Source organism: Crotalus tigris, unplaced genomic scaffold, assembly GCF_016545835.1.
Source record: "Crotalus tigris isolate CLP2741 ecotype Arizona unplaced genomic scaffold, ASM1654583v1 scf7180000018371.15429387391:27106975, whole genome shotgun sequence".
In the NCBI taxonomy this organism is placed as follows: domain Eukaryota; kingdom Metazoa; phylum Chordata; class Lepidosauria; order Squamata; family Viperidae; genus Crotalus; species Crotalus tigris.
In genome coordinates, this window is record NW_024096970.1 from 20,795,606 (window position 1) to 20,937,341 (window position 141,736).

General features: G+C 37.2%; 6 protein-coding genes and 1 long non-coding RNA gene across 18 annotated transcripts; 4 read left to right on the forward strand and 3 right to left on the reverse strand.

Moving 5' to 3' along the window:
• The first annotated feature begins 4,743 nt into the window (after window positions 1-4,743).
• Window positions 4,744-26,045, forward strand: TMED10 (transmembrane p24 trafficking protein 10). Its single transcript, XM_039351698.1, has 5 exons — window positions 4,744-6,232; window positions 11,551-11,671; window positions 17,525-17,598; window positions 20,785-20,911; window positions 23,774-26,045. The coding sequence occupies exons 1-5, from the start codon at window positions 5,918-5,920 to the stop codon at window positions 23,893-23,895; spliced, it is 759 nt and encodes a 252-aa protein (XP_039207632.1). The 5' UTR covers window positions 4,744-5,917; the 3' UTR covers window positions 23,896-26,045.
• A 5,940-nt stretch (window positions 26,046-31,985) lies between these two features.
• Window positions 31,986-68,994, forward strand: NEK9 (NIMA related kinase 9). Of its 2 annotated transcripts, none has more exons than XM_039351697.1 (22): window positions 31,986-32,328; window positions 37,631-37,808; window positions 38,458-38,513; window positions 40,690-40,760; window positions 42,155-42,260; window positions 43,761-43,892; window positions 44,277-44,387; window positions 44,941-45,005; window positions 52,500-52,550; window positions 53,842-54,034; window positions 55,361-55,505; window positions 56,012-56,212; window positions 56,413-56,459; window positions 57,871-58,026; window positions 58,344-58,452; window positions 60,582-60,743; window positions 61,452-61,622; window positions 61,790-61,852; window positions 63,606-63,796; window positions 64,558-64,722; window positions 65,626-65,832; window positions 66,950-68,994. In XM_039351697.1, exons 1-22 carry the CDS (start codon window positions 32,143-32,145, stop codon window positions 67,070-67,072), a joined length of 2,889 nt encoding a protein of 962 aa, XP_039207631.1. In that variant the 5' UTR covers window positions 31,986-32,142; the 3' UTR covers window positions 67,073-68,994. The 2 variants fall into 2 exon arrangements, with proteins under 2 accessions (XP_039207631.1, XP_039207630.1); XM_039351696.1 differs by having other exon boundaries at window positions 31,990-32,328; window positions 65,623-65,832.
• Window positions 54,086-61,531, reverse strand: LOC120311769. The gene is made up of 3 exons (XR_005557728.1): window positions 61,402-61,531; window positions 59,407-59,524; window positions 54,086-55,172 (listed from the first exon to the last, which is right to left on the reverse strand). It is a non-coding gene; the product is annotated as an uncharacterized LOC120311769 (long non-coding RNA).
• Window positions 68,995-72,118: 3,124 nt separating the features above from the next.
• On the reverse strand, window positions 72,119-86,815 carry ZC2HC1C (zinc finger C2HC-type containing 1C). Of its 4 annotated transcripts, none has more exons than XM_039351706.1 (3): window positions 86,270-86,815; window positions 74,815-76,107; window positions 72,119-73,633 (listed from the first exon to the last, which is right to left on the reverse strand). In XM_039351706.1, the coding sequence occupies exons 2-3, from the start codon at window positions 76,087-76,089 to the stop codon at window positions 73,325-73,327; spliced, it is 1,584 nt and encodes a 527-aa protein (XP_039207640.1). In that variant the 5' UTR covers window positions 76,090-76,107; window positions 86,270-86,815; the 3' UTR covers window positions 72,119-73,324. The 4 variants fall into 4 exon arrangements, with proteins under 4 accessions (XP_039207640.1, XP_039207639.1, XP_039207638.1 ...); XM_039351705.1 differs by lacking the exon at window positions 86,270-86,815 and adding an exon at window positions 78,921-79,050; XM_039351704.1 differs by lacking the exon at window positions 86,270-86,815 and adding an exon at window positions 78,833-78,963.
• On the forward strand, window positions 78,972-81,456 carry ACYP1 (acylphosphatase 1). 4 transcript variants are annotated; one of them, XM_039351712.1, is made up of 3 exons: window positions 78,972-79,013; window positions 79,574-79,669; window positions 80,967-81,456. In XM_039351712.1, the coding sequence occupies exons 2-3, from the start codon at window positions 79,586-79,588 to the stop codon at window positions 81,180-81,182; spliced, it is 300 nt and encodes a 99-aa protein (XP_039207646.1). In that variant the 5' UTR covers window positions 78,972-79,013; window positions 79,574-79,585; the 3' UTR covers window positions 81,183-81,456. The 4 variants fall into 4 exon arrangements, with proteins under 4 accessions (XP_039207646.1, XP_039207645.1, XP_039207647.1 ...); XM_039351711.1 differs by lacking the exon at window positions 78,972-79,013 and adding an exon at window positions 79,044-79,181; XM_039351713.1 differs by lacking the exon at window positions 78,972-79,013 and adding an exon at window positions 79,189-79,314.
• On the forward strand, window positions 85,574-106,066 carry MLH3 (mutL homolog 3). Of its 4 annotated transcripts, XM_039351699.1 has the most exons (13): window positions 85,577-86,178; window positions 86,906-90,089; window positions 91,601-91,699; window positions 92,423-92,493; window positions 95,903-96,007; window positions 96,241-96,313; window positions 96,980-97,051; window positions 97,770-97,878; window positions 98,224-98,383; window positions 99,104-99,127; window positions 100,023-100,101; window positions 102,521-102,672; window positions 105,157-106,066. In XM_039351699.1, the coding sequence occupies exons 2-13, from the start codon at window positions 86,948-86,950 to the stop codon at window positions 105,259-105,261; spliced, it is 4,191 nt and encodes a 1,396-aa protein (XP_039207633.1). In that variant the 5' UTR covers window positions 85,577-86,178; window positions 86,906-86,947; the 3' UTR covers window positions 105,262-106,066. The 4 variants fall into 4 exon arrangements, 3 of the variants coding, with proteins under 3 accessions (XP_039207636.1, XP_039207633.1, XP_039207634.1); XM_039351702.1 differs by lacking the exons at window positions 102,521-102,672; window positions 105,157-106,066 and adding an exon at window positions 100,827-102,356 and having other exon boundaries at window positions 85,575-86,178; XM_039351700.1 differs by lacking the exon at window positions 91,601-91,699.
• A 65-nt stretch (window positions 106,067-106,131) lies between these two features.
• Window positions 106,132-113,963, reverse strand: EIF2B2 (eukaryotic translation initiation factor 2B subunit beta). Of its 2 annotated transcripts, none has more exons than XM_039351708.1 (8): window positions 113,712-113,963; window positions 111,203-111,323; window positions 110,607-110,755; window positions 109,384-109,547; window positions 108,984-109,079; window positions 108,406-108,543; window positions 107,681-107,747; window positions 106,132-106,388 (listed from the first exon to the last, which is right to left on the reverse strand). In XM_039351708.1, exons 1-8 carry the CDS (start codon window positions 113,728-113,730, stop codon window positions 106,231-106,233), a joined length of 912 nt encoding a protein of 303 aa, XP_039207642.1. In that variant the 5' UTR covers window positions 113,731-113,963; the 3' UTR covers window positions 106,132-106,230. The 2 variants fall into 2 exon arrangements, with proteins under 2 accessions (XP_039207642.1, XP_039207641.1); XM_039351707.1 differs by having other exon boundaries at window positions 113,725-113,962.
• Between the last annotated feature and the right edge of the window lie 27,773 nt (window positions 113,964-141,736).

Here is a 141,736-nt window from a genome sequence, read left to right on the forward strand (position 1 = left end):
GGGAGGAATGAGTGAGGACTTAAGGCAAGTGAATTATGGCTATTGTATTCTGACCTTGAGAGGATGACTATATCTTTTAAGTCAAACTTGCATTCAGAAGTTTACTTTTCATGTTGCAAAACTACAGTGCAATGGATGCACCTACAATATTAATTTTGTTTTCCATTAAATTCTTAAATGTAGACAATCATTTTCAAAACATACTATTCCGGACTGATATAGACGTCCCCCGTCACACACTTTGACTTAGACCATTTTAGCACCACGTCTGTAGATCTGGATTCTTTTAACAATGTTCTCGTTACCTGTGGTTTTCTTAACCAGTTTGGGGGAGGGTGTCATGACACACTGAAACATAATAATAGGAGCTGGATTCAAACAACATGTGAAGTTACAAAATTAATAACTATTGAAGCAAACAAGTTCTGTATCAGCAGAGATAGTGTTTTTTCAGCTTCACAAACATTACAGCCTTGTTTCAGCAGGGATAATCAGCTCCTCTAAAAATACACTGACAGCTGCTTTTGCACATGTCTGAAATTGTGTGAATCCCTAAGTAGGGCACACATGCTCAGTCAAGGTCAGCTTTCCACTCTTCAGTTTTGGTCCCAGAGCTAGAAGGAAACTGGTCAGTAAGAACCTGAGCAAGGCCTTTCCTGCCTTTTCAGAAATGTCTAGATCTGGCTCTGCCATCTTGCTAAAGGAGGTCACAAAGGAGCAGCGTCGTGGGGCTACATAGCAGCCTGAAGACCTTCCTCCTGCCTTTTCATTAACTTTTAATGTTGGATTTTGATTATCTTTGCCTTTTATTAACTTTTATATACAGTTTTGATGTTTTAATATTTTACTTATACACTGTCCAAAGATCTTCCGCAAGGGAAATGGGCAGTTTCTAGATTTAATAAATTTGGAATTTAAATTACAACTGTACACAATGCAGTGTCGCAGACAGATCTGGAGGCCCCTTGGGTGGCACTGTTATGTGAGATGCACTGACTTCCAGTTTGCTTCCTAGTCCAATTCAAGGTATTGGTTACTATGTTTAAAGACCTTTATGGCATAGGTCCAGGGTATCTGAGGAACCGTCTCACTCTGATGGGACTAGCCTGCCCCACTCATTCCAGTGGAAAGGACCTGCTTCAGATCCTGTTGGCCAAAGAATTTCTTCTGGCAGGATCTAGGACAGTGGTGGCGAACCTATGGCATAGGTGCCAGAGGCGGCACTCAGAGCCCTCTCTCTGGGCATACACATTGTTGCCCAGTGCTAGGCTTTCAGCTGGGTTTTATAAAACCTTTTGCTTTAGGCCTCCGCCACCATGTGCAAAAAAAAAAAAAGAAGGTTCAATCAGTCAATTTCAACTTCTCGCGGGGGGAAAAAAGTTCTTGCAAAGTTGGAATTGATTGATTGAACTTTTTAGTCCCACCCAGTCTGTCGTTACCACTGCAGCCAAGCCCACCCAATTGGCCACGCCTACCCAATTGGTCACACCCAGTCAATGGGCCACACCCACCCAGCACTCGATAATGCATAAGTGGGTTTTGGATTGCAGTTTGGGCACTCAATCTTTAAAAGGTTCGTCATTACTGATCTAGGAGAAGAGGTTTTCCCTCCACCATATTCCTCTGTCTGAGATGAAATCTACCCCCACACTCTTGACCTTCTGGAAGAGCCTAAAAATTAGGCTCTGCTGCTTGGTCTGGGGCCCCAAGAGGGGCCTACACAGTGGTAGGATTCAGCCAGTTCGCACCAGTTCAATAGAACCAGTAGCTAATTTTTTATTGTCCAGGCCCAGAATGGACTTCGGAAGCAGCATCCATACAGAAAACCGGTTGTTCACATATTTGAATCCCACCACTGGGCGTACTATATCAGGAGTGGCTGACCAAGCAGAGAAGATCCTCATCCTCAGACCACTCACAGTCTTGGTTTTTAGCTTTTAGCTTTTTTATTCAAATTTTGTAATGTTAATTGTTACTTTTTTGTATTGTAAATCACCCATAATTTCTTATTAGTAAGATGAACACCATAAATATTTAATAATAAATAATAATAAATAATAAAATAAATAAAAAGACCACAGAGACTCTTTAAACTGGCAATTCATCTTGACTTCCACACGTCTTCTTGATTGTAACACAGGGCTACCACTCAAAGATTTGAGACACAATATTGTGCTAAGCCATAATATGGCTAGTTTGATTTTTTTGCACTTTAGCCATGTAACCTGTAAGTTCCAACTGTGTTTTTGTAATGTATGAACCCAGTCTTAGTTGAGAAGCCATCATTTAAATAGACCTTGAGTTAATGTAGTGATGTGTGATCTGATCAACAAATCCACAAAATTATTGAAGAAAAATATTTTACAAAAAAAGCTAATTGATCATAGGGCATCATTACAAGTGATGCTGTAGCACATGTTATTCTAACAGTATGCAGCACAAGTTAATTTTGCAATTTTATTCGTCCTTATTTGTACTCTTATGTCCTCAAGGGCATTTTAGTCAGCCCAGCCTAGCTGGTGAATCGGATCATCCTTACGGAACTTGAGAATGCAGAAGTACTCCATCTGGTCTAAGTCACCCGTATTGTGGTCTGGATGAGGCACTGTGCCTAGAGAAGTCTTCTTTTAGAAAAGATATTAATACTGTTCCATCCCATGTGCCATTCTTTTTGTTGGTCAGTGTGTCTTCCTCTTGTGCCAGGAGGAAAGGGGACTTCCTGGGTTCATTCATTGCTTCCCATTCTTACCTTTTTGCACACTGGTCTCCACAAAATATGAATATACCCTGTTGAGTCAGCTATTATCAAGCCAACTTCCCCCTTCCCTAGAAGCACTGCCTCTCATTCTTGTCTCGTGTTGCCTTAGAAAATCTTCCAGATAAAAGGGATCTTCCAGACAAAATGCCTTAATTTGAACTACTGCAAACAGGGACTATTTGTCCTACATCTTTACTTGACTCATATAGCAGGAAAAGGTATGAACCAAACCATCATTTGTTGAGAAAAGACAAATAAAGGGCCAAAAGTATTTATCATGGAAGATCAACTCTTTTGATAATAAAGTAATATAGAAGAGAGCTGCTCTCAAAGATATCAATTGTGACCATTAACATATAGTAGAAAAGTGGTAATTCTAAAAATAATCAAACTATATGTGAGGTAAAAACTGAGGTAGAACAAAACTGTTTCAAGCAGCAATTACCTCAATAAGGATAAGAAAAAGCATCCAACACATTTATACTGCATAACATTAATTTTCATCTCTTTTCTGTGTGGTGCTATTTAATATCTCAGATGTATACAGTATTGTATCTCTGTAAGCCTGGATATATATTTGATGCCTTTTGGGATATTTTAGATATATTAACAGCATTTGAATTTGTCTCAAGCTTAAAGAGTCATCTTTCTTTTTCTTTTAGGAAATCCTTTTCAAATTGCTGTGTTATTTTAGCAGCACATTATTTTTATCTTTTTTGCTGCTCAATATATTGCATGTGAATTTTTACATTGTATTGTATTTGTTTTAAATAAAGACATTTTTATGATTTGTGAGATTGATCTATCTTTGGGGGAAGGGGAGTGATTTCCTTAGGCACATGCTTCACTTTACAGACCTAGGAAATGGTGCTGTAGAATTGATTTATATTATTTCCTCTAGTTGCCAGAAAAACCACTGTCTGTGAGGGCTATGCTTGTCTCATATGCTAGAGTTCAGTGGGTGTAGGGAGGGCAGCAACAAAGGCATCCTCCAAAAAAAAAGGTAATAACAGTAATAACTAACAAGCTGCATTACCAAAATTAGAAAGCTGGTATAAAACTTAAGAGGATTTCTGAGAAATATAAGCCCACCCTATCACTAGGATGAGATATACTGTGCTGTACAAAAAAACTACACGTATATACATAGGGTATAGTTGCACAATATGCTTCATTTTGTTAAAAGTAACATATGGTTTCATGGTAATACTTTATGTTGCTTGGTATTCCAGCCACCATTAAGATGACTGGCCTGGTGACATTTCATTTTTAAATTTATATGATTTGGCATAAATGTCTAGTATACTGATCAGATCAATGCAGCCATTGCCCATGAAATGTGGAAATATGGAGGTACCACCTGCTTCTATGGTATTTCTCTTAGTCCTCCTGCACTTTGGGGGAGGCTGTTAAATAATAAAGATGTAGTCATAGGTCAACCCACCCAAGATGGCAAGATGGTTTAGAAGTGAGAGGACAAACTGTGACTCAAATTTTGACTATAGCCACAATTAAGATGAGGTTTAAGCTTGCATAACATATTGAGCCTAACAAAATTACTATATGCTTTTGCATATTGTGCAAGCCAAGTTATAGGCAATGCTGTCATACAGCTTGGTTTAGATAAGCTTCTGTAGTTTAGATTGAGTTATCAAATTTGGTGGACCCAGCCAACTGTAGTTTGCTTAACTACAGTTGGCTGTAAGTGCTGATTAGCTAAGTAGCACTTAGCACCAAAAATAAATCTCCCACTTTAATAGTCTTGTATTTTGAATCAGTTCCCAGTTTCTGATAAATATTCTGAATGTAACAAGAAGTTGTACATAAACATATGCCACATACATACATTCTCCGAGACGCAGTCTTTATATTAGTCTTTATATTTAGTGTAGTATGAGAATTCAGTTGTTACATACACATACATTCAAATTTTACTTTGAATTATTTATATTTCAATGTCTTTTTATATGAAATATTTTAATTTCCTCCCCTAAAAGGCAAAGCAGTTAACACAAATTAGAAACAAAACATAATAAATCACAGATTGGGCAAGGCCTGTAGAGTCTTGACACCCGTGGACTAGACAGTCATTTGTCTCGTATAGGATCTCCTGCTTGAGCAGGGGGTTGGACTAGAACACCTCCAAGGTCCCTTCCAGTTCTATTCTATTCTTCTTAAATATACCATGATCAATTTATATTTTGAAAATGTTAGTCCAAAAGGATCAGTACATTTTTTACTTATAATGCTTGTGAATTTCTATTTTTTTCCTTCAGACAAAATGATACAATATGGACATTACAAGGGTAAACTCAGAAATCAGGAGCATTCCTTACAGTTCACCAAAACGATATTAATCAAGAGCACTGTCTTTTGCCATCGTGCTCTGATGTTTTTTAAAATTCGGTTATTTTTTTCAAAGTAGTAGAAACTTGACTACTGTGGCAGTAGGCAGCTACTGCTAAGACAACATAGAGCATTTAGATCATGAATTGGGTTTTATTTAAATGCTAATAAAAAGCTGACAATTCCATCCATTCTAGCTAAGCTCTGACTGTCCCTAAAGTGCTTTTTAAAAAAGCAATTGACGTTTCGCTTCTTAGCCAAGAAACTTCTTCAGGTCTGACTGAATAATGGAGGATGGCAGGATTTATATTCCTTGCAGTCATCTGGTCATTAAAACTTCTCCACCACTGAGTCAGAACTGAAGAAGCTTCTTGGACAAGAAGCGAAACGTCTTCAAGGAGAAACAAAGTCCTGTTTATCTTTTGAAATAGCACCTTTACACTATTCAGATGACCCTGAGGGCACAGATAAACCCCCAAGTAGCTTCAACGAGAAAAGAATGCTAACGACCATATAAGATTACTGCAAGGAATATAAATCCTTCCATCCTCTACCATTCAATCAGAATTGAAAAAGCTTCTTGAATGAGAAGCGAAAACAAAAAGTCCAGTTGCCTTTTGAAAAAGTACTTTTGGGACAACCATAACTGAGAACCCCCATTGACACTAAGCTCCGACAAGACTTGGATACTCCGCGGACAACCCGGCATTGAATTACGCTCTCTACTTCTATTCCCACCAATCCGCTGAACTTTCTGGCCCTTCTAGCACAATTGATCTCGGTGGCTGCCCCCGAGGCTCCTCACTTCCCATCATGCAACGAGCGACGCGGTCACGTGCTGGAGGTGGAGGCAGAAAGTCCGGCCTGGTGTCACTTGGATCTACCGCCATGCTGTTGCTTTCGCTGCTCCCTGGCCGCCTTCAGCACAAGCCGGCTTTCCTGACGTCTCTGCTTGCGCTCCTTTTGCTCGTCCTGCTGCCAGGCCCCGCTCAGCCCATCTCCTTCCAATTGCCGGGCAAAGCCCGCAAATGCCTTCGGGAGGAGATTCACCGCGACAAGCTGGTCACCGGCGAGTACGAGGTGGCCCCCCCGCTGGGCTCGTCTAGCGGCCCGTCCGCAAACCTCAAGGTGCAGGGCCGGCGAGAGCGCAAGCGGGGCAGTTGGGCGGGAGCAAGTGGGGGCTGATGGGGCAGGTAGTCCTCTGTCAGAAACAGTGTCCCTCAAGTGATAGTTCCCTTCCCCGCGCGCTACCTGGTACCTCCTCCCGGACAGGCTGTGGGATTCCTAGGGCCAGCCTGTTACCGACCACACGCTTGTATTCCCGTTTCCTTCCGCATCTGGGGACACGTCAGCGTTCTCTGCGTCTCCTCAGAAGGCTGAATACGGAAGGAGGAAAAAGTCCAGTTTTGTGTACTCGCTGGGAGGAATACTGTCAATAGCAATTGCACTTAGACTTATATACCGCTTCACAATGCTTTACAGCCCTCTCTAAGCGGTTTGCAGAGTCAGCCTATTGCCCCCAACAATCTGAGTCCTCATTTTACCTACCTCGGAAAGATGGAAGACTGAGTCGGTGAGACTGGAACTGCATAGGCCCTCGCAACAATGCCTTCGCCTCTCACTAGTCCGGGATGTAAAGGCTGTTTATTTGTTTTAGTTCCCTCCTTGTCTCTTATTTTCACATACTTAGAACTTATTCATTCCTGACTTTATAGCTGAGCTTTTCTCTGTGTGTCCACCGTCCCATTGCTTTGGAGTTCTAACCATGCTGTAATTGTCCAAAACATAGTACTGTAAGGATTTATTCCCTGGGTTTTCAGAATAATATGACAGTAGGAAGTGTGACCCAAATAGCAAAAGACTGAGGGTGGGGTTTTTTTCTGCTTCACAGAGAAAGAGGAGAGGCTATTAGGTGCAGAAGTTTTGTAGTCTTAAATTAACTGCAGTGATGATGCTAGGAAGCGAAAACTAAACCCATGCCCTGAAAATACAAAAGCATTATGAAATTCCAATATTGTATATTAAGGCTTGTTTCATAGAATGTGGTATTCTTACCAAATGTGGTAGGATTGTTTGGAGTAATCCCTACATTATCCCACATTGCAGGAAAAAAAATATGTAGTACTATGTAAATTGGAACAAATTCAGTTGAATCTGTTATTTTTATTATGAATACATTATTCTTTCTCCAAGCAAAATTCTTCCCTCATGGAGACTTTCTGGGATCTTTAATAATATGACTACTAAATGTGAAGGGAAATATGTACACTGTTATATTTTGAACCATCCTTATAAATTCTGCTGAACTAAGTGGAAATGTATAAATGAAGCCAAAATTGTTTATGGCTTGGAAGCTTGTACATGTAGTCCTTGACTTATAATCATGCATTTAATCTCTGTACAAAGTTAAAATGGCAGTGGAAAAAGTGATTTATGACCATTTTTCAAACTTATGACCATAATCACATAAACAGATTTTGGATGCTTGGCAACTGACTTGTATTTATGACAGTTGCAATGTCCCAGAGTCATATGATCACCTTTTGTGACTATCTGACAAGCCAGGTTATTAGGGAAGACAGATTCACTCAACAACTGTGTTACTAATTTAACAACTGTGGTGATTCACTTAACAACTATGGCAAGAAAGGTCATAAAATCAGGCAAAACTCACTTAACTATCTTGCTTAGCAATGGAAACTCTGGGTTCAATTGTTGAATCTGGCTTCCCCATTGACTTTGCTTGTCAGAAGTTCGCAAAAGATAATCACATGACCCCAGGACACTGCAACCGTCATAAATATGAACCAGTTGCCAAGTGGCTGAATTTTGATCACATGATTAGAAGGATGTTACAATGGTTGTAAGAGTGAAAAATGCTCAAAAGTCACTTTTTTCAGTGTTGTAACTTTGAATGGTCACTAAATGAATGGTTGTAAATAAAGGATTACCTGTTCTTATACTTTTTCTCATAATAATTGAGTAAGAGTCAAGGTGAAAATGCTGTTTTTGAATAAAAGAGAACTAAGCTAGCTGATGTGGTTCCCATCTTCAAGAAAGGTGGAAAAAAAAAAAACGGACCCAGGAAACTACAGACTAATCAGTTTAACATCAATACCTGGGAAGATCCTAGAAAAGATAATCAAAAAACAGATCTGCAAACAACTAGAAGCAAATAAAGTTATTACTAGTAGCCAGCATGGGTTTGTTAAAAACAGATCATGCCAAATCAATCTTATTTCATTCTTTGATAAAGTGACTAAACTAGTAGACCAGCGAAATGCTGTGGACGTAGTATACTTAGACTTCAGTAAGGCATCTGAGAAAGTAGACCACAACCTATTACTTGATAAGATAGAAAAATGTGGGTTAGACAGCATCACCACCAGATAGATCTGTAGCTGGCTGATAAACCATACACAACAAGTAGTCCTCAATGGCACCACATCCACATGGAGAGAAGTAAGCAATGGGGTACTACAAGGTTCCATCTTAGGCCCAGTACTCTGCAATATTTTCATCAATGACTTAGATGAGGGAATTGAAGGGGGATCGTCAAATTTGCAGATGACACCAAACTGGCAGGAGTAGCCAACACCCCAGAAGACAAATCAAGATCCAAAAAGATCTTGACAAATTTGAACAAAATGAGTTTCAATGTGCAGAAAAGCAAAGTTTTACATTTAGGCAGGAAAAATCAAAGGTACAAGTACAGACCTGGCTTAAAAACAGTAACTGTGAGAGGGACCTTGGAGTCCTAGTGGATGATCACTTGACTATGAGTCAGCAGTGTGCAGCAGCAGACAAAAAAGCTAATACAATCCTGGGTTGTATAAACAGAGGCATAGAATCAAGATCACGTGAAGTATTAGTACCGCTTTATGAAACCCTAATAAGACCACATCTGAAATAGTGCAGCCAATTCTGGTCACCATATCACAAAAAAGATGTTGAGAGTTTGGAGAAAATTCAGAGAAGAGCAACTAAGATGATTAAAGGCCTGAAGACTAAAACCTATGAAGAATGGCTGCAGGATTTGGTTTGGTTAGTCTAAAGGAAATAAATAGGGGAGACATGATAGTAGTATTCCAGTATTTGAGGGGCTGCCATAAAGAATAAGGGATCACGTTATTCACCAAAACACCAGTGGGCAGGACAAGGAACAATGGTTGGAGACTGATCAAAGAGAGAAGCAACCTGGAATTAAGGAGAAACTTCCTGACAGTGAGGACAATTAACCAATGGAACAGCTTGCCTCCAGAAATCGTGGGTGCTCCATCACTGGTGATTTTTAAGGAGAAGCTGGGCAGTCACTTTTCTGAGATGGTTATAGGTCCTCCTGCTTGAGCACGAGGTTGGACTAGAAGACCTCCAAGGTCCCTTCCAGCTCTGTTCTGTTCTATCCCTTATTCAGGCTGGTAATCTTGGTTAATTTTGAACAAGACTGGAATTTGAGGGCTTGGAAGTTTAAAAAAAACATTAGAAAAGACAGTTGCAAATGATTTATATATTGTTGCCAAGAAAATTGAATAGACTTATCGCTAGGTAACCACTAAGAGTCAAGTTTGACTTTAAGGAATCTTCCCTATTTTTCTTCCCTATACAAAATAAAGTTAATTCTGTCAGATTTTTTTGCAGTTCAGACAGCCAGCTGTTTTTATAATTTAGTATTTACTGTACTAATCTGAGGTAGTTTTGTGTCTCATAAAGAAGATACATTATATTTAATTTTCAGAAGCATATATTTTCTTTTTACATAGTTTATTGATTCAGTTTTGACAAGTATTGGCACTATTTAATTTTTGATGATGTACAAAGTATAAAGAGTCTTAAAAATAAAATATATTAAAACATTTTAACTACATATATTTAAGAAAAATAAGGCAATGAACATTTTTGGTAGTTCTAAAAGATCTATGTGTAGCACCTTTCTTTTGTCTAATATTAGAGATCCTATGGTTATAAATTCTCAGAAAGTGTAACTTTCTAATATATTTATCCAATTTTTTTTACCTTGGTTTGAAGTCAAAGTCCTGCTTTAGCGATTTGCTTTTTTCCAGAAAAGTGTAATAGACCATTGAGATTCTGTGCATCAGCAATTTGTTTTTACTATCCCAATTTTGGTGGTTCACCAGATAGTTTCAGAGCATATAAGGTGTTTATTCATCCAGAATAGTTTTTTTAAAGCTTTAGCACAGCTGATTGCATAAAGTTTGTCATTGCTGTCTTTCATTTACTAGTGATCACATAATAATTTTCAGATTGCACAATGAACAGTTTTATATAGAAGAACATAGGTAAAGAGCAGGAAACTTTTTAATTACTGTGATTGCTTTTCATTGTTAAGTTTACATATTTACCAAGCCATCTCAACACAAACATAATACTTTTGATTCTGGAGGAGTGTAACAGAGAGGTTCTTTAGCCCAGGGTGTCAAACTTGCAACATCACGTGATGCGTTGGGACGTATTGCGACTTTTTTTTCAATTGCTGGCAATGGGGTGGGTGCGGTTTCCACACGATGCATCTGGCCTGCGGGTCAGCAGTTTGACACCCCTGCTTTAGCCTCTTTGTCCCAACTGCATATAGCAACTTATTGTTCAGGTTGACACTGTGTTTGTGTATGGAGAGGTGTGATCGCTGCAAAAGCATTTATGGAACATCTTTCATTCTTTGTTGTACCCCCATAGTTGTGGAGGTTAACTTTTAAGCAGTTTGCCCGGAGTTTTATAAGCAATATGCCTAATGGTACATAAGTAGCTGTCATCTGTTGCCAGCTTAATAGAATTGTAGATGCAGCCACACGTTGGGAAGATCTAGTTCAGAACACCATGTGTGATTTAATTTTGTATGAAAAGAACCATATTTGAATATTCTTATAAATTTTTACTGCATAAAATGAGAGTTTAAATATATTTTAACATATTCTAAGAATATAATTTAATGTTTGATGTATTGCTGTTTTGGTAGTGGGGAAAAGCACTATATAGTTTGTTCAAGTTAATTGTGTAAACAGTGTTTCTCAACCTTGACAATTTTAAGGCATGTGGACTTCAACTCCCAGAATTCCACAGCCAGCATTGCTGGCTGTGGAATTCTATGAGTTGAAGTCCACATGTCTTAAAATTGTCAAAGTTGAGAAACACTGAGCTAAAAGTAGCTGTAATTTGCCTTTACCAAAATTGCTGTTAATCTACTTTTAATTAAATGAATGATGTCTCCCATTATATTGTGCCCTCTTTTCAGACAACTGCTTTTTGATTAGTGAATACTGTTATACTAATATAAACTATTTAAGATAGTAGAGGATAATAAAACATGTTTTTTTGACAATCACAATTAAACTAAATTTAAATTTTCAGCTATGTAGATGGCCAAAAGGAAAATAATAACCCACCCAATATTTAGCTATTTCCTGCTTGCTTCTTTACTTTTTTTCTTACAGATTACTGACACAGCTGGACATATCCTTTATGTCAAGGAAGATGCTACTAAGGGCAAGTTTGCTTTCACCACCGAGGACTATGATGTGTTTGAGGCTTGCTTTGAAAGCAAACTCCCTGTGGGTAAGTGTGAAAAACTATTAGATGCTTTTGAGAAGTTCCTTTTTACTTTCTTTGCAGAATTCACTTAAAGAGATACCGGTACTTTTGGGTATGAAGAAGGGATATCTGCTTTGCCAAATATTTTTGATCTTTTGAAATGAAATGCATAAAATTACTTAACCACAACCTTTTAAAATTACTGATGAAGATAAATTATTTTTTTTCTAAAAATAATTGCAATTGACCAATAATGCAATTATAATATACTGAATAGAAAAGCAATTTAACATGTGAAATACAAGAACACTGTTATCAAAGAAGTATGTGACAGATAAAATCTCACTCAGCTGCTAGGACTAGTTTGTAGATTGTGCTTAACTATAATAGTTTTTCACTTACTATATTGTGAAATGCCTTTACTGTTTGCAACCCATAGTTTATGTTGGTGTTTTATGTGAACCAAGTAATTAACTTCAATAAAAAAAATAGCTTAATGCCCATTCAAAATTCACAAAATATGGGCACAAGCAATATTTTTTAATATTTCCAGCCAGAAAATGTAGGAGAACAAGGAGAGGGTATTGATTTTAATTGCTTTTATTGTTTTATTTGATAAATTACAGTATATTGAATATTTAGCTTTAATTTTGTATACTGCCCACATAAATGTGAAATGGGGTAGCTACATAAATTCAATGAAATATTTGCCATATTTTCTAACTTCTTCCTGAATTTTTTTTTGTTCTCTAGACTTGCTTCACATGTTTTTTTTTTTTCACATAAGAGGTGTTCTGCCTGCTCTTTATTTTTTCTGTTCTTGCTTTATATGGATGATAGATTAGATTTGGTGATACTAGAGCACTTTATAATCCTTGGTGATGGAATTTGATCTGCTTATTAGATATCTGCTAATATCCTTGGATTAGGCAGGTAGACTTGTTTCTGATATGAACATGATACATAGTGGCAAAGGTTGAGGATCTCTTGCATTAGTGTTTTGTCTCATATGAGGAAAAAGGAAGTGTAAAAGGCACTGGTTGTATACCCAGATCTGGTGGACAATTGCCCAACAAGCCTTAGAGCTAAAGATATCTTGAGAAGCGATGCATTTATCCATCTTTCTGTCAAATTACAGGATCAGAGTTCAGCAGAAGTATTGCATTGTCATTTTCATACTGCTTCTGATCAGGGATAAATAGCCCTTGAGGCTTGAGGAAGCTTTTGTACTCACTGCTATAGATGAATTTTCTAAGTATTGTGTTTCCTATACTGCATTCTGAACTCATAAATGTTATGTACTCAGTCCTGAGGGAAACAGATTTTATCAGAATTTTTGCCAGCCTATTTCTACCTTTTGAAGGAAGTTGCTGAATTGCTTGCACTTTACAAAAAAATATTTAGAGCTTCTTACTTGATACTATTTGGGTATTATAGGTTATTATGACTGTCAATAGTTTTTTTACATGTTGCTCATAAAATAGATGGATATTCTTTAGCAGTTTAGGCAGCAGTATATTTATCTCTGCCTGGGGAAACCAAAACTTAAGATAACAGTTATTTGAGCTGTTGAGCCAGGTGGAGTTTGAGCAATTGGGATTTCTCAAGCCTGTAGCCACAAAAATGGGGAAGAGGAAGTGAAAGACACTTTTTTTTGTACAAACATCCCATAGAGGGAAGAGGTGGCCCGCAAGGCGTATAAGGATCCCACAGCATGTGCTGAATTGCTAACACAATATTTTTTTCTTGCGTCATTTACTGTGCTGTTCAGGCTGCAAAGTTGCTCCTATTTTTGCAGATTTTCCTCATATTTCTACTATATGGTGAAGTTTGAGAGTAATGATGTACTAGTTATATCTATCAGATCAATTTTGAGTAATTAATATTATTTGCATTTCTGTGTCCTTCACACAAGGATGCCTTTAAAAATAACCCTTACATGGACATTCAGTCATTATTTGGTCAGATCTGAGCTTGTTGTTGTTCTTCACTCTTTAATCTTGTTTTTCCCTTTCAAATTTTCTGAAGGATTTCAGAGAGATATTTTCCTCTGGATCTAGAGCTGGTGAACAGTTTGAAGGCATACTGTCTTTCTCTGGCTTCCAGGGTATTGGAGTTGCAGCTCCTGATAGGTGAAGAGAAAGCCACTGATAAAAAGATGGCAGGGGAAAGGAAATTGCACACTCTAGGATTGTGGTATTCAGTATGCTTTAGGAAGGGGCACCCAACATTCACCTCCATCCAATCTTTCTCTATAGAAAAGCCATGTGGAGAAAAGCAAGGCATTCCAATGGCAGTTAGGGTTCTTGTACATCTAGTACCAATTGAAAAGAAAGTGGATAAGAGTGGCACTGAATGTAATTCAGTTGTATACTGTATCTGGAAGTGTTATATGTGCTTTTTGAAAGCAACATCTATACTTTGGTTAAATGTATTTGCTGAGACTTGAAAATGCTCTTAATCCTTCTGTGATTTACAGGGGAATAAGTGGCAATTAATTCTACCCATGGTCTACCAGTAAATGATGCACTGATCCCATTTTGATTTTTATAGGACTCATCAATTCCATATGGATTAAGAAAAGATTTGTGGCAAAAATATTTTGCAAACAATTTTTCACATGGATCCTGCCTCCTGGTGGTTTTTTTTTTTTTTTTTGTAATGACAAAAAAACTTGTCAAAACAACTTACTGGATATTCTGGAAAGAATCATTTGTTTATTTTGTAATTTTATCTATCAAACATACTGTGCTTTGTTATTTGTACTTTTATTTTGAATGCTATTTTTTATGCTAAATAAACAAAGTAACAGAACCATAAAATGATTTGGAAAGGATATTTTCTCACCAACTTTTCTCAACTATGAGAAAAGTTTCTCATCAACTATGTGAATTTCTGTTTTTGGAAGTCCAACAGAATATATTTTTATTCTATTTTAAGTATTTTTAGATTTATCCATAACTTGTTGAAAGTACTATATGTATTCATTATCCTGACAGTTCCTACCACTTTAATTATTTGTCCTAACAGCTTCCAGATTCTGCTCTTGGGCATTTCTACTGTTGTAATCTAAGAACCAAAATGTTGCTAAACTTTTTGTAGTTTATGTAATGCAATTCTTTGTATATAAGTTCAAAATGAAACCTTGCTGATTTCAGTCATGTTTATTCGCTACATATTTGAATGAAATTTTAAGAATTATTTCTTAAATTGCTCCATATTGATTATGTGGTTGTAATCAGAAATCATTTTCATAGAAACAGGTAACAATTGTGAGATAAAAATTGGGGACTGCTTTTTTATCCTCAGCTATCTGAAAGATACATTTCAGTATATTAGAAATTATTATTGGTAGCAGCATCATTTCCATCAACTGAAGCTCATTTCCTTCTCTTATCCACACAAAATATTTCTTACTGTATTGTGCTGCCATCTATTTGTGAAACAGAGTAAAAACATACCAATATTTTGGCATACAGTCTGTGAAACAGCTACATCATATGAAACTCTTAAGAATTTATTATAAGCAAAAGAGGCAGGACAGAGAGGTAAAATTTCCTTGTTTCCTTCACTAAATCCATAGCAGCTAATTTTGTGGCTCCCCAGATATATATGCAGCTGCTTCTGCTTATAGCTCTGCTTGTTTGCTTCTCACTATATAATACATCAGGTTTCATGGCAAGAGAGCCTTAAGCTACCACCAGCTTCCAGATGTTCCAGAAATTGCTACTGTTGTATTATGATACATTGCCAGTGCTGGTGCCTTCTCCTTGGAGAACATATATGCATGTGTTAGCCAGGATTAATTTGGAGAAGTGAAAACACAGCAGGACGCTAACCTCCTTCCCCCTAAACTTGAAATTTATTTTTTTGTGCAAGGTAAAGAGTTCAGAATAGAAAATCCTTTATTTGTAAGCATGACAATCAAACCCACATATTCATGCTGTTTTTCCATTTAAAATTTGTTTTAAATCTGTTCCCTAAGATGCTAAACTGAAGAGCTGGGTGATTGAATTATGATGGTTGGATCCCCTGTGATTGGTTCCTTCTTATGTCCCATTTTCAAGATCATTTTCAATAGTAATATGTCTGACTTAACATAGCCTTAGTTATTCTGCCATATAACTTTCATTGCAAGCTTCATTTCTTACATTTCCCACTTAAAAACTAAGCTCATGTTCTTAGAAATAATGGATATTAAAAACAGGTCAGAATAAGAGGGAAAAATAGAAATATCTTTCCTTCCCCCAAAATGAAATAAGCAAAAGCAAAAAAAAAAATCCTCTTCAAAGTAACTGATGTTATTTAACCTGATGTATACAGCTTTATCCTTTTCATGATTTTCTGGAAATAGAACATTTCTTTTTTTTTTTTTCAGAAGGTCTTTCCTTTAGATACACATGTACATGAATGAAAGTGAGCCGATTTAAATTATAAGATTTAAGTAAACATGTCATAATTTACATTCAAGGTATTGTCAGATTTCAACTGAAGGTAGATTTTCCATTTTTCCCCTTTCCTGATCTACCTTCCTTTTTCCAGAAATCAGTACATGAATTATCATAACCAATTGAACATTTGTATATGGAATTAAATGTTTTTGTGTACAACCCCCCCCCCCGTTTTTCTTAAGAGAGATGTCCGTTCTTTGCAGTATCAGAAAGGTAATCATAGCATCACTTTAAGATAGGGAAATGATGAATAGAATATAAGGCATCATTTTTGCAGATAAATCAGTAATATAGTCATCAAATTAGAATCATAATGGACCCCGCCCATCATGCTTTAACTCATGACAGTCATAAAATCATCCTTTTGACTTTTCTGTTAAGGCAATCTGTGGTCGTAAAATCTGCAAACCAGTGGTTTACTATGGATATTGTTTTGCTGAAAGCTAGAAGTAAATTATAGTTTTCAGCAAAATTGTCATAAAATGCAGTCACATGACTGTGGAATACTTGCAAGCAGCTTTAAATAGGCCTAGTTGCCAAGCACCCAAATATTGTTATGTGACTGCAGGTACACCTAACTGTTGGAACCTCAAATTTGGGGTCATAGATTTACCTCAAGTAGATCTGTCGGAACTTCGAAGAGTCACTAAGCGACCGGTTGTAAGTTGAGGACTACCTGCACTCGGAGTCTTTTAGAGATTGAACAGTTTCCTGCACTGTGTACAACAAAGCAGAAAGCTTTGTCTATAAAAGGTTAAAGTCTTAGGGTATGATTTTTATTGGTTGGAGTTGAGATGAAGATACATACTTTTTTTTAATGCCTATGAGTGTATACTTGCATGTAATTTATTAGCAGCATTCACTGAGGATTAATGACAAAGCTCTTTGCCAGCCCACTTACTTAAGGTTTATTTATGATGGTAATGGTAAAATGTGAATTGGAAAAAAGAAGACAGAGCAAGCTAGTGTTTTTAGCAATTTCCCAGATGGTTGAGAAGTTGGCTAGGTGGTCTGCTTTTCAAAGTAATTTCATCTGTTCCATTTAATATATCATTTGGCTTTCTACTGTTTCCATTTGGATAGAATTGGCCTGTTAGTTCCAGCTAGCTAATCTGGCGTTATTAAATGGTACTTATATATTTTCTTACTGTTTGTGGGTGGACTGAAGGCCAGGAAATTGGAGTGTCTGCATTCTGCATTCTCCACATGCATAGTTGCAACAGCTTATTACTTTAGGGAGTTCTTTGTTTAGGAGAACCCTGTAGACTTTTCTATGGTTATAATAATAATTTGGCTGCATCTTTAACTCTGTAGAGGCTTATAAAGAGTGAGTATAAATCCTTCTATAATAGGAAAGGGAGCAGAGCTGGGAATTTCCTGGCAGTTAAAATACTGCATACAATGAATCCTTTCATTGCATTTCCAGGAACAGGGCGGATGCCAGACCAGCTTGTGACCTTGAATATGAAGCACGGAGTGGAAGCAAAAAACTATGAAGAGGTATATCTCTGCTTTTTCTGCCTTTGTCTCTGCTTTCTTGCTAGTATTCATGTGATGCTGTTGATGACCTTGGACTCAAAATGTGATGATATTTTTGTATTTTGATGTTGTGCTCACTATCTAACTTCACTGGCTATTGCTTGTACCTAGCGAAGTTTTTAAAATTTGCTGAGGTCATCGAAATTGGTGAAGTTGGATCAAACTGTACTTGATTAGAGATCATTTGTTCATTTCTTTAAAAAGTTTTATAATAATACATTATTAATGTAAACTACATCAATCTTACTTTAAAATAAGTTCCTGAATTATTTCACAACAGATTTCATTTAAGACTATTATTCCAAAGACATTTAAGAGGAACTACCCTATTGAATTCAGTACCTTGTTTCTCCAAAAGTAAGCCCTACACTAACAATAAGCCCTTGCTTGATTTTTGGTGGTGGGCCTAATATAAGCCATATCCCCAAAATAAGCCCTAGTTTTGGGGCAAGGCACGCACGTAAAAATCAAGCTGGGGTGGGGATGTGGAGCTGCCCCACCTGCCCCGCACCCACTTATCTTGCAGCCAGGCCTCTCCTTGCAGGCCCACTTCTTCTTCTGAGGCCTCTTCTGCAGCCAGGCCTGCATTTCTCAGTCACAGGGCTTTCCAAAAGGCCTGTGCAGCCAAGAACTGAGCTATGGATTCAGTCTACAAGATCTCGGTACTCTGCTGCTTAGGCCTTCTGGAAAGGCCTGACTGCAAAATGCAGGTCCGAATGCAGCTGAAGAACTTCAGCCCCCGAAGTAGTAGATCGGCTGGGTGGGGCTGTTGGTGCCGGAGGTGCGGTAAGGCCTACCCCAAAAATAAGACCTGGTGCCTCTTTTGGAGGCAAAAAAATAAAATACAAAATAAGACCCGGTCTTATTTTTGGGGAAACATGGATTTACTTTGAAGTAAATGTGCACAATGTTCTATAATTTAGGCTCAAATTCTGCAGTTTATGATCATAAATGTTTCTCCACAAGGCTTTTAGAAAGAGGAAAATTTTGATAAACCATAAAGCATACCTTCAGCTGGCTTGATAAAGTGTGGTTCCTATGAATGTTATGAATGGAGATTCCTAGGTTTATTTAGTAATTACACATTTTCTTGATCATAGTCTATAAAACAAAACATCTTACTTTTTTCTTCATTTTAAAGTAGATGAAGGCTACCATCACACCTAGGGGTTGTTTTGCAACTGTCATAACTGTCTAGAACAGGGGTTTCAAACTGCCGGCCCCCAGGCCAGATGCGTCATCCGGAAGACGCGTCCACCCCATTGCCGGCAATGGCAAAACTATCCCAATACATTGCGCGACGTCATGTGACATCGTGAGTTTTGACATGTCTTGTCTAGAATCATGTAATATATCTTCCAGGCCTTTTGCTTTAGGTGAAATTCTATAAAAAAGCTGCTATAATATTTGCAAACACCTAAGTTTGATTGCCCTCTTGTGGCCTTCCAATAAACTGTTGATAGTAGTTTAAATCTATTATGTATTCCGTGCTCATCTATATTACAATACTTGGTAGCCAAGTAATTCGAAGAAAACTTTCAGTAGAAGGTATATTTAGGATTACAGTCAACATCCTCTTGCAATTAAACATAAAATTCTTAAAGCCACTTCTTCCATGTAGCATTTCTGGTCACGTGAGATTTCATTTCCATTTGAGAGACAAATGTATCTTAAAATTATTTAATATTATTAACAATTCTTTAGATGTTTGGTAAAATCAATTAGAATTCACTAAACTGTCATCAAGACAGAAAATTAAAGGTTTGATTTATAAGTGAAGGAACTTTGTTTCTTCTGTTTAAGAAAATTATGAGAATCAGCAGCTGGATCATTTTTTAAAACTATTGATAAAAAAGAAAAGTACAGATGTTTGACTTTCTCATTAAGTGCTATTTATATACGACATTGAGGGAAATGAATATAAAATTATTCCCCTTTCAAGGTTGGAGTCCATCTTTAATCCTCATCTATAATACAGTATCCCTGATGTTGCAGATTGCGGTTGTCATGGCCAGATCACCATATGTGAAGTATTATTAGGTGCAGTGATCTTGAATTTGTTCTGCTAGCCACACAGAATGCCCCTAAAATTAAAGTGTCTACATCTATTGAAATATTACATTTCTAATTAAATAGGAAACAATAATTAGCTACATTGGATAGTAAATATGTTTTGTAGTTTCAGCATTAGGCAGGTGGTTTGCTGTACCTTGTCCAATTGTCTGTTATCCTGTAGTGTTCGATCAGAGTTGTATGCTATATTATATAGGAAAAAGAAAGTGGTTTTGGCTTCAGGAAAAAATTGGTTGCTTAGCAATATAATTACTTCCAGATATTAGAGCTAGTACATGTACCAATTTTATGCCTATGAACATTTGTGCCTGGTGATGAAGGATAGAAAATAGAATTTTAGGGATGTTGAAATTCTGCCCTTTTTATTCTGGATATATTTTTTATAATCTCATCATAACCAAGCAATAATTGGACTGTTTATTGTGGCAAAAGATGGAGTATTGGCTGTGAGCTTCCTGACATTAAAAGAATCTCAAGTGGCGAGATGTGTAGACACATGTCTGATCAGAGTAGACAGTGCTAATCCAGATATATCTATTGTCTGTTTTCAATTAAGGCAGTTTTGTCTAAAGTTTTTTTTTTAAAAAAAAAACCCTGCATTTTGAGATCAGAAATGTTGGAGACATACTTTTCCTTGAAAGTAATCCCTACCCCAAAAATAAGCCCTAGTTTTGGGGTAAGGCACGTGCCTAAAAATCAAGCTAGGGTGTGGAGGGGTTGGAGCTGCCCCACGCACCTCGTACTCGTTTACTGTTGCAGCCAGGCCTTCCATGAATTGACATCTGCTTCTCCTCGCCAGCCCATGTCTTCTGCAGTGTCCTCCAGCCTGCATTTCGCTATCGGAGGCCTTGGAAATGCAGGCCGGAGCTCCATTCTCAGCTGCAGAATGAAGCTGCTTCTTTGGCCACAGAAAAAGTGGGCTGGCTGGCTAGGGCTGTTGGTGCCACAGCGGCAAGATGAATGGAAAAGAGCCCCAGAAAATAAGACCTGGTGCCTCTTTATAGAGGTCCACATTTAAATGGGAATGGGTTGATACCTTCTGGATCACTGACATATAATGTCCTCTTTTATCAGATTGCTAAAGTGGAAAAGCTAAAGCCATTGGAGCTGGAGCTGCGACGACTGGAAGATCTTTCGGAATCTGTTGTTAATGACTTTGCATACATGAAAAAGCGAGAAGAAGAGATGCGGGATACAAATGGTATGTACTTATGGGCCTCTACGTAGCACTGATAATGTCTCTCTGCCTAGAGAATACAAATAAAAAGTTTTTTATATAAAACAGCGGTTCTCAACCTTTGTGTGACGGTGACCCCCGCCACACGGATGCGCCGCGCATGTGCGGCGGCGCCCCCATGCACGGTTCCGCCCCCATGCGCGGCGCGCATGCGCAGCGGCGGCCCCATGTGTGGCACACATGCGCAGCGGCGCCCCCTGAGGGGGGAAAATGGCGGATCGCATTTGGCGACCCCCGTAAAATGGTCGTTCGACCCCAAATGGGGTCGCGACCCATAGGTTGAGAACCGCTGATATAAAACATGATAATTAAATATTCCACTACTCTATTGTTTTAATTATTTAATAAGAATATAACTTCCCATACAGTTGCATTTCAAAGTTTATAATAAAAGTTTGGAAATACAAGATAAAAACAATAAATCAATATCAAATCAAAAACATACCAAAAATATGAAGTGAAAATAAAATATAAACACCTGACAGTCATTTAGGGAAGAACTAAGCAAAGATGTCTCCAAAAGCTGTAGTAGTAGGTACCTGATGAATTTCAGCATATGTATCGGCATAGAGAAAGCTCACCCACTAGTCACTAGTACAAACATGATAAAGCATTAAGTTCATCAAAGAAAGGAAAATTATGCTCTAAAATAAAAAAAATTACCAAATGTGATCCAATTATACCTTCCACTCTAAAGCTCCAAGCTACTCTTTTTACATCTTGAGGCTGAAATAATTTGCAGTACAAGTAGTCCTTGACTTATGACCACAATTGAGCCTCGAATTTATGTTTCTAAGCGAGGCAGTTGTTAAGTGAGTTTTGCCTCATTTTGCAGCTTTTGTCCCATAGCTGTTAAGTTAGTAACACGGTTGTTTAGTGAATTTGGCTTCCCCATTTACTTTGCTTGTCAGAAGGTTGCAAAAGGTGATCGATCACATGACTGCAGGATACTGCAACTGTCATAAATATGAACCAGTTGCCAAGCGACTGAATTTTGATCACATGACCATGCAGATGCTGCAATGATCGTGTGAAAACGATAAGTCACTTTTTTAAAAAGTGCTGTGGTAAGTTTGAATGGTCACTAAACAAATTGTTGTAAGTTGAGGATTACCTGTATTTACTGCGTTAGCCCGGTGACAGTTTGACATAGATTCACAGAGACCAGAAAAATATAATCTGACAGTCTTCACATAAATGAAGTGCATGTGGCTCATATTCTGAAATTCTCCTGCACTATACCTGTGACTATCTCTGCCAGCTAAGTTGGAAAGCAGACTGGAATTCCACCAACAAAATCTTTAGTCTGTTTCTTTCAAACTAAATAAACGTTGTCAGTAGCATCCCCCAGTTTGGAGAAATGTTCTGATAAGTTATTCTAACAGACCCTAGTGATTCCTCATATTCTCTAGCTTGGGTTATTTATTAAGGAAGTTGGCAGAGTTGAGTCAAATATACCACATAGGTCTTGATAATATGTGTGAGATAATAAGTTCATTCTTAGAATGAACTTACATTTTGTGTACCAACCTGCTTTTTAACAATATTACCAGGTGATTAATAAATGAGAATGATAGCCATCCTGCTTTTAAAATTTTTCTCTTCTCAATCCCTCTCCAACTGATTACTCGAACTCTGTTCTGCATGTTTGGTTATCATATACTCTAATTTTGCTATGCCAATATGATATGTTTCTTTTTGCCACTTTCAATGTCAGTGTCAAAAGAAACAGGTTTCCATGTCACTCACTGTCAGGGATATGCACATCAAGTTCTAAGAACAAATTCTGTATTTGGAATGTGATCAGAAGTAACTTATGTGCATGCTTTATAGGATGTTTTATAACTGATTCTAGAACAATATTCTAAAACTTAAACTTTCCCTTCCTAAAGAGGGGTGTGATTCAGTAGAAGCGAATGATATAAGCAAGACATAATTTCGAGTACTGTTTATTGACAATGCATATCTCTTCAAATGCAGTTGTTATGAAAGCTAAGAATATGAATATAGAATACAGAATAACAGCTGGAAAGATCTTCTAGTCCAACTTCCTGCTGAAGCAGGAGACTCTATATAATTCTGGACAAATGACTCTCCAATCTCTTTTTAAACACCTTCCACTGATTAATTGTTCTCACTGACAAGAAATTTCTCCTTAATTGAATCTCTCTCCCTTAAGCTTCCATCCATTGCTTGTCTTGCCCTCCTCTGACAGGCCCTCAAATATATTGGAAGACTGATATGTCATCTCTAGTCCATCTCTTCATTAGACTAGACATTCTCAGTTCTTGCAACCGTTATTGTACAATTTAGCCTTCATTCCTCTAATCATCTTTGTTGCTCTTCTCTGCACTCTTTTTTTAAAATCTCAACATCTTTTTTGTGTCATGGGGACCAAAACTGGATGCAGTATTCCAAGTGTAGGCTTACCAATCCAGTATAAAGTGGTACTAACACTTCACATGATCTTGATGTTACCCTTCTGTTGATTCAGCCTAGTTCTCGGACTTTATGGCTTTTTTGGCAGTTGCAGCATACATAAAGTAACTGACCACTAGGACTCCTAAATCCCTCTCAGTTACTGCTGTTGCATCAAATGCCACCTATTCTATACCTGTGCATTTGTTTTTTATAATTTGAATTGTATTTGTTGAATGAAAACAGAACATCTTTTAATTATATCTTATCCACTGAGCCCAAACAGCTATAATAGATTTTTACTGATAATTTTTATATCAGCACTTCAAGTGAAGACATAGTAGACGGTTTGTGAGATTCAGATTTTCTTGGCATTTTTTTTTCTAACAATGGACTTTTTTGTTTCAGAATCTACCAACATTCGAGTACTGTACTTCAGCATTTTCTCAATGTTCTGCCTCATTGGACTGGCAACTTGGCAAGTCTTTTATCTGCGGCATTTCTTCAAAGCTAAGAAATTGATTGAGTAGCAAGAAGGGGTAGTTTTCCCTTGTTTTGACACCCCAGAAACAACACAGAGACCTAGCAATGACTATTGAGAGCCATCTTGGAGTTGACCTGCAAAAATGAACTTTTTCTACAATTACCCACCAAAGGGATGGAGGGAGGAAATACTGGCACAAAAACTGAGGAGGAAATTAAGGACTATTGAATAGATTTGGAAGAAGCAGTAGTTTGATTTTAAGAATTTTTGGACACAAATAAATAAAATTGTCTCAAACCAATTTTTCTTTCTTTACATGAACAATTATATATCACAAAGTTGCTCGTATCTTCTACTTCAATACACAGAATGTGATGTATTTGAACCATGGAGTTGGGTGAAGCAATGGCTCAGAAATACTTGGAGCAGAACTTCACAGAAACAGAGATTGCAAATGATTAGGAGCCACATTTCAGGAAGGGAGGAGAAATGACCAGTGACAGCTTTCTATGAAAATATTTGATGTTCATGTAGTTATGTTATTTCCAATTGCTTAACACAAACAATGTTATTGTTTAAATTACAGAAGGACTTGAGATGTAACTTCTTCAGGTTTCTTATCCTATACTCTGATATAATTTCTGCTAAATGTCAATGGAGATTCTTGCTCATCCAGATCATTATTGTCCCAAAGGTGTTGTTCAAAAGGCAAATGGATTTTCTTTTTTACCAACAAAGTACAATTACCTTTTGAACAATACCTTTGGGACAATTTCTGCTAAAGTGACACAGCTCTTGAAAAAGCACTTTGAGTACTGTAAGAGTTTATTTAATCAAAAGAAGCTTTCCCCTTACTTATACTTGAAATGCATGCTTTTATTTTCTTTTTCTTAACTTTTTCTTTACTTCCTCCATTCAACAATAAAAATACTACTTAATTTGTATCAGACCTGCATTGGACAGATTTAAATCTGCTTATAGTCTTTCATCCATGTATAGAATGTATAGAACAATCAATTTGCGTGATAAAACATAATCTGTACTTCTTTTTCACAGGGTTTACATTTTTCCAACACTTTACAAGATTTACATCAGTGGCAAAAATATATTTTGACATAATAGTTCTAAATCCTATTTGTTGATTCTATATGGACAGCACTGTTCGGTCCCATATTCATTTAAAAAAATGGGTGGGTGGATAAATGTGCTTCTAAGCTACTATGCAGTTTCTGATTCCTATGCTGAAAACATCAATTCATTGAAAGCAGCTTATTTGGCTGAATAGTCACAATTTTTTTCCTAGTCTAATTACTAAATCCCAGCTCCACTGTTTTAGAAAATATAATTACTAAATTTACAAATAAACTTCTCCATAATAATTCTGTCAAATAGTTTGCCTCCATTAACAGAAGGATGCCTGTTGTGTACCCAGTTTGCCACTCTTGCCTCAAAATCCTAATTTCTTGACTACAAAGCAAAAGTAACTTATTTTTTTAAGTATTCAAAGTATAGTGTACAAAGTATAAAGAAGTACTCTCAAGAAAACTATATTAAATGTAGGATATCACATAGTTATGAAAAGGTCTTAGTATTTGTCATAATTTTCTTCTTGGATTTCTTTCTCAGTGTTGTGAGTTTTGCTTACAAACTTTCATGGATTATTTTAGACACTTCTCTGGCAATCCCTCTCTAAATATTTGGAAGAAATTAAACCTGAGATGTGATGAAAAATATGCTTTAGAACAGGGGTTCCCAACTAGGGTTGCTGGTTTGAAAACTTGGATTTTCAAAATTATAGTGTATTGCATAATTTGTTGCCGTTATTTCGAACATTTTTTAGGGGGTGCGAGGATATATCAGAAGCGTTCTAAGGGTACAGAAAAGATTGGGAGCCGCTGGTTTAGAAGATGAAAGGCTTATCTCACATGGACTTGATTTAGTTTTTAGTAGGAAATTTAACATTTAAAGAAAAACTGGGAAGTGGTATCTTACTCATTCTTTTATCACTTTTAGCAAATCAGGAATTAGCATCTTTTAGTAAGTGACATGATATACACAATAGTTTTGCCTTCATATCATTAGTGTCTTTTCTCCTAACTGCTATGGTATACGTGCAAGTGAATAAAGTACGTTTAATTTTATCTGAAATCTGGTTGGGGATTTTTGACTTTCTCAATAAAATATTTTTTTGGGAAATTATTCTTTAAAGTAGTGTGTCTGTAAATCGATCAAACTTTTACATTTCATTTAACTGACTTCCTAAAGTCTGAATTGAATAGATTTGTTTTTACTTTTTTTTACATTTAGTACATTTTGGATCTCATCTATACTAGCCTCATGAACAGAGAATATAGTTTACCAGTAAATTGAATCTATATAAACTACAACAAAATCAAAACATTGTACAAACTGTAAACAAAGTCCTAGATACATATAATTGTTTAATTAAGTAGCCTTTCAAGTCTAAAAGGGTTTGACAGCTACTTTTGAGAGTATTACAAGATATTTGTTGGAAATTGTATACGTGTGCTGAAACCTTAAAGGTGACGTAAGTGGTGACAGTATTTCTACTTCCATCTATGAAACTAGATTCAGTTAAAAATACCGTAAGGTTGCAATGTAAGAAGCTTCAGTGTGTAAGCTATTGCAATTATACCGTGTTTGATTTTGTTTGAATCAATACTTGTTCCAAGTGAGTATTTCTTCTGCGTAAAGATGGGAAGTAATCAAGGCAGAATTTATGTATACATACACCATTGTATGTTTAATATGGTTTATATTTGTTTCACCAAAATGTGTTCTATCGGTTTCCCAGTTTCCCTATTTATAATTCTTAGTACAGGTAATCCTCAACATATGACCAAAATTGAGCCCAAAATTTCTGTTGCTAAGCCAAATAGTTGTTGAGTGAAAGTTGCCCTATTTTATAACCTTTCTTGCCACAGTTAAGTGAATCACTGCAGTTGTTAAGTTAATAACACAGCTGTTAATTAAATCTGACTTCCCCCTTGACTTTATCAGAAGATCACAAAAGGTGATCACAGGACACTATAGCTTTCATAAATACATGCCAGTTGCCAAGCGTCCCAATTCTGATTATGTGACTATGAGGGCGTTGCAATGCTTGTAAGTGTTGTAACTTTTCAGTGCCATTGTATCTTCGAACAGTCACTAAACAAACTATTGTAAGTTGAAGACTACCTGTAGTACAAAGAAATTTGTATATTATTTTAAACAAATTATGTATACTTTCGTGCAGGAACAGTTGAGAAACAGTTTCATTTGAAGGAATTCTTAAGTCTGAGATATAGTTCAAATTTCAACATTCATAGCATTTAAGTTTCGTACACAAGGAAAAGGGAAGCAGCAAATAATAAAGGAGTACTTAATCCAGTCCTTTCAGAGATTTGTATAATACAGTATTTTTCAACCTTGTCAACTTTGAAACTTCAATTCCCAGGATTCTCCAGCCAGCAAAGTGTTCCTATTTTACCAAGGTTGAGAAACACTGGTATAGTGTTTAGGGAAATTTTAATCCGATGGCAGACCAATGCAGCCATTAAAGCCTTATCTTCTTGTATGTTCTGATTTCTCCACTAATCAGCTGTTATGTTAACCAGCAGCTAGGATGCTTTAAATGTATCTGTTATATTTTAAACAGTATAAAGTAAACTGTTTTAGTGAAATGTAATTTCACTTTTAAATACATGTCAGATATTTAAGAAAATAGATTCTCAATATACTCAATCCCACTGAATATGTAAGCATATAAAAACTATAAAACTAATTACCTAATAGTAACAATTTAAGTTAGGAATATATTTCAAATTCTGTAGAGTAAGAATTCTTATTTTTTTTTATTCCATAAGAGTATGAATTCTTTTTTTTTTTTTTTAGCTAGTAGTTTGGCTCTCTTTGAAATGATTGTTTTGTTAGCCACAGAAACATGAGATGGCATCTATTCACAGCTGTTTAAGAAAAGATGACTAAAATCAATCCCTTTGAAATATGTAAAGAAGCCTTCATTATCCCAATGCCTTCCAGAGGAAATGGGATTGCTTTTGGCCATACTGGATGGGAGTTGCAATCCCAGAATGTCTGAAAAAAATGCCAGGTCAGGAAAGATTGCTTTAGAAGAAAGAGTAAGTGGCTCCATTTATCTCTGATTTTTATTCAAGCATAAGGAAAACAATGAGGACCTAAAACTGGTCCTTGGCATTTGGCCATCCCAGCATTCCTACAGTCATGTGATCACACTCTGGGTGCCCAGCTTTTGAAGCAAGTTGCAGCCGTGTTGCAATTTATGACATCCCTGCTGGCTTTCCCGAAGCAAAGTCAATGGAGAAATGGACAGGAAGTTGAAAGTTGCAGCTGTGAGATCCTTCTTTAATTACCTTGCTTCACAATAGCCATATGACATCACACTTTACTACTGTGTCACTTAGTGACAGCAATTCCAGTGCAATTGGCATTTGAAGTCAAGAGCTACTTGTCTGCCAAGACATACTGAGATAAGGTATGTTGTCTGATTCAGAAAATACTACAAATGAATGTAAAACTGAAACCAGAAACTCTTTTGGGTTTCCTGAATGACCAAATAGAAAGAAAACAACAGCAGAGATACTTTTGTATGTACCGAAAGATACATACTGTACATTCCCACAACTGAAGAGTGGATTTTGAAATTAATGGAATTGGCAGAGATGACAAAACTGACTACTTTGTTGAAAGATAAAAGCCTATTTAGTTTTGCTTCTGTTTGGAAACTACTTTTGGAGTTTTTGAAACATAAAAAGGAAGTTTTGATTTTAGGATTTCATTATTAGATTTGTGTGATTATAGAAACATTGTGTATTTTTATTAATAAATGTGCATGCTGTATTTTTATGCTTATGCTTAATTTCAGAGTATTTTTGTTGTATAATTTTAATGTTTTGACTGTTTAATATGTATATTTTTTGTTTTTGCATTTTTGTTTTAATTAAATTACCTATGGCACTGTTCATGAGTAAGAGGTTACTATTTCTACCTGTACTAAAGAAAGTCAGAAGTCAATCACCCTTTTCTTTTTTTGTCACTTTGAATTTTCCCTTTTTTATTATCATTCTCATTTTCCCCTTTTTATTTTGTATTTTTTAAAATTTAATAAAGTTGATTAAAAAAGATAGTTAAGACTTATCTTAATTAAAAATAATATTTTGTAGTTTGACAGATAATTTTGCATTCAGAGTAAATTGTGTAACTAAAAGGTCAGTAGAAAATTCACTAGCAATTTTTGGGTCTAAAAAATATAAGTACCTTAATTTTAAATTAGCTTTATGGTAAATTTATGGTAAATGTAAATGTTCAATATTAATGTTTTGTATGTGTATTAGTTAAGTACTGAATGTATATGTATCAAAATACATTTATTCTTTTGAAAAAAAAAACCCACTTCAAGAAAATGGAACTGCGTGTTACAGGAGTCAAGAAATACATCACAGACTAGCACTTGATATAGCAACCATAAAAGACTTTGAAAAGATATTTACAATGCATCCAGAAAGTATTCAGACTCCCTTCATTTTTGTCAATTTTGTTAGCTTCAGCCTGATTCTACAGTTGTTGAAATTCATTTTTTTCTCATTAATCTACACTCAGTATCCCATAATGACAAAGTGAAAATAGAATTTTAAATGTCCTTAAATTTATTAAGAAAAAAAATGAAATATCACATTGGCATAAATATGCAGACCCTTTGCAACAATACGTGAAATTTAGCTCTAGTGCCTCCCATTTCTCTTGATAGTTGCAGACATGTTTCTACACTTTGATAGGAGTCCACCAGTGATAAATTGATTGGACATGATTTGGAAAGGCACACAACTCTCCATAGAACGCCTCAGAACTGAAAATGCATACTGTAGCAGAGCAAAAGCCATGAGGTGAAAAGAACTGCCCACAGAGCTCAGAGACAAGATTATTGCAAGGCACAGATCTGGAGAAGGCTACAATAAAATTTCTGCTGCACTGAAGGTTCCTAAAAGCACAGTAGCCTCCATAATTCTCAAATGGAAGAAATTTGGCACAACCAGGACTCTTCCAAGAGCTGGTCACCTGTCAAATTGAGTAATCAGAGAAGGGCCTTAGTAAGAAAGGTGACCAAGAACCCGATGGTCACTCTAAGATTCAGAGATCTCGTTTGGAGATGGGACAGAGTTCCAGAAAGACAACCATCACTGCAGCCCTCCACCGATCTTGGATTTATAGCAGAATGGCTAGACAGAAGTCTCAATGCAAAACAGATGCAAGTCCACTTGGAATTTGCACAAAAGCATGAGAACGACCCTTAGACTGAGAAAAATAAAATTCTCTGGTCTGATGAAACCAAGATCAAACTGTTTCACCTCAGTTCTAAACGTTATGTTTGGAGGAAACCAGGCACCACTCATCACCTGCCCAATATCATCCCAATAGTGCAGCATGGTGGTGGCAGCATCATGCTGTGGGGGTGATTTTCAGCAGCAGGGACTGGGAGACTACTCAAGGTTGAGAGAAAGCTGAATAGCGCAATGAAAACCTGTTCCACAGCACTCAGGACCTCAGACTGGGCTGAAGGTTCACTTTCCAACTTTCCAATTCTGTTTTCACTTTGTCATTATGGAGTACTGACTGAGTGTAGATTAATGAGAGAAAAATGAATATCAACAACTGTAGAATCAACATAACAAGATTGACAAAAGTGAAGGTCTGAATACTTTTTGAATGCACTGTAAATGCAGTGATATATATCTACAAGGGTTAGAATCATGCAAGCCATGGTGCTGCCTGTGAGATTATGGAAGTGAAAGTTGGATTTTGAAGAAACAGGAAGACTTTTTTTCTTCCATTCAATCATGTGTGATTCTTGGAGACTGCCTGGAAAAGTTCCTGCAGTTTTCCTTGCGAGGATTTTCAGATTGGATTTACCATTGCTTCCTTCCTTGAGCTGAGAAGTGACCAAGGTCATCTAGCTGCCTTCATATCCAAGACAGGACTATTACTCATGGTCTCCCGGTATCTAGCCTGATGCCTTGACCATTACACCAAACTCAAACTTCAATGTTGGAGAAACCTGAAGACAGGTAGAGAATATCAATCAAATCAATCCAGAGTTCTCATTGAGGCACAAATAAACAGGATCAACTTACATTATGTGAAGACCCATTTCTCTGGAAAAGGCTCTAATGCTGGGAAAAGTGGAAGGAAAGAGAGGGAGAGTATGACTAACAGTAAGGTAGATGGATTAGATAGGTTAGGACAAATCATCATGGAGAAAAACTTATCTCTGTGATGCTAAGGGTCAATAATAACCTGATGGTACATAACCTTGGGGTAAATAGCATTTCTCATTATAAACAGTTACTAGGGTTAACTTTAGGACACTCCATTTTCTTTGTATTCGTATTGTTATTGCCTTATTGAAATGCCAATATAGCTCTGATCATTTTCGCTAAAAAAAAAATCACTGAATTCTAAAATGGACCTCCTAGTTAATTACCGGTCTTTTTGTCCCACTCTATTTCCTCCTCCTAAGAATGGGCACTTCTGTCTTGCAGTTTGAAGGTGTTAAAACACGAGAGCTGCAAATTTCGGAGCAGAGCACTCCCAGCCTCTTCGTAGTCTCCCTCCGGTCCAATCCACCCTTTTCGGGTTCTACTTCTTGCTTTACTTGCAGTTCGCTGGCTTTTCTCACCTCCCACTGTTACTAGTCGGCCTTCTTAGCGTATGTTTCGGGACCTCTTCTTGCCGTCTAACGAGCTCCATAGCTCTCCTCATTCTAGTCAACGGTGCGTACGCGGGCGGAGATCTCCTATAGTCTCTGACTATATCGGAGAAAGTTCTCCCAAGGTGTCCCTCGCCTCTCCACCCAGCTCACTTCGCGCTTTTCCGGCTGCCCTATTTCTCCTTCGCGCTGGGACTCTCGGCGAAGAGACCTTCCGTCCCCGAGGGCGCGCGGCAAAGCAGAAATGGTTCCGGGTCAGCGAAAGCCGTAGCCAACCTGCCGCGCTTGGGGGCTGCGGAGCTTCGGAGAAACCGGCGAAAGGGGCAGTCCGGAGAACTGGTGACTTTCCCAGATTGAGGCCGGGAAAGGGGTGCGCGCTTGCGCAGAGCCGGAGCTCTGATATATTGGTGGTGGCGGAGGCGGCAATAATAGCAGGAAGCCGCTCACCATCATCGCGTGAGGGGCCGCAATCCTTGGTCTCGGACGGGCCGCCTGCGCTCCCCCGAGCGCTCCCTTCTTAGATCCTCGGGAAGCGGTAGCTGGGCAGTCATGTCTTTGAACCAATATGAGAGGCATTACAACTCCATCAACTCCGACTTCGGAAGCGAGTCGTCCAGTAGGAGCAGCTCCCGTTCCGGTCCGAGCCTGGGCGAGCAGGAGGAATTGCACTATGCCCCTATACGGATTTTGGGTCGGGGGGCGTTCGGCGAGGCCACTCTATATCGCCGGACTGAGGTACGTCGCTGCCATGGTACTCTTTTTCTTCCATGCATAAGTCGAGGCCCCGAATCCTGTTGGTTCTTTATTTCTTTTCGTGTTGAATCCTGACTCTATAATTCGCTGGATTCCTACTGTTTTCTTTTAATTGCCCATGGTACCCTTCATGTCTGTTATCAAGAACTTAGATTTACATGAAGGAAGCTGAACCAAATGTGCCAAATTTTCCTCTAATCCCTCGCTTGTTTTTATCTTACATTTTGGAAGCTTAAATTGGAGTGGGGGAAGGGGCTGAAAATTTTGCAGTAAACTATTATGCTCGAAGTTTTTATATGTACATACAGGAAGATCATTTCTTTTGCAGCTCCAGTTCCTTCAGTTTTCAAAAGTGATAACAAAATTCTCAGAGAGTTTCATGTATTACAAAATGCTTGAAGAATTTCACCAAACGGGTGGAATGGCTATTATAATAACAAGTGCAATCCATTATTAGCAAGTTCCAAAGGGATGCACGGTGAGACAAATCTATACTAACACACATACAAGTAGGATTTCAGCTGGTGACAACTGAATGGGATTTCACTAGAAAATCAATCCTTGATTGCTGCAAAAGGCACACATTCCATGCTGCATTACAAAAGAGAAAAAAAAGTGTCAATTTTATAGTGTTTGCTATTCAGACCTACAGCTTGACCACATTTGGAATCCTGTATATTATAAAGCTAAAGGGCAACAGAATAATTAAGAGTCTGAAGCCATTCCCTTTTGAGATACAAATGCTTGATATTCTTTAACTTAGAAAATATAAAAATGATAGTGGTAGATAAAACAGTGCAAAGTTGGAGTATAAAGAAACTTTTCCATTTCAAAATCAATAATTCACTGATTCTATAATTCATTAAGTGCTGGGATATCCACGACAGATAAAAGGAAGCACTTTTTAAAGTTAATTATATTAAGCTATGGGCATAGCACAGTGGTGGCGAACTTATGGCACAGGTGCCAGAGGTGGCACTCAGAGCCCTCTCTCTGGGCACACACGTCATCACCCCAGTCCTAGGCTTTCAGCTGGGTTTTATAAAACCTTTCGCTTTAGGCCTCTGCCGCCATGTGCAAAAAAAAAAAAAAAAAAGGTTCAATCAGTCAATTTAAACTTCTTGCGGGGGGAAAAAAAGTTCTTGCAAAGTTAGAATTGATTGATTGAACTTTTTAGTCCCACCCCGTCTGTTACCACTTCAGCCATGCCCACCCAATGGGCCACACCCACCCGGCATTCGATGATGCATAAGTGGGTTTTGGGTTGCAGTTTGGGCACTCAGTCTTTAAAAGGTTTGCCATCACTGGCATAGCACATAGCTAAAAGACATAGTTTATAGCCAAACTGTTTAGTGATTATGTGCCCTCAAGTCAGTATTGACTCTTAGACATCACATAGATTTTCTTCATGACAATCTGTCTCTAACTTGGTCCTTTAGGTCTTCACCCATTGCCAGCAGTTTTGAACCCATTGCTACCATAATTGACATTGTTTCTAGTCTTCATCTTCTCTTTCCTTCCACCTGTCCTAGGATTAGGGCCTTCTCCAAAGAGCTTCACATCATATGTCTGAAGTAGGATAATTTGAGCCTGGTCATTTGCTCTAGTGAGAATTTGTGTTGATTTCAGTAAATGATCAATTTGTTTGTTTTCTTGGCTATCCGAGATATTCTTAAAAGTCTACTTCAAAGTTCAAAAATGTCAATGCTCTTGCTGTCCTGATTCTTCGAAGTCCAACTTTCATTTCCATGGAATGTCACAGGAAATAACGTAATTTGAAGTGATGATCACTAATTAGACAAATTCATATAAGATAAAACTGTTAGATAATGATGGCTCTATGTTGAAGGCAATAGTTCTCTTAATGCAATTGCTGGGAATGACTTGGAGATTATATCACAATGTGTATTGATTCTCCTTTGGCATTTAGTTTGCCATTGTGGAAGGAGCATATGAGGTTATATTGTCCTTTGGTCTGATCTAGTATAACTCTACTGGCTACTCCACAATATGTATCCCATTGCCATCTACTGCAAACATTTCTGTCTGCTTTTCTTTTATTGGTTTGGTAGATTTTCATCCAGCTTTTCCTGTTTTGTATAGAGTATGTAGTATTTTTCACAGATACCTTATTGTTGCTATAGTCTCTAATTCTTCTTCTATATTCCATAGTCTTCTTTTTTTAACCCTTCTCAATTTTGTAAACAATTTATTATGAAGCTAAACATAATTAAGACCTAAAGTAAGAGCTGCTGGGCCTCAGTACCCCCTTTCTGTTCTAAATCAGTTTCCTTCCACATATTAGGCAGGGATTAATATTAGAGGTCTAATTTGTGAATATATAAAGATCATGTCTATACGTGGTGTCTTTTTGTGTCACACAGCAAAAACAGCAGCTTCTAAAATAAAGCCCTGACTAGCCTTGGCCCAGATTCAATTTTATCATTTCTAATACTGTATTTAAATAAAATAGTTTAGATATTTATTATATATCTTATACAGGCAGTCCAACTGAACCCAAAAATGGCTAAGCAAAGCAGTTGTTCAGTGAATTGTGCCTCCTTTTATGACTTTTTTGCCACAGTTGTTAAACGAATCACTGTACTTGTTAAGTAAATTATGTGGTTGTTAAGTGAATCTGGCTTCTCCCATTGACTTTCCTTATTGGAAGCCAGCTGGGAAGGTTAGAAATGGTGATCACATGACCCTAGGACAGTGCAACTGTCATAAATACATGCCAGTTATCAAGTGCCTGAATTTTGATCATGTAACCATGGCGATACTGCAACAGTCGTAAGTGTGAAAAATGATTATAAGGAACTTTTTCCGTGCCATTGTAACTTCAAACAGTCACTAAAAGAATGCTTGTAAATTGAGGACTACCATTGTATTGTATTGTATTGCATTGCATTGATTACATTAAACATTATATATTATTATATTAATATATCACAAACATAAATATACACATATACACATTTATATAGATGCGTCACACATTGATAAACTACTCCCAAAGCAGGATTTAAATGATGAAATAACTACAATTTTAAAAATTATCTAAAACTTTTAAGACTATAAGGGGGGGGGGGAAGAAGAATATATTTGATGATTTTAATGTTTTCATGCTGTAAGCTACCCAAAGACTCTTTAAAACAAGATGGTTAGCAAATAAATTGAATAAATCAGCAGTAGAGTCCTTCATATTTAGGGGTTCTATAATCTCTCAGGATTTGAAATGAACACCCAACATTAGAACCATCATTAAAAAGACACAACAAAGAATGTTCTTCTTGCATCAACTCAGGAAGTTCAGACTGCCCCAAGAGCTGTTGATACAGTTTTACAGAGGAATTATTGAGTCCGTCATTTTTACTTCTATAACTGTCTGATTTGGTACAGCAACCAAACAGGACAGATACAGACTCCAACAGATAGTTAGGACTGCAGAAATTCTGTTCTGTTCCGTTCCGTTCCATTCCATTCTATTCCATTCCAATAAATTAGTTTAAAATTCTGTCAGATAGTAAAACACAAAATTCAGTAGCACAAAGATTTTAGTGAAAAAATATTTCTTCAGATGACTTAGAAAGTGAAAAAGGATGGAATTATACATTTGCAGAACTTTTTTTAAAAAAATGTTCTCTCTTTGCATAATGAATCCTTGTGCCACCACTATTTATAAATATATATATATGGCCACCCAACTTGAATAATATGATTCTGGGTGGCATTATATTTATTCTTATATTCTGGGTTCCCACAGTTTGCCCCAGAACTTCATATATAACTTTTTTTTAGTTGATCATACAGTATATGCTGTTTGAGAATGCATAAATAAAGCATAGATTCTTTCAGGAAATATGTGTCCTCATATAAAAGATACATCACATGACACTTCATAACTTTGCAGATCATGTAGCAGAGATATCAACTATTGATTGCAACAGAAGAAACAAAACTCTGTGAAATATTTTGACAATTCATGTATGTTTATTATGTCAGTTATGATGTTAAAAACTGGACTGGGTTTAGGATGCTTTTGCATATAAAGGCTTCCAAAATTTTAGCTAGGGTAACTTTTTTTGAAATTCATGTGACTGAATTGATTATTTCAATTATAAAGGGCAAAAAGTAAAATCTTGTTCAGTGAAATTAGAATTATGAAAATGATTTTTTTCAGTTGAAAATAACTGCTGCATGAGAAATTTAGATAATGGAGAATTAAATTTTGCTCTTATGCTGTATTGCCTGGTTAAATTATTTCCCAAACTGCTATTTAGCATAAGAAAGAAATACCATTAGCATAATCTTGTTTCTAACTTTGCTTTTAGAAAACCAAAGAAGTGGGATTTGAAAATAAAATATTGTAGATGTAGAAAGTTGCTTCCTTTCCAATAGTTTCCTTTCCATGACAAAAAACACTATAGAAGAGAAAAAACTGTAGTGCTACATTATATTTTAGCAAAGTCCAGGGCTAAACTACAAAGCAACCATAACATTAAGGAAGGCATTTTAAATAAGATTATTAAATAATCTGCATGATAAAGGCAGATAAATTCTGATCTGAGTAAAGAGAGTGAACTCTGATAAATTTGGGCTATGTGGATTTGCCTACCAAGATACTCTCTTTGGTGTTCTGAGAAAAAGGGTGTATAGGGTAGAATCAGTTAATTAAATATGTGTGAAGGTGAAAATATTTTTACAGTCTGTGATTTCAACTCAAGACAGTTCCAGGCAGGTCTTTGATTTCTATCTTTCATAACACAGTTGCAGTCTATTCATTATTTAACATCATTAACAACTATATTTTCTATGAGTGGATGATTTTGGAATGCCACACCTAAAATAATGCTATTTTTAACAGTTCATTAAAGAAAAGTTGAAAATCCTGACATAGCTTCAGTGGCTACCAGAATTAATAACTTGACTGAATAAAATGACTTAGACTCTTATCACAAGAATTTGATGTTGATACCAAATAGCAATACTTACCAAACAGGTTTTTCTTACTGTATAAAGCGAGGTTGGAGTAATAGATAACTCTTACTCCCTCATCGTCTTGTTATGTACTATAGAATGATTACAGTATATGCCTCCTGAAAAGCTGACAAAAATCAATTATTACTGAAAAGGAAAAAAGGTTCTTGGCATCAGAAATCAGGAATGGCCATTTGAATCCCATACTTAATTTTTGGATGACGGAAGAAATAAATGCTATTTTTAAGATGTTTGCAACTTATCTGGAGTATACATTTAACTAAGCAGGTTTTTTAAATTGCAGGACGATTCACTTGTAGTATGGAAGGAAGTGGATCTTACCAGATTGTCAGAAAAAGAGCGGCGTGATGCTTTGAATGAGATCGTTATTCTTGCTCTGTTGCAACATGATAATATCATTGCTTATTACAATCATTTCATGGATAATAACACTTTGCTGATTGAACTGGAGTACTGTAATGGTGAGAACAATGTTTTGTAAAAAGCAAATTCGTCTTCCATCTTGAGTTCTGCAAGGAGAGATGGAACAGAGAATCTGCTTTGTTTATAAATTCTAGCTATGGGTAGATTGACAAGTGCAAACCAGATTTACTTTGCAGGACTGCCATTTATATTTCAGAGATATATACTCTGTAGTTGCTGAATAAGAGACACTGAGGATCAGAACTACTTGAAGGAAAGATGGGATACTAAATATACAGCCAATTTGAGGAGATTTGCAAAATAAACAGAGTAAAGAAAATTAAAAGTACAATGACAAATAGTTTTTTTTTTTATTTTAAGCCATACATGGTGCTCCCTTCTGCCATGTTAAATATTTTTGATTATATTTTCCTTCCTTGCAAAACTTTCTAATTAATTTTGCAAATTATTAACATCAAAGGAATCATTATTGATTTAAACTTAAATTTCATTATTTTCCCAAGTTTATTGAAACTTCATTTGCAACATCTTTTGAGGTTTGAATTAAAGCAGCAAAGTATAGAGCAGAAATGAGAATCCCCTTTTCCATAGAAAAAATTAGGAAAACATTAACATCCTCTGAAGGATTTTTAATACACAGTGAATGTGTGAAATTTGTAACTCAGTATTTTTCTTTTTTACTTACAGGTGGAAACCTCTATGATAAGATCCTACGACAAAAAGACACATTGTTTGAAGAAGAGGTAATGAAAACGTTGGGAAACAAGGGCAGCCTGCTTCTCTTTTATTCACTTGATTGGCCTTGAATTTGCTTTTAAAATGGTCTTCCTCGACCAGATTACCTCCAGGCATAGATCTCATAATTTCCAGCCAGTATAGGAATTATGGAAACTATAGTCCAACACTTTAAGAAGGGTTCAGGAAACTGTATAGAGGCAGGGAGCAAATAATCTCTACAATAAAAGAAGTTAAAATAACCAAACATTATCAAAATTTATGAGTTTTGTGAATACTGAAATCTTGTGTCTGCTTGTATAGAAATGCTGAATTCATAGGAGTTTTGGGGGAAAGTCTATATTGAGGTCTTGTGAGATTTGATAATCTTAAGGAATTAAAAGAATAATAATTTAGGGACTATGCCATAGGTCAGTAACCTGAGGCTCTTTGAGCCTTCCCTTGTGGCTCCCAGCCTCCTCTGCCATTTGCAGAGAGAGACAGAAAGAGGCACTTCCGCTTCCCTGCTTCTGTGTGGTGTGTGTGTGTGTGTGTGTGTGTGTGTGTGTGTGTGTAAAAGAGAGTGGACTCACGATGTTCTCCGACAAGCTGAAAAGCTTTTAGCGCGGGGCTCCTCCCTTTGCTGTGTCTCTGCAGGAAGCAGGAAGGGCAGGAGAGAGCTAGCTAGCCAAGCTATGCTAGCTCAGGAATTCTGGGACTTGAAGTCCCTGAGTCATAAAAGAGCCAAGGTTGCCTACCCCTAAGCTTGTTGGAGAACAGCTTGAAGCCAGCTTGCCAGGTGAGCAGAAGATCGGAGAGAGGGGGGGAGAGAAAGAAAGAGAGAGAGAGAGAGAGAGAGAGAAAAGGAGGGAGAGAGAGAGAAAAGAAAGAGAAAGAGAAAGAAAGAATGGGGGAAGAGGATTGGCAGACCAAGGGCAGAAAGAAAGATGGAGGGAGAGAGGGAGGGAGGGAGGGAGAAAGAGAGAGAGACTCTTTTGACATCTAAAATTAAGATAACACTGCATATATCCTTTTTTACCTTTATGATATATAAAGGATATATGCAGTGTTATCTTCATTTTAGATATTAAAAGGGTTTTGCGGCTCCCAGTGTTTTGTTTTCAGTGGGAAATGGGCCCAAGTGGCTCTTTGAGTGTTTTGGGTTGCCTACCCCTGGACTATGCAAATGTCATCAAGAGGCTTGTGAGTATATCATGCATGCATTGTTGTGTCATCCTCCAGCAACTGCCCTAGAGTAAGCAAGTTATGTACGAAATCTGATTATATGAGGGCATCTTGCCTATGCCATTGCCTTGGACTAAGACCTGTATACATAACAAGGATATTTGTATTATGTGCATTTTAAATATTTGTGTGATACCAGTATCATAGATCCCACACTTGATATGGCTTCCTATATGAGTCTGCTTGATTACTGCAACATGACTATAGCCTAACAGCTCTAATAAAGAATTTGCCTGGTACTACAACTCTCAGAATACTTTTCTTCTACATTTCATATTTAAAAGAATGGAACAAATTTTTTTGCATTCCCAAAACTAATTACTAAGCAGAAAAATTTCATGCATTTGTTTTTATATATTCAATTGTTAGGCTATTGTTATATCAGTTTACAGTGTGATCACATATATGTTCACTGTGTCCAGTGAGGCATACTTTCTTTTTCAAAATATGTTTTGAATTGCAACTTTAGCACTTTAAAGCCATCTTATTTTTAAAAAGCCATTTTATTAAAATAAGATGTTCTTGGTCTTCATAATAAAGATGCAAACTATATTCAATGGTTGTCCAATATTTTACATATCTGTAAAAGAGAAACAATGAAAGAATACAGATGTTCTGTATAAAAATGTGTTTAAGGTATAGAGTTGTGGTGTGATAGCTGAAACATCGAATTAAGGAGTTAAAGACCACTTTGATTTTTTTTTACAACAGCTTGAAACCTCAGCTCACACTCTTAGTTATTTTTGTTATTAAGCTATAAATTCCTTTATCATCTATTCTCCATTTTGAAACTGTATAAACTAATAATTCCAGAAAGGTAACTTTGTAGAAAAGTGCTCAGTATTATTCTTAAATGATAGTCCACTTTCTAAAGAAAGGTTCAGTCAGAATATTTCCTGTGTTTGTCTCCTAAGAAACAATCTAATTTTTTTCTATGTGAATATTTGGTTTTTTTTGCAGATGGTAATGTGGTACCTCTTTCAAATTGCATCAGCAGTAAGCTGTATCCACAGAGAAGGAATTCTTCACAGGTATTTTAACTTAGGTCCAAAAGAAGACAAAAATTCTGACTGTTGACTGACAAATTTCTCCTAAAGGAAAGGCAGATGAACATTACTATATAGTTAAATGAAAGTTCCTCAAATTGCATACAACCAAATATATAATACATGAAAGGCCATATTCTGCACCACAAAGCATCTGATATGCTTTTTCATAATATTAACTGAATGACAACCTATAGTTTCTATATGACATAAAAGGTAATGGATACAATGGAGGTTCAAGTAGACTTAGATTTCTGTTCTGCGGTGAAGCCCATTGAATGAGTTTGAGCCAATCATCTTTGCTTTAATATCATCACAAGGCTGTTGTGAAGTTAAAATGGATTGGGAAGAAACCATATGTATTACCTTGAGCTTGTAGAAAAAGCATCATATAAATGAAATTCATAAATATGATAACTGTGAAGTATCCCAGAAGCAAAATATTTAGATTGGTATATTTGTTGTTGTTAATTGCGAAGTCGTGTCCGACCCATTGCGACCCCATGGACAACATTCCTCCAGGTCTTCCTGTCCTCTACCATCTTCTGGAGTCCATTTAAGTTCATGCCTACTGCTTCAGTGACTCCATCCAGCCACCTCATTCTCTGTCGTCCCCTTCTTCTATTGCTCTCAATCTTTCCCAGCATTAGTATAATTGGTATGGTATGGTATGGTATGGTATGGTATGGTATGGTATGGTATGGTATGGTATACTACACTACACTACACTACACTACACTACACTACACTACACTATACTATACTATACTAACATTTCCTGTAATTGTTGCTTGACATTTTATAATTTTGCTTCATATTAACTTTTTAACCACTGGACCAGAATAACATTAAATATTCAGCAATGATAAATTGTCCCATTCTATCTTTATCTTAAAGGCCTTCTGCAGAAGGACTTTGTTCTGAGATTAAGCATTTGCTGTACTACATCTTTTGATCATCTGATTTCTTCATTGGCCCCTGTGTCTTTTTATACACCTTTTAATGCCTTTAACTGCCTCGCATTTTTCATCATTAAGATGCTTTATTATCTAATTCTATCTAGGTCCCATTGAGTTCTATGGAAATCACTTTAAGAAAGAATATAGGACTACGTCCTTATTGCATTTCAACTTAAAATTATTCTAATATCTACTTTAAACATACATTTAACTGAGAATACTAGATTAGCCTGTTTTAAAACTAAAAAATAATATTGGCTTATATCACATTAATTTAAGAGCCCTGTAATAAAAATTTTAAACTGTACACATGAAGAAGGTATTAATGCCTTCAGAATATTAACAAAGGAAATATGTTAATTTTTTAAACATTCTGTGTCTGCTTATATAAAGAGTTATATCTAAATGTTTCTTTCCTAGAGATATAAAGACCTTGAATATCTTCCTCACCAAAGCAAATCTCATAAAACTGGGGGACTATGGTCTAGCAAAAAAACTGAACTCTGAATATTCCATGGCTGAAACTGTAAGTGGCTGCAGGACGAATTTGATAATGATGAGGATGATTCAGCTGCTTGGGACTTTATGCACTTCAAATAATTTGATCAACTGTTTATTTCTTTTATCTCTTCTGAATTATTTCTAACAACAAAATCTAAATTTGCAATTAATATATTTGAATTCCTTGAATTCACACCTAGATGCTTTTTAGTAGATATATATGGCTGCTCTCCTCCCTATAGGCCTTTAGGAAGGCACTTAAGGCCTGGCTCTTTTCCTAGGCATTTAGGTAAGGATCAGCAGAGTCCTCATTGAATGAGTTATATATCTGGGAGTTCTAGTCACTATATTATTATATTAGTTGTTTTTAATGCTTTGTGCTATTTCCTCTCTGTTTTGTGTTTGTTGTTGATAACTTTTGTATGCTGTTTAGAGTTACAGTAGTGGCCAAATTGTGGAAACCTTTTGGGAAAAGTGTATTTTTGAGGTTTGATGGCTAATAATACCACTTTTGGGGGGGAGTAGTACCATAAAATTATATATCAATGGAAAGATAATGTAATCAAGAATGTAATGCAACAAAGTTTGTTCAATTATCTGTACTGTATTCTGTGAAAAGTTATAGCTAAATAACCAGAAAAAGGAAGCACAACTTGCTTAGGTTGATATCAGGTAGCTTTCCTTTATCTGATTGTAGCCAATGAGCATGAGTGTTTAGAGAGCCAATCAGATGTCATCTTGTTTTGGCAATGAGCCAATCTGATCACAGTAGGATTCAGTTATTGATGTCATGTATTGAAGCTGAGAGGAGGACATTTGTCAGTGTGTTATGTGATTGCTATCAAGTTGGTTGGGTTTTTTTGTGTTCTTTCATTTAGTGAGCTTGTAAAATGTAATAAAATTGAAGTAATGATGCAAAGAGTTAACTGGTTGCCCAGAAAGTGATGTAAAATAGTATTATTAAGTGAACAAGGCTACAGTTATAAAGAAATTAGAAGAAAAATTGCTGGAAACGTAACCAAAGGTGGCATTTCTACTGTATACTTTTCCCAAAAGGTTTCCACAATTTTGGCCGCTACTGTACATTGTTTGAGTTGGGTGGCCATATAAATGCTCTAAATAAATACATATTCCCATGACTTGATTTGAAAGAAATAAACTGATCAAATGATACATCTAATGATAGAATAGTTATGTTGGCATTGGCAAATCTTTTTCTCTTTGTCTTGTTCGTTTAGTATAATTGTAGAATTGTTTGATAACTTTTTGTTTTGACTATTTCCTTCAGTCAGTTTGCTCTCTTTTTAATTCAGTCTTTATATTAAGAAAAAGAAGGTACTCTAGTTATAAATAGGATATATATGTGATAAGTTTCAATGATTACTTTTCTACAAATATGTTAAAGCAAAGTCTGAGCATTTGGGTGAAGGAAGAGATTAAAAGGACAGCAAATTAAGACTTAATGCATTTTGTCTGCGTGATATGGAGTAACTGACCTAATATCTCTAATATTTTTGTTTTGTAGTTGGTAGGAACTCCATACTACATGTCTCCAGAGCTCTGCCAGGGAGTAAAATATAATTTCAAGTCTGACATATGGGCAGTTGGCTGTGTTGCTTTTGAGCTCCTTACATTGAAGAGAACTTTTGATGCAACGGTAAGTCACTATGAAACAACTATGCTCGTAATTAATATTGCATCACCTTTTATATTATATTGTCCTATGGTGAGGGATTAAGACTCCAATTTTAGATACTATATGACAGTGAAACTTCTAGGTAAACTGTGGAATTCTCATTTGGAGATCCCTTTGCCTTTCTACTGTACTTCTGAAGTTCCTTGCTGTCTTGGAATGCAGGTAAAATTGGAAGCCATTCGGGGGCTGAGAGAATTAAAAATACAGTTTCATAGACCATCATCTCAGGAAGTTTCTCCTATTCCACTTAGATTGAGCATGGCTGGCTGGGGAATTCTGGGAAAGTTGCCAAATTGCCAAATTTGAGAAACACTGATTTAGATCATTTCATTTTTTCTTTCTTAGAATCCCTTGAATCTCTGTGTGAAGATTGTGCAAGGAAACCGGGCAATGGAAGTTGATTCCAGTATGTATTCTATGGATCTCATCCAAATGGTGCATTCCTGCCTTCATCAGGTTGGTGAACTACCTCCATTCTGTGATGGGTTCTTTGGTTTGAGAGGGAGGGAGAAAGAGCCTTTGAATTTTTTTTACCAGCTGTCAGTTACTAAAAACTACTTATGAAGCCCACTTGCTTTCTCTAGAGAAGAAAATTAAAGGAACTAATAATAGAGGCTTTACAGATCTATTTTCAATGTTGAATATTTTTTCATTTTTTTAGATTGGATGGTTTACTACTGTTTCCCATTCCCCTCTCTTTTCTTACTACATTTAAAAATCATACACTACAAAGACAGAAACTGAATAATGTTTATCTTCCTTTTTTTCTTGCCCCACATTCGTTGTTTTTTTAACTATGAAAAAAGCAAAATTATATAATCTTTTCCAGAATTAAAAACAAAATGTACCTTCTAACCCCAAAGTCATATCTGATCATACTGGTTTTTAGCAATCTCTCCCCTTATGTTGTAAATCGAGGACTACCTGTAACTTATTCATTGCTCTAGAATTAAAAAATAGAAAAATGATCCCTCTCCTTAGGGAGTGATCTGTCGCTCACCTCTTTTAGGATCCAGAGAAGAGGCCTACTGCTGATGAGATACTTGAGAGTCCATTTATCAAGAAGTGCAGGAGGTAAATGCTCGTGCATATATTAGACATAAACAGGTTGTATGTATGTGTAAGTGCATGTTAAAAGATATCCTACAACAGTGGTGGCAAACCTATGGCACGGGTGCCAGAGGCAGCACTCGGAGCCCTCTCTGTGGGCGCACATGCTGTTCCCCAGCCTCGCATCCCCCCATGACCCCTTCCTCTCCAGCAGCCCCCCTGAAGGAGAGTCGCCCTGAGTGTGGCCCACGCGGAGCAGCGCAGCCAAGGACATGGCAGCCAGGCAGCATAGACAGAACTTTGCCCTCACACCCCATGTGCACAGTTGATGCTGCAGGGTGCGGGCAGAGGACATGACTGCCATAGTGCTGCTGGGCTACCTAGGCGATCTGCGGTGGGCCCTGGAGGCGGTGAGTGGCCTTGCGGGCATGCGAGGTGGGGAATGGGGGGGCAGGGTGGGGGCGGGGCCAGTTTTTGGGCACTCGGTCTCTAAAAGGTTCGCCATCACTGTCCTACAATGTAGTGTTGTCTGATCATACTGGTGTTTCATGTACGCATAGACTACCTGTTGAGCTAGACTGCTTTTTTAAAGATTAAATGACACTTCTGAGTTGTTTGCGGCACAGAGTTAAAAATAAGAATATCAAAAGCATAGATTATTTAACTTGGAAACTGAGCTATACAAATTTTCTTTTCTTTCAGTTTTACCTGGCTTATCCCAGGCTTCTATTTTAATGTATAAAATATATTGGATTATATTTAGAGAAATAAATACATGCTAAAAAAAAGTAGTAGAACAACATCCTTTGATTAATTTTGCTTATAAAATTATTTATAATAGTAAAAATCAGGACGAGTAATGCTTTCCTAATACATTTCATTAAAAGGAATAAGCCTTTATTTAAGCTTATGCAAATCCAGCAGCCCCCCTATGCCTTTTAACAGAAAGCCTATGCCTTTTAACAGCCTATGCCTTTTAACAGAATTTACTACTTGGAAAGCGTGCTATCAGATTCCTTCTGATTTTTGCCAACATAGATTAACACTGCTGTCCTCTTACAACAGGGGTGTCAAACTGCCGGCCCGCAGGCTGGTTGCATCATATGGAGCTGCACACACCCCAGCTCCAGCAATGCAAAAAAAGTTGCGATATGTCACAACATGTCACGTGACGTGGCGAGTTTGACACCCGTGTCTTACAATGTTGATAATAATCAGTTCAGTATTCATGATTGTGGTTTTCTAATGTACACTCAAGTTCTGGAGTAGTCAGATATTGTTAAAATGTTGAAATAAGCTTAGTTATTGGTTTCATTTATCATGTAGCAAATGCAGTTTGGACTTTCACAACAAACTAAGAAAGGATATTCTCATATATTCATTTGTTATTGTTGTTAGTTGCGAAGTCGTGTCTGACCCATCGCGACCCCATGGACTACATTCCCCCAGGTCTTCCTGTCCATTCATAGGAGATACTATAATATTAATGGAGGATAGGAATTCTATTGGATAGTGTAAATATCTATGCTTTGTGTAGAGGAGGCTTAACTTGCTAGAGAGATTAGATCATTAGAGTAGGCAAAGGTACGCCTTTGCAATCCACTGCTGTCAAAAAGGATCCATTAGTTGGCGTGCTTGTTCAGTGAAGGCATTTGCTGTATCTGCAGTGGAGCTATGCAGATGGCTGATGAAGTGCATACCAATAGCAGGTGATCTAGATCTTGAAATAAAGGCTAGCACAGTGGCTTTGGAGCTCTTAAATCCAAATTTCCCCCAGTCCCTATAAGTCCTTCCCCTCCCTCGCTCCAATTAGCAGAATCCTTGCCTATGCTACTTGACATGATGTAGAATTTTTTTTTTTCAAAAAGAGTAACACTCTTTCATTGTTTAGAATAGGGGAACAGAATAGGGAAACATTTCTTAAACTTTCTGTCCATGGACCAACATTGCTTGAGATTAATTTATTTATTAGTTAAAGATGGTCAATAACATGTAATTCAGTGGAACCTTTTAGATTACTGCATCATCTATTTTATTTCATTGGGGAAAAAAATCAAAGCAAATAAATACACGAAGTATAAAATATTAACAAGTTTGTCAAGAAAAAAATTCTATTTTATGTGAAATGCTATATAGTAATAGTAATAGTAGTAAAGTTGGAAGGGACCTTGGAGGTCATCTAGTCCAACCCCCTGCTCAGGCAGGAAACCCTACACCATTTCGGACAAATGGCTGTCCAGTCTCTTCTTAAAAACTTCCAATGTTGGAGCATTTACTGCTTCTGGAGGCAGGCTGTTCCACTGATTAATTGTTCTCACTGTCAGGAAGTTTCTCCTTAGTTCTAGGTTGCTTCTCTCCTTGATTAGTTTCCACCCGTTGCTTCTTGTCCTGCCTTCAGGTGCTTTGGAAAATAGCTTGATTCCCTCTTCTTTATGGCTGCCCCTGAGATATTGGAATACTGCTATCATGTCCCCCCTTGTCCTTCTCTTCATTAAACTAGACATACCCAATTCTAGCAACCGTTCCTTATATGTTTTAGCCTCCAGTCCCTAATCATCTTTGTTGCTCTTCTCTGTACTCTTTCTAGAGTCTCAACATCTTTTTTACATCATGGTGACCAAAACTGGATGCAGTATTCCAAGTGTGGCCTTACCAAGGCATTGAAGAGTGGTATTAATACTTCACGTGATCTTGATTCTATCCCTCTGTTAATGCAGCCTAGCACTATGTTGGCCTTTTTGGCAGCTGCAGCACACTGCTGGCTCATATTTAGGTGATTGTCTACTAGGACTCCGAGGTCCCTCTCACAGTTACTACTATTGAGCATGGTGCCACCTATGCTGTACTTGTGCATTTGGTTTTTCTTGCCTAAATGTAGAACCTTGCTTTTTTCACCATTGAATTTCATTTTGTTAGTTAGTGCCCAGTGTTCAAGTCTGTCCAGATCCTTCTGTATCTTAAGCCTGTCTTCTGGAGTGTTGGCTATTCCTGCCAGCTTGGTGTCGTCTGCAAATTTGATGAGTTCCCCATCTATCCCTTCATCCAAATCGTTGATGAAGATGTTGAAGAGTACTGGGCCCAGAACAGAGCCCTGGGGCACCCCACTACACACTTCCCTCCATATAGATGCAGTTCCATTGAGGACCACTCGCTGAGTACGGCCGGTCAGCCAGCTACGGATCCATCTGGTGGTGGTTCTGTCTACCCCACATTTTTCTATCTTGTCAAGTAGTAGGTTGTGATCTACTTTATCAAATGCCTTACTGAAGTCCAAGTAAATTATGTCCACAGCATTCCTCTGATCCACTAATTTTGTCACTTGGTCAAAGAATGCAATAAGATTTGTCTGGCATGATCTATTTTTGACAAACCCATGTTGGCTTTTAGTAATGACTTTGTTTGCCTCTAGGTGTTCGTTGATTCGTTGTTTGATTATCTTTTCCAGGATCTTCCCAGGTATTGAGGTCAGGCTGATAGGTCTGTAATTTCCTGGATCCATTTTTTTTCCTTTTTTGAGGATGGGAACTACATCAGCTCTTTTCCAGTCCTCTGGTAGTTCCCCTGTGTTCCAGGATCTTTGAAAAATATAGTTCAGTGGCTCCGATATCACATCTGCCAGTTCCTTGAGAACTCTGGGGTGTAATCCATCTGGTCCTGGCGATTTGAACTCATCTAGGCTGGACAGGTGCTCACTTACCATTTTCTTGCCTATCTTAACTTGTGTTTCTATTTTGTTTTTTATGGCACTATTTTTGATAGGTTGGTCTGTTTTTTCCCTTTGTGTAAAGACAGATGCAAAAACGAGTTAAATAGTTCTGCTTTCTCCCTGTTGCTTGTCACCTTCTTGCCACTTCCACCCACTAATGGACCAATCATTTCCTTCACTTTTTTCTTGTTTTTTACATGTTGAAAGAAGCTTTTTTTGTTATTTTTGACTTTGGTCGCAAGCCTTAGTTCATTTTGAGCTTGGCTTTCTTCACTTCATCTTTGCAGGCTCGGGCTATTTGCTGATATTCTGACTTAGTTATGTTCCCCTCGTTTCCACTTTCTATACTTGTCCTTTTTATCTTTCAATTTGTCAGAGAGTTCTTTATGCAGCCATGCTGGTTTCTTTTGAGAGCTGTTGTTTTTCCTCTTTGTTGGTATTGTGCTAGACTGTGCTTTTATTATCTCATTTTTCAAAATTTCCCAAGCTTCTTGAGTTGTTTTCCCCTTGAGGATTCTCATCCATGGAATCCTTCCCAACCCTCTCTAAGTTTATTGAAATTAGCTCTCTTGAAGTCCAAGACTCTAGTTTGACTGTTCTATTGCTTGTGCTTCTATAATGTTGAATTCTAATATTGCATGATCACTTCCTCCCAGGGTTCCTATGGCTTCAACACCTTCTATCATTTCATCTCTGTTAGTGAGAATTAGATCCAAAATGGCTAATCCCCTAGTTCCCTTCTCTACTTTTTGGGAGACAAAGTTGTCTGCTAGGTTTGCCAGGAACCTGTTTGATCTTCCACTTGGTGCAGAGTTTGTCTCCCAGTTGATGTCAGGGTAGTTAAAGTCCCCTATTACTATTGTGATGTGCTTCCTACATACCTTAGTTAGCTGACTAGCAAAAAGTTCATCTATTTCCTCTGGTTGGGTGGTCTGTAGTATACACTTATGGCAATGTCATTTTCCCTCCCTTTTATATTGACCCAAATGCATTCAAGACAGTTTTTATCATTGTTGTGCTCTATTTCTGTGGAGATGTAGTTATTTCTTATATAGAGAGCAACTCCACCTCCTCTTTTATTTGGTCTGTTCCTTTTAAATAATTTAAATCCCTCTAGCTGTGTGTTCTATGTGTGGGTTTCATCCCACCATGTTTCCGTAATGGCAACAATATCGTATCTGCCCTCATTAACCTGAATTTCTAGTTCACCCTGTTTGCTGTTCATACTCTGTGCATTGGTGTATAAACATTTGAGTCCTTTGTGAGTGGCCCTGTGTTTCCTTTCTACATAACCTGTGTGGTGCCTGAGTTCCCCTATTGTCTTACCACCTATTTAGTTAGTGCACTTTATGTGGCACTCGCTATTAGAGGCTTCATTTTGCTTGATAGCAAGGTTGGTATTCTTGTCCACACACACATCTAAGCTACATGCACTGATAGCCCTATTATTTTTAAATTGCCGGGGACAGGGTTGTTCCGTATCAATTAACTCCCTGTCCCTGCTGTTCAGTTTAAATTTCCCTCCAGAAAATCTGTGAATTTATAGCCGAATAACTCAGTCCCTTTTTTTGATGGATGCAAACCATCTCTTTTGTACATCTTTTGATTGGACCAGCTACTGACATCGTGACTAATATATCCAAAGCCTTCCCCTTTACACCACTCCTTTAGCCACATATTGAATTGTGCTATGCGCTGGCCTTTTCCGTTTTGCTCCTTATACACTGGTAAAACCTCTGAGAAAGTAAGCCTACAGCCTATTCTGCTAAGTTCCTTCCCCAAGCTCTGGAAATCATTCTGCACAGAGAGTACATCTTTTTGGGACAGATCATTAGTGCCAAGATGTACAATAGCCTCCACATCACAGTCCTTGCTGCCATTCTTGATTATTTTAGAAATACGCTTCTTGTCCCTACTGGCAGTAGCACCTGGAAGACACCTGGCCTCTTTCGAAGCCTCTGTGTCCTTTCCTAAATTTACATCCCTTATAATTGAATCACCTGCCAGAAGGTAGCTTCTCTTTTTGGGTGCCTTTCTATTCTTGCATGACTGATGTGCAATACCTGATTCACACTTCTCCCTGTCGAAATCTAGTTCTTCATCTCGGACCACAATCCCCTGCTTATTAGAGTTATCTTCACAATACCTGTCTCCTTAATGTCCCTAATAAGGTCAGCAAGGGCACTGTAACTGCTGTGCAGGGACATAGCAAAAGCTTGGTGTTTATGGTTCACAGCTCTCATCCTGCCTGAACCCACGGTTGTCCACACTGCCCTTCTCCTGCAGGATCTTTGTGGTGCTGATAGCACGGAGGCTTACTAGAGTAGAGGAGCTGAACAGCCTTGAAACTCTTAAAATCTAAATTAGATTATAATTATAGTGTGAGAAAGTAAGCCAAATTGGCATAATTGAATTAACAACACAACTTACCAATTAGGTATTGTGAGGCAGCAAATTATTAGTCAGTTATTCTATTGCCATTACATTTTTAGTTCCATGAATGGGGAAGGTGCTTGTGAGATATGCCATATCTTGTGTAGAAGTATTTGGCTGGCTTTGACTTGAGGCTGAGGATGGGTGGTCCATTGACTGCTTGACCTCAAATAGCAAAATCACTTGGTTGGTTGGGCCTTTCACTCCCTTGGCTTCATTCAGATGATCTAACACTCCTTACAGCCTTATTTGTACTATGGTTCTGGGACAGTTTTGTGACCTAATCCTCAGGACTGGATTTTTGTTTCTGTTTTTTTTTTTTTCATGTTCCAGGTCCTATATCAGTGATGGCGAACCTTTTAGAGACTGAGTGCCCAAACTGCAACCCAAAACTCACATGCATCGTTGAGTGCCGGGTGGGTGTGGCCCATTGGGTGGGGATGGGTGTGGCCCATTGGGTGGTCATGGCTGCGGTGGTAATGGCAGATTGAGTGGGACTAAAAAGTATAATCAATCAATTCCAACTTTGCAAGATCTTTTTTTTTTCCCGCAAGAAGTTGAAATTGACTGATTGAATCTTTTTTTCTTTTTTTGCACACGACGGTGGAGGCCTAAAGCGAAAAGGTTTTATAAAACCCACTGAAGGCCTAGGACTGGGGCGACGGCGCACGTGCCCACAGAGAGGGCTCTGAGCGCCGCCTCTGGCACCTGTGCAATTGGTTCACCACCACTGCCCTATATACTAGATTCACTTGTTTGTATTTCCCTGCCTCTAGGTGTAGAAATTCAATATTGGACTCCAAATTAAACTGAGAAATAAACTCTTAAGTTTGGTCTTAACTTAGTGGTCTTACGTTTAATGCCTCTAGAAATATAATATATCCCTTCCAGGAATATATTATGTTTCTAGAGGGAACATTTTTCCAGAAGAGGTTTTTTTTAATGCATGGCAGTTTTTTTTGTCAATTTCTTCTTTTCCCTACAGCTCTCAAACAATTAAGGACCCCCCCAATCCTTGGGAGCAGATTTTTGGGAACATAGGGGCTGAGGAGAATGGCAAATTTACTTCCCCCATTTCCTGTTTATGAGATCCCCCAATTTACATAGTTAATAACACAACATTGAAGCATGTCCATTTTTTATACAGGCTATATTAATCTATGCATGTTATGGATATTGTATATTTCAAGCACCGAGTAACTGTCTATTATGTAGAAATTTCAATATTTACTGTCGACAAAGTTCCTTATGTTTCATTACTGAAATAGCTTGCAGTAGAATTTTATGAAATTATTATTTGCAGTGTCGCAAATCATATAATGATTCCTGTTGAAAAAGCTGTATTGATGCACTATTTTTACTGTTTTTCTTCCTGGCAGGGATATGGAGGAAAAGGTTGCACTTCTTAATGGCCCAAACAAACGCCCAAGGTAAAAGAATATATGTTGAAGAGTAGAACAGAAGAAAATAGTTGCTCTCTGCAAGTATCTTAGCATGGCAAAACACAAAAGTGTTAAAAAACAGCTGTGTTCTTTGGAAGGCTCCCTCCGCTGCTCCAAAGACTATCCTAAGCTTTCTGTGTGTGCATGTGTTTATACAATGAAATGGGACACTCTAGAGATAATACAGTACAGTAGTAAGTATCTGAAGAGGTCTTGCATGGTGGGTAGGCAAAACTGATATATCTGTCCTCTCTGCCGCCTCCTTTTCATGGCCTCTGCACTAGCCAGCATCATACTTGTCCTTACCTCTCTTAGCTGTTTGCATGCTTGAATTCCGTTGCTGCATCTTCAATTCAAGTGCAGTGTAACTCAAACAGTCAGCTATATTTTCTTCCAAGCTTCCCAGGGTCTTTTTTATTTCCTCTTCCGCTATTGCCATCAAATATTGCCATCAGGAATGGTGTAATCCAACCAGCTATCTGTCCTATTTTCCTAGCACCTTTCTATCCCTTTCAGTGCCACTACCAATGGCTTTGCCTTTCCTCCATTGTATCCCACCCTGGAATACTTATGCCCAGGTGTGTGTGTTCTGGCTCTATGCCTAGGCCAAATATATATATTGGAGGTCCAGGTGTTTTGGTTTGAGCAGAGACCACAAGCGTGTGTTTTGTTCCAAGCATAGATCACCTGAAACTGACTGTTTCTCACTTTTGCATAACTTTTCTTGGTAGATGATTACTTTAAAACAATACTATCTTGAAGACATTTTCATTGTAAAATATACAAGTGCTAAACTATGATATCTTATATTTAATTTTACTTGTGTTGTTAACCATGCCCATCATTTACTTTAGATTTCATTTACGTTACATGAATCCCTATTTATAAATTGTGCTGTATTACTGAACAATTTACATATACAGCTAAAAATGCTAGTGGTTTAATTTGTCAATGTATTTGTACACCTTCTCATAAGTTTATTCATGTCACTGCTTCTAAAAATTCAAAAGTTATATATATGTGTCTTCAAATTGATTTCTGATTTTCATTTGTCTTACAACATGCTGCTTTCTTCCATGTTTCCATGCTGTCTGTCTAGCCTCTGAATCTAAAGCATGCCAGCGTATATTTATAAATATGGAAAACTCTTAGCACTTATATGAAGTGTTTTTGCATGGAATCTGGAAATTAAATTTTTCCCATCTATCTTCTCTTTAGAGGCTTAGAAAAGCAGCTCATGGTAAACAGTGTATCCATACAGATCTCTTGTGATTTACAGAACAAGTACTATGAATGAAGCACCTATTGCAGTGGTGACTTCACGCAGTAGTGAAGTATATGTATGGGGAGGTGGAAAGTCCACTCCTCAGAAGCTGGATGTTATTAAAAATGGCTGCAGTGCCCGACAGGTCTGTGCAGGAAACACTCACTTTGCAGTGGTAACTGTGGAGAAAGAGCTCTATACTTGGGTGGTAAGTGTCAAAAAAAATTGGGAAGTTTGGGGGGGGGGGAATTCTCCAAAACATTATTCTTTGGCACCTGCCATCAATGAAGGGATCAAGTGCTACTAGGAATTTGCATCTTGTACTGCAAGGAGGTCATCATGACAGATCACATTGGCCTCTCCAATTGAGCATGGATATCCATTCATGTCCCAAATACATAAGGCTCCAGCTGCCTCCAAGTGGAACTGCAACTAAACAAATAGCCTTTGGCCCAATTTATCAGCTGGAAGGAATTAAGTGTTCCTAGAGATTAACATTTTATTTATTTTACAGTTATTGATATGCCACATATTTGAGGCAGCTGTAGATGGCTTAATAAGTGTATACTTATTAAATCATAAGCATCATTATAATCCCAGAATGATAACTCTTGCTATCTTCATTTAAAATTTTCTTAACCAAATGTCCTTCAGAAGAAGACTGCTTTGACCAACTTACCTAAGACTAAAAGAATGGGGGGTAATTCAACCTCATGGGGCAAGCTGTTCCATGGGGAGGAGCTGCCACTAATCTCCCAATCTCTTCATCTGTCTCATAGGTGGATAGCCATAGCATCTTTGTAGCTAGACTATGTAGGGTGGACTGATTATACCTGGAGAAGACTATACAGAAGTGCTAATAGTCAAATCTTTAGAGAGCTTTCAGTTCCAACCAGCACTTGAACTCAGGCAGAATGGACCTCATGTAAAATAGATATTAAAATAATGCTGGAAATAATATTCAACCATTATAAGTACTGTAGTAACTTTATCCTGGAGAAACATACATACAGTGTATGTGAAGACAGTACAAAATGGAATTTAACTCATATTAAATATCTATGTTTAGGAAGGGATTTTTCTGTGTGAATTCCCAGTTTAATGTTCTATGTTTTGACATATGCTACATCACTGTTGATATCTGATAGTATTACATAAGCAGACAATTCACATGTCTAATTTTAATCCACCTATGGATACCTAAGTGGTATTCCCTCATTCAGTGAGTTTGCCTACTGTAAGTATGGTCCAAAGATCAAGAGTTTCTCTCTTTCTTCACTTCCCACATCTTCCAAAAAGCATTCCAAAATTTGGATGGTCATCTGGAACAGCATTCCATAGGACACCTACAAAAAAACCCCTATAATTATTATTTAGATGCTGAAGGAAAAATAGGCCACTTCATCCTGTGGAAACACAGAGCATAGAGGTGTCTCTGGTTCCTAGATAGTCTATACTATTTTTTTTTAGTTTCTTTTCATTAACAATATTCCTTGGCTCTTAGACCACTTTATCAAATGTATTTTTTTAATAGAACATGCAGGGAGGCACTAAACTGCATGGCCAACTGGGACATGGAGATAAAGCTTCCTATCGACAGCCTAAACATGTGGAAAAATTGCAGGGCAAAGCTATTCGTCAAGTATCGTGTGGTGATGACTTTACAATCTGTATTACAGGTGAGAGACACAGGAAACATGGCAGCCCTTCAAATGTATCAAAAATGTCATGGAAGAATTGAAAAGGTGTATTAACTAAAAGAAACACTACCCAAAATACAAGAGAATATGTAATACTCAGGTATTGGTAAATCTGGAAAGTAGACAAACCTATAGCTGCTGGAATTAGGACAGCTTCCAAAAGCCAACTTATATTTGTTTTTGTTCTTTGAAATGCCAGTACATTAGCCTTTATACAGTATTACATTTTGTGATTGAGTGTATAAAATCGTTAAAATGAAAAAGAAGCAAAGATTAAAAATACATAGATTATAAATGTCAATCTTTATGTATATAATTCAAATATCTAGTGTCTGTAGGATACTGTAGTAGATTAAGCCATATTGGACCTAGCTTAAGTAATTAGACTGCACTGTAGTAAAATTCTCCCTGTATTAAAGAGGAAGATAACCACTGTATTTTTATGTACATCCTCTGTTATTCATGTGTCCCTTGTTTTCATGCAGATGAAGGTCAAGCCTTTGCTTTTGGTTCAGATTACTATGGCTGCATTGGCATTGACAAGGCTTTTGGGTCTGAGGTCCTGGAGCCCCGGCAGATCAATTTTTTTTCCAGCAATCCAGTGGAACAGGTTTCCTGTGGAGATAATCATGTGGCAGTGCTGACACGAAATCATGAGGTCTACACATGGGGCTGTGGAGAATATGGTAGGTTACTCTACACGCAGTCTTTAATCTTTGACAAAGATTAATGACTGATAGAAGTAAATTTCCTTGGAGCACTATCATGATATACCAGATTAAATGAAGATTTGTACTTCTGGAAAGGTAGATGGTTGATGGACAACTTTCTTTGAATCTGAACATTATTACCTGTATTCATCATTATTGTTTCTCCCCAAATATAGGCCGCTTGGGTTTGGATTCAGAAGAGGATCACTCCATCCCACAAAAGGTAAAGCTAATTGAATTTAACTGTATTTCCTGCGTTTCTAGAATAATTCAGTCTTGAGACATTTTCTTTCCTATTCAGCAAATATTCAACAAATATTTGTTAAGGTTTTGTAAATTAATACAGACAAGGGGAAAGAATTTTTGATTGGGAGCCATGTAGAGTTAGATAGAAGATGAGCAAATATTTTATATTTGAGATGAAAACAATGAAACTTTGACTCTGGGTTTTTCTAATGAGATGCATTCATTGTTATAGGCTAGTACATGGCTAGTACATATTAGTATGTAAAAGTAAAAACTTGAGGTTGTAATGTTACTATTTTATTCTACTGCACCAAAAGAGTTAGAAGTCATTGTTTTTTTTCTCCTTTACCCTATATTTCTTTCTCTTCCCTTTTTCCTTCCCCATTTCCCCCATTTTTCTTTTTTTTTCTTTTTTCTTTCCTTTCCATATGACTCTATTTTACTTTTTTGTATATAAAACAGATGATAGATAGAAGAAATATTGCTTTACATAACTAATCAGGCACAACTGCTCTGATTAACAGCATATCTCCATGGTGCTAGACAAAGGTTTATCCTATCCTCGCTTTTCTTTTAAATTGGAAATACTAATTTTTAAAGTGCCAAATTGATATGAGGTTTTCCTTATATGTGTTCCAAGTGTTACTTGTAAAAAGTGATTGTGCTTTTTCTTTTAACATACTGTATACAAGTAGTCCTTGATTTCTGACCACTTGTTTAACAAATGTTCATAGTTATGTCTCCCTCCAAAAAAAAGCTATTTAATGATTTGTTTTCAAAATTATGATGGCCATATACGTATACACTCTGCAGGGACATGATCATATTTGGGCACTTGGTAGCCGGCTCCCCTTTATGGTCATTTGCAGAGTCCCACAGGTCACCTGACTGTGATTTTTTTTTTACTTTTTTTGCCAGTTTCCAGTGTTAACTTTAATTTCTGGCAAAAATGTCCATTGGGGAAAATTGACTTGCTTAATGACTACACAGTTGCTTAATGACTGTGGCATTCACTTATTGACTGCTGCAAAAAATCTGGACCAGTCATGTGATGCCTCAGCCTACAACTGCAATAACTTATGACTGTAACTCTGGGCTCAGTTATAGTCGTAAGCTGAGGACTAACTGTATAATTGTTATGTTTCAAATGGCTGCCTTTATTTTGTAAATTCTCATTGTATTCTGAATAGTGACTTCTTGTCACTATCGTGTAGCAAACTAGAAGGGCTTTGATTCTTTTCACAACTATCGTTTTCCCACTCCAGGTGTCAAGAAATGCCAGGGATTGAAACTAGGGTCTTATATATACAAAACCCAAGTCTCTGTTGTTTGGGACTTTGCAGCAACTGTGTTTAGTTGTTGAGGTATCTTATGTATTTCTTTTTTAGGTAGAAATTCAAAAGACTTCCAATATTGTCTCGGTCCAGTGTGGCAGTGATGGAACCTTTCTGCTCACACAAGCTGGCAAGGTGTTGGCCTGTGGTCTGAATGAATTCAACAAGCTAGGCCTGAACCAGTGTACATCAGGGATCATTAATCATGATGTGAGTGGCACTGTATGAAAGTAGGGAAATAACATTTTCATGATAGATGCTTATAAATATAATTTTTAAAATTCATAACAAAATTTTTGTTAACAGATTAAAAGGAACTGGGGGGGACACAAATGAATATGGTTTACATTTCTAAAATAATTTTATGCATGTTTGGAAAGCCTACACAAGAACCAATAAATACTGCTTTATTCACAAAGAGTCTTATATTAAGACATTCTTAAGCTTTGCATGCATTGTTCTTGATTAAAGTGTAAGCATGTACAGAATCATGGCTTTGGTTTTATAAAATTGATGTCTTCTCATAGGCTTATCAAGAAATCCCATATGCTACAACTTTTACTTTGGCCAAGAAACTCTCTTTCTACAAGATTCGCACTATTGCTCCAGGAAAGACACACACTGCTGCCATCGATGGTAATATCAAATTATTATCTTGTGATGTAGTTTTATTTCTAGATAATGGTAAACTAACCTACAACTTCAGTAGGTGACAGCAGATTAATCTCAGCAGTATCAGTTTTTGGTTATTACTCACTTGTATAAGTGATAGCCTGGGGATCTTAAAGCTATTAACTAAACTGGGAAGTTATAGAATTAAACAAAACACTGGAAGAAGGTAATGCAAACCATCCCAGTAGCATTGACAGGTAACTGCACTGATGTAGTCACTAGGAGTTATAGAGTGATAGCACTTAAAGATTAGAAAGGACCTTAGAGATCATCTAGTTCAATCCTTTGCTCAATTCAGGAAGCCTCTAGTATCTCTGAAAGATGGCCATCTAATTTCTTTTTAAATACTTCCACCAAAGGAGAATCCGTTACTTTCCAAGGCAATCTGGTCTGTTAAACATCCTTTAGCAACATTTTCCAGATGACTAATTAAAATTTAATTCTTTGTAATTTAAACTCTTTTTTCCTGTTTTCTTTTCTGAATTAACATGAACTGTTCACTCCTATCTTCTACAAAAATGCTTTTTAGATACTGAAGATAGCTATTATGTTTTCCTGCAGTTCTCTCCTCTTTCAACCAAGCTTACCTACTGTATATTTATTTGCCTTTTTAACTATCAACCTCTATCTGAAAGACAGAATTACAATTACAATTATTGCACATTTTAACTAATAATACATATTAAATCTGTTAAATTAGCTCCATCAACTATCTCACACCATTGCAGTCAGCAGGGAAAATTAGTTTATTGGATTAAAAATAAAATCTTGAATGTTAACTCTGAAATTCTTAGCAGTGGGGAATAAAATGAGACAACTAATGAACTATTGGGTAAGAGTTTCAGAGATATTTCCCTACCTATACAAAGAAACAGAATGACTAAGGGCAACAAAGCAGTGGGAACAGGAGCAACTTACAACTTTCTGCTAGCTTGACTGTGGCTGATTGCCCTCCAGCAGTTGATGGTGAATCAGATGAACCCAGCCTCCAGAGAACTAGGACAGAACTGTTCTATTGAACCTCCGGAAGACAGCACTAAAATTAATTTACATTAAATATTCAATTACACCATTTACATGAATAAATGAAAAAGCAAGACATCAATCTGCAGGCTAATTATTATTAGAATAATACTCCTGAAATAAATATGTTTCTCTGTGTGTGTCCATGCACATGTGCCATATAGGAATTCTTTGACAAGAAAAATGGAAGTGATTGCAGCTCCGTTCTTATCTGAAAGTTTCCTATTTGATCAGGAAAAGAGACAATCTGAAATTGTATATAACCTTATAAGGAGGAGCTAAGGCAGTGATGGCGAACCTTTTAGAGACCGAGTGCCCAAACTGCAACCCAAAACCCACTTATGCATCGTTGGGTGATGGGTGGGTGTGGCCCATTGGGTGGGCGTGGCTGCAGTGGTAACGGCAGACTGGATGGGACTAAAAAGTTCAATCAATCAATTCCAACTTTGCAAGATCTTTTTTTTTCCCCGCGAGAAGTTGAAATTGACTGATTAATTGAACCTTTTTTTTTTTGTACACGGTGGTGGAGGCCTAAAGCGAAAAGGTTTTATAAAACCCAGCTGAAGGCCTAGGACTGGGGCGACGGCGCGCGTGCCCACAGAGAGGGTTCTGAGTGCTGCCTCTGGCACCCGTGCCATAGGTTCGCCACCACTGAGCTAAGGAAATGGTAGAATACCTCAGGATTCTCTCTAGTAAGATTTTCTTCTACTGATTATGGAGTCTTGTGACTTAATATACCTACACTGTCAATGGACTACAGCCATTTTGTTTTCAAAATTCCAGATGGGCCTGTATCTGACTAAAATTATCTTGACCATAATCAACACTAATAGAAAAACATGTATGTTGGTTAAAAATATGAAGAAATGATGCCTATTATTATTAAATTCGCTTAAGATGAATGAAGCTGTTTTCATACTACCATGGAAAGGTGATCTATAACCTCAAAACAAATAATGATCAAGTGTTCTAAATGATGTCTTGCATTATAGCTCACAACATACTATTTGACAGTGTTTCTCAGCTTTCTGCTTTATTAGTTCTTAATGACCTAATTTTTTTTGTTTCAGAGCGGGGTCGTCTGCTTACTTTTGGCTCCAATAAGTGTGGACAGTTGGGTGTTGGGGATTATAAGAAGCACCTGGGCATTAATTTACTAGGAGGGCCCCTTGGGGGAAAACAGGTCATCAGAGTGTCCTGTGGTGATGAGTTCACCATAGCTGCTACTGATGGTAAGTATATGCATTAGTAGGTTGATGTGAATTTCTTTAAACTGAGTAGTCTGTAAAGAATCATAAATGGTTTGTTTAGAGCAGGGATGTCAAACTGCTGGCCCACAGGCCGGACACGTCATCTGGAAGCCACGCCCACCCCATTGCCAGCAACAGCAAAACTGGCCCGATACGTTCACGACGTCACATGATATCGCAAGTTTGACATGTCTGGCTTATAGATTATAAGAGCCGAGGTGGCGCAGCAGTTAGAGTGCAGTACTGCAGGCCACTTTAGCTGACTGTGTTCAGCAGGTCAGCGGTTCAAATCTCACCGGCTCAAGGTTGACTCAGCCTTCCATCCTTCCGGGGTAGGTAAAATGAGGACCCAGATTGTTGGGGGCAATGTAAATATATATATACATTGCTTACTGGTGTACACCGCTTAGAGAGTGCTTGCACTTAAAGCGGTATATAAGTCTCATAAATAAATAAATAATAAAAAATCCAAACTGACTGGAAAGCACAATATATATGCAATATATTATAAGTCAGGAAGTACTTTTTTGCTATTAATATATAATTAAGCCTCACAAAACACCATATTCCTATAAGAATCACAGTGTTTTTTTGGTCATTATTATATTTTTAAATAGAAATAAATAATAATCATTCAAACCTAGAGTGGAGTTCTTGACTTTTAAGATGATAAACTTTTTTATTTTCCAGATAACCATATATTTGCATGGGGTAATGGAGGGAATGGCCGTTTAGCAATGACACCAACAGAGAGAGCTCACAGTTCTGATATTTGTACATCGTGGCCTCGACCCATTTTTGGCTCCTTGCATTATGTCCCAGATTTATCTTGCCATGGATGGCATACCATAATAATTGTTGGTAAGTATAAAAATGCTGGGATCTGAAGGTAGATCATTCATCTTCTTCTCTGACTATAAGATACAACATATTACTTGGATTCATATGTAGGAATGAGTCATATCTATATATCAGTTTCCCATATTCTTTAAATCTTGAGCTGAGAAAATGTTCTTTTTTTCCTCCAGAAAAAGTTATAAATTCTAAAACCATCCTTCGTTCCAGTAGCAGTGGCCTGTCCATTGGGACTGGTAAGTAATCAGGCTGTTAGTAATACTCTGTTATAGAAAATATTACAAGAATAATTCAGAAGAATAGCACATCCTCTGCATAAAAATGTATCAAGTTCAATCTCCGGCATAAACAACTGAATAAGTTGCTGCTTTAAAAGTCACTGTTCTCACTGCAAGTCACAATTATCACAATGTAGATTGTAATGAGTCAAGATATAACTGCTAGATAGACTATAAAGGCCTTACTATGCAAGACAGAATTTATTTTGATTAATCACTTTAGCAGTTTGTTCTTTGCCTTCATTTCATTCATTGGAGAATAGCGTAATGCAGTTATATGGCCTTTCTTTGTTGACTTGTCTGGTGTAATAATATAATATGATGCTAAAACTATTATCACATTAAGATGAATTTAAGAAAGTCCAATTTGCCTGGGTGGAAGAGGACCAGAATTGGATAGCAGGCCCTTAGCTCTTGGAAGACATTTTGAGTAACTAGCTACTACAATATTATAGGTCTTTTCAATCTTCTAGATTTCATTTAACTGCTAGAATGAAGTTATGCTTTCCCTAACCAATGTACCTTGCTTAAATATTTCAGTTGCTTGGAATACATTTTAAATATTTATAGTCTCTTTCAGAACATTCTGGCAGATATGAATTCTTTGGAATCTCTGCTCTTTTTGTGATTTCCCCCCCCCACCAAATTAGGCTGGAATTTAGGAGAAGATAAACTTTATTCATGCCAGATGAATTTAAAACAAGGAAACCGATTGAGTACAATCTACACAATGATTACAATATGCATTTATGAAAACAATTCTAAAAAGAAATTGTTGGGCCAATTAAATACGTGGAAAATATATAATGTTAGCAAAACCAAAAGGAAAATCGAACACCAGAATAGAAGTATAAGCAAGACTGTTTAATATAAACAAGCTTGTTTGTTATAAAGTTACTTAGCTTTCATCGGCCAAACTGCTGACATCGTCAGAGTGAAAGTAAAAGGAGATCCGGGAGTTCGCTTATGTAGCCAATTGCTTCTGTGCCCTGCTCCTTGAGCGCGTCACCGGCCCACTCATTTCAATTGGCTGTAATGCATTGAGTCGTCCCGCGCCTGTCAACATGTTCAAGGATTCAAAAACTGTTCTCAATAATTTTGAACAAAAAGAGGAAAAGCAGCTAGTGTGACGTTAACATACAAGAGTATTAGGATTTTGGTAGAGAAAATAAGAAATGTATGACTACAATGCTGTGGTAATTGAAAAACAGATATAGCAAAAGTGAAATGTTATGGCAAAATAAATTTTGTCTTCGTGTTGACTGTGAGATAACATCACGGCATCATCATGGTGGCAGTTCCTTACTGAACTAAATCCTCGTAAAACCCCCAAAATTTGATTCTTTGTCTCCCTGCCCTCAGTTCTACACATTATAGGTAGTTCTCGCTTAACAATTCTAATGGGGACTGGCAACCCTGTTGCTAAATGATGTGGCTGTTAAGTAAAACATCATGTGTATCACAACAGCTGGAATTTTGAGGATTAGTTATAAGTCTCTTTGTTCAGTACCATCGTAACTTTGAACGGTTGCTAATGACAAATGGTCATTAAATGAGAATTCTCTGGTTTTTTTTATTAGCAATGGTTTTTTATTCTGCATTCTGTCTTAAGGATACTCCATTCTGACAATACATGCATTTTCAAGAATGTTAGATTTTCTTAAAATGAGCAAATATTTAAGATTTTTAATTCCCTGCTCTTTTGTCTTAGTGGCCCAGGGTTCTACAGCTGAACCAAATGAGGAAGAAGAAACTGAGCAGGATTCTGAGAGCCCTGATAATAGCAGAGGCTTCCGGAGAACGATGGAAGCAGATTGCGGAATGGGAGATCAGATCAGCACAACAGAAGTAGCTGTAGATAGCAATGCTGCTAGCAGCTCCTGTCCTAGTTGGCTGCGCAAGGTAACTCACTGTTGCTATGGTTAGAAAAAAGGAAAAGGAAAACTTTTTCTAATAGTTGGAATTAATGGCTTTTTCTAAAACATGAATAGCCTCAATTGGCATTTTTATAAAAACCATAAGGAAAAATTCAGCAGTAAATTTCCATTGTTGAGAGCAGATTTTTTCATAATTTTACATGAAATAAGAGTTTCATCTTAACTTTGTGGAAAGCAACAAATCCAAATTTGTGCTTGGACTAAATTATCAGAATAAAATCATTTTACTATTATGTTTGATATTTTCTTGTAATTTTGTACTTTAAAATTTCCCTTAAAAACTAATATTGAAGGAGATGCAAGCATTTTTTAAAATTTCTCCATCTAGTTTTTGAGAAAAAGCTGAAACAAGTTAATACTATTGTATACAGTACTTCTTTATATAGATTAGATGAATTTATAATCCTGAAGAGCAGTTAGTTTCTCTTCAACAGTTAAAACAATTATTCATTGTAGGCAGTGTTTCTTTTAACAGAAATGGAATATTGAATTCCATTTCATTCAGAATATATCTCAAAGAATATACTCTTTAATTAGTGTGCTAAAATATCTAATGCATCATCAGCAATTACAATGCAGTGAATGCACTATCCTCAACATATTAGACAGAGCTAAAAGAAAGCGTTTACTTTTTAAATAATTAATCGGTCTCTCATTCTTATTTCTTTTGTAATACCCAACATAAGCATGTTAGATATCTTTATATTCTTATTTGCTTGGGCATAGGAGCTGGAGAATGCAGAGTTCATCCCAATGCCACAAACCCCTTCTGTTGAAAGCTTAGCCTCTTCCAGATCTGACAAAGAAACTTTTCCCTACAATGAACTAAAAGGACTCCATATGCCTTCACCCACACCAATTGATGTTAACGAATCCAAATCAGAGTCTTGGGTAATGTAAACTTCTATAACTATATGGAAATAGTTTCTGTAGTTTGGGATCTGGGTTGGAGGAAGGAATAAGGTGCAAAATGAAAGGTTTAAAAAATGTTCATGTAAAACAGGGGTTCCCAACCGGGGGTGCTCGCACCTCCTGGGGGTGTGAGATGATATTCCAGGGGATGTGAAAACTTAGGTTTTCAAAATTATGGTGTATATGCATAATTCATTGCCATTATTTTGAACGTTTGTAAGGGGTATGAGAATATATCAGAAGCGTTCTAGGGGTATGAGGTATAGAAAAGGTTGGGAGCCGCTGATCTAAGAGATGAAATAAGATACATGAAATTATTAGGCTAAAAGGATCTACATAACTGAGAAAGAAATATAATTCAGTGTATAAAGTGTGTAAGCTTTTAAGGTTGGATGACAGAAACCATTCCCCTCAAAACTATAAATAGAGATTTCTAAGAATTGTGTGAGACCATTGCTAGTAAAGAACATTTCATTCTACCCTTATCTCGTCATAGTTTCACAAAATTTTATCTTTTATGATTGTAAGCCGCCCAGAGTTACCTTGAGGTAAAATAGGGGACCTATAAATTTTATAAATAAGTAAAACTGGGAAGACACAAGAATATGAAAAGAGCATTAAAGAAGCAGAAAGGTTTTCAAAAATAATGAAATCTTCCTTGTTCCCAAAGGAATATATATTCCAGGTTTATAACTAGAACATTGGCAGAGATTTGCTAATTAGCTAATTATTCTAGAATTCAGTTCCTATTATGTACTATTTTGATCTGTTAGGCTTTTAGTAGTTCTAATTTCTTCTTCCAGCTATGATTACCTATAGTATTGATTTTCAGTTTTCTATAACACTTATTCATGAATCTCCTCAATTTTCTTTTAACAGCAGCTAGTCTTGGATTCAGCAGAATCCTGTGATAGAGGGAAATTGCCTGTGGAATCATCTGCATGTAAATGCAGTTTTCTGCAGGCTGAAGTGGAACGTCTGAGTGGCTTAATATCGAAGTGTTTGGCAGATCAAGAAAAATTACAGCGAGAAACTGCCTGTCTTAATGCCCAGCTGCAAGTTCTCTCTAGAAGGCAAGGAACACACAAGGTAAATTTTTCACTGAGAAAAACTAACAGATTATATTCTAGTGTTAACAATACCTACTTCCAAGCAAATTTGATGGGGCCTCAGTCACCCTAATTAATTGCAGCTTCTGGATGCATTTCAAGGGCAGCCCTATATAAAGCACATTGCACTACCCCATTCAGGAGGTGATTAAGGTATGGTGACTAGGAACAGATTGGCACACAATACAAAGTTGTACAAAACTGCTCTTGGCCATGGTTGCCACGTTTCTAAAACAATATTTGGGAATCCAAAAGAACCTCCAAATTGCACACTGATTCTGTTTGTGGTACAAAAATTATTCAGCACTGTTGTCTTTAGGATGGCTTCTTTAAGGGATAGTGAAACCACCTGCTGGGAAGCTTTAACCAGTCAATAGGGACATGGATTTGAATATACAGATAGCTAAGCTAGAACCCTAGAACCCTGCTTTAGAACCTTAATTCATCAGGACTAACAGGATCAAATTCCACCCAGATAACCGCAGATTAAGCTTCATTCACCTTCATAGGACCTAGTTCAAAGTGGAGTTCAACTTGGAGCAAATCTGAGTGATTTTATCTGATAGGTGCCTGGCATATTCATTACAAAGACTTTGCAATTAATCCTCTGAACCAGCCCTTCCCCAAAGGGCCCAGGTTATTTTAAACAAGTCTTGGGTGCTTATTCAGCCTAATTAGAAGCAAGTAGAACTTGCTTTATATCACATTCATTTATATTTCCCTGCTGAAACAACCAGGATGCTGATGGAATGATAATTTAAGAAAACACGCTGGCTTTTCCCCCCACTTTCTGTTCCTATTCAGACCCTTAAAGAATAGATACTATAGCCAATGTTAAGAGAGAAACTAGTTAATAAATAAGTTCCAGCTGAGTAGTTTTATGGAAGCAGAAGATATTTCAACAATATTTCCTTGACAATCTGAGCAAACAGCTTTTAGTCCTTCCATGACCATTTTATTCTTAGTACATATGTGGAATAACAGAGATTAGAAAGCAATTGTAGTTAAACAAAATATTCGATTGAACACTTTTAATGTTGTACTACTGCTTGCAGATTTTTTTCAGTTGTGAATATTTTTCTTTTTAATCTGAACAGCTGGAATCTCATTCCAAAGCTACACAAACATCCAAAGAAGAGATGGAATCAGATCCAAAGCCTGACTTGGATTCTGAATCCTGGTGTCTCCTTGGAACTGACTCATGCCGCTTTAGCCTGTAGACTTTATATCCTGGAAGCTATTCAATTTCACACATTAACTACATGCAGAGAACAGCTTTCCTAGATTCAGGTCCTTTGTGAACATTGAAGTCAAGAGTCTCCATAGCCTCCATGTATGCAAGAGAGGAAGCACTGCCTTAAGCTATGAAACTAGGAGGGAATTTAGAGAGTGTGTGAACACTTAAATTCAAACCAGAGTTTGTGCAGGTATGACAATAGTGAGTTCTCTCAGTGTATTGTTGAGTCAGTAACACCATCCCAGGAATAGTTCCAGCAGCAGCACTTCATTTATTTCCTAACTTTAAAAGAACTCAAAGAACAGCATTGCATCCGCAACAGCATTCACTTCGTCTTCAAGCAATTCAAAGATGAAAATATATTGAAAAGAGAAAACCAGCAACACCTACATTCACAGTAAAATTGAATGCTCTGAGTTACTTTTTAGCTGATAAGGTGAAAGGAGAAGCATCTTCACCTCTAAGAATGAAGTTTGAAGGAGAAATATTTTTAATAAGTGGATGAAAGCATCCCAAACAGAAAAAAAAACAAGTTTCTATTTAGATTCATTTCTAGTCACATATATATCAGTCTGCAGATAACCTATTTATAGTTTCAGGGATGTTGGAGAAGGACATCAAGCACCCTTTTGTTTTCATTGCTGTTAGGCATTGTTTAAATGCAAAAGAACTGGCTGAACTCTTTCAACTACTCCGAATCTCTAGCTTTAGAACTCACAAGCACTGCTTTTGGTGTCAGACAAAGAGTGATTGGAATTTGAAATCAGACACATTTATGACTTGACTCATATTATTCAGTTATTGGCCTGAATTCCAATAACATCTTCTTTTTGCCCTAAATCAGTATTTTTGCTTCCTTTCAATACTTAATGAAACGGGACTTAAATATTACTTTTAACAAAGTACGTACATCAAATATAATTGCCACAATCAATTATACATCACTTCAGAACTTCTTCTCTAGTATTATTACTATGCATGAATTTTTTTTTTTGAAGGTATGTTGCTTTATTTTTCACATTTAAAAATGAAATTGATATTTTTGTTAATTGGATTACTTCACTATCTTACTCCTTTGGGATAGATATAATTTCTAAAAAATACTTCTGCATTTCTCTTTACAGTAGTATGGGGTTTTATTACAGCTTAACTATAACTTTTAGAAAAACTTCTTTTGTATGCTTGTGTCCGTTATTTCATTTGATAGGCCCTTGATTTTAATCTCAACTTCTCATTTATCTCCAACATCTCTTACGTATTCTATAATTTGATCAGACTGAGAAAAGGAGAAGGGGAAGAGCGTTAAAGCAAAATTTGGTCTGTTAAAATATTTAATAGACCACTGTGCCGTTTGGTTGATTTCTTGCCCTCCAAAAATTACTGAAGTTTTTTTCACCCCATATGAAAATACTGTTTCATCAACAGAGGTTTTTTATAAAGAACAATTATGTTGGGGCTACATCCAGTAAGAAATCATGGAGCAGATGAGAATCACTATTTTACAGAGCCCTTTTTATTTCTCAGAGCTCTACAATTGAATGCAGTACTAATTCACCGTACTGAGTTGTGATCACTCAGCAATACATGTGCCTTTAAACATAATACCGTGCAAGTTGTGCCTGTTATAGATCCTGATATATGCCCCAGCCCTGCTATGCAACCGAAGTGCAGATTTTGTCCCACCTAAAGGATGAAGGGAAAGGACAAAGTGCCTTTGAGAAGTCCATTTCCGTTCTCTCTTTTTCAGCAATGCTAGTTCTTAGATGACGGTTATTTACTAGCATTGCTATTGCTCTATTATAGTGAAATACAGTATATGAAAATTATTTCGTTGTAATCTGTTTTTCTAAAACCCAATAGTGGAATGGTTTGATGTTTTCTGTTTAAATAAATTTTGACACTCAATTGTTTTTGTCCTCATTCGCTCTAATAGAAATTGAAGATATTTCAAGGAACACACATTTGAGGTTGCTTGGTTTTACATTTATCGTGATCAGACATGGTAAACTTGGTCCACATTTTCACAGGCAACGTTTATCTTCCTCCTGCTACTGCTGTTTTTTAGAAATTCTACTGCAAGATATGAAAATCTTATAACACTTAAAACTAATCAAAGGTAAAACTTAATTATCACTAACATTTTTCTCTCTATATTATATTGCTTATACCTTTAGTCCTTTAGTTGTCATTATGATTACAGTTGTTTTCATTTAACAACCACTCATGCAGCAACAACTTTGAATTTATGTCAGGGCTAACCAAGTGGTATTTACAATTGGTCCTCAAGTTTCAGCCATCCCAGCACTCTTATATTAATTTGATTGCTATTTGTGACCTTCACTGGCTTCCCACAAGCAAAGTCAATAGGGGAGCTGGTAGGGAAAGTCACAAGTCATTGGTAAGTCACTTGCACTCTCTCCACTCCAGCAGCAGCTATCTCTGCCCCTGCTGCACTCATACCACACCATGCAATTACCCCCCAGCAATAGACACCCCCAGCACAGCCACATTCGCCATCTGCATATCCTCTGCTCAGAAGCAGCAACTCGGAGCCTTACTGTGCTATGTCAGCCACCTGTGTATCTTCTACTCAGCAGCACATACATCCAGCTTGCTGGCAAGCCACATGGGGCTTCCTTAACAACCCATGATCCTTGCTTAAATAACAGCAGGGAGTACTGGGATTGCCATTACTAGGAGATGTTGCAAGACCTCATGCTGTACAACCACATTGCTTGCTTAGTAATGGAAAACTTCAGTCCCAATGATCATCATTAACCGAAGACTGCTTTTATCAAGAATATAAATTATACAATACCGATCAAGATGATGAGCAGGACACATCAATAACAACATATTCATTTGGTGCTGATGGATCATATATAATTAGGCTTGAACAAAGAATACTGATAAGACCACCTTTCATTTATATAATAGTGTGTCTTGAAGAAAAACAGCTGTATATCAGATAATTGATAAGGGGATTACAAAGCACTTTTTGGTTCCTGAGTATTGGGTATATGAGCTTAGAAGATAAAAACCATCAGAAAGTAGAAGAACCAGTACTATTCAAGCACTGCTGAAATATACCTTTCTGGAAAATACATTAATCACTTCAGAACAGGTTAATGCATCTGCATGTTTGATTGAATCAGGGAAAAGACAAAACACAATTTATTTGGGAAAGCTTCTTGTACATTCTTATGACTTCATGATAGTAAATAAGCTGTTTTAGGCAACTTCAGAAAACAACATGAAAAATAATGTAGAAGAAGAGAAATCTCTCCATATAGGTTGAGTTCATACAACATACCCTAGAATTATGAAGCTACACTTCTAATAATGTTTGTATTGCCAACCTGTGCCATGTGATAAAAAAATAATACCTTTGTAGAGATTGCCTATCTATTGATACTGAACTGATGGGAGAAGTATGCTGCAGACTCCATGAGATAAAAAAAAATTTTTGGGTGGAGTCAAGGAAAAAAGCCTAAGGAATATTTTGCCCCCTAAGATGAGGTTGGCCTCCCACTCTTCTGGTTTTCCAAAACCTAAGAACCGGCTATATTAGCATGGGGATCCAATGGTGGCATGCAACCTGGGCTTCTAGGATGGTGTCTTAACCACTAAACTAAACTGGCTCTCTTTTTAGCTTCTTAACTTTGTTTTTTAGCTTTGTCTATGTTATTTTTTTTTTATTTGTAAACAGCCATGAGACATTTAGATAGTGAGATGGGGGTATATAAATTTGATTAATAAAAAAATAAATGAGAATATATAACATATATTGCAATCAGGGGTGGTATATCACTTTAAAAGACATTTTGAGGTTTAGCTTAATCTTAGAGTTTACTGTATCCAAAAAAGGTCTTCAGACAAAAATCTTTTTCTTACTGTACACATTAGACTTATCCATATTGAAACTATAGGACAGCTTTCTAAAAGACGACATGGCTCAAGGAAAATAAAGCAAACCGCTGCCTTCTACCCAATAGACGCAAAAACAACAGTATGGCTGCATTGTACAGAACTATAAACACTACTGATCTATAATGAAAAAGCAATCATTGGTCCTCCCATTAATACAAGCACCTTGCATTTACCATGATATACTAATATAGTACTTGTGCTTGTATAAATAATTTTAAGATTTGTAAAACAAACTGAATTTATTATCCCATTTGAATTTGAGCCACAAACAGAATTGCAAGTTCAGGTGGTGTACCAAGCCTGTTGTCAGAGGGGCAGCTACATAAATTTTATATAAATAAAAATATTTTTTTTGTTTCTCAAAAATTAAAGAACTGCATATACAAGCAGGGTCATAGCAAACCAGGATTAATGACAAATTTTGATTATCATACCTTGTGCAAATATCTCCAAAACCAAAATATAGGCACAGAATCTAGCAATCTGATTACCGTATCTTGTATTTTACCTCATCAACTTCTAATAAAATCTGATTTGATAAAAAATATAAATGGCTATTACTCAAGAAATGAAATCTGAGATTTCTTTCATTTTGAAATAATTTAAATTCATGGTGCAAAAGAGCTATTAAACAGCTTCCCTGCTGAAGCTGGATAGAAAAAATGAAGAAAATAAGCTGGTGAAAGCCAAGTTTCCTGCTTAAATCCATTTGACATTTTGTTAGTGAAATAACGTTAGCAGAATTACAGAATTAAAAGGGACCTTGGAGAGCTTCTATTTCAGCCCCCTGCTTGAGCAAGAAATCCTATACCATTGGTTGTCCAATCTCTTCTTGAAAATCTCCTGTGTTGGAGCACCCACAATTTCTGGAGGCAAGTTGTTCCACTGATTACTTTAATTGTTCTGTCAGGAAATTTCTCCTTAGTTCTAGGTGGTTCTCTGCTTGATTACTTTCCAGCCATTGCTTCTTATTCTGCCTTCAGATGCTTTGGAGAATTGGTTGACTTCCTCTTCTTAGAGCCCCTTAGATACTGGAACTTCCTATCATGTCACCCTTCATTCCTTTTTCCCCCCATCAAATTAGACATACTCCAATTCCTGCAACCATTCTTTATATGTTTTCGCTTCCAACAAAATTAGCAGCATAGGCAACAATTATTTTTCACATCACATAAATACTGAATTTTAAACCTATTATTGCAAAATGAAGCTTTCCACTTTTCTTGAAATTTTAAGTTAGCACCAGATCATTGAAAATTTGAGGCTCAGATAAAACTAGCAATTCAATTTTGGGGAATCACATACTATACAGTGTATTATGTAAAATTGGTACTTTCCAAACAAAGCATTCATCCATATGTTTCCACTTTCAGCAAATACTACATTTGCCTTTGCAAGCAAGTTATGTTCTACCTATTTTATTATAGACCATGCTTGTTGCCTGAAGACAGCTAGTTTGCATATAAATATATTTATTCCATTTGTTTGCTGATTGTTCTTGTTGACCTATTCCCAGACATTTTAATCATCCATCTGTTAGCAAAGGCAGAGCTAAACAAATGACCACTTCCAAATAACTATTTTAGTTTCCTTTCACTAATCTTAAAGTTACAGAGATGAAAATCAGGTACTACAATTATGCTATAGAGAACAATTCATCAAAACTTCCACTTTTTTCTTTTACAGCAATTTGTGTAGGTTACTTTGAAGGAAGACTAACTTTATGTAGTACTACAAAACAGGAAACAAAACTGACTGTAAAGCTTTTCCCAGCCACTGTAAATAGTAATACATAATACATTGAAATAGCTCTTATTCTTTGCCAGCTATCATTCTAATATTTAAAATGTTAATTTTCTAGAACATGGGTGCTTTTTCTTAGATATTCAGCACAGAAATGGGAATCATTTATCTTGGGCAGCTCATAGAAGAAATAACTGATCCCAGGTGCCATCAAAGAGTCACAAGTATAGAGCCATGATTTATAAGAATGTCATTATTTTCTTCCAATTTTTAATAGGCCTTTTTGCAGGGCCTTTTTTCAAAAATTTCCACTGCAAAATATGTAAGGAATCCCAGTGACCCATTTTTACAGAATACAAAATTTTGAGAGGATGAAGACAACACCACTTTTTGTCCATCTAGGTGCCTTGACCTGTAGTATAAAGGGTTAATGATAATTTAAAATTTGTGGATTTCTCATTGGTTTTACACTGAAACTGCCACTCAGTAGCCTTAAACTGAGAAAAATTACAAGAAATCTAAGTAGGATTACACCAGTTGCAGATATCATCTTGTCTATTTACTAGCAACGCTTTTTTTGCTGTGGTGGAGGAGGTCTGTTCTTAATGTTCTTGCACTTGGGAATATGTCTCTCAGCAACCTTGGGTGCAAACTGACGAGTGCAATATGGACACAATTTGTAGTCTGGATTTTCCATAGCTGGTGCTGGGGGAAGATCTGAGGCCTTTCCGCCTTTGGAGATGATGCGCTGCACTTCACGAGCCCTGCGCAAAGTCTTGATGAAAGAGTCATGCTTCTGTCTCCAATTGCTTTGTTTAGATGTAGCATTGCTTTGCTCAGAAGCCTCAAGACTGTGGCTGGAAGTTTTTTTCTGCAGCAAGAAAGGGAAGTGGGAAAAATAATTAAAAATAATTAATGCAACTTTGTTAGCGCATACTGTTATCATTCCTGTAACTATTTTTATAGCAATACCAATAGCATTTAGGCTAATATAGCAATAGCATAGCAATTTAGGTCTATATACAGTCCCATAGCGCTTTACAACACTCTCTGGGTAGTTTACAATGTAGAAGCCTTATTTACATATTGCCCCCAACAATCTGGGTCCTTATTTTTCTGACCCCAAAGGATGGAAAGCCGAGTCAATCTTGAACTCTAGGTTTTGGGCAGAGTTTGCCTGCAGTACTGCATTTTAACCACTTTGCCATGAGAGCTATCTATAGAAGTTCTTTATAAAAGTTATATTGTCATATATACGAGTAGATTATTTCTAATGCCAGACATTTTGAATTTTTAAAATTAAATTACTGGGACTGTAAAATGTATGTAAAGGGTGAAATTTATTTATTTTTTAAATCATTTCCCCTTCCTCCTTAGGTCATTTCAAGCTGATAATATAATCTATGCCATCATTAAAATAATTCAATACCATAATTGAATTGTGAATGAAATTTACTGCACTAGCAAGAATGTTATGAATTGGATAGTGTGAAGAAGATAACTTTTGATCCTACTGCATTATGTTCCTTCCTCATCCTAAATATAAATGTTTTTTTCATTTTTATGGTTTTTCCCTAGAACCAATTGTCAATCTGTCTTGTTGCAGTGCCTTTTGAGCATTCATTACAGATTCTGTAATGTAACAATTTTAATCATTTATTTTCACAATCTCATTGCCTCCATTTTCATGAATAATAAAGGTTAAAAAATGTTAACCTTGCTCTGTATTTTTAGGCCAAGTACGAGTATCTTAAATAAACATTAATGGAGATTTTGCCTTATTTTTTGGTCTCTTCCAAACATCATTTTCAGTAGTCATCATATTTATTACTGTATTTAAATGATGGAAATTAAAAACTAATTATGGTCCATCAAGTGGTATTAAGAAAGAGGTCTCTTTTAAAGAAAGTCAGAAGAAAAAGACTGAATTCTATACTAGCCAGATGCTGCTCAAGCTTAAGGCTGGAAAACATAAGAATTAGAAAATGCAATGATAACCCCCATATAAACCACAGGAGGAGGATACATGTAATAAATTAGTATGGACATCACCTGTGAAATATCTGAGCCCTTCAAGAGATGATATGTTTCCAATTCAGTGCCCTTTGCTCTAGCCTTGCTTGAATCAAACACTTTTCTCTTGGATCCATGATTCTTGCTGCAAATATTCATATGTTTCTCCAATCTGGAACAGTAAAGTCTCCGTCCACAAAAACTGCATTCTCCCCAATCTTCTATATCATTTTGGATCTCTGTATATGATGGTTCTGCTGCCATTGATTCTGCATTAGCTACTGGGGTTGCTGTTAGAGAACAAGACTGGTTGCGTACAGTTGCTGTTTCTAGGCTGTGAGTGGAAGAAATATTGGAGAAGTTATCTCGAATTTTATTGTTGCTAGCTATCAATCGTTGCTTTTTGAGCCTTTCCATATGAAGTGTCTGTGGAAGCAGGGCAGTCCCAATTGAAGCTATCATAGTCTCTGGAACAAGCATTTTTTGATCATCATCACGTAATTGTGTGGTAGATTTGGAATCACAATCTTGAGAAATGGCTGTCATTTTCTTCTCAGGCATCCTTAATCCTCCTTGCTCTCTTCTTGCTTCTGCTTTAGTCTGCTGCCTTTTCGACTGGATTTTACGGAGCTCTTCCTCTGTTTTCCTTAGTTTCTCCCTAAGGAGAGCCTCCTTTCGCTGGATCTCCTCCTCCAAACTCCGCCCAGCAGCCTCCAGTTTTTGAATATAGCCTGACTCTGCTCTTTGTGAATGAGAAGTTGTTCTATTAGATTGTTGTACAGAAAAAGGAGAGTGCATCCCTACAGGCTGAGCCTTCACCCCATGTGACACTTTTGTTTTCTCTGAGCTAATCCCACAGGAAGGAATCTCTGTAGCTGCTGCATTTCCAACTTGCCAAGAACTTGGTAAGAGACCATTCCCAGATTTTGGGTGAAAGACCGGCTTAAGTGGATATGCTCTGTCAACGCCTTCTCTCCGCTTCATTCTCCAGTGGGAAGGCACAGTGCTGGCCTGACTCTTGAAACACCAGTTATGGGGGCCAGCAGAATAAAAACCTGCTTTCTCTAAGACCAACTGACTACTTTCTGCAGGTTGAGTACAGGAAGAGCTCCGCTCTTTGGGAACATGAAGATCTTTCAATTTCTTATCTTTATAGCACACAAGTTGCTGCTGGGTATTATTCCTCAGATGTTCTAATTGGGACTGTTCTTTAAGAACTTCAGGATGACATCTTTCCTGACTTGTGGCAGGAAGACTGGAATTGGATGCTATTGGATCCATATGCGAACACACAGCCAGCTGCAACTGAGCCATTCAGCATTTCCACTAAATCTGAGGAAATGCAACAAATTATATACATGCTATAATTTCAGCTCTCATTCTAATATTCCTTTATTATGGTTGAGAAAATGTGCTCTGATTGCAAGTAATCTAAATGAATATTATCCTTCAACAGAATCAATGTAGGATTTCAGCCATGATCAATAAAAAGAAGTGTGCAAATGAAAGAACGTAGTTTAACAGTCCTGCATTGCATCTAATATATCTCACAGTCTGAATATGGAAACCATAAAAGCTGCCCAATTCACACCTATCTTATTCTGGACAGTTATTAGATTGCATAGAATGTATTTGGAGGAATTTTCTACTTTGTCAGCCATAATGCTGACAGTCTGAATAATCTGCAAAATATGGAAATAATTTTAGTGGTTAGGATCACAACTCTTGAGGGCACAAATAACCCTTAGGGTTACTAGGGAGCTGAGAAAAAAGGAAGTGAATAGGAAAAACAAAAACTGGAAGTCGAGTGTCTTACACTGAGATCATTTTAAGGTTACCTGTACAACACTGGAAGAAACAAAGTTGCTCCTTCCCTGTCTCCAATCATGGTTGCATTGTGACATTTTTGACCACACCCTGCATAATCTCCATTTGCCTTCATTGCATTTCTAAATAATAAATCAACATTTCTATTTTGTACTCCGCAACACCTTCTTTGCCAAGATTTTGCAGTAGAGGGAAGAAGAATTCACATAATTTTTGCATACAATCAGATCTATCTCAGCTTGAAGTACTGGGTATATCATAAGGTTATAATCCTGACATTTTTTCCTCTGATTGTTTGTAGATCTCTAGAATATAAAAGATTGTACAGAGCTAGGCTAACACCTGATTATTTGATCCTTGCCCTTCCTGGTTTATTAAACCAACCACAACTGGTCCCATATTTTAGGGAGTGAGCAATGCTTCCTTGAAGATGGGATATTATTTCTTGCCTAAAGACAGCAGACGTAAGATCTTAGTTTAAAAAAAAATAGTCCATCGATTATGGATGCTTATGCAATTATACACCAATAACAGACTCACACAATGCATTTCAGTTCATTTGGCAGTGATGTGACACAAACATTACTTTGGTGAACCAAGCTAAAAAATACATATATGTGTGAAGACTGGCTAATTGTGCTAGATTTCAATAGCTGTGCATGCTAAACAAAGGTATGTTCCTAGATTGTCTGGTAAGAATGGGTCTTGGGACCAGATTTGTGAACTGATGTTTAGTTTGTTTTGATGGGATTCCACCTGAAATAAAATAACTGCTACATAGTCTGAACATGCTGTTTAATTGGCTGCCATTGGACTTAAGATTGTGAGAATTACATTTGCACAGATAGTTACAATTTCTAAATTAATTGAGTTAGCAACAACTGTCCATATCTTCACTACAGTATATCCCATCTTGGTTACTGTAACATATAAAATGGACCTAACCTTGAAAAATATCCAGAAATTGCATTTGGTGTAAAAGGAGGCAGCCAGACTAATAATCAAAGCAAATTTCAAGGAATAACAGTATGTATATGAAAAATCTTCATTGGCTGCCGGATGTTTATTGATGTAATTTAAATTGATCCATGTTGATATTAAGTTTTCAAAATCCTAATAGCATGTGGGATCTGACATATATAAGGGTCTGGCCTTTTCTATTACAAATATGTCCAAAGATCAATATCTGTAAAATATGTTCTTTTCAAGATATATTTGGAACGTACTATGTTTTTCTCAGGCTACAAAATGTACTCCCTTCAGATTTATATTTGTTTCCCATTTTCCCAATTTAGAAAAGTTATAAATAAAACAAGTCAGTATTTACAGTAGAGAAATTGCTTTAAAACAGCAAAGACAGAAAGGGAATGGAATGCGCATAACAGGAAACATTTGTTTATTTGTGTGTTTTTCATCCTCCATCATAGCATTTCCTTACTTCTACAATAAATATAGAATTCATTAAAATTTACACCCCCTAAAGCTGATGGAAATCTCTCTCTCTCTCTCTCTCTCTCTCTGTGTGTGTGTGTGTGTGTGTATATGATCTATGAATGTCTTGAGTGTTTTTTTGATGCACCGTTGGCCCAAATATGATATATGATTATATATATGAATATATATATATATATATGAATATATATCTATATCGATAGATATATAGAGATATAGAGATATAGAGATATATGATATATATGATTTAGAAAGCTAAATCATATTTAGATGACCTTTTCAAAACTGTAAAACTCTAGGTCTAGATCATTTTCCTTCCTAATGCCTATCTCTGTAGGTAAAATATTCTTCCAGTTGAATCCCAATCCATTGGCTCTTCCATATTTCTTGGCCAGTTTAAAATAGTTGCCATTCCTTTTTTCTACGTTTTTTTTTTTTTTTTTACTTTCTGTTCTAACTTACAACCCGAGGATTTCTGGTTGTCTCCCCTAAACAAATGCGACTCCACTTAGCTTTATAATGTTACCTGGGAGAAGCCAAGGATTGTGAATGCTTTTGCTATTAGGGTTTACTTCTATAGAAAAGAGGAGTGAAGGGAAAGCCTTTTTTTTTCCCCAACGGCGGCCGCTACAGCTTACACAGTATTAAACTAGCGCTCGTCTCCATTAATGATTTTACACTGTAATGGGACCAGAACTGCCGGTTCGAAATTTGACAAAACTCAGGGAAGAGGGAACCGACGGACACAATGTCGCTGCTTCAACTTGAATTCACGCACCTACCAAAGTAGCCTGCCCGCCGGCTCCAGACACACAACCGCTGAGCACGCCACGCCACGCCGTGCCCGCCTGCCTGTTTTCTCTTACCTCTGGCCACCAGACCTTCGAGCGGCGGTTTAGCACCGTTGCGTAGCAACAACAGCGCGCCCGCTACATCCGATTCCACCTCAGCGGCTTCCGGTGGGTGAGAGTCTTTAGGAATCACACCGTCTTTTCGTAATTATGTTATATCAGTTATAGCCCAAGCTGGCCGCCGTTTAGCCATAAAAAAGCAGCGCTGTTCGACTATTACTCGTTTAATTAATTCCACTTTGGTTCTATATACTGAACTGAAGCCGGTCTTGCGAGGTGTGTTCGTCGTTAGTGGCCGTTGGTGCGCCGCTCGCGCCCGGTCGGTTCTAGGGGGAGGGTCTCTTTGGACAGCCATCTGCGAAGCTGGCAGAGAAACCTTCGTGTTGCCGAGCGAAACCTGATCCGGCAGGTCTCAGAGGCTTCTGTCTTCTATATCCAACGGGGTGGAAATAAGGGAGGGGCCTGTCGGAGCCATGCCTTGCCCTCCAACTTCCCCTGCAGGACGCCGGGGAGGGAAGCGAGAGTCAGATTAATTTAGTTATAAGGGCACCGGAGAGCGGATCGCTTCGACAATGCAGTCTTTGGAGGTTGCTCGACGGACAGTCTCCCTGTGGGGATGGCACCTGCCTCTCTTTTTCTGCCTCATTGCTATTGTGCTTTCACTACAGGCACCCCCGACCATGGCTGAGGGGCAAGGCCTCGTTTCGGTGGACTATGAGGTGTTTGGGAAAGTGCAAGGGGTATTTTTCCGCAAACATACCCAGGTGAGTGGGCTCAATCTGTAATTCCCCTGAGGTAATAGATTATACAGTACTGGCAATTTTTTGTCACTTTTCTCCCATTTCTCTTCTGCACTTGTTTCCAAACGGGTGAACACTCTGGAGGTGGTTAGTAAATTAGAAGGTTCCACCTCCATCTGGTTTGTGTATTGGTCCATTTTCATCTAGTTCTTTGTTAATTTTTAATGTTTTAACTTTTAATGCTGAATGCTTTTAATGTTCTTACCATTGTATATTGTGTTTTTATGTTGTAAGCCGCCCAGAGTTGCTTGACAGTGAAATGGGTGCCATATAAATATAATAAAATATATATAATTGTGAAGACTTTGGAGCAGTGGTTCTCAATCTGTGGATCGGGACCCCATTTGGGGTCGAACGACCATTTCACGGGGATCGCCAAACAAGGCTGTCCGCCATTTTTTCCCCCTTTTCTTTGGCCACGCCCCTGGCATCCGGTGATGTATAAGTGGTTGGGGGTCACCACAACATGGGGAACTGTATTATGGGGTCGCGGCATTAGAAAGGTTGAGAACCACTGCTTTGGAGGCTTTGCTTAGGCTACTGAATACAAGTACTCCTTGACTTATGACCACAATTGGGACCAGAATGTCTGTTATTATGTAAAGTGGTTGTTAAATGAGTCGTACCCCAATGTTATAATCTTTTTACCAATGTTAATAAGTGAATCATTGCAGTAGTAAAATGAATCATATACTTGTTAACTGTTTCTGGCTTCCCCTATTGACTTTGGTTGTCAGAAGCTGGCAAGGAAAATCATAAATGGTGATCACATGACCCCAAGATGCTGCAACAATCAAATACATGCCAGTTGCCAAGTACCACAAATTTTGTTTACATGACCATTGGGATCCTGCAGTGGTCATCAGTGTGAAGACTAGTCATAAATCATATTTTCCAATGCCATTCTAAGTTGCAACATTGCTAAATGCATGGTTATAAGTCAAGGACTACCTGTAGTCCTAACCTGAATTAAGTCATATTATTGAAGTCAGTAGAATAGACACATGTAAGCTGTTTTTGCCTTTATTATTGTAAGATGCCATTGTCTTTTACATTAGCTCTTTTTAACAACAGATAATATATTTCCAATTAGTCTTGGTTATCTTTGGATGGCCTAGCAGAAGTTTGGATTATACAGTAATTTAGTGGGGGTATAATAATTCTCTACAGAGGAATTCTAAAAGCTTTAACTATAATTCAGATTAATCATATGTATATGTGTGATTTTTTTTTAAAATGTCATGTATGTTGTTATTTTTAGGCACAAGGAAAAAAGTTGGGTCTGGTTGGCTGGGTCCAAAATACCAACTATGGCACCGTGCAGGGACAAATCCAAGGCCCTCTTGTCAAAGTCCGACAACTTCAGGAATGGCTTCAAAAAACAGGAAGTCCCAAATCTCACATCGACAGAGCTGAATTCCACAATGAAAAGAAAATTGCTCATTTAGAGCATAGTGACTTTTGTATAATCAAATAAGAGGCTTAGAATAGAAAGCACTGGGTTTATAAAGTCAGCCATGGACTTGTCTAGAAGAAAGTCATTTAGTTTTCATTTTCTTGTAATTAGTTAAATGCATTCTTTCTGTTGTAATTATTTATTATATGAAGCTTCTGTTAAAAGTTTTAAGATAAACATTTCCTGAATTGAGTGATGTCATAATATTTTGACTGTTAATAAAGGCATGTTTGCTGGATCATATCCAGAGCTATGTATAAAAATGAGATGCACATATTAAAAAATTGCAAGTATATAGAATGTAAATTTCAGAATTTCATTGCAAACATATTAATTTTTTAGAGTTTTTGAAGTTTCATAAATTGTAAAATAATTTGATATGGAGGGTAAATATACACTAAAAAAAGTAGTTCTATTTTAAATAAGTGTGTTATCGTTCCAATAGATCAGCGGTTCTCAACCTATGGGTCGCGACCCCAGTTGGGGTCGATCGACCATTTTCCGGGGGTCGCCAAAGGCGGCAATCCGCCATTTTCTCCCCTCCAGGGGCGGCGCCGCGCATGCGCGCCGTGCATGGGGGCGGCGTCGCGCCTCTGGGGGTGCCGCGCATGCGCGCCGCGCATTGGGCGGGCCCCCGCATGTGCGCCGTGCATGCGCGTCGCACATGGGGCGGTGGCGCACCACACATGCGCATACCGTTTGTGTGATGGGGTTGCCGTCACACAAACGTTGAGAACCGCTGCGATAGATGAAACCCATCAAAAGAACTTTGAGGCAAAATTCCCTATAGATAATCTCATAGTCCTTATCCGCTTTTCCCACCAGATAAACGGTTTCCATTTGTACAACCAGGCTAGCCCTAGAATCAGTGCCTTAGTCATCTTCGGAGCCACCATGAAGCAAATGAAGTCCCAATGTTCACCTATTTCTATGCGTACCCATGAAGCAAATGAAGTCCCAATGTTCACCTATTTCTATGCGTACTGGCTCTGTCAATTGTGTGACCAAAGTTCCTTCCATTAAGGAACCATCGGCTTGCTCAAATCTCACGGGTTTGCTCGTATACCCAGTTTAAGGGAAAGTGGCATGCTAATAACGCACTGGGAGCACCCCGAATCCACTAGCACTTTCAAATCTATTTGTGCACCTGTCTTGGGAACTATGAGTTTGGCTGCGAGAGAAAAAGGTGGAATGGGTCGACTCACCATCCGGTCGTTCTCCCACTCATTGTCGCTGTCATAGGAGGGCAGAGTGGTGACAGGTCCAGCTTGGGCCTCAGTGCTCTCCGGCATGGGCGATGTAACCTGGGCGACGGGTTCTTGCGTGATCCACTTTGACTTCTCTCTCGGTGGCTCTGAACTGGTTTCTTCCTCGCTGGTGGTCCCGATCTGCTCTGCTGTTGGGGATATAGGATCGGACAGCTCGCCGCTCGGTGTCCTTATTGCCCACATCTGAAGCAATTGATCGGTGGACTGGCAGGTGGTCTGGGGGGCTCTGCAGCTGCAATGGCTGGAGGCTTACGGGGGGGGGTGTCGTCTGGTCTGTTCTGGCTTCTGCCCGGCTTCCTGTGGTGGTGGTTTCTTATAACGAGCCAGCTTGACATCCAATCTTACTGCTGCCTGGTACCACTCCTGCAATAGGTTAGGGACAGCTTGATAGACACAGGCCTGGGAAAGGTGATTGTTTAGCCTCTCCTTGAAGTGGTGAACTAGGGACTGTTCAGGCCACCTTTCTATTCGACCTGCTACCTTACGAAATTCTCGTACATATTCCAAAGCAGGTCTGCCATCTTGTTTTATGTATTTGTTTCTCCGCTTTGAGGGCTATGGATGGGTCCTCGAACCTGGTTCTTAATCCAAGGTGGAAGAGATGGAGGGTCCCTAACTCAGGCACTTGCTCTTTGTACAAATTGTTTAGCCACTCAGACACTTCCCGTTCCAAATTGGCGGCAACCACATTGACCATAGCAGCTGGATTCGGGTAGAAATTGGCATTGCTATTCATGTGGGAATGTACTTGACTGAAGAAGATCAGCTTCTCTGGGTCACCATCAAGCATTGTTCTAAGGGGTGGCGCCATCATAGGTTGCTGTCCCCCCGGTGTGTCTGTATTCTCAGAGGTTGCTGGCCTCCCTGCTCTGGCTGTTGCACCCCCAGTGGATGCTGATCTCCCAATGGTGGCTGTGGCATCCCCCGTTGCTGCAGGCCCAGCAGTTGCTGCCCATTCAGGGGCTGTTGCCACCCCCACTGCTGCTGCACATTCAACGGCTGCTAACCTCCTGGGGGCAGCGGCTGTGGCATCCCCAATTGTGGCAGGGGCCCCAATGGCTGTGGGGCTCTCATCTGTTGCTGTCCAGCCAACAGCTCACACAGCTGTTGCATTATATCATGTTGAACGCTCACATCTGAATCTTCCCCCTGCGTAGGTTTCAGGCTTGGGTAGTGTCGACGGTGAAGCTCTGGGCTGTGTGACCGATGGTAGCGACGGTCAGGGCTTTCATGGTAGCTGTGGCAATCTGGGCTTCTAGAGGAGCGACGTCTTGGGCCTCCGTGTTCAGAGTGGCGGCTAGGACTGTCCCTCCTTGCAGTACTGGAGGTTAATGTTGGTGGCTTTGAAGACAGGGAAGCCACTTGTGCTCCATAGGCGGGGCTGGGGCTTCTTTTCAGCATGGACCGATGTCTGCTCCGCCGATCATCGTGATCATTTGATGGGAAGAGTGAGAGGGTTGCTCCCCACTCTTCATCTCTTGCCCCTAGAACCTCTCCACCAACTTCTCTACTGATTGGCTACGGGCTGTGGACAGGTACTTCCAGTCTACAGAAACCTCAGTAGTCGATTTCCTGATTCTCCAGCGGCCCGGGGAACGCGATTCTCGAGAGGTTCCCTCTTGCAAGTCAACTTTGGTTGCTTTTGAAAAACTTGCTTTAGGCAGGGTTGTCTCAAGGGGCTTGGAGTCTGCACTGGGCAGGGTCCACTCCAATGATCAGATCAGCTCCTGCATTTTGGGTCTCGCCCCCAGCTGTAAGGTCTGAGAAGATTCCCTCTCCACCGGTGCGCTGGCTTGCTCTCACTCCGCTGGCTACAGCCATGGCTGGGGTGCTGGATCCAGGCACCCCTTCCTTCTCTATGTTGAGATCTTCTCTGAGTCTTTGTCAGCCTATCCCTCGACTTAGGGACAGTGACTGGAGCTCAGGACCCCAAGGCGATTAAGGTGGTTTGGGGGTTAATGTTTGGGTTTGGGGTTAATGTCATGGTTCCGATAGATGAAACCCATCAAAAGAACTTCGAGGCAAAATTCTTCCTTAAAGAACATTTATTCGGGAAACAAAATATCGGCAATACATAGTTGAACCCAAAAACTAAATTCCCTTCCCCCTGATATAAAGTAACAAAGTATAATTCCCACCCCCAATAAACTGTCATAAAACACAGTTCCCAATTAGCTTCAAGCACAGGCTTTCTCCTCAGTTCCTCAGCCTGCCAAAACGTTATCAGCTCGTTATTATTATGGCTTAGTGAGCTTACATCCCAACCCCCCCCCACTATACCTGAATTCTAAAAGTAAAGAAAATGTTAAAGGAAAAGAGAAAATGGCTGCATTTTCATCAGTTGTCAGAGCAGGAACATCCAATGTTAGCAGTGTTGACAAAGTGAGTATAAATGACTTTTTTTGATCAAGATTTACACAATGCTATGCAAAGTATAAAAATATTTACTATTCTGTATTTCGGTACAATCTAGTTACAAACCATGCTGTAACTATAAAGATAAACAGATGGGAACATGCTAGTCATATTGGGAGGGGATGCTCAGGGCTATGGTGTTCATACAACTCCTATGGACCAATTAAAGACTGGTTCTTTTTAGCTGATACTTCACTATACACAAACAACAATATTTAATCCTGCACTGCTGGATACTGAATCTAAGCATGAAACAAATACCTAAATTTAGCATAATCCTCAGTTTTATTAACAATTTATAGCATTCCACTTAATATTCAAATATTGTCTCTCATAGCACATATTCCTTTTCCTTGGAATATGATAAGAGTTAATTAAGTCAGAGCTGCACAGCCTTACTTCTCAGAACTTGTCCAGCTGCTGCTTATAGCATGTTTCAGCAACAATATTCCTTTTAATTCCTTGGCAACCTCAAATACTGTATTCCTACCAGTTTTAGTTTTTCTGTATTTTATCTTTGTTGATAAAAGAAAAATGTGTTTAAAAAATTGACCACCATTTTAAAAATAATTAGGTCCTTTTTGGCACTTTGAAGGAGTGCTATGAATCAAAACGGTAAATATTCATAAAAATATCCAGTGCTTCAAAGATCGTCTAATTCGATATTTCCAATGGGCATGGTTATTATAGTTGAAACTTACACTTAAGCTGAAAATATGTATCCACCTACATTTAAACACTAATTTTTCCTGTGCTACTTGTCCCCTTGCTCAACATTTTTTATTCTGTAGCTGTTTAATTCCGGAAAGATTGTTCAGGATTAGCTGATCATAGGAGATCCCGCGAGGATCAGTAGCAGTTTGGATTTACTTATACAGTGATTTGGAGAAGCTAACAGAAAACTTCGAGCCGTAAAAAAAGAGAATACAAAAATACTACAATTCCCAGAATGCATTGCAATATTTAGATGTACGCTGGGAACTGAGGCATTTGAGAAGGCCCAATTTCTTCCTCAGCACCGACCTGCTTTCAGGTGATTGACAATAAGGCCAACTGAAGAAGCGGAAGATGAAAGTTGGGACGGGTTCCACTGAGGTGATTTTGTCAGCCTGGAAAAAAACACACTGAAGAGAAACGAGGCTGCTCTGGCTATGCTTGGAATGAGAGGAGGCAGAGCCTATAGTTACTTCAGAGGAGAGGCGATGGGAAGAAAACGGAACTAACGACAGATCTCCAGAAACTGCTTGATGGGGACGGCGCTACCCTCCACCCCTTTTCTTGCATGTCATCAGTCATCTTGAAGCCAAACGTTCCTCCTTAAATCTGGCAGAAAGGTGGGACTTTTTCCGATTTCATTATTGTCCATTGCTAAAATAGTCTCAGTAGTGCAGCATTATCGAAATGTACATTATAAAGTCCTCTTACCTGTTTTACATCTTATTTTCCACTCGTCCAAGCTTCCAACCTATTTGTGTATGTGCAAGGGATTTGTCACATTTTTATCTTCACAGCTGTCTTGTGAGAGCACTTAGCTCAGTGCATGACAGGCTGAATGTCAACACAAATAAATGAATGTAAGAGTGTTAACTATTGCACCAACTGACTGGTAAATGTAGCATGTTATCACAGAAAAAATTACAATTGCATTAATCAAAGAACGGCAACTTAGCTCACTGTAGTATTTTTTTCCTAATATTTTCCATGTTATAGTTTAGAAATAAATTGTCCAGTTTCTCCACTATTCAGCTAATTGGTTATTAATAGGAACTGAGAATTAGGATTTGACTTTAAAAAGGGAGCCATTTTTAGGGGGAGAGCACAGGGAGAGCTATGTTAACATCCCTGCAAATAGTTCCTGCATGCAATTTGAAGGAAAGGCAATCGAGCTAAACATATCTAGATTGAACTTAAGCAAAAGAAAAATGTTTCTAAATTGAACTGGATTTTGTTTATTAAAATACAAAATGAGAATGGGAAACACTCTGGAAAATATTAAGGGATTTGTTAAACAGCTGGCTAAAAAAAATTAAAAGATCATTGAATTCTCTGTTTTTTTAACAGGACATTTACAGAAAAAGCAGGTGGCAATGCATAACTCTTACAATGATCAAATGCTTGCCTGGAGAAGTACAAACCAGTTTGCGCTCTGGAGTAGCAATTAACTCAGTTGGACATTGTGTTGAGGAGCTTATCCTTAATAGCATAGATGCAAAAGCTACATGTATTGCTATTAGAGTGGATTTGGAAACCTTTAAAGTACAGGTGGTGGACAATGGCTGTGGGATGGGAAGAGAAGACCTTAACAAAGTAGGCAATAGATACTTTACTAGTAAATGTTATTCACTGGAAGACTTAGAAAATCTGAAGTTTTATGGCTTCCGTGGAGAGGCTTTGGCAAGCATTGCAAGTATGGCCAGCATATTGGAAATATCATCCAAGACAAGTAAGATAGCAAAAACCTTCTTGAAACTGTTTCACAATGGAAAAGGTTTGGAAGTCTCAGAAGCAGAAGTGAATAGGCCAAGTCTTGGAACAACAGTTACTGTATACAATTTGTACCATCAGTTACCCGTGAGGAGAAAGTGCATGGATTTCACACTGGAATTTGAGAGATTGAGGCATAAAGTACAAGCTCTTTCACTTGTTCATCCATCTGTCTCTTTTTCTTTACGAAATGAAGCTTCCTGTTCAATGGTGCTTCAACTACCCAAAACAAAAGATATGTGCACACGTTTTTCTCAGATTTATGGTCTAGGGAAATCCCAGAAATTACGAGAAATAAACTACATATCTGGAGGATTTGAACTAACAGGCTTTATCAGTTCAGAAGGACATTACAATAAAAATATTCAGTTTTTGTATGTAAATAATAGATTGATATTAAAAACAAAATTGCATAAGCTTATTGACTTTCTATTGAGGAAACAGAGCGTTATATGTAAAACAAAAACTGGGTCTTTGCTCTCAAGTCCTGTCCGCCATCGTTCTGGCTCAGAACTTTATGGTGTGTTTATTATCAATGTGAAGTGTCAGCTTGATGAATACGATATATGTTTGGAACCCACAAAAACTTTAATAGAATTTCGCAGATGGGATGCTCTCCTAACCTGCTTTGAAGAAGGAGTAAAAGCATTTTTAAAGCAAGAACATCTATTTATTGAGTTGTGTGGTGAAGATGCTACAGAATTTAATGAAAATAATGATTTTTGTTTGGGTAACACAACAGCTTTAAAGTCTTCTCTCCCCAAAGAGAAGGGTATGCAGGAGAGCTTTAAGACAGCTTGTGATAATATTGTGGATTCTTATGAAACATTTAATCTGCAATCAAAATCTGTTAGAAGAAAAATCACTCTGACAAAAAAGACAGGAGATAATATACAACCTATTAATAATGTGAAAGAAGTAGGTGTTTATTCAGATGTAACTGGTTTTGAATCTGTTCATGAATTGCAAAGTAAAGATAAGTATCTTCTACCTAATAAAAATGACATTTCTGATTTTCTAAAATTCAATAAACTCCCTGAAGAGTCAAAACTACAGATTGATGTTATGAGTTCCAAATACCCAGAAAAACTTGACATCCAAGACCAATCAATTGTTTCAGAAACAGACCAGCATTCTGGTACTTTGCTTTGTATTGAGAACCATGGGAAAGATGCAAATAGTCAACAAGATGCAGGAGTCCAGGAAAGAAGCCCTGATTCAGCTGCTGTAGAATGTACTGAAATTGTAGAACATATTGATGAATTTAAAAGTAAATATATTTTTGGAAATATCTCGATGGGAAAATGCAAGTCAGAAAAAAAGGGCAGAGAATTAAATACTGCTAGGAGACTGACTGTAGAACATGATCCTTTGAAAGCTCAATATCAACCACCATATAAAACAATGGACTCTAGTAATTTATTAAACAGACATACTAAACTGGGTCCAGTAAGTGCCAAGGATATGTCTGAAAAACAGCTAGAATTTTCAGAGCAGATTCCAAGTTCTTTAGAATATATGACAAAAACCAATATAATACATACAAGAAACACAAAAGAATGGCTAGAAAAAAAGAGTACATCAGCTTCACTTCCTGCAGATAGTACTGTGCATTCGGTAATATCACATGTGAAAGGATATATGCCTGCGGTGGCTGCAGATTCAGTTAATCATATAGGAGGTGGTATAAACAGCAGTAGGCAAATAAATGATGTTTCTGTTAGGCTTCAATATTGTGATTCAACAAAATTAAATTGCCATCCAAAACTGGGATCATTAGATAGGTTCAGAAAATATTATGGGAATTTAAAAAGAAATGCATCAGTAGGAGGTACAGAAATAAGAAATAGCAATGAAGCACCAGTCTGTTCCAAATCTATAACTGGTGATACAACAGATCTACAGAGTATTTGTGGAACTCCAACAAAAGAATATATTGAGTCTAATAATAATGACTGTAATTGCCTCCTTCCCTTAGAAAAGTCTCAACATTTCCCAGAAGAAAATATGTCAATCAGAAAAGCTTTTAGTACAAGTACCATTACAGAATATTCTCAAAAAGTAAGGAAATCTCTATCTGGATCTAATTGCACAAGGACACTCGCCTCTAAAGTGTCAAGAATGAAAGAATGTGATAAAGATGTTACGAGTACACAACCCATAGAGATATCTTTAGCTCAAACTGAAGTATGTTCAGGCCCCAAAGATAAAAATATACAGCGTCTCACATCTAGTACTCATTTGCAAAATACTTATAAAAAATCTCAACATTGTCCTTCCACAAGAAAGGAAGAGACAGAAAGTAATTGTTTTGCTTCTGACAAACAAGATAAATCCATGGGAATATTAAGTGTGAGAGCAGATACGGAAGGAACTATTGATCATTGTTTCATTGACACTGATGGAGAATACACGATTGCCCAAAATAGACATTCAGTTCAGTGCAACAAAGTGGACACAGACAGTTCTCATAAAAATGCAAGCGTTATGGGTGAATTTACAAAGCAAGCTGTGAGATGTAATGAGCTTCAAAGTGTAAACATGCCTAGAAATATGGAGAAGAACACAGATGATTCAAGTGTGAATGAGAAACCAAAATTCAGTCCCTCTAAATGGTTTTATCAGTTTGATACATCATTGGGCAGAATGGTATTCATCAACAAAATGAGTGGGCTGAGTTCCTATAGAGCTCCTCCTGAAGAAACTTCGGTTGCTTGTACTCAGGATCTAAGCACAATGGCTGTAAATGTCATAGAGAATGGTAAGTACATGGTGTATATCTGTTTCATTGCCAATATAGCATTATGGAAAGAATGGCTGTATCAGGAGTTAAATCTTAATAATTCAGAGCATTAGCTTCCCCAATATACTGTGAGAGATTATGGAGAGACTGGGAAAGAAACAGAGGAGAGAGCAGTCATAAGCAATTAAGAGACAGCAGATAAGTCAATTGATAGTTTAACTCATAAATGACAGATTAGCCTAGATAAAAATAAATATGAGAAGAAGCATTGAAGAAGTCGTATATACTGTGATGCCATTTATATTTTTATATTTTAATTTATGCTAGTCTTGTTGATTATAATATTAAAGAGTTTTCAGATTTAGTTACTGAAGTAGTAATTTTAAATGTGCTGTGAATGTTTTAATAATTTCCTTATATTGTGTAAGTTACTGGGAGCTGGCAGCAGGAGAGATATGCAAATCAATTAATCATCAATCAAGTATGTTAAGTATGTCTCCATCATACTTAACACACTGTATTAAGTACCTAGGGGTGCTGATAACTAACAATCTGACTTGGTCTCTTCATACGTTATCTTTAGTGAAGTGTACAAACCAGCATTTGCATTTCTTTTGTTGGATGAGGAGAGCACATCTTTCTCCAGTCCTGGCCACATTTTATAGAGGCACGACTGAGAGCATTTTAACAAACTGCATCACTATTGGTTTGGTGGTAGCAGTGCCTCAGATAGAAAGCCCATACAGAGAGTGGTAAAGACAGCTGAGAAGATTATAGGAATCTCGCTTCTGTTATTCAGGATACTGCTTATAAGTGCTTGATGCTTGGTGCTCGAAGCATTGTTAGAGACCCCACTTCACTGTCTGTTTCTGTTGCTCCTCTCTGGGAGGAGGTTTTGAAGTATTTATAGCAGAATTATTAGATTCTGTAACAGCATTGTTCCTTATGCTGTCTTGTAAATTGGCAGGATTCTTTTTTTTGCCATGTATATGCATATAATCAATAGATTGTGATGTTTCTCTTTATCAAATATGTTTGTATATGTGGGTATATGCATAATGGTATTTTTTGAGAGCCGAATGCAACAAAATTTCATTTTAATGTATGCTGATTAGTGTACATTTAAAGTGACAATAAAGTTTCATTTCTATCCTATCCTACACTACACTACACTACACTACACACTACACTACACTACACTACACTACATTATACTATAAATAAAAGTAAAGAATACCTCTTGTTGTTTCCAAGATTATGTATTGAGCCCAACTAGTTAAATATATTCCTGAAATCTATATAGTACTTGCCTCTTTAATCTTGCTCAGCTCTATGTCACTTAACATACATGTATATGTATGTCCCCGACTTACCACAATGGAGTCCAAAATTTCTCTTGCTAAGCGAAACAGTTGTTCACTTCCCTGTGAACTTATAAAATGAGATGACTGGGGATTGTAATAAGATGCAGGATCATATACAGAGGTAATTATAAGAGTACATATCGAAGTAACCTGTTAAATATTTAGGGTTTCAGTGCAGGAGCCATCCCTTTCGAAGTGAGCTTATTGTGCCCTTCCTTCCAAAAGCACAGAAAGAGAGGAGCTTGGAAAGTCAGGATTACAGAGGTAGGCCAAGTTTACCAGGGCATAAAATACTATGTTAAAGAATAAAAAAACCAAATAATTCTGCAACTGTTCCAACAGAAACTTGGTGTAATTTGCGATCTATTAACAATCAACCTGTATGAATCACATGATGTGTAGAACTGTAAACAGCTTTTCTAAACTCGAAGTCATCTGCTGTATTACTGTGGATAATGTGAAGTGTTCAGTTCTATGTAAACAGTGTCAGTGATTTGAAAATGAATGACTCAGTCTGTTTTAATTGTTTTGTTCTGGAAACAGGTTTAATTTTTCAGATCTTTATTAGCCAAAAATATTGAACAATTGTTCTGCTACGTTATTAGTATGTTTCCAGTTGAAATAAAGGAGGCAATGACTTCAAACATTATTTTATAACAGAGTACTTGTATTGTGTACTAAATTGTACACTAGATTGGAAAAAGAATCAGAATGTGTTTAGTACAAAATGTAAGGTTTTAATCTGTGTTTTTATGTATGTATGTATGTATGTATGTATGTATATAAGTATGTGTGTACACATACACAAACAGATTAAAACCTTACATTATATATGATATATCATATTGTATTTGTTCCTTGATAGCAGGCATACTTTTTTCTTACACATACTTAGTTTTTCATTTGGAATAATTTATTGTAATATATACATGTCAAACATGATATAATTCTTATAATTTGAAGATTGCATGTTATCTTTTCCCTTAGATACACAAGAAGAATCTCTTCAGGGCCTGCTTTCAGAGTGGGACAATCCTGTGTTTGCTCAATATCCAGAGGTAGGTAGTATTATGTAGCACTTAGTTAGTTATTTATTTTATTTTTCGGTGACCCATTTTACCACAAGGAACTCTGGGTGCCTTTCAATATTAAAAGGATAAAACTACAAAATCTGTAGACAATATAAATAAAATACTATAAAAATATAATTACTCAATCCTAACTTAAAGATAGGAACGGAGTCGGATGGAGGGGAGGGGAGATCTGTTATTAATCTATCAACCACCCCCAATGTGAAGCCGTCCCCACTGGAGACTCAGGCCAACTGGCAGAGTCAGATCTTTAAGCTCTTTAAGGTCAAGAGGATTAAAGCCAACCTCAGTTGGGAGTGGGGGGGAGGGCACAAGATATTCCAAAAGGCAGGATTGACAGCAGATAAGGCTATTATTTGTTCAGAATTATTTGTATTTTATATTATAATTTTAGAACTGATTAAACCAGTGTTTCTCAACCTTGACAATTTTAAGGCATGTGGACTTCAACTTCCAGAATTCCACAGCCAGCATTGCTGGCTGTGGAATTCTGGGAGTTGAAGTCCACATGCCTTAAAATTATCAAGGTTGAGAAACACTGGATTAAACTTACCCATTTTATTATTTACTGGTGTAGGTTTTAAACCATGTATTCATTGTTCAAAGCAATTCAAAAGTAGAAGAAAATGTATGTAACATGGTCACAAATAAAACCCCAGAATCTTATTTTTACTGTTTGTATGTATGATACATTATGTTGTTAAAAGTTACTATTTTAAAGTTTATAATTAATTTTATTTCTAATTTTCCAAAAAGTGTTTTCCCAATTTACTTGATTACTAGATTATTATAAGACCCATTTGTATCCTAAAATAACTGTGGAGCTCTCTCCAAATTTTTTCAATCCATTTTGGCAATTAAAAAGATGGGTTGGGTATGGTCCCTAGCTGTATATGGAAACTTTAAGGCTGTCTGCTAATTCTGTAAGGCTACACACATATTGTAAATACATTACTTCCTATTTGAATTTGACTGAGTTACAAAATAAAACAAAACAAAACAGAAGTCTGCACTTGAAAGAGAGATTAACAGGAGTTTCTAGGGCTGTAGGCTCAACTGGGAATTCAAGGGAGAAGAAACATTCTGGAAGAATGCAGTGGCAAAGCATTTTCATATTATTGGCAAGTAAATTGTGATTTCTGGGGAAGATATGACGAACTGAAGACCTGTTCCATGGAATCTCCCTGGATAAAGAGAAAATGGGAGATTGCCCACATGGCTCAGATGGCTGCTGTTTGTGAGGAAACCATAGGACAGTGGTTTTATGTGAGCACAGAGAGACAGTAGGATCAGCCATCTTGTTCTCAGCTATGGAAGACCCTTTTAAATGAAACTAACTTTGCAAATCTTACTTTCTAAACACTTTTGGAACTATAACACTATTAACTATCTTCAGTCCTTTTTTTGTAAAAAAAAAAAAAAAAAAAAAAGGTGCCTGAACTCACACACATGTCATACAACCCGCCTTGTCTACCCTACAAGGTTCCATCCAAAAAAGGTGCCGGAACTCCGTTCTGGGTGTTCTATGACAAAAAAAAAGCCCCATCTTAAAGTTATTACTGATCTTTGGAATGATTAGTTTGAAAAGTTTTGTTGGATTTGTCTGTAACTCTGAACACAAGAAAAAAATACTGTAATTATAAGCCTAAGAATGGAAAGAATTTGAAATAAACAGCAAAAAGCTAAATAAGGTTTTGAGCTAAGAAAGTTGTAAATAGATTAAGGGACCAGATAAATTTGGAATATTGATTTTTACTATATGCTTTGGGAGTTGATTATGAAGAATAATCAGCTTCTAGTAAGAAACAAACTTGTTTTGGTTGTTTTAAGAACAAACAAAGATAAGTAAAGGTTGATTTTAGAAATTGGACGGTAAAGGAAATTAAAGCTCCTAAGTGGAGAAAAATATAAGCTTGGGTTTTTTTTACTGAGAATTAACAAAATGAAGCAAACACTGTAACATTGAAAATATAAAAGAAGATTTTTGAAGAATGGAGCCAGACGTTAGTAGCCACATATCATAAGTGTAAGATCACATGCTAATTTTGTAATATGTATCTTTTTTTAACCCAGAGCAAATAAACTAACTTTATATTTCTTCCTTTTACTTCTAACAGTCTTACTTTTTAGTTCATTCAAAAATTGTTGAAGGGTTTGATTTTTTTATCCCATCACACACATGTCTTCAATGCTTTAACAAGCCTCTTTTGTAAAACCAATAAGAAAAAATTATACAGATTATTCTCTTGGTTTGCCATTTATATTTCCCTTTTGATTTTTACAACATCAGTCTGTTTCTTTTGTATATTCAGTAAATAATCATTTTCCAGGTTGATATCTTGTCTTTCATTTGTAAATCCACTTTTGATACTATCTCTGTCTTGGCAGACAAAATTTGTTCCACAGCTGTTATTTCTTGATATCATTTGGACGTAGTAGCATCTTCTTTCCTTATTGCCTGCCTCTCTTCCTGCCTTCTGACACTATGTATGCTGTAAAGGTAGCCTCTTTACCTTGGCCTTGAGCCTGTCTGTATAGTTTGTCTAAAGTGGCGATGCTTTAGCAGGGATTCTTGCAGCCAAGGGCCATATAATTATACATTATTATTCTTTATTGAAGAATAATATTATTCTTCATTATTCATCTTCATTGAAGAAAGGATTAAATAATGGCTCTAAGGTACTCATTTGTCCTCTAATTCCCTGCCCCCACCCCGGAAAAATTGACCCATTGTTTTTGGCGTATCCCTTTAAAGAATAATGTGTGTCTAAAATGCTGCAATACCTGATACATTCATTTCACTGATTAGATTTCCCAAAACCAACCTCTTCGTGACTTGTAATTCTTGTGATTCTGAGTTCTCCAGAAGATAATCTGAAGAGCCACAGAATGGATAGATTGTGCATCTATGACTTAGAGGGATTTAATTTGTTGAGCATCCAGAAGGGAGAAAACAGAGGCTTGGTAAAATTGTAGCGGCTGAGTCACAACCAGTTTTGTATTTTAAAAAGGAAACATTTACTTCTAAGAGGGAAGTTATTTTTTAAATTGTTACAAGGAGAATATTCCTAGCAAGAGTGGACCTTGTTTCCCAAATCAGACTCTAGAACTGGGAATAAATTGTGATCATCACCATTACCCTGAGCCAGGATAATTGGACTATTATTAAGGATAATTAATTCTGACCCTCAAAAGCAGTTAAGAATCTCTGCATTCTGTTTGTAGAGTGATACCTAATTACTATATAGTGCACTATAGTTTTATTTGCTTTTTATATCTATATCAAACACGTTGATACTAAAGTGGGGATATTATTTTATAATCTACCATTTGTTTATCTAGTAACTATCCTAAGAAGTGATTATTTATCTTACAGGTTGCTCTGGATGTTAGCAGTGGGCAGGCAGATACCCTTGCTGTGAAAATACATAACATTCTCTATCCTTATCGATTCACTAAAAAGATGATTGATTCTCTGCAGGTAAATGTGTTAGTATCTATGTAAATAGTAGCATTGCAATTATCACTTGAAAGAGAACTTTTGTACAATATATGGTACATTTATTCTGGGTTGTAGTAATCTATGGTAAAGCAGTGGTACTGTTAGCAAATAGAAATTTACAGATGCATGTTAACAATGTCAATCACATCTTTTCATTTATGCTATAGAATTATTCTGTTTTTAAAAACTTATTATTTTTGAATAATGTATAGGTTCTTAATCAAGTGGACAATAAATTTATTGCGTGTTTAATGAATACTAGAGAAGAAGAGAATAAAAGTGCAGGTAAAAATGCAATTTCTTCTTATAAAAAAAACACTTGAACTTTCTGTAAAATTTAAAACGTGTTTTAAAATTTACTTATACATGAGGTAATTAACTGCGAGAAAAAACCAATTGAACAAAATCTTGCATGTTGTTTCCTAACCATTTTAAATCATCCCAATTTACTCATTGAGTAGAGTTTTAAAAAAACAAAACTGGAACATCTAATAATAATGCTTTATTAAATGTATATGCTGCCTAACTTCCAGCAACTCTTTTACACAGATTGTAATATTGAATTGTTACATCCTATATGTATATGTATCTATTCAGTACAATATTAACTGGAAAATAACTACACACATTGGCTTATGATGAAATGCAGAACAATGTTTATAATTTGACTTCATTGGTGATATCAATTCAAGAGTTTCAATCTTACTTGAAATAATATAATTAGGTGAGCTCCAAAACATTTTCTTGCAATTATTCTGTTCCCTCAAAGGAAGGCTGAACTGAAAAATTTCCAGTTCAAATTTCCATTTGTTTGAAAAGCTTCGCATATAAGCTTGATCCAATTGCTGTTCTACATTCTGACCTACCTCACAAGCTGAGGATAAAGTGAGGTTAAATTTAGAACTGGTGTTATGTGTTAAGATGATGAAGACACTATTTTTATGGCTCTAGATGGGAATCTTCTTGTACTTGTGGATCAGCATGCAGCCCATGAGCGTGTCCGTCTTGAGCAACTTATCACAGGTATAGCTTCAGATGGTCAAAGAAAATATTTTTACAGCTGATAAAATAAGCTGGAAGCTGAAAAATCAAATTTATTGAGACACAAATGTACATTAATAATGAATATATATTAATTTAATTATCACTGATGATTAGGAATTACTATATAGACTTTATTGTAGATTCTGTAAATATTTTAGTAGAATATGAATAATTTCCATTTTGTCTACCATGGAGAATGACATTTTTGAGCTTTACAAGAACCTGATCATAGTTATGAAAGATAGCAGCAAGTCTTGTAATTTATCATAGTTCATTGACCTCCATATCAATAACAGCTATGAATTTCTTAAAATGAAGAGTCCAAGAGAAAACTTTCTGTCTCTGGCCTGGCAGTAATAATTAGCCAAGAATGTGAAAAACTCTTTGGGATGTAAGAAGTGTATATTATAGGTTTTAAATGGAGTCATTTATAGTTATAACAGTTTATTATTTCAGGGATGATAATTTTTTGATGGAAATCTTATAACAATTGATATCCCTTAGAATGGCCTTGGTTACTGTTGGCAGTTACGTTGTAACATTAACAAGATTGCTGCCAAGGATAAATAATATTTCTTCTTTAATAGTGTAGTATAGGTTGCCTTTCAGTTGCTGGGTAGAATAATATTTAGTTTCTTAGTGAATATATACTGTCATCCAATCATCATGAACAATGGTTTTGTTGGTTTATTATTAGATTCCTATGACAAGCAACATGAAGCACTGGGAAAGAAGAAATTATTGGCTTCCACTTTGTGTCCCCCATTGGAGATTGAAGTAACAGAGAATCAGAGAAGACTCTTGTGGTTAGTACTACTCAAAGCATCCAACATATTGACTGTTCCTTTAAAAAATTAGGGTGCTTTCAGATTAGACTTTTATTGTGAAATTGTTATATTAATACTTATTTTTCTAAATTGAATTAAAAATAATCTGAATTGGATAACATCCTATAAAATGAACATAATTGTATTGCTGAACTGATCAATGAGTAAATGGTCTGTAATAGCCTCTCCACAAACTTTGACTCAAGAAGTGATTGGTCTTTATAAATTTGAAATTTGAAGTAATTTGTAGTTCAGGAGTTTCAACACTGGAAGAAAACTAAAGTATCAGAGGCTGATCTTTAGAATTTTTGTTTAACTGTGCAGGTGCTGTCATAAAAGTCTGGAGAACTTAGGCCTTGAATTGCTATTTCCAAAAAACAATCTCTCTCAGATTCTTGTTGGCAAAGTGCCACTGTGTTTTGTGGAGAGAGAGGCTAATGAATTGCGCCGTGGAAGGCATACTGTGACTAAAAGAATTGTGCAGGTGAGGTGTGAATGTAGTATTATATGATGCTTGCCCTAATTCACTATTCAGCACAAATTTTGGAATTTCTAGCTATATAAAAATTTATCTTCCAATTGTTCAATATTTTACTTTTATGCTAGAAGTCTGGATAAAATCCTGAAAATGTAAGATAACATGTAGAGTGAGAAAACTTATGCTTTTAATTGCTTTTGTTTTAGACTAAAGTTACAATTAGCAATTCTGGGCCAGGATGATCTGTGGAAATCAGATGTTCTCTTGTAGCATATCTGGTCTTTGAAAAAGCTGTTCAACCATTTGGGTTTTTTTTTAGGTTTTTAGTTGTTTGGCTCAAAAAAAAAAAAAGTCAGAAAAGCACTTCCAAGAATTGTCTTGAAGTCTTCATTGTTAATAAGGATAACCCTGCTACTTCTAAGTTGGTCCTGATTGTAGCCTTTCTAATAAAGAAGTGAGCTATGACCTATTTTCCCCTCCAGTTGGTTTATGTGTATGTCTCCAAACAATTACTGTGGAAAAAAAATATACTCAGTTTCTGATAATAGTGGCTTTTACAGAGAATTCACTGAGAACTTGTATTTTTTTAAAATTTAAAGTATATATCATTGTATTCTGATACTTCTGTTATTATTATTTGATAATCTTTTTTAGATGATAACATTTCTTTGTGAACATGAAACAGAAACTGAATTCTGACATCATATTTTGTTTATATTTTTTCAGGAGCTAATTCAAGAACAAATTGAGGTATGGTCTTTGGAAGATAATATATGTATGTACTTTAAGAATGCTATGAGATGGAAATATTTTACTAATTAAATTTAAAATGAGAATATGTACTACATTTGATTTTCTATACATTTTAAAATTTTGGTAGGTTCCTGTTTTCATCAGTAGCCAAAATAGGCACTTGAATTCACTTATTCATTATGTTGCTTAGTATAAAAAAGCATATCCAGAGAGCAAGAATTTTCCTAATTTAATTATTTAACTAGGGAATCCATCTTTATTTGCCATCAAAGGGAATTTCTATAAGTGACTTGAAAAACCATGGCATGTTCCACATGGATTATTGTGAAGATTTAAGAATAGAGTTACATTTACAGTATATATACCATTAAAAAAGTAATCAGTGAATTGGTTTATGCAAGCTGATTCTCATTTTATAACGTGAATAATTATAGAGGAAAACAATTACAAAATCAGCATCAGGAATAAAAAGTTGTATCAAATTCATATGTTTGCCGGTGTTGAACATGACTCCAGATCAGCAATTTTAATAACATGTGCAACCTTTTTACTTCAAGGGTTTCTGAATAACATGCTGGAAATAAGTTGATATATGTAGGACAAACTCCATAAATTTAATTTAGGTATATTAAAATTATATATAATATTATTAAACTCAAATTAATACATTTAAGTACAGTTTAATTAAATACTTCCCATTATTTTCTTCTTCTATCATATGAAAAAATAAAAAATAAAATAAAATTCAGCAGCAGCTTTTGACATTTGGGCACTATAGCTAAGGTTTTCAAAGGCTACAGGTTGTAATTTGTAGTGATCATCCTATATGATTACTAGTACTTTTTGTTCTTAAACATTTTTAGAAAATCAAATAATATCCTTCTGTTTTCAGTTACTACAGACAACTGGTGGGGCACAAGCGACATTACCATTAACCATTCTGAAAGTGTTAGCTTCCCAGGCCTGCCATGGTAAGGAAAATATTTTTATGCCTTTTTGTTCTGAAGCAAACATGCTATCACTGAAAAGTCAGCAGTAAAAGAGAACAACAGCAATCTATTATTTTTCTTGCTGAAGAATTTGGGCCATAATTTACACACTGGCTATGCTTTAGATGTATGTCAATTTTCTGAATAATTCTGAATCAGGAGGCAAACAGAACCAGCTTTTATCACCTGCACTTGGAGCCTTCTCTGATTCCCACCCAGGACTCACCAGGGTATAATTTTCCCAAGTGCCCTGACAAAATCCTGATGATTTGAACTGGAATTCGATCATTTGATTTTCTAGCAAATGAAAGACATTATAGCTGATTCTTCATGGAGGAATTCTTGCAGGGGAAGGAAGCTCTACATGCTGGTCCCAAGCCAGCATTTGGCTTCCTTCTTTGCCTGTATATGGATATATATTCTCTACTTTAGCAGAGAAGCTGCCAAAAGATGATGCCACCAAAATGGCTTATTCCAATTTGTAATCTGAGGCTATAGCAGGGGTTCTCAACCTTGGCAACTTTAAGACTTGTGGACTTCAACTCCCAGAATTCCTCAGCCAGCTTTGCTGGCTGAGGAATTCTGGGAGTTGAAGTCCACAAGTCTTAAAGTTGCCAAGGTTGAGAACCCCTGGGCTATAGGATTCCAGAAATTTCAGAAGGATAAATCCAACATAATTTTCTTCCTTGTCCCATTTTGCTAATCAGAAAGCTGTTTTTGCCAGTGAAAACTTCTAATTGCAGAAGAACCAAACAAAAGATGGTGGGCGGCTTGTGGGGTGAGTAGCAATACAGTGAGAAGTCCAGAGAGACATCCATTGGATCAAATGGCTGTCCCCAGTATGGGAGGAAACCTAGGCCAGCCCTAGAGTATATGTTACAGTTTCAGCAGGTTACATAGATATCTTGGTTTCCCAGTGGTTGTGTTCATAGAACTGGATTGGTTAACGATCTAGCAGATGCATTTGCATAAATATAATATTTGGGTTTTTTAATCTTTTATTTCTTTTTGCAATGTAACATTTTTTTCAAATAATTTTATGAGGAATTATAAATGAAATAAATAAAAGCAAATGTAAACTATGTCAGTCATTCCTTGCTAGCAAAAGTCCAATAAGAGAAACAGGATGTAACTATTTTCTCTTCTTAGCCTTTTAGAATAAGCCATCTTTATAACTATTTCCCTCTTTTAGCCAAATAGAATAAATCCATTTTATATATCTTCCCTGAATTAAGGGTCACACTTTTTAATCCCCTCAGAAAAAGGCCTAGAACTAGTTTTCTTTTCATCTGTTCTTTTAGTCACAAGTCTTTCAATAATTATCCTTTCATGTGTCTGACTCCATGACATCTTTCTAGACCTTAACAAAATTATTTTATATATCTAGTAAGAAAAAATTATCCAAATACATTTCCTGGTACCTCTCCTTTGGGAAATAAATCATCAGTATGCACTATATGTCCATATCTTTCTCCATATCACTGCTTATCACAGTTAAATCTCTCTTCAAACTAATTTCAGAATTATCAGTTAAAGCTTGTTCTATAACTTCATTAAAACATTTGTTCATTTTATCAAGAAGTTTGTCTATGTGCTCAAAAACATTGGCAAAAAAATGTTCAATAACTTTTTTATTATAGAATTCTGCTCTGTTCTTTTCTTTATCCTCTAGTTGCCTCTAGTATTCAGCCTTTGAGGGCCCCTTACCACAAAACCTCAAAACAAAACACTATTTTCTTGTGAGAAAATTCATTCTGATTAAAACAAAGCTAAAATTCCAAATGAAACTGGACCTTTAATTCATCATTAGCAATCTGAAATCTATATTGCAAGTACTCTTTTGCTGTATTATCTACAACCTCCCCCCATACACAGGTAGTTCTCAATTTACAACCATAATTAGGACTGGAATTTCCATCACTAAGTACAAAATCATGACTGATTTTACTACATTTTTTGCCATGATCTTTAAGTGATACACCAGGCTTCCTCCATTGACTTTGCTTGTCAGAAACCCCCTGTAATTAACACAAACGGCAATTACATGAATCTGGGATGCTGCAACCATCATAAATACATACCAGTTGCAAGCACCTGAATTTTGATCATGCAACTACGCTGCAATACTTGTAAATAGTTGTATTATGACTGGTCATAAATAATTTTTAGCACCATCGTAACTTTAAAAAGTTATTAAATGAGTGGTCATAACTACGTGACTTGTTTTGGAAAAAAAAGGAAAAGGAAAAAAGAGGAAATCAATTGTTCTGAAAAAAATACCTTTTTTCAGAAAAATGAGGAAATAAATTGTTTTAGAAAAATAAAGAAAATAAATTGTTTTTGGAAAAAAGATGAAATAAATATTTCACCACAAAACTCTCCTACTCTTCATTCTTTTTAGGTGCTATTAAATTCAATGACAGCTTGACTTTAGATGAAAGTTGCCATCTTATGGCTTCTTTGTCATGTTGTCAACTGCCTTTCCAGTGTGCTCATGGGAGACCTTCCATGATGCCTCTTGCAGATGTGGATCATTTGCAGCAGGAAAGTCAGGTAAGCCACAGAGCATGTAAGATGCACATTGTATTGACTGTTTAGTCTGCTGAATCTGTGTGTCAGTTTCATCTACAATGGGCCTTGGTTAAATAGAATCATGGCTGTGAGATGGGTGACTCTATACATTGTTTAAATAAGTAAATAAAAATGAATAAAATCTCTTCTTGCAGTTGAATGTTCTAAGATATTTAACGTCAGCTGAAGAATGTTTTTAATCTGTAAGATGCAATTGAAAGAATTGATATTGCCCAAAGATCTTGTGTCCCGAGGGATTATATCCATAGGAAAGACAATGTGATTCATATCAATAGATAGCTGCTGCTTTTCCTATTTTTGTGCCTGTGCATTCTTTGAAAATGTAAAGGTAAAAAAGTCCTTAAATCAAACTCTATCCCTGGTGAGTACATCCATTGAGTTTTGCTGTCAGTGTTATAGAAGCAATTTGCTACTGTTGTCTCTAATATGATTTTTTCCCCCAAATTCCCTTTGGTCTAGCCAACAACCCGGGAATTCCAGACAGCCTCTATTCAAGTACTAATCAGGGCTGACCCTGCATAGCTTGAGATAAACCAAGACCTAGATGCCACTATCTACTGAGATAAAACAAAATATACTTATCTTTTTTTATATAGTATGCACTTAAATGAAGGAGTCAGGATTAATTTCATAATAACTTTTGAACTGTATATGGATATGTCCGGGAATGAAAAGCTAAAAATAACATTGGTTCATTGAATAGTACTTTCTCAATATGCCTATCCTATGCAAACTATAAAATGGCATATAGTAAACTAATATTCAGGTTTTGCATGCAAAATCAACTAATACCAAAATACCAAAATATCTATAAAAGTACAATTTTGACAGTCTCTTAATTAAGAACTAAGTTAATTAATCATAATTAGTGCAAAACAAAAAATAAGAATAATAGTGAAAGTACATGGTGTCATTTGAGAATTGGGACAATTGAGCCAATATTATTATTTGTGTATTTATATGGGAATATACAGCTTTTTTATCAGATATCTGAAGCAGTGGTCAAAAGAAACAAAATGTTGAGTGCAAATAGATGATCAACTCCCCCCTTTTTTACAGGGTAGGTCAAAAAGGGCTGAGACTTCGATTGATCCAACCATATCTGTCATTTTGATGCTGTTAAACTCCTGAAGACAACCCTATGATCATAATTATTGATATCACTAGTATGCTGGATATATATTAAGGGAGCTAGATTGGAAGAAAATGAATATGGTATTAAAATTGGAGAACCAAAACACAAATAACTTGCACAATGCTGATGACTCTATTCTGACAGTTGGAAATATATAGGATCTCCAAGCTCTGGTAATAAAAGTCAAGGAACCCGGTGAAAAATGGGGCTAAAATTATATATAAAGACCAAATTGGATGCAATAACTTAGAATTGACAAAGATGTTGTAGAACATAGCTTTTGCCTTTTATGAGCAATATTAATGAACAGCAGTCAAGAACATGCTGCAGACTAGCATTTAGTAGAGTAGCAATAAAGTCCTTGGAAAAGATATTCAGATGCTGGGATTGTGTACATCTACAGAGATCAAAATAATGCAAACAGTGGCATTTCATGCAACTTATTTTAGAAGCAAAAGTTGGACTTTGAAAAAGCAGGATAGAAAGACTATTGATTTTTTGGGTGTTGAAGAAACCCCTGGGAATACTATGGACAGCCAGGAAAACAACCACATGCATCATTGAACAAATGAACCCAGAATTCTCACTTGAGGCATAAATGACCAGGCTCAAATTATTCTCCTTCCAACATATTACATGAAGTCCTAGCTCTCTAGAGAAGTCTCTAAGGCTGAGAAAGGTAGAAGGAAAGAAAGCAGGATAACCAACATCCAGATGGATAGACTTAGTTATAGTGGCAATGGGTGTGCCATTGTGAAGAACCAGGTTAGGGACAGATAGTCATAGAATTATTAAGTCAGCACTGATTTGATGGCACATCACCTATTAATATTGGTGTCATTATTACCACTAACTACTGTCATCAATAACGGAACATAACACTCACTTTAAAATAATCTACATTGGGTATCTCTATTTCCATCTCTATCTGTCCAGCAGTTATTGTTACAGAATAGATATAGCTATATTGTTAAAGGGCAAAATTTTCAAAGGATACTTTTTTAGTTTGGGGGACTTATAGTTTCTCAAACTGCGCAGTTGTTTACCATCAAAATTCAGCAACAAACTGCATTATGGATCCTGCAGAGTTGACAGCAATTTAAGGGTAAATTCTGGAGAAATTACAGAAAGACTTAGGAAGGTCATATATAGCCTGCAAGTTTTTGATCCCTGCTGTATTTCATGTCAAATAATATGCAACAAATTTGAACATTTGTTAATCCGAATGTCAATTAGTAATAGAGGATTGTCTGAGTCATTATCTTAATTATTGTCACCAAATCATTGGCATTTTTTTTTTCCCCTTACAGCCAAAACCTAATCTGGCCAAATTAAGAAAAATGGTTAAAGCCTGGAAGCTTTTTGGGAAAGAAAAAGAATCTACTTTTGAAGTTGAAGCCTCAGCAGTTCTATGAATACAGATGCTATCTAAACTTTCATTTTTGTACTATGAATTCCCTGGTATTATGGAAGATAAAAATTCAATATTTGGAAAGCAGTCTAATACTTTGGAACATCTGTGTGGGAGTCAAAAATCTGTTCTCTTGTGGAACGTGGAGTAATTTCATGTGAACTGGAACTGTTTTGGTAATTTGAAAAAAAGTCTTATTTTTTTAAAAAAATGAATCCTTGCCTCTTTTTACTAAAGTAGTTTCACATATTTGCAGTAAGTTCAGCAAAACTCTGACTTAAGCAATAATTCTCGTGTTTTGTATCAATTCATAAAGGGAGCTAAATTTCTAGTGCAGCTTGTACTTTTTTAACAAATTGGTATTTAAAAACAGGCTTCCATCATTTTGCTATTGCTAACATGCAGCATAGATTACCTATCTATTAACTCTAGATGAACCAAAAGTAGGAACAGGCTCCTATGCTATAGGTTAAGAAGCAATGTAACTACCATTTCATATTTAATCGGTTTTCTTTTCTATCTCCTTTTTGAAGCTTTTTCTATGTATTATAGAGAACCTTTCCCAACTATTTAAGAGAAATGCCTTCTTGACGTCAGAGATAAGCAATTCTGATATCCAAATGTTTTAAACTAGAGTACAGTTCTCACAATTCTTTGTCACTGACCATAAAAGCAGATGTTTATGGGAACTGAAATCCAAAGTACCTGGGGGACTTTAAATTGGCTATTCCTGAATTAGTATGGCACTGGCTTATGAAGACTTTAAAATGTTGTGGGATATTACTAATAAAGTTATTGTAAGAAACCTAGAACACAAGGAATTCTCATGCTGATAGAGATAGTGCGGTTAAAAAAAATGCTTTTGAAGAAACACTTTCATTTTCTGTAGTTTATTTATTTCCCCAATGAAAATATTGGTATTTGTTATATCATCCATTTATGCTGAAATAAATTAAGCCCATAATGCAAAGTTTCAAAGTTCACGATCATCAGGATGATAAAGTTCGCTCATGAGACGATAGATATAAGAAGGAGCATTGCCTCCAATGTTTGAAATGAAGAGTGTGATAAGTTCTGGAGGAACGTAGTCAAAAACTGGACAGTAAACATTGACCTTTGATAGAATCTCTCCTGAAAGAAAAAGATTTATATGCTTGAAAAATGACCAATAATACAAAAAGAGAGATTGGTTGACCAGCAGTTATAAAAACCCAGAGTAAAAATCAATTTACTCTCATATTATTTAGAGTAAATTATTTGCACTTAGGTCCATTGAAACTACTGAAAAATAGTTTAAAGACCTACTTTCAATGTAAATGCATTCAACTGAGTTACAGGCATAAATCTATGTGTGTTGGTATTCTCCCTTAAAACAAGACATTGCTAGAAGGGGAGACTGCTTACCTAAAACTTTTATTTCCCCTTGAAGTTCTGAGACTAATTGAAAATTTTTATTTTTTAAAACATACAATCATTTATAAAAATACAATAAAATTTTAAAATAGAGAACCCCCCCCTTACCCTCCCTCCCACCCCCACCCCCCCTCCCTTCACTTCCCAGAGCAGAATACAGGGTTAAGAAAAAAAAAGAAAAAGAAAATTATAATAATTAAAAAAAAAGAAAAAAAAGAGAAAGAAAAAAAATATCATAATTAACCTTTAACTCCATAACTTATAAAACAATTCTCTATAATATTTGATATTCATTCATAAAATAAATAAAACTTTTTAATTCCATATTTTTTCTGAATATAATCTATCCACCTTCCCCATACAGTAATATATCTTTCTTGTAATTTCTAGTTCTGAGACTAGATGGAATATCTACCAGCCCCTCAGACTAGCATAGGTATTTTCCCTCCCACTGATTTACAGAAGGAAACAACAAGTGTTGGAGCATAAGCACCAATGAAAACATGGCAACTGGTAGTTCCATCTAGCTAATGTGTTCATATAGTCCAGCTGCCAGAGTGGTTCCATGATGAGAATTTTCATTAGAAAAGGTTGGATGCTACATATAGCAATAGCACTTAGACTTATATACCGCTTCACATTGCTTTACAACCCTCTCTAAGCGGTTTACAGACTCAGCCTATTGCCCCCAACAATCTGGGTGCTCATTTTACCGACCTTAGAAAGATGGAAGGCTGAGTCAACCTTGAGCTGGTGAGAATCGAACTGCTACAGCTGGCAGCCGGCAGAAATAGCCTGCAGTACTGCATTCTAATCACTGCACAAACACAGCTCATATCCTAAATTCCAAGTTGTAAGCAAGTGCCTCCAATCTGAAGGCTGATTAATTTTACACAACATGATGAGGATCACACTTGGAAAAACTGAACAGGGCCAGGATCCACATTTTGTGCTCTCTTAAATGATAAAATTAATATTTCTCCATACGTCTCAAGTAACAAAGAATTTACCTTCTGTAAAAGGCAGTACTTCCTGTGGAGAGACAAACTTGTGGAATGAATCCTCTTCATTAAGAAACTGAAAGTGAGAACAGCCAGAGACAGAGAAGGATTAGACATAATCTCATCTACTGAATATTCCCCTGCTCTGTAACATACATTAGGGGACTTCAAACTTCATTACACTACAATCCCCTCAAATGAGAAATATTTCTCTATAATCCTACTGTAAATAAAACTAACAAAATAAATAAATTCAAAAACCTATTTTGATTGCCCACTGTTTTTGATAGATGGTTAGTTCTAAAGATTTAACCATTTCTCAGAACTTACCCAGGGTTTTGTTCCTCACTTTAACTGAACAACCATTTTCTCAATTTCAGTTAAACCTGAAGAAAGTTTTGATAGTACTCCTACTTTGCCAAAGGACTGATCACCGTTTTAAAAGTAGCAGTCCCACATTGTAAATTGCTAGCAACCTGTGGGGATGGGATGGGAGATGGGGAGATCACAACCACTGTTTGAGAATCCCTGCTGTGTGCCATAAATTATGTTAGAAAAATACATCATACAGCTCATCGTTTCACTGACTCAAATTCTTCTCCGAAAAGTACACTGATTGCTTGCAGACCACTATCCCATTTTTCCAGTGCATTCTTATTTATCTTTATATCATCACACTGGCACTTTTGTATTTCTCTGAACCAAAGACACCGTTCAAAAATCACTGCACTTGCCTGTGGTGTGAGTTTGAACATGGGTGCACAGACAATGAGAGGGGTAGAATGGTGTTTGGCTGCTAATGCCAGAGTATGAGTTCCACTGACAGCTATTAATGCGCCATTGGCCAAAATGGTTTTTGTTCCAATGATAACCTGCAAAATACAAGGGGACAATGAAAACTTCTTGTCATAACAAAATAAAAATTAATCTACATAAGATTAATAAATATTCTTTTTCTACATCATAATCTAAATGTTGGTTGACAGAAAAAACATGGTAAATTGTGGTCACATGACTGCGGGATACTGCAAACCGTCATAAATGTGAATTGGTTGCCAAGAGTCCAAAATGCAATCACATGACCATGGGATATGTGTATGTGGCTATCAAAACTTTGGTTGCTAAGCAATTGGCCAGAAGTCGAAGACCACCTGTAAAAAGAAATCTGGATAAAGATACAATTGGTATGATACTGAATCACCAACAATACAATGTGCAAGATACACCTATTAAAGTCTATGATTCAGTGTTTTACCAGCAACAAGAAAACATGTAAACTCTAAAGAGGCAAAGTCAACTCCAAGAAGCCCACCTTGTTGACTCGAGACATGACAGCAAAGATGGCGGCATCACTCATGACTGTGGTTTCTATATTCTCTTTAGACAAACTGACAGCCATTTCATGGCCCTCCAAGGAAAAAAAAGATGTGGAAAGATTAATATTTGGGGAGATACAACAAGTAAACATTATGAGCTAGGCATTCTGAAGCTTCTTAAATGCATATTATCAAGCTAGGCCACACAAACAATTCCAGTAAGTTCAGCAAAAGAAAGAAAATGCAGTGAGATATTTGACTGGGTAAGCAACACTGCATTTCCACTTCACCAAGTCTACACATTTTATCATAGTATATTTTTATTTAAAATGATGTTCCATGTTAAGCATTAACACCAAACAAGAGCAAAGAAGTTGTCCCAAAACAAGCCTTTACCTGGCAAAATGGTGCACATTCAGCCACAATGACATGGAATTTCCTTTTACGTGCTGCCTCTTTCAGGAAAGCCTCCACTGTGCGTGAATAACCAATAGTCATAATCACCTCATTGGAGTGAATGTGTTCCAAAGCCTGGGTGGAAATATTTTCGGTAGTGCTCTCTACAAGGAAAAGAAATTGAGACACAACACAAATTTGCCTGGAAGACACCAATCAACATTTCTCATAATTTCCTATATATAAATCTCTAATCTAGCAGAGATGGTTATAAAGACTTACATAATAGATAAGTCTACATTTCCTAGAATTCTCAACTGATAGAATCAGTAGACATGAATAACTGGAATATAGTAAATAAAAATTGGTTGGAAAAGCCTAAAGTAGAATGTTTTAGAGACATTTTTAAAAGACCATCTAAATATTTGCTGACAGAATGCATAGGGTAGGCATAGGCAACTTTTTTTGACTCTGATGGACAAAAGAGAATTTTGAGATTATAATGTAGACTTTTTAAAAGAATAGTTGTTGGGTGTATTGCACATTTAAAAAACCCATTTGGTTGAGCATGGCCAATCCTAAAAGATATTTTGACACGCAGACTATGCATGGCATCTTAATACCCATCCACCTACCTCTGGATTGCTCTATATCAGTATTTTTCAATCTCAGCAACTTTAAGATGTATGAATTTCAACTCCCAGAATTCCCAGCTGGCCAGAATTCCATAATTTATTTTCTAAGACTGTCTGAAACGCAGAAGCATTCTTGAAAACTATGTAAATTTTGGACGCTAGTATTTTGTTTTACAATATGCCAACATCTTATTTAAAATCAGGTAAGATTCTGTTGATTTTTAACAGATTAATGTATATTACATTATACAACTTAATTTGTCTTTGCAATTAAAATTGGAGAAAAGGCTGTTATATACAACCTGCTTAATGTCTTCAAATTGCACAGACAAAATATTTACTGCAAGGGTTCCATACAAGGCAATTATTTCTTAGTATTGTCCAGTTCACAAATGAGGCTATATTGCCTTTGCATTGTTTAAAATGTAACTAGCACTAAAATCTTTCTACTGTATTCCCATTTAAATGGAAGAGATCTTTCTGTTGATTGGAAGACAACTCAATGCTGCAATCTAGGATGTAAATTCAAAAATCTTATTTTACTAGGAATTATCTAATTTCTCCTATTCTACCACCAGCTTCTCTTACCAAGTTCAAGCAGCAGCTCTCTAATGGCATCAATAATATTGGCCCTTAGTGGCTGATAGCAGATCTTGAAATCTTCACTGAGACCTCCTGAGGTCAGAAGTTTGTGCAGAGATTCTTGCTGGTCACTCTCCTCACTACGTCCTCGGAGCCTGTGGAACAAATCATTTCAATCCAGGCAAAGTGAGAAAATGTAATCCTGATGGAAGTTTATACTATTTGCTAATGTGGTTCCTTTAAAAGATTTAAGAATTTTAAAAGTCATGTCTCTGGGAGGAACATTGCTCATTGTTTAACAGTAACAGAATATCAAGCAAATAAAATAGGCTTAAGAAAACAGCTTTAATACAGGAAGAACCGTATGGAAAGTAGTGCTTTCTTAAATAACTTGAAGGTTTAACAGCTTACAAGGGTGCACATTGCAAAAGTATGCCTACAAAGAAATGTGAACCGTTCCTTTGTACAATCGAAGTTAAAAATATTAGGAAACATAAATGAGGTTAGGCTGATTTTGATTCTTCAGAATTAATATTACACAGAAAATATCTTCTCAGAGAATGCCAAAATAGTGAAAATAGGACAAGGTAAAGCAAACTTACCTGCTGTATTCTTCACGAATTATCTTCAACACTCGTCTCACCATGTTACCTACAGTGGTTTCAGATGGTTGGGCTGCACTCATTCTCTTACCTTCCTTACGAATCAAGTTCATTAGTTCTCCTGAAATGAGAGGGAGATACATCTCCCTTATATATCTACAGTTCAATTTACTTCTTCCCAGTGTTTTTTTTCTAAAAAAAAAAGGTGCCGGAACTCACACAAGTCATACAACCCGCCTTGTCTATCCTACAAGGTTCCATCCAAAAAAGGTGCTGGAACTTCATTCTGGGCGTTCTATGAGAAAAAAAGCCCTGCTTCTTCCCCTGCATACTTACTTAACTTATATTCTATTCCTCTATCTTCTCAGTTAACTGGATTTTTTACCATCAACCTTTAACATGGGGCTTTTATACTATTGCTTGACATGCAGTGTATGCAGTTATCTAGCATAAATAAGAGTTTCCATGACTTGCTTGTTTAAACCAGACACTATTCTTGCTAATTTTAATCAACCAATCAAGGTCAAGATTATACACTACAGGGCATAATGAGATATTAGGGTGCTTCCATCTTTCTTAACTTTTCTAAAGTCTCTCAAGACTTAGCTATGTCATCAGGCTTGGGGGGGCCTTAGGGAATGGTGAGTTGTTGAGATGGCTCCACTATTGTTAATATATGTCATTCTCTCCTTGCCGTTTTAAAAACTATAATATTAATTTATTTAAATTTCTATCTTTTATATTACTATTTTTTAATCTTTTTATTGTGGCCGTCCAGAATCACATTTTTTGAGATGGGCAGCTATCTAGATATGATAAACAAACAAACAAACCAAATGCAATGGGAGATTGAATTACTTTCATATCATATTTCTGTTAAAGCAATATTCAAGAAATATTTATAATACAATAACTAAAATCAAAAATAAAACTTTAAAAAGGAGTTTTGTCTTTTCTACAAACCATAGGAGTCAATACAAGTACTTAAAACAGAATATTCCTCATATATGAGAAAGAGCACACATCTTTCAAAAAGCCTTCTCCTGCAGATTTTGATAATCAGACATTAATAATTATTAATATAGTCATTATTTCAATGCAACAAGTAGTTTGTTAAATAACCAGCCCCTAAGCTTGAACTGAGCTAAGGAGATAACTGGCAATATGAAAGGCTACCAATATTCAGGTAATGTGTAGCAATAACTAAAGAATTCCATATTCCAATTGTACCTACTGTGTTAAATGTAATCATGAGCATACGGTCCTTCCTATTGCTATTTAGAGGCAAGGGACAGCAAAGAATTCAGGAATGTTCCAAGCTATGAAGCTATCTTTAAGTGAAAGCAAGTGAAAGATTAAACTGAATTTCAATATCCAAACCAGTTTTCTACTGACCAACAACTTCTTCATTTTGACTGGCAGTATCTTTCACAAGATACTCCTCAGTAAGTTTTATTCAACTTTGACAAACCTTCATATCAGTTTTTTTAAATATAAGATAATATTAATGGCTCCTAACTATGAACAATTTATTGTAGAAACTTCATGGATATCAGCACTGTCTGCAGGAGATATCAAAAGCTAAAAATATTTTTAAAACTACTTTTTAAAATTTATTCTATGCAGTCATTATGATAGTAAAAGAATAAGCTTTCTTTGCTATCTTCACTGCCTAGAAATAGTATTTACCTTATATTCAATATACTTTGTTTTGAGATTTTATCATTTCTTTGGTCATCTTTCCTTAAATTCCCTCTTAAACTAAAATGGAAAGGATATTTTGAGGGTGCTATATTCACATAATATCTTTAAACATAAATTACCCAGTTCATTATAATTAACCTAGCCCAACCCATATGATTAATTAGTTCAGTGTGTAAATATCCAAGCAACTAAATTAATTTGGTAAACCATCGTTAAGAGCACCATCTCTTCCATGCTTCAATAAAGGGGAAAGGAAACTTTGCAAGCTTGTTCAAGAAAACATGGATGATACATCAGGTGCCTGGGGTGGACTTTAAGTTGTCCATCCTCATCTCTGCAAAATACGTTATTGACACATAGTTTGAAACTCTTTAGAAACGGATGTATCCATGCCAATGAAGTCACTTACGACTCCTCTACCTTCAGAGCTTCAGTTCCAAATACCAGAGAATATTTTGACAGATACATTTCGTCATCTACGGATTGGAGAAAGAAAACACTGGAATTTTACAATTAGCCTTGCTATAGAACAAATTTCCATCACAAATGAATTTTTCTAGGTGGAAAGAAAAATTATATGCTTTGCAGTAGACTTAAACAATAGTGTATTTCACTGACTGAACCTATTACAGAGGAGCATCAAAGAAACCGACTGAATTAAGACTTAAGAAGTATTTTCACTTTTTCTGTCTTGGACAGTAATTAGCTGTGCTTTCTGTTTTATGCCGAGCCGGGAATAAAACCAGATCGAGGGAAAGAAGCTGAATCCAGCAGCCCGCGAGGGCACATATAAGCCTGTGCCTACCCCGCTTGCTCACCGGCATTGTCCCAGCGCCCGTTCGCCACGATCTTCCGCAGCAGCCCCACCGTCCGTCGGGCCACCTCCCCTGAACGCGGCAACTTTCCGCCTCTTTTCAGAAGCATCACGAAGTCTTCGATCTGGCCGGAAAGTTCGGACTCCTTCTTGGTTGTCACAACCGACATTCCCGCGACTGAAGCTGAAACGACTGTAAAGATCTCAGCAGGGAACGAAAAAAACAGGCTTTGGTTGCAGACCGGAGCTTCACAGAGCATCAGACGCCTTTCCGGGGAGGTGGCCTGCCATTGGACAGAACAGCTGGTGGTGCCGCCCTTCCATGCTCAATCGTGAATTAAACGTTTGTTGAGAAAAATGGGGCGTTCCAATCTTGGGAATCTGAAGAAATGTTAACCTTTGCATTTGTGACAGATGATGAGAAAATTCCAGTTGCATGTTGTCTCAACGTTCCCCATCACACACACACACACACACACACACACACACACACACACACTCTCTCTCTCTCTCTCTCTCTCTCTCTCTCTCTCTGACTTCCCACTCCCTCCTTGTTCTGATACAATTTGTGTTGGACAACAAGGATGAAACAGTTTTTATCTGGTTTTATCATTTATTCCATTTATACATGAGATGAGCCGCCCAGATCTCACACTCTAAATTAAAACATAAATGGTACCTCCTCTAAAGTAAATGAAGCAACCAATACAAAACATTCAGAACAGTATCCCCCCTCCCCCACCGCAGCACAATTATCCAACAAGGACATAGACATTTTATGGACTCGACACTGCCCTCTTATGGGTGTGAGTAAGCAAATAAGGCACACATGGATAATGGTAAAAATTCTGGGTAGGATCTGGCAGCAGAGTGAAAGTGTATTTAAGTAATAAATTTAGACTATTTTTTTCCTTATTTCCTTTGAAAGCTCTCAGCATATTTGGTATAACTTTCTCAAAGAAAGGAATTAAGGACTATAATTACAACAAGACAAACTAATACAAACCAAAAAAAGAGTAGAAGATGCAGAAAAAAAGAAAAAGGAAAAGAGAAAAAAAGAAAAGAAAAGAAGAATATAGTTAAAAAAGAAAATAAATATATAAAATGACATTTCCACCTTCTTCAAAAGTGTAAACAATTTTAGTACTTTATTACCTTCTCTTAAAATACAGCAAATAATCTCTTCTTCACATATCCTATCTCTTATCTATAAACAAATCTATAAAGCATCTTCATTTCAATCCTAATGTCAATCAAAGTCCATTAAGAGTTAACAGAAATAACAACATACCTATGTTAACCTTGATCAAATAAACCAACTTTATATTCCTTCCATTTTTTTCTCACTTTCATAGAACTTGGTTTCTTATCTTTTGTCTCTCCTCACAAAATTCTTCAAAACATAACAAGCATATTTTGTAAATCCAACATAGGAAAATTATCCAGGTCACTTTCTTTGTTGTTTGTACATCCCTTTTAATTATTAAGACATCAGCCAGTTTATTTTGTATGTTCAATGTAACATGTTTTTCAATATCATTATTATAGCCTATCATTTATAAATCTACTTTCAACTCAGTCTTGATCTTGTCAGGTAGACCTTGTTCCTCTTTTAGACACAATCTATCTATAGATGCAGACACTTTTAAAAATTAATTTCTGTGTGAATTGATTGAAAAATGTCCATTATTTTCATTGCTGAATTATTTTGCTTCATTCTGTAATTGTAAGTTGAATTTAAGTTTCTTCTCCTTTAATTGTAATTTTAGTTCCTTCTATTTTCCCCGGTGCCCAGTTTTGAAATCTTATTTTTTCACTAAAGGTTGAAGGTAATTCACATGGTACAGTAAAATATTTTGATCTAAATGTTCCTAATAGCTGAACAGCATTTAACAAGCAATTTCTGAAAGTGATTAGAAAAGAAAGTGTCCTTTCAAAGGTGCTGATTGTTGTTTGAGCAGGATGGTTATTCTGTCGTCTCTCAGAGCACTAAATCTGCTATCTTGCAGTCTCTTCATGAGGAGCAGCCATCTGGAACAGTTGTGGGTGATATCAAATCCTTTCTTGTGGAGAGAAGAATTATCAAAGAGCTGGTCTACTTGCCAGCTTTTCATTCTGCCATGATGGTTGGTTCTGCTTTTCGGAGCCATCATCAGTTCACCATTTCTTCCGTAATCAGAAAGGAATTTTTTAGAAGGACCTCATAGCTTAGTTGGAACTATTTCTATTTGAAATGTTATTATTTCGATTGTAATTGATAACAATACATACAAAGCCTCATATTCTAGGATATTTAAACTTTTGTGCCAGGGATACTTCTGGAATTTTGAGAATATATTATTATATTCACCATCAGTTTTCATAAGGGAAACAGATGAAGATGGTATCCTTCTAATCTTTTAGCTTCTGAATCATATTAGCCTACTTCTGAGAATATAAGCTGCTTCTAGCCAAACACTAGCCTACAGCCATACATTTTTTCTACAAATGCCTTCAGCAATTCTGTGGGGCCCCCAGGAATTGTTGGAAAAAAGATGATTTCATTACTTTATGAAATTTAGTTTTTCCATTTGTTTATCATTAATTTAATATAAAATAAAATTGGTCATGGAACTTGTCAAGTACTAAATGAAGTATTGTTGGGAAAATTCATGCTCATTTGTATCACATTAGTCTGATTTTAAAGTCCTCAGCTTAACACACCATTAAGAGAATATGGATGAAGACCAGGAAAAGATTCTTTTCATGTTGAAAGCAATACATGAAACCATTATTTCAGCTTGTGACAAAATAAGATGCAACATAAAAGAACAAGATGCCAGCTTAGATACACAAACTCAAATTTTGACTACAACCAAAGAACTAACAACGCAGAATATAACAGAAGAAGTGGAACAATCAAATACTAAGACAGAGGACTCAATTGACCAACAAATACAGTTAATGGAAAATTCAGAAAAGGGTGTGACACCACTGAAAATGGAAAAGACTTTCTATATAAATCAGAAGAAATTTGAGGAGAAAGAAGAAGAACAGATTGAATGGAAGATAAACATATCAGGACAATCATGGGGAATTGGAATAATAGGGAGACGATCTAATGAACACAAATGGGCTAGCCCTTCCAAAAAATAGCAACTAAATGGTCTCTCTTATTTCAAATAATATATATAATAATAGAGGCAGATCTATTTGATGATTTAAAAGCACTGACATAGAAGGCCAGTTAGCAAAGGAAGAAAGCCAGAATAAGGCTGAAGAAAATTGGGGTTTTGATTTATTAGAGGGGATTTCATATTACTAATTAGAGGGTTAAAGGGAGAAGTTGAGATAAGGGGAATTTTGGTCATTAAATTTAAAATATTTGGAAATTAGTTGAAAATAAGGATTCTATTTGTTTAATATTTAAAAATTAGACCCAAAAGAAAAAAATATGATTTATTGATTAACCCAGACAAATATATATATATATATATATATATATATATATATATATATATATATATATATATATATGGTGGAAAATAGATAACTTTTAGAAAATACAACAAGACTATACTCAAATAGATAAGATGTGTATTTTGAATATTAGATTCTGTTATGAATTGAGATAAGGGAAACTTTGGTTACCTAAAACCTGGAAATTATAACTATCAAATGTTAAATTTAAATATTGATGGGAAACTAAAAATTGGGAAAAAAACAATAACAGGACATTGATTCTCTATAAAGATTGAATGTAAAAGTAATTAAGATATGTATAAGCTAAAAATGTATTGATAAATGTAATAATGATGTTTTCACTTAGCTGATATAATAAGAACTGTATTAGCTTAAATACGAGATAGTAACTATTAAGGGAAAAAGAGAGGAAATATTTGATGTTGTAACTTGAGATTTGTACTAAAGATTTTGTGTTATTGAACTATTCATTAACCCAGCCACTACATTGCTTTTTACATACCTAAATGTAAAATTAGAAAATAAAATATCATTAAAAAAGAAAGAAAAACTGTGGTAGATCAGACCAAAGATATATCTGATTTATTATGTCAGGAGATGCATAAGATATTAGTGATGAAGCTGTTCTCTGTATTTGTACAGAAACTGAGACGTGTTGATATTGATAGTAATAAAAAGTCATCATGAGTAATAGTCAATATTCTGATTTACTGCATATTTGAACAATCCATTCTCTAACATGATATAAGCACATTTCATCCTAGATAATTCCATAGTTTAATTATGTGCTGTAAGAACAGATACTTCAGTTTCCTAAATAATCCTCTAAACTTTGATATTACAAGAGAGAAAATCTTTTCTGTACAGTTTTTTCATACTACTACATTTAATACATCTGTTATACACTTTTAAGAAAATGTTTTGTTAAACTTCAGAAACATTTAAATGAATATTTATTTAAAAATATTATAGTATTGTTTACATATATAACATCTATAGCACTACTTAGAAACAAAATAGCAATATAATCACATCATTGTCATATAAACATTATATATAGGTAGTCCTCACTTACCCATCATATTTAGGGCTATTACTAAGAAAGGTGATCATAAAATGAAACATCACATGACCATGACCTATTTACAACATCAGTTCATCAGTTCTGTCTGCAGTCATGAAGCAAAACAATTCAGGTGATTACATGCTATGTGTCATGTGACTGATTTGTGGCTCCCTGCTGGCTTCCTCACTGACTTTCCTTTTTTGAAGCCAGCTGTGAAGGTCACAAATTGAAATCACGTGATCACCAGATGCTGTGATAAGTGTAAATGCATGCTGATTGCTAAGCATGCACAACCAGGGGGATTCTGCAATGGCCACAACTTAGAGGATCAATCATAAGTCTCTTTTTTCAGTACTGTCATAACTTCTGATGGTTGCTGGTTGAGTGGTCGGTAAATGAGGACTACCTTTTGTTTCAAAAATAAAGATAACAAAAGATTTATATAAAATTACAATTTTAAATACAATTATATAAGATCATGTATACAATGAAGAAATAAGAGGAAAAAGGAAAAAAGTAACAGCACTATACTAATCTTCCGAGTGAGCAGAGCAAAAAAGAAAAAAACCCTAGGAAATGAGAGAGGATGAGAAAAGAACTAAAAGCCGACAAAAAAATCTAAGTTGTATTTAATTTTCTCTCTCTTTCTCTCTCTCTCTTCCAGAAATCATCATACAACTTTGCTGTTCTTTGTCAAATGTTTTGCAGTTCATCTGCAGTTCAGATATTTCAAAACTAATAAAACAAGCAAATCTCTATTTCCCTGAAATAAAATAAATATATTTGTTTTGTTCAGTATACATAAGTTACTACAAGGATAATTTGGAAAGCGTGAGATGAGTCTTGAATTGTATCTCTTCCCATAGCTTAATATTTGCAATTCTCAGGAACTTTATTTTTTTTACCCATAAGTCTCTTTGGTGTTGCTTGATCTAGACAGCAACAATCCCACGATTTCTCATTTGAATTAGATTTTCAGAGGTCATACTGCTTCCTACACATGTCCATGGAAAGTTTCTTGTATAGCTTCTGGTTATCAGGAATGTGATGCTGATTGGTAGGATTTATTCCTTTTGTTTTGACCTTACAGATAGGATGCCCCTTTGCTCAGTCTCAGATCTGGACTCTACATTCTAAATTTGTCTTGAGAAAAAAAGAGAGTATTGTGATGAGGCAATGGGTAGTAGTAAATTGTTCTCAGTATTAATTTCAGATTACTCATCTTTAAACTGAAATCATGAAAGCAGTGAAAAAGGGTTAGCCATAACTTACTTGTCCCATTCATTTTGACGGATTTTCTCGAAGTATTATTTAAGTCAAGATCCAGTAAATTTGTTGTTTTAAATAAGGATGAAGGCAGTTTGTTCAAGACATTCAATCACTATACAGTAATTATAATTTGGCTCTTCATTATACAGCTTAAGTAACAACTTGTAAATTTGCTAATTTATTTACTTAACTATATTTCTATGCTTATTATTCTCTTCTGCACTTTTCAGATGCATTAACAATAAAATGCTGAGAAAATTGTATTTGTGTTAGATAGAAATAACAACAGAAGCAGTGCTATGATGGCTGAGGAACCCATGTCAATTCAAGGAACTGTGGTAAATGGAAACTAGAGAGACTATCAGAGAAATGTTGCATTTATTTTGCATACACTAGGACAGTGTTGGCGAACCTATGGCACGGGTGCCAGAGGCAGCACTCAGAGCCCTCTCTGTGGGCATATGTGCCATCGCCCCAGTCCTAGGCCTTCAGCTGGGTTTTAAAAAACCTTTTCGCTTTAGGCCTCTGCCGCTGTGTACAAAAAAAAAAAAAGTTCAATCAATCAGTCAATTTCAACTTCTCACGGGAAAAAAAAAGATCTTGCAGAATTGGAATTGATTGATTGAACTTTTTAGTCCCACCCAGTCTGCTGTTACCACCGCAGCCACGCCCACCCAATGAGCCACACTCACCCAATGGGCCACACCCACCAAATGGGCCACACCCACCTTGCACCCGACGATGCATAAGTGGGTTTGGATTGCAGTTTGGGCACTCAGTCTCTAAAAGGTTTGCCATCACTGCACTAGTATTTGAAAAACAGAGCCAAAATAAGTGAAATGAGAAGTCATAAGAAAATTCCTAGATTGGTGAAGCCAAAGTAATTCCTTTCCCTACAGTTGTGAGATGGTGGAAGCTATAACTTGGTGGGATAAATCAGGTTTTTCTCACCTTTGCAACTCTCTGATGGGCATTCTAATTTACAATAAATCTATTTGGGATTATACAGATAGCCACCTTTAGGGGAAAATACTTTTGAATAAGGAGTAATTGAAGGGAGATGATTGAGATGACAACTCAAACTCCTAAATTTCTTCCTTCATTTCAGAACTTATATCATTGCCTTTCCTAATAGATACTTAGAATGGAATTAGGCAGCCCTTTTAAATACACAAAAGGAGCTATTTTCTAGTCACAGTTAAAAGGCTGCTTCCCACAGTCCAAGCCTGTGTCCCAAGAGTCTTTCTGTAAGTGGTTATAATGGCAATGTCTGTAAAGGTCAGTTTTATAAGTGGTTTCATTTTTTTCCCAGGCTGAACTGTCTGCTGCACTGGCATGGCTAATTCAGGAAAAAAAAAATCAGAGTGGCACTACCAGGTTATCTAATATGTATTTGGCAAGATGAGCTTGCTTTTGTGAATAATTTCTGGCCTAACCCTAACCCCATTTCTGACAATTCAAAAGAAGGTGCTTTGTAGGACATCAGACTTCAGTTCCTTTTCAAAGAATCTGCACAACTTTAGCAATTGTCCTACATTCTTCACAGAACTTGAAATGGGGTTCAGATGTTGCCTTCCATTGTCTCACAACATCTCTTATTGCAAAGAAAAAACAGAATAGGTTTACAATGCCTTTTGTAAGAACTGTCCACCTGGCTCACTATACATTGCTGCTTGCTGAGACAAAGTAGCAAATAGCACAATTCCCATTCCAATTAAAGTCCATCGAATCCAAGACTAATCAAATTATTTTGGCACCTGAGAAAGAAGAATCTCTCTTCCTCTTTGATAGTACAGTATAAATTCAATGAGTAATGAATTTGGTATTGAAAGGCTGCTGAAGACTTCCATATCCAAATTAAAAGAAGAGTGGCCCTGGCACATCAAGTTTTAATTATTCATTTGTTAAGCATCAGGTAAATTCTCTCAAAGTTACAATTCCATTTGTTTTCTAGCATATATTTTCCTCACCAAATAGTTCTTTCCAGATAATACATTCAATTCTAATGCAATGTTATTACCTGTATATCATAAAATTATGATATACACAACTCCATTGACTATTGTGTTTAAGACATCTTAAATGGTGAACGAAGAGACAGTTTCAGAAGTGCCGGTGTTTTTCTTCTTGAAACTCTTTTCCGGGGGACATTATTCTTCCATTAGCTATTTTAGCTTTATATTACTTTTCATGTTAGAATTTATCTGAGATGTTCTGCTGAATTCTGTGTAGGATTCTGTTTGGGTTATTTTTCAGTTAAGTTTTATATTGTAGTTATTTCTCTCCTGCAAGCCACCTTAAAGCATATGAGTGAAAAAGTGACTGTAAAAGTATTATATTTACCCCAAAGGAAGGCAATTCCCCTCTTCCCCTTAAAACCGATATACCATATTTCAGCAAAACTAAGGCAACCTCTCTTTTAAAGATCAGTTGTTTGGAAATAAAGTTACCTTCCTTTCAGTAAATACATTTTCAAGTCTGTTGAAATTATATACAAATCAGAGGACTGTAGCTGCAAAGCACTTCACTGTTTTGCTGCTCTAGCATTCTAGCCATAATGTTGACAGGGACTCCTGACAGTTCACTGGTCATGAAATGGAGGCCCTGAATTGTTTGTCTTGACTTTTCAAAGAGCTGTTCGTTGTCTTTTCAGTGGAAAACTGAATCATCAAGCCAGCTAACTTCTGCCTAGAATATATCCTTCCTATAAAGAAGATCCCAGGAACTATGTGGACACAATTGTTTTTAAATAACAGTACATTTTATTTTGCAGTATTCTTATTTCTTTTACACTGATCGTTGACCATAATAAAGGTCGTTGCTGTCATTACTGTAATAGTCTTTTTTAATTTCCTGTCAACGTTGTGTATCTGTTTCATCTTTTTTTTCATTATATCCAGCTGTTTTTCCTTCTTTTTAACATTTTTGTGTTAATTTTCAACAAGATATTGTAGTGAACTGTGTTTGGGAAAAAGCTTGTTAGAGCAGGCAGACTCACTTCACATCTTGGGCAAGTAATCTAGTGCCCTCCAGATATTTTAGAGCACAGTTTCCATGGTGCCTTCATATTGGTCATGCTGGTTGGAACTAATTGAAGTTAATCCAAAGCATTTGAATGGGGTTTAGTTGTATGCTCCTGTTCTACATTCTCTGGGACAGTGAGGGCTTTTTCTTCCTGTTAAGATAGTACAAGGAAATAGTGCGATGCCCATAGATATCTCTCTTATAGAGCTAGCTATCTGGCTAGTTTTTCCAAATAAATTATGCCATGAGCAACATTGTGTAAAATAAGAGGAAAACTGGTATAAGAAAAAAAAGTATTTGCTCATCTCTTATTAACTGTTTAATTCCTAGTATTCCTCTGAAGAAGAAGTATTCCTTTGAAACAGGGTAGGAGTTGGAGAAGGAGGAGAAGAACACGTATTTTCTCACACCAGTTTTTCTCCTTATTTTTTATCTATCTGTTCAATGTGTTTCTTCTTGTTCCTGCTTTTGAGCAAGCAATATTATACCACTAACAGTAGTACTTCTTCAACATTTACAATAACCCTGGATTTTAAAAATCCCTTTTCATTTTGTAAAAGGCATTATTGCCAAAGTTTAATATCTCAAAAACCATGCGGTGAAATAAGCAAGAGAATTGTATGTGTGTGTTTGTGTGTGTCTGTGGGTCTTTCTCTCTGTGTGTCCAATAAAGTTTTAAAATGTTTTACAGCAGATGAAAATGTCCCTGTGATATGTAGACCATACATCATACAACTATAGAACTTAATTGTTAGATATTATTAAATGCAATTGGATTTTCAAAAAGAAAATCTTCTATCACCCATACATATTTTAAAATGCAGTAAAATACAGTATTATTGATTAAACTGTGTTTCAATCATCTGATTTTAGTGTTTTGAATTAATATATACTTTGTATGTATCTTAATATTTATTTATATTTTTGCTGCATTTTTTATTTATACCAGATCAGGATACAAACATCTGGGACTGCTTCTAATAACAAAGGATGTTGTAACTTAAGCTAATGCATGGAATTAGGAAATCAGGATAACTGATTCCTTTTTCTCTAAATCTGAGTAATTGTTAAATCTGGCTGTCTTCTAAGGAATTAGTGTAATTACCTCTGTGGTATGAGCATGTTATGAAGATAATAAATTCGGATTAGAAGAGGTGTAGTCCAGCTCAAAAATGTTCACTATGGGATACATAACAGAATAATTCAGGAAAGTATTTCATGACACACTAGGATAGTGGTGACAAACCTATGGCACACGTGCCAGAGGCAGCACTCGGAGCCCTCTCTGTGGGCACACGTGCCGTTGCCCCAGCCTCGCCTCCCCCATGACCCCCTCCTCACCAGCAGCCCTCCTGGAGGAGAGTCGCCTCTGAGCGTGGCCCACACAGAGCAGCGCAGCCAAGGACATGGCAGCCAGGCAGCGTAGACAAGACTCTGCCCTCATGCCCCATCGCGCACAGTTGATGCTGTGGGGCACGGGCAGAGGGCGTGGCCGCCATGGCACTGCTGGGATGCTTGTGCAATCTGCGGCGGGCCCTGGAGGTGGTGAGTGACCCTGCAGGGTGGGGGATGGGGTGGGATGGGGGCAGGGGATGGAGTGGGGCCAGGGCCAGTTTTTGGGCACTTGGTCTCTAAAAGGTTCGCCATCACTGCACTAGGAACAGAATCCTGGCCAAGCTGGAATTCAAATGGCATCTTCTGCTTCATCAACAAATTCAAGCGATGGTAGGAATTCTTCCTTGGCATGTAACATCATTTCCCCTAATTCTTTAATTACTTGTAAATAAGGTTATTGATTCATTTTAGTAGCTTTATCATTAAAAGCTACAACTGTATTTCTCACAGACCAAGAAACCTTAAGAAACTATTAACATACTGGTAGTCTTCACTTTAGATAACATTTGGAACTGAAACTTCCATTGCTACGTTAAGTAAATTGAACCTGACTTTACAATCTTTCTTTACGGTTGTTAAGCAAATTACTGAAGTCATTATGCGAATCCAGCTTCCCCCATTGACTGCTTGCTGGAGGCCAGCTGGGAATATTGCAGTTGGCATCACGTGACCTTGGGACATTGCAACCACCATAAATACATGTTGGTTGCAAGAATCTTGAACATGTAACTGCAGAGAGGCTGCAAAGATTGTAAGCATGACGACAAATTGTAAGTCCCTTTTTTCAGCACTGTCATAATTTTGAATGGTTCTTAAATGAGCCGAGGTGGCGCAGCAGTTAGAGTGCAGTACTGCAGGCCACTTTAGCTGACTGGGTTCAGCAGGTCAGCGGTTCAAATCTCACCGGCTCAAGGTTGACTCAGCCTTCCATCCTTCCGGGGTAGGTAAAATAAGGACCCAGATTGTTGGGGGCAATGTAAATATATATATACATTGCTTACTGGTGTACACCGATTAGAGAGTGCTTGCACTTAAAGCGGTATATAAGTCTCATAAATAAATAAATAAATAAATAAATGGTTGTAAGTCAAGGACTACCTATATACTGAACTATAGCCCCCCAAAATTATTTTTGTATCAGCAAATGCTGTACTCTTGCTCTTTATGAAGTGCTACTGTAACTAAATTAGTACTCTGGAACTGATTTCTGTTAACATAGAATATAAATTTGAGAAAAAAAGTGAAATGAGAACTCTTTTTTTATGTTAAGTATTTTGAATATGCAACTGTTCAGTTGTTTTACATTCCAAATCCTTTTCTGAATGTACTATTGTTATAAACTAAAACCCATGCATTTTAGGTTAATGAAACCACCTACTAGATCATTGCCAGGAGCAAATCTGGTATTACATTTGGTAATAATACCTTTAGAGGTTGCTAAAATGTGGCACTTGAAATCTTGTCTCATGCTGTAAGAGATGTAAGGGACCAGGCAGTCTAATCCCTCCAAGATAAATAACGCTTTTCACTTTTACTCATTAACATTCATCAAAAATAAAAAAAAATGGTTCCCAATCTTTCATTTGGATTACTTTTTTGAAGATCCAGAAATACTCATATTGACATTACGTTCCTAAGGGAATGTCTAGTAGTTTGCAAAAGGATTGGATTTTGTTCAGTCTCAGCCTTCGTGCACCCTGGGGGCCTCAAAACAAACAGCCAGGCAGACTTGAGACTGGCAGCCTCCTCTCATATAACATCCTTGAAATAGACTCTGCTTGGGTTGCTTGGTTAGACTTGCACTCCCTGAATTCTTCCTTCCTCCCTTCCTTCCCTCTTTGCCATGTTCTCTGCTGCTTTCTCTGCTCCGCCCTTGCCTTCCTTCAATCCTCAGCCCTTCCCACTCTGCTTCCAGCTGTACTGGAATGAGCCAGTTGTGCTCCAGTTTTAGTCACCTCTGAATGGGACTGGGACTGTCCTGGGACTGTCCTTGAAACACATTTCAGAGCTTCCACTGGTTCAAAATGCTGTCGCACAGACAGCTATGTTTGCCCCACAATTAGCACATGTTATACCTTTGTGAGCTGTGATGGTTGTCACTTTGCTTGGGGGTTCAGTGCAAGGTGCTGGTAATAGCCTATAACAGTGATGGCGAACCTTTTAGAGACCGGGTGCCCAAACCACAACCCAAAACCCACTTATTTATCGCAAAATGCCAGGGCTGCATCAGCATTGTGGTACCCTCAGGGGGGGGCATGGGGTGTGGCCCACTGGGGGGGCATGGCTGCGGTTGTCATGGCAGACTGGGGGGGCATGGCTGGGGTGGGCATAGCCATCTCAATATTGCTCATCGGGGGGACACCTGTGGGGGCCGGGCAGGGTTGGGAGTGATCCAGGGGGTCTCTGGCAGGTGGGGCGGTGGGCAGGAGGCCCAGCATAGATGGGGGGAGGCATGCAATCCTAGCTGGGACTGGGGGGCCATGATGCCGATGGGGACCCAGCTTTTCCTGCTCGGGGTGGCCTTTGGCTTGCTGGATGTAGGCGTGCTCTACCACCTCTACTCAAGCTTGCTAGCTGGCCGCTTTGCCTCCTTTGTGCTGGGTGGGGCTGCCGCCCCAGGCAGCAGCAGCCTAATGGACCTGCGCAATCTGCTGGCAGTGGTGGCGCGCGTGCTCACAGAAAGGGCTCTGAGTGCCGCCTCTGGCACGCATGCCATAGGTTCGCCACCACTGGCCTATAAAGATCTACATGGCATGAGACCTGGTTACTTGAGGGATTACCTCTCCCCAATCACATCTCATCAGATCTGGCAGCAAGGTCATATTGTGGCTCCCATCAGCTAGGAAGCATAATAAGGTGGTCCCAGGAAGGGACCCTTTTATGCCAGGGGACCCATCCCCACCCCCATTTTCATTGCAATGAAAAAGGGACCTCTATCTCTTGAGTGAATTAATAGGTTTTTGATTGTACCTTCTAAGCATAATCCCTATAGTTTTCTGCTGCATCAGCTACAGATGCAAGTTCAGGTATAGGCCTGCAATATAAACTATATTTTAATGGAGGCACAACTGCAGGTGTGGTAGATGTTGCCGCCTGTCCTCCCCATGGTTACATACCATGCTCTGCTAGCTGGCATCAGTCATTTGCTCTTTGCTTTCCTCTAGGCTGGGAACTTTGCAGCCCATTAAGCAAAATTGCCATGGGAACAAGAATGTCTGGGGCTGCCAGCCTCTCTTCATGTGGTCCATAATAATGGCAAGACCTTTGTCTGTTGCAGTTTGGAGAATAGGTAGATTAAAGACAGCACAGCAGGGGAAGAAGACGACTCATGTTAAAAACTCTTCTTGTGCATACTGCACCAATTTGCTCTGGAAACTTGAACTTGAACCCTGAAAAGTGCAATCATGAAGTAAACCCAGGAGGTAAAATATTGATGTAAAACTTGGGTTTATATGTCTGAGAGTGAAAGAATAAGATCAAAGTGAAGCCAGGCCTGGCTGCTATTCTGTCTCTATTAGCAGCTATATCTGTAAATATCAGTGACTGAAGCTATTCAAAGCATGGAGAAATTAGCTGACAGAGATGTTTAATCTGCATACCAAGCCATTGTGGTCAGCACAACTAGGAAACCAGATGTAATAACAGCAAGCTTTCATTGATCAAACCTGCAATAGAGGAACTGTCACTGTTTACATTCCCCAGATGGCTAGATGCAACACTGTAAGAGAAGATTCATCTCCTAGAATATGATTAGCAAGTAGAAGTTTTAATGAAAAGGGGAAGCTGGTACAGTATTGAGTGAATTATCTGCTTGACTGAGAATCCCCTTTATTACGCAATCTGCCCTTGAAAGAAGAGGCAAAATTGATCATACTACCTAGGGCTTCCATGGCTCTTCAAAATATCTTTCTGGGATCATACAATAAATAAGCATGGAAATCCAAAAATATTGATTTTTTTTTCTGAAGGATAAATTAGGTATTATCCTGAAATTCTCTCTGTTGCTACAAGGAGATGTTCAGATGTTCAGGTGGAGCTATGCCTGCTGGGCACATCCATATAAATGTGATGCTAGGTATACTCCTGCCAGCTATTCATTCATCATGATTGTGAAGGGGTTGTAAGTATGTCAATTCTTCTTTATACCTGGAATATTCAAATATACATGTGAGTGATGCCACAATAGAGATTTTGTACCTGTGGTCAGCCAGAAGCTTAGGCACTTTCTGTATTGTGTTCAGGGCATGACAAATAGATGTAGTCTCACAGTCTTTTAAAATTCTTTGAATACCTAAATATTTTATTTGAATCCCAAAACTGCAGTTGGAAGGTGCTTAATACTAGCCTATATTAATTTCAATGACATTAAGCTTGGTAACTTTTTAATTATTACATGCAGTGTTGGAAAATGAACTATTACAGGTACTCTTTGGCTTATGGCTAATTAAAGTTTAAAGTTACAACTGACTTTTAAAAAGCTACTTATAGCTTGTTTTTGAAGTTAGAATGATTACACACCCTCTATAGTCGTTTGATCACATTTTGGACCCTTGGAAACTGACTTACCTTTATGGCCATTCCTAGTGTCCCATGCTCATGTAATGATTTTTTAATGAAGTTTTTTGTCAGTTTCTGGCATTTGCTTCTGATTTTCAATAAAAAATACCTATTGGATAAAATGGATTTGCTTAATGATTACCACATTCACTTAATGATCTCTACATTCATTTAACAACCGCTGCAAAAAAAATGCTCAAAAATTGGACCCAGTTACATAATGCTTTGATTTATGACCACAATGACTTATGACTGAAATTCTGGGCTCAGTTATGGCCATAAGTTGAAGAACACCTGTATTGAAAGCTGATGAGAGATCTGGGAGAAGCAGAATACTTTTATTGGCCCCATCCTGGCTATGCCAAAGATCATCAATTAGTGCAACTAATTCTGTCTCAGTTTTATGACCAGGCCTGAAACATGACTGAAAGGGACCCTGATAATCTATTTTTACAGGACCATCTGTAATCACAGCTCAATTATCTTTTTAATAGCCTTCCCTAAGAAAAGGTGGTTGGAGATGTTGAAAATGCAATAAACTTAAAGGTCTTTTGGGAAGCACATGCACCACTGCCTCTTTGGTGACTATATATCCATATTGTCTGTGCAATTTTATTGATACTAGTAAGAAATGGCTTGCCATTGTCTTTTTTCTGGAAATTTTGTCAAGTTTTCAGTCTAGTCCTCAGCTCTTAAGATTCCCTGATGGTTTCCCACTTCACTATTAAATAGCCCCATTCTGATTAGCTCCTAGCCCAGATAAGGTTGGCTAAATCCTTCTAAGATCCCATGTCAAATGAAACTATTATAGATAGATGGCTACCATTGGGAGGATCATTCTTCCCTCTATACAGAGGCCTTTCAACATTGCTGAGTCGAAATGCTCTTCCTTCATCCTTGAGTCAGCACAAAACTCTACTGGCATAAAAATTTGGACTTCCTGCTACTAATCCTGATCCTGCAACTATTCCCTCTGTCAAATCCCTGCCATCACTTGACTTCCTTCAAAGAAAATAGATAACAACCCCTATTATATTTCATGTACCTTGAAACAGCCCTTAAACATTGTAGGAAAATAGGTGTTTTAAAATCCATTTTTCCAACAGTTCCCCAATAAAAAATAATTATATTAAGATGGGAGTCTATCTCCTAGAGCAGTGTTTCTCAACCTCATCAGCTTTAAGATGTGTAGACCTCAATTCCCAGGATTCTTCAGCCAGCATGGGGATCTGAAGTCTACACGTCTTAAAGCTAATGAGGTTGAGAAACACTGTCCTAATTTACCCAGCAGAAAAAAAAGTACTTAGATTTTTTCTGCCCAAAAGACCAGGATAATAGAAGTGAGCAAATATTATGCCAACTCTGAAACACAAAGAGTAGTAAAATAATTAAACAGTCTTGCATATGGGAAATGTTTCAATGCAAAATTCCCTTCTAAAACCAAAGCCAAATTTATAAATACAGTATAAAATGGATTTTACTGGCAAAAGTAAAACATAGGAAAACAGCAACAGTCAGCTACCCCTACAGTTAGTCTTCAGGTTATGATAAGAATTAATGGAGTAACAGAATAACAGAGTTGGAAGGGACCTTGGAGGTCTTCTAGTTCAGCCCCCTGCTCAGGCAGGAAACCCTATACTATTTCAGACAAATAGTCATCCAATCTCTTCTTAAAAACTTCCAGTGTTGGAGCATTCACCACTTCTGGAGGCAGGTTGTTCCACTGGTTAATTGTTCTAACTGTCAGGGAAATTTCTCCTTAGTTCTAGGTTGCTTCTCTCCTTGATTAGTTTCCATCCGTTGCTTCTTGTCCTGCCTTCAGGCGCTTTGAAAAATAGCTTGACTCACTTTTCTTTGTGGCAGCCCCTGAGATATTAGAATACTGCTATCATGTCCCCCCTCATCATTCTCTTCATTAAACTAGACATACCCAATTCCAGCAACCGTTCCTTATATGTTTTAGCCTCCAGTCCCCTAATCATCTTTGTTGCTCTTCTCTGTACTCTTTCTAGAGTCTCAACATCTTTTTACATCGTGGTGACCAAAACTGGATGCAGTATTCCAAGTGTGGCCTTACCAAGGCATTGAAGAGTGGTATTAATACTTCATGTGATCTTGATTCTATCCCTCTGTTAATGCAGCCTAGCACTGTGTTGGCTTTTTTGGCAGCTGCAGCACACTGCTGACTCATATTTAAATGACTGTCCACTAGGACTCCAAGATCCCTCTCACAGTTACTACTATTGAGCAAGGTACCCCCTATACTATACTTGTACATTTGTTTTTTCTTGCCTAAATGTAGAACTTTCCTTTTTTAACCATTGAATTTCATTTTGTTAGATAGCACCCAGTGTTCAAGTCTGTCCAGATCCTCCTGTATCTTAAGCCTGTCTTCTGGAGTGTTGACTATTCCTGCCAGCTTGGTGTCATCTGCACATTTGATGAGTTCCCCATCTATCCTCTCGTCCAAATCGTTGATGAAGATGTTGAAGAGCACTGGGCCTAGAACAGAGCCCTGGGGCATCCCACTACACACTTCCCTCCATGTAGATGCCGTTCCATTGAGGACCACATGCTGTGTACAGCTGGTCAGCCAGCTACGAATCCATCTGGTGGTGATGCTGTCTAACCCACATTTTTCTATCTTTATCAAGTAGTAGGTTGTGATCTACTTTACCAAATGCCTTACTGAAGTCCAAGTAAATTATATCCACAGCATTCCTCTGGTCCACTAATTTTGTCACTTGGTAAAAGAACGCAATAAGATCTGTCTGGCATGATCTGTTTTTGACAAACCCATGTTGGCTTTTAGTAGTGACTTTGTTTGCCTCTAGGTGTTCGCTGATTTGTTGTTTGATTATCTTCTCCAGAATCTTCCCAGGTATTGAGGTCAGGCTGATAGGTCTATAGTTTCCTGGATCTATTTTTTTTTTCCTTTTTTGAAGATGGGAACTACATCAGCTCTTTTCCAGTCCTCTGGTAATTCCCTAGTGCTCCAGGATCTTTGAAAAATATAGTTCAGTGATTCTGAGATCATATCTGCCAGTTCCTCGAGAACCTTGTGGTGTAATCCATCTGGTCCTGGTGATTTGAACTCATCTAGTTAGGATAGGTGCTCGCTTACCATTTTCTTGCCTATCTTAACTTGTGTTTCTAATCTATTTTTTATTTTTGATAGGTTGCACTGTCTTTTCCCTTTATGTAAAGACAGATGCAAAAAACGAGTTAAATAGTTCTGCTTTCTCCCTGTTGTTGTCACCTTCTTGCCACTTCCACCCACTACTGGACCAATCATTTCCTTAACCTTTTTCTTGTTTTTTACATGTTGAAAGAAGCTTTTTTTGTTGTTTTTGACTTTGGTCGCAAGCCTTAGTTCATTTTGAGCCTTAGCTTTCCTCACTTCATCTTTGCAGGCTCGGGCTATTTGCTGATATTCTGCCTTAGATATGTGCCCCTCTTTCCACTTTTTATACTTGTCCTTTTTATCTTTCAATTTATCAGAGAGTTCTTTATACAGCCATGCTGGTTTCTTTTGAAAGCTGTTGTTTTTCTTTTGTTTGTTGGTATTGTGCTAGCCTAGGCTTTTATTATCTCACTTTTCAAAATTTCCCAAGCTTCTTGGTTATTTTCCCTTTGAGGATCCTCATCCATGGAATCCTTCCCAAGCTCTCTCTAAGTTTATTGAAATTAGCTCTCTTAAAATTCAAGACTCTAATTTGACTGTGTTCTATTGCTTGTGCTTCCATAATGTTGAATTCCAATATTGCATGATCCTTCCCCCCAAGGTTCCTATGGCTTCAACACCTTCTATCATTTCATCTCTGTTAGTGAGGATTAGATCCAATATGGCTAATCCCCTAATTCCCTTCTCTACTTTTTGGGAGACAAAGTTGTCTGCTAGGTTTGTCAGGAATCTGTTTGATCTTCCACTTGGTGCAGAGTTTGTCTCCCAGTTGATGTCAGGGTAATTAAAGTCCCCCATTACTATTGTGATGTGCTTCCTACATACCTTAGTTAGCTGACTAGCAAAAAGTTCATCTGTTTCCTCTGTTTGATTGGGTGGCCTATAGTATACACCTATGGCAATGTCATTTCCCCCCCTTTTATATTGGCCCAAATGCATTCAAGACAGTTTTCATCATTGTTGTGCTCTATTTCTGTAGAAATGTAGTTATTTCTTATGTAGAGAACAACTCCACCTCCTCTTTTATTTGGTCTGTTTCTTTTAAATAATTTAAATCCCTCTAGCTGTGTGTTCCATTTGTGGGTTTCATCCCACCATGTTTCCATAAAGGCAAAGTCACCCTTTTAGGAGAGATCGATTGTTGCTAGGCCCAATCATGAACAACCCTCCATTTATGATGTCTTTTGTTTCAGTAGCAAATCAAGTATTACCTAAACTCTCATTCCTAATGATCCTTGTGGAATTATAGAAATGCAGTCAAGTTTTTTTTACCAGGTTTGCCTTTGTATAAATGAAAGTACATAGAATATAGTATTGCTTAGGCTAATTATTTCCCACGTTCAATTAAAAATGGTCTGTTTGACAAGAACTGTTACATTAAAGATAGATTTAATTGTTTGAAGATTGTCTTAATGATCCTGGTGTCTTCCAGTTACTAGGATTGTAACTTTAATTTGTACTATGAACCAACATATGCATAGTGCTCCATGGAAATTATTCTGAGTTACAAATTTAAAAAATAGAACAGATAGCAAAAATAATAAAATGCATCTTTCATTACTGAAAACATGGGGCAAAGCCTCCTAACATATATATAGACATGAGACTGAAAACAGTGTAACATGGATGCAATATCTATGACTGAGTTGTATAAATTAAATCAAAAGTAACATTATCCTTGTTTTTATTATTTATAATAATATACCATCCTTCCTCTTAAAATTGCTCAAAGCAAAATGTCTGATACTCTATTTTCTCTTGGATTTTGATCTGCCCTGTGGCAAAGCTGACATTGCTCTTGTGCCACCCCATTTACCTTAGAGCCCTGAACTACAAAAATAAACAACATAGTTCTGGCCATATGCAGCTGGAGGTGAATAAGAGCCTGTACGCTTCCTGCTGTTGATGACCAAAATGTGGCAATGGGAATAACAACACGTGCCACTTCCCCCAATTGTCAGCTTCCTGAACAAACAGAGACCTTTACACCTGGTATGGAATATATTTATATATAATAATTTTTTTAGCGTATTTCTTGTGGTTTAAGTGATCTGAAGTTAGTTTTAATTGGTAATATACTTTATATAGTTTTGAATTAAATATATACATATGTTAGAAGATTAGAGAGTAATGCCCCTTTCTCCCTGTTCCTCAATGCTAGAGAAGGTTCGCTCATTGGTTGCAACCTCATTTTACTTTACCTTTCTTAGGGTGTCTCCTCATTGCCACCCCTTTTACTCCTCTACCCCCTGAAAACCTTTTTGAAGTTTGGTTGTCTTCAAACCCGCCAATATCACAGGATTAACAACAAGAAAGAAAAACTGACTGCCTAGTTCTCATCAGTAGTACTAAAATCCTTCACTCATCACTCTATGAAAAATGGAAATAAATGGAGATAAATATAGACATTTGTTGTAAATATTCCGATGCTTTCTCCTACCCTCCTTCAAGTCAGAATCTGTATTCCTACTTCACATTGTGAGCATTGTCTAGATCAGTGGTGGCGAACCTATGGCATAGGTCGCCCCAGCCCCGCCACCCCTGTGGCCCCCTCCTCACCAGCAGCCCCCCCCCCCAGAGGAGAGTCGCCCTGGGTGCAGCCTGTGCAGAGCAGCGCAGCCAAGGACATGGCAGCTGGGCAGCAGGGACAAGACTCTGCTCTTGCGCCCCATCGTGTACAGATTATGCTGTGGGGTGCGGACAGAGGGCATGGCCGCCATGACGCTGCTGAGCCGCCTAGGCAATCTTCTGTGGTGGGCCGTGGAGGTGGTGGATGGCCCTGCGGGCAGGAGACGTGGGGATGGGGTGGGGGCAAGGTGGTTTTTGGGCACTCAGTCTCTAAAAGGTTCACCATCACTGGTCTAGATATACCGGTAGCAGTGAAAAATCCAAGACCCTTTTCCACCTAAAAAAAATGAAATCGGCATCTGGTAAATGGGCATGACATGCAAATGGAAAATTCTGTGAATCTGCCCACAAATTCCACAGATCTATAAGATTTTTTTTTAAATATAATTTTACTGAAGTTTGGAAATCGATTAGACCAATATAGAGACATGAGGAGATCACAGAAGTCCAGAGTGCTTGTGTAGAACGCCCTCAAACAGGTTGTTCAAGTTGTTTTCAAAAATCTATAGTTCCTCTGACCAGTAATTATATGGTGGGTAAAAGAAAATTGGGAGAATATCTTTAGGAAGAGTGCTATTTTTCAACTTTATTGAAATGATTATTTATCATATCCAAATATTCTATGGATTTCACACTAATAGTCCCTTAGTCTAGAATTGTGATATCTATTATTTTTTTAATTCTTTGATGATCTTTTCCAGTTCTGAGATTTTATTCATTTATTTACTTAGTTACTTATTTATTGGATTTATAAAGCACCTGGAACATGCTGTTCCAGGAGAACCTGTAGGATGGGGGTGGATTCATAGAGTAAACCAGACAGGAATCATAACCAGATAAGCTAATTCTACTTTATAGTACATAAAGGTACATTGACAGAATCTTGCAAGTCTGAAGTACAGGTAGTCCTCAATTTAGAACAGTTCATTTAATGATTGTTCAAAGTTACATCACTAAAAAAGTGATTTATGACCGTTTTTCACATTTACAACCATTTCAGCATCCCCGTGGTCATGTAATCAAAATTCAGATGCTTGGCAACTGACTCATACTTATGACGGTTGCAGTGTCGTGGGATCATGTCACCTTCTGCAACCTTCTGACAAGCAAAGTCAATGGGGAATCCAGATTCACTTAACAACTGTGATACTAAAGTTAACAAGTGCAGTGATTCACCTAACTATGGCAAGAAAGGTCATAAAATGGGGCAAACTTCACTTAACAAATGTTTCACTTAGCAATAGAAATTTTGTGTTCAATTGGGGTCGTTAAGTATAATCCTCCCCCCTGTCTACTCTACAGTCCTAGAAATTAGGGAAGGTCTCTTCCAAGCCTCCTGTCCCACCCAATATCCAGCTTGGCTGCCTTTCTTTACCCAGTCTCCCAAATTTTTTTCCAGATCCAATAACAGGTAAGTAGATGTTCTTGGGGAAAGGCAGTTCTGCAAACAACCAGGTCCTATGCCATATAGGAAATAGCTTGTACCTTAACTCATACTCAGAAACCTATTGAAAGCCACTGCAGCTCACAGAGTAGTAATGTTCATAGGCACATAACTAGTCATCTCACTGCATTCTGGGCCAACTAAAAGTTTCTGGATGTTTTTCAAGGATAGCCCCATAAAAGTGAGTGTTGTGGTAGCCCCATCAGTAGTCCAATGTTATAGAGAGTCAAATTTCCCCAAATAAAATGAATATGCTTCATGCTAAAAATGGACAAGCTTTTAATTAAATTAAGCATTACTTGAGAGATGCTTAAGTTCCTAATGGGATGCACATGTTCTTTAATTCCACATTTAGCTACCTAGGGATGTAGAAGCAATAATTGCACCTATCAGGAAGAAGAAACTACCTGCAATATAGGATACCGTTTCAATCACTTTTAACTACCAATATAAAATCTATTCAGTCTGATCCAGTGTTTTTAATCCTTTGGTAGAAATGTACCGCACTTAATATGATCTGATTCCCTTCCATTAGGTCTACCCCTCCCCAATTCTCTGGAGCACATTTTTGGAAGACTTGGGGGACATCTGGAAAAGTGGGAAATTAGGATCAAATGTTTCCTTGTGATAGAATGCATCTTTACAACATGTGAGACCCGCTGTAGTCAGTCATATCCTGTTTCAGCCATGTGTTCATTTGTAGCAATCTAACTTGTCCAATCCTAATAACTCTACATTCCATCCAACACAATTCAATTATTTAAAAAACTTATATCCCAGCATTGTTACAAATATTTGTACAATACCTATTCATATCATTTCAATAGCATACATGTCTATGGAGATTCTCAGTCATCCAGGTCATGGTTGTCCCAAAAGTGTTTTTTCAAGGGGCAATGGGACTTTCTTGTTTTTCTTTTAAGATGTTTCACTTCTTATCCAAAAAGCTTCTTCAGCTCTGACTGCATAGTGGGGAATGGAAGGATTTATATTCCTTGCAGACAGTTGGTCATTTGCATTCTTTTACAGAGTCGTTGAGGCCATTTGGAGGTTTATCTATGTCCTCAGGATCACCTGAGTAGTGCAAATGGGTGTGGAACCTTCTTGGAACTGCTGAAAGGACTGTATTGCAGACTGGAGATGGATGATGTTGTATCCCTTTCCCTCTGTTGAGAGAGGGCTGTTCAATTTTGACATAGATGGCCTCTTTGATTTAAATGACATTTTCATTGTTTAAAAACCCCTATACATAGAACACGTATATTCAATTTGGGTACTTTCTTCTACTTTCCTACAAGTCAAAATAGTATGAGGGGCTAATATGCAGCAAAGAACTAACTGATTAGGTGGCTCATTGTTCTAAACAGCCTGCAGCTGCTACTTTTTTAGATCCTTGAGTGTCCCTGCCTTAGCACACAAGAATCCTATTCACAGAAAAAGCAGCTGAGGAGAAGGTGTGGTAAGATGAGCTAAACTGTGGGCAACATATCTCATTCCTGTCTCACACGAAGAAATATTCTTTTTGAATCACGATACCACAACATTGTGAAATGAATGTGAATGTCTATATTTGTATGCCTTAAATACTGCTAACATGCCCAAAACATTGTCCAACCCAAATTCAGAGTACTATTACATGGAGTAGCTGGATAACACAGTAGTTAAAGTGCCATCCTTTAATATGGGGAAGTGGAGTTCAAATCTCAGCTGCTACCTAGCTTAACAGTAAGGGTCTTTGGGCAAAGATCTCCAATACTTCACTTGCCTACCTTGGATATAAATTGATGAATGCTACTACAACACTAGACCTAACGAGTGGGGCTATACTGTATGAAACATTGGAGGGAACTATAGATGTACAGAAGAAGTGCATCCACACTAAGAAACAGTTAAGTTACCCAGTGCTTCAACCTAGTGAAGAAGATACTCTAACAATTGAGATAGACTACACATTACATTCAAGAACCCTTGGAAGAACAAACAGATTTACAGCCAACACATGAAACAGGAAACTCCATGCCCCCCCTTCCATTACAAAGCATAGTAGCTGATACAAAGTGTAAGATAATGGGTAAACTAGCTACAGTCAACCCTCAAGACTGATCGCCAAAGTTCAGTGGAAAATTACCATAAAATAGGGTGCTAGAAGATGCCGACAGAGCTCTTATGAGAATCCCTGGTCGGCTGCATAAGCAAGAAGAAGAACAGCACATTGCCTGCTCATTCCTGGAAAATGAGGCTGGAATCTCAGATCAAGACAACTCAGTCAGCTGGTGAAACTATTAAAGGGTGTGGAGATTAGGAATAAGGCTTGGTTACTGAAGCCCTAAATACTGATAAACAAAGGCTTATAGCATTGACTATGGCAGCGGTTCTCAACCTGTGGGTCGGGACCCCATTTGGGGTCGAACGACCATTTCACGGGGGTCGCCAAACAACGCAGTCCGCCATTTTCCCCCCCTTTTCCTTGGCTGTGCTACTCCCTTTTATTCTGTTGGCTTTTGAAAACCAATAGAATAGACTCTCTTGAATAGAGTCTAATTCTATTGGCTTTCCAAAGCCAATAGGAATTGTCCAGGCTCTCTGCCCTGCTGAGCCCGCCAAAAGTCCCATTCTGCAAACGGTGCTGCAAGTTGTCTGCAGCGAAGGCAAGCTGTCTGGAAGCTTCCACCCCTCCCTGCTGAGCAACTACTAAAAATGTAAGCAAAAGAGGGCCAGGGGTGGGAGGTGGGAGGCCGGTGGGCACAGGAAGGGTTGCTGGCGCGTGTCGGGCCCGGCGGGTGCCTTACCTCCCTTGGGCTGGGCCAGCTGGTGGCCCAGCCGGTGGTCGGCCTGCGCCGTCGCTGCCGCTTGCCACCTATGCCTCGGCCGGCACAGGGGGCGGCACCACGCATGCGCGGCACTCCCGGGCAGAGAAAGTCCTCGACTTACAACCGGTTGGGTAGTCCTCGACTTACGACCGGTTGGGGGTCGCGGCATTAAAAAGGTTGAGAACCACTGGGCTATGGGCTAAGGAGATTCACTAGAAAAGCAAAGAAGATAAATGCTGTGTTCTTCAAAAAGAACCATCCAAGGTAATTCCAACTGCAATGCAAAAACACAATGATGGCATAGCCACCAACATCAGAAGCTGAACAAAACTGGAAGAAGGTATGGGTTAAAAACAAAGACACATAACACCAGTGTAAAGATGCAGGACCTGAGAGTAGACAACTACAATCTCCTAGGACATGAACAAGTCACCATCACAGTAGTTGATAGCCAATAGTGGGTCAAGAACATAAAGAGTTGGACAGTACCTGGCCCAGAGATGATCCACATCTACTGGCTAAAGAAACCAACAGCAGTGCATGAATACCTAATAGCGTGGTTGAACCAGTTTCTAGTAGTATGCTCCCATCCATACTGTTAGGCAGCACTGTTGATCAGTGCTGATCATGAAAGACCCCACAAGGGAGCAGAATTGGCCAACCTCCCCCAAAAAACCTGCTTTCCCACAACATGGAAAATCCTATCAGGCATCATAGCTGCTAAGCTATAGGATAAAATGGGCTGTAATATAAATACAACTCAGAAGGGTATTGGGAAGAACCAGAGGCTCAAAACACCTGCTGCTCATAGATAGAGAAGTTGCCCAAGATTCAGCATCTAGACAGATCAATCTAAGCACAGTCTGGATTGACTACAGGAAAGCTTAGGACTCAATGTCACACATATGATTCTGGTACTATAAAACAGGACACTACTTCCTCCAAATTTCAATGGGAGTGTGGAATTCAACACTAGAATCAACTCAAGTCAGCTTACACAAATGGTCATTCAATGCAGCATATACCAACATGACACACTATTCTCGCTGCTGTTCTACATAGGCTTGAACCCCTTTAACCAGATAATCACAATGAGTGGTTATGGATACAAATTCAAGGGTGGAACTTCATCAGCCACCTCCTCTACATAGATGACATAAATCTATATGCTAAGAATTAATGTACTTGACATGGATCTACAGTGAGGACATTAGGATGTCATTTAGACTAGAGAAATGTGGCTGAATAGTAGTAAAGACAGGGAAGTAGTTAAGACTGATTGGATGGAACTATCAGTGGATCTCATAAAAGACATACAGACCAGCTACAAGTATCCCCCAGTCACATGGAACCATGATGAGGAGACAAGAAAAATAACAATACCCAAGCACCACCAAAGGATAAGACAGCTTCTAAAGAACCAGTTCAATGGAAAGAACAAGATCATGCTATCAACGTGTATACCCTGTCAGTTATCAGATACCCTGCCAATATAGTGAGTTGGCCAAGGAAGATAAGGAGCCTGCCAATGTGAAGACCCTGAAGCTCCTTACAATGTATGGAGGTTTTTACCCAAAGTCTAACATCCAAAGACTGTACACAACTGGAAAGAGAGCAGGCAGAATCTGATGAGTGTCAAAGCCACTGTTCTGGATGAAACCCAGAGCACCCAGCAAGATTGGCACAAACAAATTTAATAAATAATAAATAAATAACAGTAATAAATATGAGCTACTAAGAGAATGCCTGAGGCAGCAGCAGACATGGGAGGAAGATCAAGCAAAGGAAGTGCCTTGGCAAGACAAGATCCTACATGGGATGTACATTAACAGATAATTGAGGTGGCAGACATTGGGAAATCATATCAGTGGCTGGAAAGGGCTGAAACAAAAGCATTAAGGCACTGATTCTAGCAGTACAAAAACAGGACTATGACCAGATCCATAGAAGCAAATTTCTTCCACACTAGACAGGATCTGAGTGTAGACTGTGTCAAAAGGCCTCCAACAGAGCCCAAAACATAGTGGCAGGAACAACAATATTGAACAGCACAACCAAATAACTGGCATTATGTAATTAATATCTGCACAGTGTATGGACTAGGGCCAGCCCTCCTGAGTCTAGATGGGAAATTCCACAGAAGCCATATAGAGAATAATAGGGCTAAGATCCTCTGGGACCTCTGGATCCAGACAGACAGGCAAGTACTGGCCAATCAACCAGACATCGTGGAAGTAGGCAAGAATTAGAAAAACAACAGCAGTGATAGATGAAGTAGTGCCTAGTGATAGCAACATCAGGAAGTATGAGTATGAGAAGCTAGAGAAGTACCAGGGCCTGAAGGAGGAACTAGAAAGGATGTGGAAAGTAAAGGCCAAAATGGTCCCAGTGGCGGTAGGAGTTCTCAGGAATGTGACTCCTAAACTGGAAAAGTGGCTCCACAGATCCCAGGAACAGTATCACTCCAGAAAAGTGCACTGTCACAAAGAGCTAAAATACTGTGTAGAACTCCAAACTTGCAGGCTTCTGTTAGAGCAAGGGTCCCCAATCTTTTGGGCGTCAGGGACCAGTTCCATAGAGAGAGGTTTTTCCGTGGACCGGAAAATGTGTGGTTTTGTGTGCTGCCTGCATCCCACGGATGGGGCTTTGCTTGTTTGTGCGGACCGATTGCTGGCATGCGTCCCGGTACCAGTCCACGGACTGGGGTTGAAGACCCATGTGCTAGAGGACCTGAGACTGATGAAAGATACAGACCAACCATAAAGATGTAAAAAGGATTTTTATATACATGTATATATATATATATATGTATATATATATATATATATATATATATATATATATATATATATATATATAATATATGTAGGTCTTTGGTTGTTCGGGTTTTCTCCCGCGTAAAATTGGAAGTGTCTTGGCAAGTGTCCACAAGACACTTCCAATTTTACGCGGGAGAAAACCGGAACAACCAAAGACCTACATACAAACACCCGCGAAAACCTCAGAATATATATATATATATATATATTATATATATATATAATATATATTATATATATATATATATATATATATATACACATATACATATATACATATATATACATATATATACATATATATATATATAGGAATGGACAGGAGGCTAGCCAGTTGCGTATTGGTTATCAATGCACT

What these genes read in the sequence shown, in the direction of transcription:
- TMED10 (XM_039351698.1), top strand. Translation starts at nt 5,918, where the DNA reads ATGCAACGAGCGACGCGGTCACGTGCTGGAGGTGGAGGCAGAAAGTCC. An exon ending in AAGCAAAAAACTATGAAGAG is followed by an intron (nt 17,599 to 20,784) that starts GTATATCTCTGC and finishes CTCTTTTATCAG; the next exon opens with ATTGCTAAAGTGGAAAAGCT. An exon ending in AGAGATGCGGGATACAAATG is followed by an intron (nt 20,912 to 23,773) that starts GTATGTACTTAT and finishes TTTTTGTTTCAG; the next exon opens with AATCTACCAACATTCGAGTA.
- NEK9 (XM_039351696.1), top strand. Translation starts at nt 32,143, where the DNA reads ATGTCTTTGAACCAATATGAGAGGCATTACAACTCCATCAACTCCGAC. An exon ending in TGCATTCCTGCCTTCATCAG is followed by an intron (nt 44,388 to 44,940) that starts GTTGGTGAACTA and finishes CACCTCTTTTAG; the next exon opens with GATCCAGAGAAGAGGCCTAC. An exon ending in ACACACTGCTGCCATCGATG is followed by an intron (nt 58,453 to 60,581) that starts GTAATATCAAAT and finishes TTTTTGTTTCAG; the next exon opens with AGCGGGGTCGTCTGCTTACT.
- ZC2HC1C (XM_039351706.1), bottom strand. Translation starts at nt 76,089, where the DNA reads ATGGCTCAGTTGCAGCTGGCTGTGTGTTCGCATATGGATCCAATAGCA. An exon ending in AGGGCTCAGATATTTCACAG is followed by an intron (nt 73,634 to 74,814) that starts GTGATGTCCATA and finishes TTCTTGCTGCAG; the next exon opens with AAAAAAACTTCCAGCCACAG.
- ACYP1 (XM_039351709.1), top strand. Translation starts at nt 79,478, where the DNA reads ATGCAGTCTTTGGAGGTTGCTCGACGGACAGTCTCCCTGTGGGGATGG. An exon ending in TTTTCCGCAAACATACCCAG is followed by an intron (nt 79,670 to 80,966) that starts GTGAGTGGGCTC and finishes TGTTATTTTTAG; the next exon opens with GCACAAGGAAAAAAGTTGGG.
- MLH3 (XM_039351699.1), top strand. Translation starts at nt 86,948, where the DNA reads ATGATCAAATGCTTGCCTGGAGAAGTACAAACCAGTTTGCGCTCTGGA. An exon ending in TCTTGAGCAACTTATCACAG is followed by an intron (nt 97,052 to 97,769) that starts GTATAGCTTCAG and finishes GTTTATTATTAG; the next exon opens with ATTCCTATGACAAGCAACAT. An exon ending in TAATTCAAGAACAAATTGAG is followed by an intron (nt 99,128 to 100,022) that starts GTATGGTCTTTG and finishes TTCTGTTTTCAG; the next exon opens with TTACTACAGACAACTGGTGG.
- EIF2B2 (XM_039351707.1), bottom strand. Translation starts at nt 113,890, where the DNA reads ATGTCGGTTGTGACAACCAAGAAGGAGTCCGAACTTTCCGGCCAGATC. An exon ending in TCATGTCTCGAGTCAACAAG is followed by an intron (nt 108,544 to 108,983) that starts GTGGGCTTCTTG and finishes TGTATTTTGCAG; the next exon opens with GTTATCATTGGAACAAAAAC. An exon ending in AGTACTGCCTTTTACAGAAG is followed by an intron (nt 106,389 to 107,680) that starts GTAAATTCTTTG and finishes TTTTTCTTTCAG; the next exon opens with GAGAGATTCTATCAAAGGTC.